A 143,661-nucleotide genomic window follows, 5' to 3' on the forward strand; every position below is an offset into this window, starting at 1 on the left:
CAAGTAGATGGATGGGCGACATGCAAATTGTTCAGTAATCGGTGCTCTAGCAAGTATCTTGTCCTGGGGGACGTATCATAACACGAAAAGCCTGCTGCTCAGAGCAGCCACTCAACCAAATCTCCCCTCAAGCTGAAACCTACTCAAACCAATTACTCTTCCATTCCCAGCTGCTGCAAGAATCACCAATAAGCTTGTCCACAGCGCAGAAAGAGAATAATGAGGTCTGCTTACTGAACATGCCCAAAAGCGTAAAGATCCTAATGCAGCCCTAGAGCTGCATCAGTTTGAAAAGCACAGGAGAAAGTCTCTTGCCTACTGCCTGCCAGTAAGTAGGCACTGACCTTTGGTATCCTCACATCTGTGCTAATCACAGTTAGAATATGACTACAGCAGACCCCAGCTTTAAGTGGGAAGGAAATGTAGTACAGAAAGAAGTAATGATGACAACTGCTATATCAGAACCATCACAGATGGCATCTGGAGCCAGCTGTTTCTCTTAGTTAAAATTTTACATTCTACAATAGCGCCCATCCAACATTCCTGCAGCTTGAATTATAGCCCAAATATATTCCATTTTGGCAAGAGGGAGCAGAAAACAGAACCAAACAGTTGGACGTTATTAGGGGTACAACACTGGAAAAGCATTCTGAACAAACGAGAGTATTCAGGACACCAGGAAGTATCAAATACCAATTCTACTTCAGAAAGGTCTAATATTCACAACTTTTAATACTCGTGGCCAGCTGCTGATCCTCTGAATATAGACTTTGGCCAAAAAAAGCGCCATAAGGATCACATCCCACTTATCAAGACTACAATAGATGTGATGTGTAAGTCTATGTATTCAAAGCAGTAAAATTTTCTCTTATGTCCTAAGGATCTTCCAGCATCTGCCCAGATGCCAGCAAACTTTATGTTGTCCTAGAAACCTTAGGGAATTTCTCTGTGACAATATTAAAGAATCTAATTTAGTAGCAGCTTATGAAATAAGCCACTTTCCAAAGACTCAGCAATGGCATCACTTCCAATTTCTAACTGAGATGAGTTGATCTGAATGAAGTTAACTGTAATATCAGCCAGAGAAGCAAGATACTAGAAGGCTGCTTCTCTTGACTTTTGAAAAGAACATGATGACTCTGTGTAGCAAGATAACCTTTCTGGTTGCATCTGTTAGCCAGGAAGAAAAGAGCAGCTGCAACAAGATTGCTTATTGCTTTCCCATCAGAAAGCGTTTAAATGCCACTTGTCCTTGGACTGCACAACTGAAACATACTGTAGATCTCAACCAGTGGACAAAAGAGTGCTGTTTAAACACGTGTACGTGTGTAAGGGACGCGGTGGCTCAGTGGGTTAGGACGCTGAGCTTGTCGATCAGAAGGTCGGCAATTTGGCGGGTCAAATCCCGAGTGCCGTGTAACAGAGTGAGTGCCTGTTACTTGTCCCAGCTTCTGCCAACCTAGCAGTTCGAAAGCATGTAAAAATGCAAGTAGAAAAATAGGGACCAGAAAGTTTTTCAATATTTAAAACAATTCAAGATAGATGTTATATGTTTGCAAGAAACGCATATTAGGGCTATGGACCAAAAGTATTTATCGAACTTAAGGTTGGGCACGCAATTTGTTGCTTCTGCAATGAATAAGAAAAATGGAGTGGTTGTTTATGTTAAAAGTGCCTTAACAGCGGACTTAATTGAAGCAGATAAGCATGGAAGATACGTTATGATAGAGTTGCTGTTAGAAGGTAAAAAGACGCTTTTAGTTGGATTATATGCTCCTAATCAACAACAAGCTGATTTTTTTAGTTTACTTCACACAAAGCTTACTCAGTTGGATTATAAATCATTTATTTTTATGGGGGACTGGAATGGTGTTTTGGATGTACAGATGGATAAGGCTGGTTCTTTTAAGCGCGTTCCAAGTCATGCTAGACTGCCTAAATCCTTTTTTGAAATGAAGGATGTCTTGGAACTGCGAGATATTTGGCGTGAAATACATTTGCATGAAAAGGATTATACTTTTTTTTCTGACAGACATCAATCTTTTTCCAGGATCGATTTTATTTTGCTGACTAATGACTTTTTTTCAAGGATTAAGAAGGTGAAGATATGTGCAAGAACTATTTCTGATCACAGCCCAGTCTGGCTAGAGATTAATAAGGAGAATAGAGATAGGCGCTCGTGGCGCGTAAATGAGAATTTGTTTAGAAATCAGAGAAATGTGGAAGAATGTAAACAGTGGATGAAGGATTTTTTTGAAATTAATATGAATAAGGACACTTCTATGGACATGGTTTGGGATGCTAGCAAGGCCTATATGAGAGGGGTGTTGATATATATGAACAATAAACATAGACGTATTTTGGAAGCCAGGAGGAAAGAATTGGAGAATGAAATTAAGGAAAAAGAAAAGGCTTTGATTTTGAATCCAGCGGATGTGAAGACTAAGGAGGTTATTAAGCTATTAAAAGGACAATTTGATAAATTAATGGCTGACCAAGTGGCAACCAATTTGCGGTTTGCCAGGCACAACACCTTTTGCAATGCTAATAAACCAGGTAGATGGTTAGCTTATAGACTGAGGAAAAAGCAAAGGGCTTCTAATATAGATAAAATTGAGCATAAGTGAAGGGTTGTGTTTCAACAGGATCTTATTAAGGATGCTTTTGTGGATTTTTATTCTAAATTATATGCTAAGGAGAAGATTAATGAAAAAGACATTGATATATATTTGGAGAATGCTAGCATCCCGGTTCTTATGCAAGCACAAAAAGAGGGGATTAATCAATTGATAACAGAAGAAGAAATTCTTATAGCAATTAAGGAATTGAAGGTGGACAAAGCGCCAGGTACGGATGGTTTTACTGCGGCTTATTACAAAAATCTACAATTAGAGATGATAAAACCGTTAAAGGAACTGTTCCAGACAATTCAGAGGGGAGGAAAGGTGCCTCCGTCTTGGAGAACTGCTTTTATTTCTTTGATTCCGAAGGAAGACCAAGATGCTACTCAAGTTAAAAATTATAGACCGATATCGCTTTTAAATACAGACTACAAGATATTTGCTAAGGTGTTGGCTAATAGACTGATGAGGGTTCTGCAACAGACGATTCATGGGGACCAAACGGGGTTTATTAGTGGTAGGCAAATGAAAAATAATGTGAGGCATATAGTTGATGTGTTAGAGTTTTTGGAAAGGAATAACCAGATCCCTGCGGCGCTAATTTTTTTAGATGCTGAAAAAGCTTTTGATCAATTGAATTGGCAATTTTTGATGAAAGTTTTGGATAAAATGAATTTTGGGGATAATTTTTTGCAACCAATTAGGGCATTATATCAAAAACAAACTGCCCGAATAATAGTTAATAATAGCCTGACAGAAGCATGTAATATTGAGAAGGGCACAAGGCAAGGGTGTCCGTTATCGCCCTTGTTATTTGTACTAACATTGGAGATATTGTTGGTTAAAATACGGAATTCGGAAAAAATTAAGGGTATACAAATTAGAGATCAGGATTATAGATTGAGAGCGTTCGCAGACGATCTGGTTGTTACAGTGACCCAGCCGGAGAACTCTGTTGTGGACCTGATGGAGATAATAATACAATATGGGAAAGTTTCTGGATTTAAAGTTAATACACAAAAAACTAAAATTCTGGCCAAAAATATGACAGCTTCGCAAAAGGCTCTCTTAGAAGGATTAACTGGATTTAAGATTGTTAAAAGGGTTAAATATTTGGGGGTGCTTTTGTCGCCCTCTAATACAAAGTTATATAAAAATAACTATGAAAAATTATGGGGGAAAATTCAAAAAGAAATGGAGAGTTGGGAAAAATTGCAATTGTCTTTGTTGGGGCGAATCGCAGCAGTGAAAATGAATGTCCTGCCTAAATTCTTATTTTTATTTCAAATGATACCGGTTCTTAAGAAAGATTCTAATTTGGAGGAATGGCAGTGAGGTATCAATAAATTTGTATGGGCAGGGAAAAGGCCACGAGTTAAACTAAAGATAATACAGGATACTCGTGAAAGAGGTGGTCTTAAAATGCCTAATTTTAAATTATATTATGAAGCTGCTGCTTTAGCAGGAATAAGTGATTGGATCAATTTGACACAAGAGAGATTATTAAATCTTGAGGGCCATGACTTGTTGTTTGGCTGGCATGCATATTTGTTGTATGATAAGAAGGTAGATAATGTCTTTAGAGTGCATATTTTAAGACAGGCATTGTTGAGGGTTTGGAAGAAGTACAGACATAAATTAGATTGTAAGATACCATTGTGGGCAATCCCAAAACACGCAATAGAAAATATAAATGTTGGTTTTAAACATGATGTGACTACGTACAAGGAGATTTTAAGCTTGGAAAGAAATGTCTGGTGTTTGAAACCATATAGTCTCTTGTGAGATGAGAAGATTGTTCAGACTTGGTTTCAATATACTCAGCTACGGGCCAGGTGGAAAGAAGATCAGAAAAATGGTTTTACAATGACTGATGAAAATCTGATAAAGCAAATCAGAAATCAGGGTCCAGCACATATTAAACGGATATATCTTGCCTTGATAGAAATTGACTCAGAAACAGAACTCGTTAAGGATTGTATGATTAAATGGGCCAAAAATATCCAAGAAGTTATTACAATGGACACATGGGAAAGGATTTGGGTGAGGAACGTAAAATTCACACAAGCTCAAAATTTAAGAGAAAATTTTTATAAAATGTTTTACAGATGGCATTTAGATCCTAAAAAGCTGGCAAGTATGTATCCGAACTATCAGCCTAAATGCTGGAGGTGTGGTGAAGAAGATGCAACATATTTTCATATATGGTGGACTTGTAAAAAGGTTAAGGCTTTTTGGATAAAAATTTGGTGGAATATGCAGAAGATTTTTAAGCAAAGGATAAAGTTTTGTCCGCAATTTTTTTTGTTGGGAATAATTACAGACGTTACGGTTGTGGACACTAAGCTGATGTTGAATTTAATTACGGCAGCAAGACTCTTAGTAGGTCAATACTGGAAGAAGGAGGAACTGCCGACTATAGAAGAATGGACTTTAAAGGTTTCTGACCTGGCAGAGATGGCAAAGATTTCGGCTTATTTGAAAGATCACTCGCAAGAACGTTATGTTATGGAGTGGAGAAAATGGATTGAGTATATCCAGAACAAATATGGGACTAAGAAGTTTCATGTAGCATTTGAATAAGTCTTCCTTTTTTTCTCCTCTTTTTTTCTTTTCTTTTTTTTATATATCTTATATTAATAGTGTTTGTAGTTATCCTATATGAGCTAGAGAGAGATGGATCTCAGAGTTTATGGTTGTTAGCATATGAATGTTTATGATTGGGGTTTTTTTGGTTTTTTATACCTTGTACTTAGCTCTGGGAAGTCGGGGGGGAGGGGTAGGGGAGGGCTAGGGGGGATTGTTAAAGATAAAATGTATGATAAAACTTTTCAATAAAAAAAAAGAAAAAAAAAGAAAAATAGGGACCACTCCGGTGGGAAGGTAACAGCGTTCCATGCGCCTTTGGCGTCGTCATGCCGGCCACATGACCACGGAGACGTCCTCGGAGAAGCGCTGGCTCTTCGGCTTTGAAACGGAGATGAGCACCGGCCCCTAGAGTCGGAAACGACTAGCACGCATGTGCGGGGGAACCTTTACATTTACCTTTTACGTGTGTTTGAGGCAGGGAATCATTTCATCATCATACAAAACTATCCCAGGTCAAAACATAGAGTTTTGGCTTTCCCAGTGACCAAAATTGGGAACAGAAGTGGTCATTGTCTTATGAAAAAATGGTGCAAGACATTCGTCCATGCTACGCAACACTGGGACAGCCCTCTCAGAAAGCAAAGCAGCTCAAGTTCTATCTAGCATGCTGAAGCTGCATATCCCACCTGGTCTGACCAGCCACCCTTCCATTCAGCACTGAAAGCAGCAACGTACACACACCACTTCTGAATCCATAGACTGGGTAAGGTGGATGGGGTCATGAGTCGCCGTGTGATCATTCCTATTTTAAGGAAACATGACCTTGATTATCCACACTTATAAGGGGCCCTGTTCCATAAAGCAATGATTGCTCTCTTCATATGTTTAGATTGCCTCACAGAATTGGCATTCTTTTTATCTTCTCATTAATCAGAATTGCAACTTTTCCTCCATCAATGCCTTCAAAGGTCATGTCATTATCACAGTCCTTTCTGAGAGAAGGATTTTTCCAAAAACCTTATGCTTCCACTATTAACGTTATTTATTAAGAAGGCTTTCATAGGCAAAACTAATCTTATTTTGTCCCAAGCATAGCGGTGATTTTAAAAAAATGTATAAAAGCCTTAATTCCTGCAAAAAAGGCTTGCTAAGCTCCAATGCTGTAGGATCATTTTATTCTTTAACTTACAAGTCCCATCATAAGCAAATCACAATAATTGAAGTAAGCCATATACAGGGCCCTTCATCCTTTACTTTGTTTATTCCATTGGAACTGGTGGCATCCCCTCAATGTCCCGACACTTGGAGTTCACCAGTTCCCTGCGGATTTCTGGAGAAATCTGGGAATGGTTGTGAAACTTCAGCAACTCCAAGAGAGCTTCTTTCTGCTCAGAAGACAGGTCCTCTTTGTAGCGCTGGGCAAAGGTCAAGAGGCATTGATGCCACAGGACAGGGAGGGTCCGCTGATCTTTCTGAAAGGCTAGAAAGTGAAAAACTAGAGCATCTACAACTCGGAAAGGCAAGGCATACTTCTTGTCAATCAGCAGACGGAGAAAAATGCTGTTGGCACCACTGTATTCCATCTCAGCAATCTTTAGCATAGCGGCTCTAGCACAAGAAAAGGAGGAAAGAATGGAAATTACACTTGAATGCATGTTTATATAACAATCTGATCATCTGATTGCAAAAATGAAGTGAAGGGTAATCACGGGGCAAAACATTTAGGGGAATTTCCATATGCTTTCAAATTTGCTTTGTAGGAGAAAACTGAGATTCCTAGTGATGAAGGAAGTTAGAGGAATAGCAAATCCAATCTCCCTGCTTCAAACCCAATGCTTCTAGGCATAGATATGGCCATGCCCACTGGGATAATAGTTAAGTTTCACACATATAGAGAACACCAAATTGGGGAATGATGCGTAAAGCTGACAGGCACTGGCCAAAAGGCAATGTGGGTTGTGGTTGGAGCAATGAAATGCAAAATGGCCATAATTTAGGTTGCTAATGTCTGTTACAGATGGTGCTTCTGTGCTTTGGGGACAGCCTGATTTGTATAGGTAAGAATCTAAGGCTTTTCTTTAAGCTTTATCTCCTTCTTGCATGGGTACCTGCTACTGTCAGGGCATAAGAGTGGAACCAGTGGAAAAACTGGCAACCCTATTCCTGGCATGGAAGTAATTTTTCCAAAACATTTAGGCCACAACAATCATATTGCATTGTTGAACCCAAGGAATAAGGAAATGCCTAAATACAAGAATATTCCATATCAAGCAAGAATTTTGTAGCAGGCTGTTTTCATAATTCTCACTGCAGACTCTCAGTCCAGCTATTAACATAGCATCAGACAATACTGTATTTTATTACGAAAGTATTCTGAAATATTTTTTTCTACCGAGACACCAACATAATTTTTTGCCACCAAGATTTGAGAGCTAAGGCTACATGGATGAATGGCAAATTAGACCGTTCTCCACATTCGCATCCCCAGGACTATTTCCCTTCCACTGTTAATTAGCTCAGCTCTCTTACCCGGAATGAAGGACTGGAATAGAGCATTTGGTGAGGATGCTGCCCACAATGATTGCTTCTCGCAGTGTGCATGTTCCAGACTCGCACAAAGGGATGAGGATTCCTGGGAGGGAAAGGAAAGGGTGAGTTACAGATAACGTAGCCTTTTCTAACGTAACACACACACAAAAGAAGTTCACACTAGCACACCAGCTTCAACTTGATTTTTCATTCTTCAAGAACCTGAAACTTCAAGAACTGCATTGTTCTTGGATTAACCAATGTCCTTCTACTGACCTATTACCCTATGGAGTGGACCAACTACAAATTCACTGATCTCCACTTTCTGCTGCTAGTTATGGCTCATTAGTGTTACCAGGGTTAGCCAGCCTTGATCTTGCCTCCACTAATTGTTGGTCCTGAGTCAAGGATTACCTATATTTCATTTCCCTACACCTATTATCGGAATAACGTATGGCCCTCAGGCTAGGAAAATTTATGCACCTCCTCTCACTGCAGTCCCTATCAAATTTCGATTTTTCCTGCCCTGTTGTTCTTGCCAGCTAGTGTTGATCCATGCCAATTTATCTTTAACCATGTATCTGTGCAGATTTTGGGTCATTACCTAATCCCAGCTTGCATGACAAAAAGCATTATCTTTTAAAGGTTTTCTATTAGATTGCAGAGAGATAGCAGAAAGCCAGATCCCATCACTTCTGCAAGAGAACCCTCCTCCCTTGGCTTCCTTCTTCTATCACTTGTTGCTTGGCGGAAGCTATTCTGAGGCTGCAGTGGAGGAAGTCAGCCTCTGCCCTGATCCAGCTGACGATTCAGCAACACCAGTTCCCCTTCCTTCCTTTTGAACTGTTTCTTTTTCAGGACTTGGACTGAAATGGGTGGCCCCATCCCACAAACTCCTCAATATCAGATTATAATCCTAAAGAAAGAGATTGGCCTCACTGAATTTGAATCTGTCAGAATCTTTTTTTTGTTCTTGCTAAGCTGGTGCTTGTCACAACAAAAATTAATTTGTAGTGGTAGGGGAAGAAATCCTGTCTGACAAGCAAAAACAGAATAAAGGCAAACACGTATTGCAGTTCAGAATGAAACTTCTAGCTCACATATCCTATCATATTGCCTTTTTAAGTAAATTTATTACAGAACAATGATAGCAGTGAAGTGTAAGAGAATAAATCTGAAACAAATGCTCATGTGAACATTAGCAATGTATTTTCTAGCTGATACCAAGAAACTAAGAATTGCTTGATAATTTTATATTTTAAATTACCATTCAATTGTAATCAACTCACCTTTGAACCATGCTCCGGGTTTGAACAAGGCCTTCTTCAGTGCCATATAAAGATGGAAATTGAGGCGCTTGTATTCAGCAATATCATCTCTGATTCGTGGGAGAAGCACGAGATTGTAGAATCTCTGGGCCATCCTCTCTTTAAGGTTAGAAGAAAAAATTCTAGAACAGATAATAAAAGCATGGGAGGAAGGAAAGGTGAAAAAGGAAATATTCCAGCTGGGCAAGCTAGATAAGTGAAGATCAGTTGTTTTATAATACAGTATAAATATCATTTTAGTATCCTTACAATAATCTCAATAAACATTTTGTACTATCAGCAGACTTCAGGGAAGTTCACACATACAAAAGGCAAAACCTAAAAAGGCCATATTAAAAACCAGATTTTAACATGTCTGAATCTCGTAACTATCTTCATCAAGAAAATTAATCTTTGCAGGGGTTTTAATGTTCAGAAGAAGATATGGGTAAAGGTGACTATTTTGGGAATAGAATTCCAGAGAATTCCAGAATGTCTGTTCCCCTTCGAGACCATGCTGAACCTCCTCCAGGGTGATCCATTTTTAGTGAACTCAGAAGGGCTCTGGAAAAATTTCTTCCCCAGAAATGACTGAAAATGTCCAAGATACAACATTCTGGTCAAGACAAACCTGTTTAATGGAAAGGAACGTCTGGTGTTTGAAGCCGTACAATCTCTTGCGAGATGAGAAGATTGTTCAAACTTGGTTCCAATATATTCAATTACGTGCCAGGTGGAAAGAAGACCAGAAAATTGGTTTCTCAATGACTGATGAAAATTTGATAAAGCAAATTAGAAATTAGGGTCCAGCACATATTAAACGGATTTATCTTGCATTGATAGATATTGACTCAGAAACAGAACTTGTTAAAGATTGTATGATAAAATGGGCCCAGAATATCCAAGAAGTTATTACAATGGATACTTGGGAAAAGATCTGGGTGAGGAACGTAAAATTCATGCAAGCCCAAAACCTAAGAGAGAACTTTTACAAAATGTTTTATAGATGGCATTTAGATCCTAAAAAGCTTGCAAGTATGTATCCGAATTATCAACCTAAATGTTGGAGATGTGGTGGTGAAGATGCAACGTATTTTCATATATGGTGGACCTGCAAAAAGGTTAAGGCTTTTTGGATAAAAATTTGGTGGAATATGCAGAAGACCTTTAAGCAAAGGATAAAGTTTTGTCTGCAATTGTTTTTGCTGGGCATAATTACAGATGCTACTGTTGTGGACATTAAGTTGATGTTGAATTTAATTACAGCAGCAAGACTCTTAATAGGTCAATATTGGAAAAAGGAGGAATTGCCGACTATAGAAGAATGGACTCTAAAGGTTTCTGACCTGGCGGAAATGGCAAAGATTTTGGCTTACTTGAAAGATCATTCGCAAGAACGTTATATTATGGAGTGGAAAAAGTGGATTGATTATATTCAGAACAAATATGGGACTAAAAAGTTTCATTTAGCATTTGAATAAGTTTCCTTTTCTTTTTTCTTTTTTTTCTTTTTATATGTAACATTAGTATTGCTTGTAGTCATTTTATATTAGCTAGAGGGCGATAGAGTTAATAGTTTATTGTTTTTAGCATATGGATGTTTATGATTGTTCTTTGTTTTTATACCTTGTACTTAGCTCTGGGAAGTGGGGGGAGGGGGAATGGGGTGGATAGGGAGGGTTAGGTAGGGGTGGGGGGAGGGGGGATTGTTAAAGATAAAATGTACTGTAAAACTTTTCAATAAAAAAAAGACAAACCTGTTTAAAATTCTCTGTGAGAAAGAATATGGAGTGTCCCTAAACTGGGTCACTGAGGTGGTTTTCATCTACCATCTGTTGAACTAAATGCTCTGGTTTTGTCTTCCTAATCTAACCTATCTATAGTGCAAGAAAAAAGTTTTTTTTTTAAATTGAACACTTCATTTTTTCTTGACAAAGACGCCCATACAGGACTGCTGGATATGAGTTTCTTTTATGAGAGGATTATGCCTACCAACAACATTCAGAAGCAGAAACGCCATCTACAGTACTAGGGTACATAGAAAATGCAAAAATATTAATAACTGCACTTCAACATCCCACAGTAAAAAAATCTGAAAAGAGTGACTTGGGATTTAAAATAGTTTAGCCTCTTTCACTTTTATAACACAAGCTTGATTTAATGTGTTGAAACTGTCACTCTTAATGTGTCCAGCTCAGAAAGGAGCTGCCAATGAATGAAAAACAGCATGGTAGCAATATTTATAGCAGAATCCCACCTTGTTGCTTGGTACATGGCAGCTGCCGTCCATGTTTCTGGTTCTGTGATATAAAGTATCTGCTCCCAGTTGGATAATGCTGGGATGATCTTGAAGGCTTTGGGCAGTTTTCCACTTCTGTATTTTGACAACACCTTTAGAAACATTTAAAAGTGATTAATTATATGATAGCAATTGTCAGCACTGCTTAATTGCAGAGCTGTGTTTACTGTTCACAAAGTCTTTGTAGTAAAGGGAGATATCGGGGATCCTTCACTGATATTACTCTATTTTTCTTACACATCAGCAATGGTTGTGCTAACTAATAAGCTTCATCAAAAACATTTCTAATTAATATTAACACCTATAATAAATTGAAGTGCAGTGTTAGTTATGAATACCACACACAACTGGTTGTACTAGAAAGATTTTTCAGCAAGTAGCTCAGATTTATATACCGTATTTTCCGGTGTATAAGACTGGGCGTATAAGACGACCCCTGACTTGAGAAGATTTTCAAGATTTTTCGTCTTATACGCCAGAAAATACTTACATGCCAGTTGCCAAGTGTCTGACACAAGCCCGATTCAGCCCCGTCTGATGCAGATGGTAGAAAGCCGCCCTTTTGCAGCCCAAAGGGGCTTTTCCTTCCACCCACCCTTTGGAATACACGCAAGAGCTGCGTTCACATGACACGCTCTTCTAGGCTAGACTCTGCAAACGGCACACCAGAAGCCGCAACCACCGCGGGAACTCCGAGTCCTCGCTTTTCGGCAGCCTGCACAACCAAGCGCGATCTGGCTTTGAGATCGCATTTGCAGATGGAGCAGCCGCCGCGTCTGGAGCCAAGCCCCGCCCAGGAGGCGGTCAGCCAGGCGGGCCCAGAAGAGGCCGGCTGGCAAGGGCCGCTGCGTGGTCTGCGGGCGAGAGGGGCACCAGGCCACCAAGTACCGCTGTCCAGGCTGCCGGGAGTGATAGTGGGTAGCAGGGCGCACTCTGCTTATGCTCAGATGCCGCTTGGGCGAGGGGCTTCCTGTCACTCCAAGGGTCTGGCGTTTGCAAGGGAGAGGGGAAGGGGCTTAGAGGCTCTTGGGGGTGGGAAGGGAGAGTCACGTTGGAGGGGGGACTGGACTAAGGAGGCTTAAAGTTGCTTTGCAAGAACGGGGGCGTTCGATTGATTTATGTACCTGTATTTTCCTGCGTATAAGACGACTAGGCGTATAAGACGACCCCCGACTTTTGAGAAGATTTTCATGGGTTAAAAAGTCATCTTATATGCCGGAAAATACGGTACATGAATTACAAACACATAGCCAACAAAACACATACCCATTACACTTACTTCTTTGACACCTTTGTAGACTTCTAGGACACGAGGATTAAGCTGTGGCATGGGTTGGCCAGATATTTCTGACATCACTGTCTCCACCTCCGTCTGTTTTTCTGTTAGCTTCTCCATGATAATGTCTGCTAACGTGCGCCTAATAAGTGCCAAATGGAGAAAAACACGAGTAGATAACTTATTCAGCCCCTTATTAGAAAATTAAGCAGGAGTAACAGCATTAAAGGTAATTCTTAATCTGACTTGTAATAGATCAGAATAAAATTTCTTAGGTGACCCTTCACCGTCACCTGACTATGATTGTTCAGTTCAGAAGATTATGGTAAAAACAAGCAACTTGAAGGTAGCAACGTCTTTACTTATATTAACATTTAATACTCCTGTCCAATCTCTTTGAAAAATACAAGCTTATTTTTTACATTTAGGGTAATTTAGGAATTCCTCTTTGTTCTCCCATGCAGTACCCAAGCCTTCTTCGGAGCAGATTTGGGGTGCATACAATAGTTGCAGTGGGAACAGAACAAGCAGAACAAGAATTAAATGCAGACACAGCTAATAAATATGTTGTACTTTTCAAAATGCCAATTTCATAGCTTTTCATACCTCCAAATACTATTTATTCCACAAAAGTTAAAAATGAATACATCTAAAAAGTTTCATTCCAAAGTTTATGCCAATAAGAAATGGTGTTTTAAATCTATGCTATCCATTCTACAACTATAATATTAAAATAAAAGAATAAATTCTAAGGGAGGTAAACTATATATTTTGCGTTGTGTTTCAAATTTGTAAAGATAGTACCATTTTGGGATTTGGATACATTATCAAAATATTTAGATGTGAACCTCAAGATTTTAAATGCAATATTCTGTACCCAATAATTAAAGCACCATCTGCTGGTTAAACAACAACAGCAACAAGAAAAGAAAGTTTTAGAATTATAGAGTACCTTATTGCTAGCTGAAACACTGAGTTCACCATCCACTAAGGCAAGGGTAGGCAACCTTGGCTCTTTTATGACTCGTGGACTTCAATTCCCAGAATTCCTGAGCCACCTGGCTCAGGAATTCTGGGAGTTGAAATCCACGAGTCATAAAAGAGCCAAGGTTGCCTACCCCTGCACTAAGGAGCACTGAGGCATTAGCAAGAGAACATCCCCAACCCCTTAAGATTTGCATCTATACATCCACCACTATTGGAGGCTCCTGAATAGGTAAATTTTTCTGAGATAGTCTGAAGCTGCTTAGATCCATTAGGAGACACTGACAAATGGAGAAATTGTCACTCTGATGTGTACCATTTGAACTGCAATGTACAATGGAGAAGTTCCTATAGTGGATATGAATAAAATATGGTCCACAGAATTTCTAAACATAAACTATAAGAACCTGATAACTAGTGAACTAAAATCTGCCCAACACCTGCACCTACTTATATAAGGAATTATGATTCAAAAACCTCCTTAGTCTTGGTTAGAGCTTCTGAATGAAACAGTTACTATTTAGCATGGTGTTACTGCAAGATGGACCAGGGCTTGACTAGTGATAGAAAACAAGTGAATTAGCTATCTAAACATGACCAGGAACTTATTTACAGTTGGTAGAAAGATTTAGAGTAGACCAATCTATGGTTTTGAATATTGTAAGACTGAATATGAAACATAATTGTGTACAAATGATTAATGTGTAATTGCTAAAATTTATGAACTTTTATTGAAATTTGAAAAAGTGTAAGTCAAAAAAAGTATGATAGAATGGGCTAAAAATCTTGGTTATGATACAGATGGAACAAAAAGAAATGTGGTTGAAAGGATTTAAATTTACAGTGTGTTATAATCTTAAGGGGGTGGTGGTGCAGTGGCTCAGCCGTTAAAGAAGTTGAGCTTATCAATTGGAAAGCTGACAGCCCAGGTTGGAGATCTGAGCATCGTACAACAGGGTAAGCTCCTGTTACTTCCCCAGCTTCTGTCTACATGCAAATGCAAGTAGATAAATAGGTACTTCAATGAGAAAGTAACAGCATTCTACGTGCCTTGACGGTCATGCTGACCACATAACATGGAAATGTCTTCAAATAACACCGGCTCCATCAGCTAAGAAACGGGGATGAGCACTGCCCCCTAGAGTCAGAACTGACTGGACAAGGGATACCTTTACATCTATAATCTTAAATTAAATTAAACTGGCTTGAAACTCAACATTAAAAAAACTAAGATCATGGCACTTTTCGGCAATAGAAGGGGAAGAAATGCAAGCAGTGACAGATTTTATTTTCTTGGGCTCCAAGTTCCATGCAGATGGTGACTGCAGCCATGCAATTAAAAGCCGCTTGCTCCTTGGGAGGAAAGTTATGGCAAACCTAGACCACATATTAAAAAGCACAGACTTCACGTTGCTAACAAAGGTCTGTATAGCTGTGGTCTTCCCAGCAGTAATGTGTAGCTGTGAGATTTGGACCAAAGAAAAGGCTGAACTGATGCTTTCAAGTTGTAGTGCTGGAGAAGACTCTTGAGAGCCCCATGGATGGCAAGGACATCAAATCAGTCAATCCTAAAGGAAATCAACCCTGAATATTCTTTAGGACAGATACAGGTAGTCCTCAACTTATGACCACAATTGAGCCCAAAATTTGTGCTGTTAAGTGAGAAATTTGTTAAATGAGTTTTACCCCATTTTACGACTTTTCTTTCCACATTTAAGTGAATCAATGCCGTTATTAAATTAGTAACACGGCTGTTAAGTGAATGCGGTTTCCCCATTGACTTTGCTTGTCAGAAGTTCGGAAAAGGAGATCACATGACCCTGGGACATTGCAACCGTCATAAATGTGAGTCAGTTGTCAAGCATCTGAATGTAAATCACATGACCATAGAAATGCTGCAATGGTCATAAGTGTGAAAAACGGTCATAAGTCACTTTTTTCAGTGCCATTGTAACTTTGAACAGTCACTAAACGAACTGTTTTAAGTTGAGGACTACCTGTACTGAAGCTGAAGCTCAATACTGTGGCCATCAAATGCGAAGAGACAATTCATTGGAAAAGCCCCTGAGGCTTCTGATCCTCTTTACATTAATTATAAATGCAGTTATAAATTTATCTCTTACTCTGTGGCTACAACCTGTCTCCCTTCTTTCTATAATTTATCCTGATTAATCAAAAACACAAATCATAAGTTCATTTTTTCTGTTTTCTGCAAAAAGTCCTTGAGGTGTTGCCAGTCGGGAATAAACATAAATATTGCCTTTTCTTGCCTCAAATTAGCCATCCCAACAAGTTCCATTTACATCATCTGATCACAATTTATCCTAGATGTTACCATAATATCAGTATTTGATCATCTGGCTTACCTCACTGGTGGGTTCTTGCTCATGAACATTTCAATGGCTTTTTCATCATCTGGATTTACAGTCATCTCTTCACAATAGTCTTCCTTCTCCATAGCTCCAGCTGTCCCCAGCACTGGCCACTCATCATCCTCTCCATCTGAGTCTCCATCCTTTGAGGTAGGTCCTGAAAAAGAAAGAAGAAAATATTTTAGAGGAAGCAACTTTAGATTACAATACATTTTTCATTTAAATGAGTAAAGTGGGGGAAGGGGTATTTGTTACACCAGAATGCCCATTAAACCCAATGGCATTTAATTAATTTCTACCTTATCTGTTAGGCCTACATAAATTGAAATGGGATTTTATACAGGCATATTTTATGCAAAATACTACACCACAATCTATTAAATGGAGAGTTTACTGAACCTATATAATGATTATGTGTCATCAAACTGTGTTGACTTTTGAGTCTTGACCACCACACAGATGTTTTCCATAATGGTGTCTCCCTAACCTGGTCCTTCAAGTCTTATATTTAATACAACACTACACAATATCATAAATATGTAACAACAGGAGCTAGATATCAGCCATGTACTAGATATTAAAAAACATCAAATTTTATTTCATTATCCTGGATAAAGAAAATAAAAGCTCTAACGTGACACAAGTCAGAAAGATTTCACATTTCTGTTATTGTTTGTGAAAAGCTAACCATCCTTTCTGTCTATTAAAAAATGAAAACAGCCCAGGAGTTACCGTCAGAAGTTGTAACTCCAGCCTCCCTCAACTGATAGTCTGTATGAAGGAAAAACAATGATTTTCAGTCTGAGTTCAAACATAATTTTAGAACCTAGGCAGTTTTGCTTTCTCTGACAGTGAATCTCCCGGAGATTAACTGTCAAACTCCTGCTGATCAAACTCCTGCTTGATCTCTCACGGCTTCTTATATTCTTGGGGGGGGGGTGTCGGTGTCTCCTGCAATAGAGATTTATCCTGCAGTTTCTCACAAGTGGCCTTCCAGGTGGTAACTCTCACAATTTGCATTCTGAAATCCAGGAGGCCTGTACCATTATACTAAGACGCCTACTAAAAAAAAAATCTATCCGTTCCCCCTGGCTTTCCCTGCGTAAATCTTTATGGATTACTTTTTTTTTGTCCTACTTTGTTGCATATTGTCGTTTATAATTCTTCTGGTAAACCGCGGCAAAAAACGTTCTTTAAGAAACACGTGTCTCTCGAAACACTTTGGCTGAGCAAGAAAATGCCTTATCCCGTCTTTCCGCTACTCTGCTCCAGCCACAAGCTTTCTAGACCAGGGGTCTTCAAACTTGGCCCTTTTATGACTTGTGGACTTCAACTCCCAGAATTCCTCAGCCAGCTTGGCTGGCTGAGGAATTCTGGGAGTTGAAGTCCACAAGTCATAAAAGGGCCAAGTTTGAAGACCCCTGTTCTAGACACACTCACCCAGGACTGTCGTCTTCTTCCTGGGCTCGTGGCTCTTGCCGGCGCCGTGCTCGGCCTCCAGCTCGTCTTGCTGGATGCGAGCCTGCAGCAAGATCCGCCGGGAGAGCTTCTCGTCCACATACTCGTCCTCCTCCTCTCCCCCGCCACCACGCTTCCCTGCCTGGCCCCGTCGCTTGACCCTCGTAACGGGCTTCACGGCATCGCTCTGGGCAATCTGTTCGGCCAAGGGGACGCTGGTCGTCGTCGTTACCCCACCGGAGCCTCTCGGCCGCTTCGCCTTCGGCATGATCCCCGCCGATGGAGCACGCAGCTCCGGGAGAAAAATAGGGCTGTCCACGCGCATGCGCTCGTTGCGCGTCACCCGGGTGCAGAGCTACCACTGGGTGTAGAGGTGACTCCGGAGATCCTAGAGCAGGGGTCTTCAAACTTGGCCTTGGCTTTGCTGGCTGAGGAATTCTGGGAGTTGAAGTCCACAAGTCATAAAAGGGCCAAGTTTGAAGACCCCTGTCCTAGAGACTAGTTTAAAAAAAACCTCCCCGAGAGACGTAAGTGGCAGTTTCCTGCTTTTTCTTTGGAACTGTTGTTGTTGTTGTTGTTGCTGTCTTCGCCTGGCCTTTATGTGGTACTGAATGTGGTACTTCAACACAGATGCGATGCACTCTTCTCAGGGGAAAGAAGGCGTGTAGTCTTTGGCCCGTCGAGAGTTTAAGATGAAGCTGTACGAGACTCGGTAGTGTACTTTTATTGCAAATTGAGCGCAGACAGACTTACATTTGATCAGTTCGGAACTATTGATAATTCCTGTCGCCACCACTGCAAATAGTAGCCTTTCGACTTGCTCACTTCATCAAAAGTTGTCCACTGCCTTGGTGAAGCAGTGGGCTAATGCCTCCTTAAGTAACACCAGCTGCCTGCAATTAGTGCAGGTTCGCATCCCACCAGGCTCAAGGTTGACTCAGCCTTCCATCCTTCCGAGGTAGGTAAAATGAGGACCCAGATTGTTGGGGGCAATTAAGCTGACTTTGTAATGCCGCTTGGGGGGGGGTGTATGAAAGCCCTAATAAGCAGGCATATACATAGAATGAAGGCTTAGCAGTGCTAAGCTTGTAAGCCGCCCTGAGTCTTCGGAGAAGGGCGGGATATAAATGGAATTAAAATTTAAAAAAAATTGCGCGATCCTTATAGTAGTGTGATCGCAGTTGCCCTAGATAAGGTTAAAACCCCACTCCCTTGTAACACCGAGTTGGGTAATGAAACGTCTACAAAGTGTGGGGGGGGGGAACCAAACTCAGAAAGGACCAAGCACCCCACAGTTCAATCCTGAGTTACAGATGTATTCTCTTTATAGTTAAAGCAACCCAAGTGATACCTAGATGAACGTTTCTGCCCGTTAAAGCCGAAGTGGGAATCCACCGGTTTCCAGATAAAAAGGACAATTTAAAATGATCAAACTAAGTAATGCTGGGAGTGAAAATCCAACAATGCATGGGGGAGAACAAATCTTCTTCGCCTGCTTTAAAATTTGCATCCTTCTCGCCTCCCATTTAAAAACAACACGCGCACGCCACAAATTTGGAGACAGCCGTCGCCCTTGGAGCTTATGTAAAAAGCACCACTTCTGATAGTGTGCTATTCTCGCAAACGATCCCTTTGATTTGTGCGACAACCCGTGCGCTCTTATCAAGGTGTGGGATTAATTCTGCGTAAAAAAAATCACAAAAAAGGGATTATTCAGCGGGAGACATCGCTCCGAACGCCGCAAGCGGCGTTCTAGAAAGCGTTTGTTCCGGATCGTCCCTGTAAATCATTCGGCTACGTCACTTCCGCTTTGGTTTCTTCTGTTAGAAGCGAGGGCAAGAAAGGCGAGCTTCCTGCTGGGTCTGGCTGGGAGGTCGCTGCGCGCTTCAAAATCCGAGAGGAAGCGATCCCGAGTTGGCGGGCGCCCTTGCTGCGAGAATCGACCCAGTGGCACGCGGAGGCTGTGGCAAGCATGGGCGTCACCTGGTAGGATATATATTTTTTTTATTGATGTTAGGAAGCTGATAAGGGAGTGAAACGCGTTGGCTCGAGCGCTTAAGGTGCGGTTGCACATGTCAGAACAAGGTTGGCGCCTAACAGAAGAGGATCTGGGATTGTAGTTATGTTTTGTGTCCAAACACTGCCGTCGCAAGTAACACGAGAGAGGCCATAGAACAGCCCGAGTAGCTGCAGACGCTTTAAAGCAGGGGTCTTCAAACTTGGCCCTTTTATGACTTGTGGACTTCAACTCCCAGAATTCCTCAGCCAAAAGGGCCAAGTTTGAAGACCCCTGCTTTAAAGAGACTTTTCGTACGGCGGGGGGGGGGGGGGAGACACATTTCTGGTTGTTGTTTTTTTTATCCTCTTGCTGTCAAGGAAAATCTAACGCCAGCCACCTTGGCTAGATGCTCTGGACTGCCTCCCATTACCTTCAGTCTGCCCGATTAGGGGAAGGCGGGGATCCTTGCCCAGCAGCCCCGGAGGCCGCCAGGTTGTGCTAGATTGCGATAGCGAAGAAGAAACGCGGCTAACATGGGGGAAAAAATAATCCTCAAGAGCCTCACGTTCCGTGGTTTTGTGATCGTTCTGACGACGGCGGCTGTTTTTATTTGCAGCAACGGTTAGCCCACGGTGGCATCCTCAGCCAGCCTTTAAAAAGGTGTTCATATGTGGTGGTGGAGGATTTCCTAAGTGTTCCGGATATATTTCCTCATGAGCATTTTACATCGCCAGAAATACAGTTGTGAACCCACGTCTGATCTTATTCTAATGTGAGCTCCCAAAAAATGTTTTTGTGTAGTAATGTATTAGTAAATTGTGTGGGATTGTAGGTTTCACTGTTTCAGTTTCGTTCGGACCAAACAGAACTTTATTTTTTTAGAAAAGGTATTTGGGCACCAACGGACTCCATGAGTATGAGGCTATGCTTAGATGTCATATTTAATGGGAAAATACAGCTTAAAGTAGGGAGACAAAGTCTGCAGTCATATGCTGTCTTTGTCAGTTTGTTCTGAGCCCTAATGTATTATCTGAAGGGACCACAGGTCAGTGGTCACTTTCATTTTGACTCCTCAGGATCAAAAGGACTTGGGTGGGAAATTAATCTAAAATGGGTTCAACCAAAGTTTCTCTAGATAAAATATGTTTTCTTCCTGTTCCTGTTCATTCTCACAGGAAAGGAGATAACAAAAAGATAACAGTGATTCTGTTATCTGTTATTTGGGCAACTGTGGCTTTTTACTGCCATATGAAACCAGAAAATGTTATTGGCTAGTCACTGAGAATACAGGCAAAAAATGTCTGCTGACAGCTAAATCAATCCTGATTTGTCTGTTATTGGACATAGAATATCTTGCCTATGGTTAGTGAAAGTGCTGTTGCGATATAAAGACAGTCTTCTCATTTGATGCAGAGTAAGGATGCTCCATTTCTTATACTTATTTCCTTGTGTGTATTGTCTCCCATAGCATTTAAAATAGGGTTTTTTGGGAGGTATGTATTTGTTTTTCACAGTTAAAAAGACATATTTCTTGTGCTAGTGTATCTCAGATGCCAGTAGCAGAGGGAAAAAGTGTTCAGCAAACAGTTGAAATATTAACAAGAAAATTGGAGCTACTTGGCGCAGAAAAACAAGGAACATTTTGTGTAGATTGTGAAACCTACCACACTGCAGCCTCCACAATGGGCAGTCAAGGTGAGCTTTTTCTGTCTTCAAAAATTGGTATATTCAGATCCTTCCAGTACATTTCTATTCTTTAATTGGAACATGGCAGCATTTTGATGCATCTCACCAAGTAACTTTATAGCCAACATTTTCTGTAAAGTAACTTTTATCATGCAAAGAGTAACTTTTGGACATAAATATAGTCAATTTTAACTTTATATACTAATCATGAAATAATGAGATTGTAAAGAAACATGTTGGAAATCTAGTACCTCGTGTGTAGATAAAATGTTTTATCACATGATGCTGTCCTGATGGCTATTTCATTAATTTAGATACTTTACCGAAGAATTAAAGTTACTGTGCTTTAGTTGTTTGTCATACCTCAGTCATGTGAAGATGATGTACTATTAAGTTTTAAGTGATAGGAAAAGCTAATAGTTTAAAAGCAATCTTAATAACTTACACCAACGCTATATTTTTCCCAAGTGCAAAAACACTTGTTTGTCTGCTCAAATGCACCTGGTCAATATCAAGCTTTCCTACCTGGTTGCTGGAAAGAATTATTTATTATATAACTTAGAATTGTAGTTGATCACAAACAATAGCAAGATGAGGCTGAAAAGTCAGTCTCAGTTTTGGGCTCCATCATTAGAAGTGTAGTTTTCTAATGATTGGGAGGAATAGTTCCATTCTATTTTATATTGATCAATAGACTCTTGTCTTACATAACCATTTACAGGGACCGCATTTCACAGAATCCTTCCTAAAGAAGACTAGTGAGGATAACTCTACCTGGAAACTAAGTCCTACAAGGAGAGACTAAAGAAATTTAATAAATATTCCTTGAGAAACATTGACTGAGGAGGTAGTATAATACTGCTCTTCAAATATCTGAAGAGATGTCTCAGAGAAGAAGGCCATGATCATGTTAGAATAGAAAAAATGAAATTATCTTAAGTTACACAAAGTCAAATTCTTTTGGATATTAGGAAAAATTCCGAGTGGTAAGAGTAACAGTGAAACCAGTTACCAGCTCGAGAAGCATTAAAGAATCTAAGCTGTTGGGAATGCTTTAAACTGGATTTTGGACAAAGCAGGACTGAACTCAGTAATTTAACTGTCCCCTTATGAGTAGAATGCTATTTTAATGCATTTTCATCCTGTTTCTTATGTAAACAAATATGATTTCCTTTTTGGTACCATTTTGATTTAAAAGTTGCCTTCCATGTGCTCAGTAGAGCAAACAAATAGAGCAGTGATGGTGAACCTTTTAGAGACCGAGTGCCCAAACTGCAACCCAAAACCCACTTATTTATTGCTGGGTGCCAGGTGGGCATGGCCTACTGGGTGGGTGTGGCTGTGGTGGTCATGGAAGATTGGGTGGGTGTGGTCACCTCAATGTCGCTCGTGGGGAGGGACACCTGTGGGGGGCAGCTGGTTGAAGAGGGACAGTTGCCACCTCTGAGGCATGGCGCGAGTGCCCACAGGGAGGGCTCTGAGTGCCACCTTTGGCACCCGTGCCATAGGTTCGCCACCACTGAAATAGAGGATTAACCTAATTTTTATAAGATTTAAAACACTGCAGTATTAAAAACACTTATTTAGTGAGTGTTCTCCTGATCTGTATTAGAACAGATAGACAGATAGTACTTTATCTGTTCTGGATGCTAGCTGTAAGGAAATTTATACGGCAGGACCATATATTCTATTTATCGTATTTTTCGGACCATGAGATGCACTTTTCCCCCCCAAAAGTGGGGGGGGGAAACGAGGGTGCGTCTTATGGTCCGAAGGTGTGGTACCCCAGTTCTGCTCCTCCCCCATTGCTCCGCCGATCAGCTGGGAGGCTGAGACACCGGATTTTATCCACGGACCAGAGGAGAACACCACTGATCAGGTGGGAGGCTGGGATTCCGGATCCGACGCCGCCAGACAGCTGGAAGTCCTGGCAGGTGGCCCCGACACCACCGAACAACCGGGAGCGTCGGCAACCTTTTCTGGGGGCTGCCAGTCAGCTGGGAGCCCGGGGCTTGATGGCCGCTCCTGCTCAAAAGCACCAGCACTCCCAGGTGACTGGTGGCCTCGAGAGAAGGTTGCCAATGCTCCCGGCTGTTCGGTGGCAGCGGGGCCGCCTGCCGGGACTTCCAGATGGCCGGTGGCATTGGATCCGGACTCCCAGCCTCCCACCTGATTAGCGGTGTTCTCCTCTGGTCTGCAGCTCAAATCCGGAGTCTCAGCAGGCAGGAGCCCGGGATCAGCATTTCTGAATGGGATTTCTAAGTGCGACTCAGCTGATTCCGGGCTCCTGCCTGGCTCACTTGCTTGCGGAAAAGAGGCTGCTGACTAAGTGAGTCCAGGATCAGCTGAGTCACGCTGAGAAATCCCACTCAGAAACGCTGATCCCGGGCTGCTGCCCAGCTCATTTAGCAAGCAGCTTCTTTTCCACAAGCAAGTGAGCCAGGCAGGAGCCTAGGCGACACCGGTGCTTGCGGCTTTTCCACAGCACAGACCCGAGGGCTGCTTCATTCCCACTCGACCTCTCACAGGACCCGGACTACCTGCACTGGTGAGAAACGCAGCGCTTCTTTTTCTGCAGCGGTGGAGCGCAGGCGTTGCTTGGGAAAGATTCCGCGAGACGCGCCTTTGTAGCACTTTTCCCCTTCTTTTATATATCGGAGGTTTGAAAGGCAAGCTGCTCCCAGGGCATAAAAGTAGAATCCAAATTCTTGTTTTCCTGCTCTAAAAACTGGGTGCGTCTTATGGTCAGGTGCGTCTTATGGTCCAACAAATACGGTAAACATTTGTTTACATGGCTGTCCACAGAATGTACAGGTGTTTCTCCTGAAAATTAGTTTTGCTTAGGGCTAACCTACGGTAAAAGTTCATAGCAGAGAAAATCCCTTTTCTTTGAAGTCAGCTGGAAGCAAGCTCTATGCTTGTTTGAAAGATACATGCTTCACATTTAAGACTAAAATCCATTCATCTGGAAGTAAATCCTTACTCCATGAAGTCTCTTCCATATTTTGCTAAGATATCTTCTTTTCCTGGATTGTATTGTTAAGTCTTGCTGGTATTTATTAAGGTTTTGTACAAGAATGATCCCTGTCAGTTTCCATTTTCAGGCACCTTAAAATATGCCCATTAGAACAGGGGTCCCCAGCTCTTTGGTCACAGCCCGTTACCAGGCCATGGCCTGTTCGGAAATGGGTTGCACAAGCAGCAGGCGAGTGCGCAAATGGAGCTATACACACAAGCATGCTCCCCCACACACACTGCTGTCAGTCCGTAAAACTGGAAAGGTTGGGAACAGCTGCATTAGAATGTAAAAAAAAAACTGGGGAAAAATGGAAAACAGTACTGAACAGGGTCAAACAAGCAATAATTTTCTGAATAAAGTAACTCAATTGCTACTTGAAGAGTATCTTAGATAAATGTCCCTGTACCTTAAAACAATGTTTTTAACAGCTGAATAACACCATTACATTTTACTTACATAAATCATCAGCAACCATCATCTTTTATGGAGAATGAATAAGATAAATGCTCTGTAATAAAATCAAGTGCTTTCAAAGAGTGATAAAAATGTAATAATGTTACAGTTTTTCAGGTTTCTAAGAGAGAAGAAATAGTTTTCTTGAAGTGAAACTCATGCTGCTGTTGTTTCAGGACAGGCTGCCAAACTGATGTATGTGATGCACAATTCGGAATATCCCCTCAGCTGTTTTGCCCTCTTTGAAAATGGCCCATGCCTTATAGCAGATACCAACTTTGACATCCTTATGGTGAAATTGAAAGGCTTCTTTCAAAATGCCAAAGGGAACAAAATAGAGAGCAGAGGCACTCGCTATCAGTACTGTGATTTTTTGGTGAAGCTCGGCACAGTCACCATGGGGCCCAGTGCCCGTGGAATATCTGTTGAGGTAAGAGTTGTCGGAATTAAATAGCATGATTAATATTTAGAATAATAGGAGCTTTTTATTTGAGATCATATCCTGAATGTGTCATCATGCTGCACATATAGCATAATTGGTGAAAAGTGACATAGTATATTGCCTACATTTCTAGAATAAAGAACCTAGCTTGATTAGAATAGCATAAACAAGCCTGAGATAAAACTGGAGTTTGTTTGTCTTGTGGCAAACTGGCCAAAATATTCAAAACTGACATCTGTGCCTTAGGATTAGCAGGGAATTCTTAATGTAGCATGGATAAGATTAAAGCTGGTAATTTATATGTTACTCTTAGTTACTATAAAGTGTTATATAAGAGCCTGAATTGACAAAAGTCATCACCAGACTAAAAAAGTTGACCAGTCTAAGAAAGTAGAATAATGATATAAATGTGAATGAAATTGCTCTGATCTTGCCTAGTGGAATAGAATATATGCATGGAAGTGAAGATGTAGATTTAATTGTAATGAAAGCTGCCTAGAGCAGGGGTGTCAAACTGCCGGCCCGCAGGCCGGATGCATCATAGCGAAACCGCCCACCCCATTGCCGGTAATGGGAAAAAGTTATGATACGTCACAACATGTCATGTGACATGGCGAGTTTGACACGCCAGCCTAGAGTCTAAAATTTAGGTGATTTAAGTCAGTAAATAAAGAACAGGATTGGAGCTAAAACGTATGTCAAAAATTATGATTTTCCATCATCTAGATCAGGAGTGTCCAACCTTGGCAACTTTAAGGCTTATGGATTTCAACATAATTCCCCAGCCCAGCCAGCATGAGAGTTCTGGGGGCATATGAAAATAGAAATTTGTAGGTTGGTGAAAGTTGAAGGATAATAATGCAAGAACCAGGAATGAATTTTGGGGGGAAATTGCAACATTCCAAATGGATGGAATCCAGAGTTATTTCACTGACTTGACTGGATGGGTAAAAAATCAAAATGAAATGATACAAAAAATAGTGGGCTATTTAGATACCCAAGAATGAATAGACATGTTTACTAAGTATTTACTCAGAAAAAGGTCTTTTTCAAATACATTATTTAAGTCTATACTGTACATTGTGTTTAGATAAAAAAAATAACAGCAAAGAATGTAGCCAAAGAGCAAGAAACAAGATTGTAAACAGAAGAGAAAACAAACAGGAATTCTGACAAAAATAAAAAACATTGTTTTGCATGTGGGAAGGAAGGTTAAAGAAGGAGCCTCCAGAATGGATGGATCTAAAAATAAAAACAGTGAAATTATTTCAGATTAATTTATTTAGCGTATGGCTGGTCACACACAGAATCAAAAGCACTTCATATTTACAAGTTAGAACAGTTAAAACAATTTTTTTTAAAAAGAAGTAATTATAAAACCTAAGAGGAAAACAGAAATAACATTTCAGAGTTTAATGTCGAGTTCGGAGATCCAGTCAGTAGCTGCCGTTGTTACGCAGAGGAAGTCCTTAAAATCTCCTGGGTATCTTCTATTAGTGCATTCCCTCACTATATGTTGGATAGTCTGTCGGGGAGCCCCGCAATCACATTGTGCTGAAGGTGTCTTTCCCCATTTATACAGAGAATCAGCACACACCCCATGAGTCATTCTAATTCTATTGTATGTCACCCATATGTGTCGGGGTAGTTTAAATCCTGGAGGTATACTATTAGGATTAATATGCTCAGAAATATCTTGGGAAGTATAGCTACTCCATGCTTCCATCCACTTTTGTATAGTGCTCTGATGTTCAGCCAGCAGCTTAAGCGCTGTGAGGAGTGGTGGATTTCTTGACTTTAATCAACATCTTAAAGAAATCAGAGGTATAGGCATGAATGGGTAGAGAGGAGTTTAGCAGGATTATTTCAGAGAAAGCCAAGTGAGAGAATGATGCCAGGGATGTTTTAGAAATTATCATACTTTGGGTACATTATGTGAACACTTAGCTCTGTAGAGAAGACTACAGTATAATTCTGGGAAAGGTGGAAGGAAAAAAAAAGAGGATGACCAGTGCCAAGGTGGATAAATTCGATTAACTAGCTATGGATACAACATTGGAAGACCTGAAGGACCAGATTGGGGATAATTGTCCTGAAGAAAATTTATGTAGTTGCTAAGTCAGTATTGTCAGTGTAATAACCTATTGAGTGAATAGCTGTGAATGATTCACAGAAGTTAAAAGTTGTATTATATCCTCTCGTTTCATATATTTAGGGATAAATGTATAAGGAATGCTTATGTTAACATTAGAGATATATTGACTGGGATCTTGAATATGCATGCACTTTTGATTACAATGCCATGTTACTTAAGAACTAAATGATTTGTAGTGAGTACAGGTATTGTTAGAATGTTCAGTAAAATAAACAGCAAATGTATGGAGAAATTTTATGATATGTTGGTAGAGAAATACTGGGATAGTATAGGTCTGTGACAAGGAATGAAAGTTTGAAAGGACTGATGTTTTTTATTATAATTTTGTAGATAATTTTAAAAGCTTACTTGCTATGAGTCATTTTAGAAGATGCATATTTGCAATATTTTGAATCTTATCTGGAAGAAAGCCCTATATTTGTTTTGTAGCAACATGCTACATGCCCAAATTTAAACATAACTAGACTTTGTGAACATATATGTGAATGTTTCCTTTTCCCTCAAGCTTTCTGTCTAATTGTTATTAGCTGTAGAACTAATTATGATTTGATTCATTATTTAAATTTTTTGTTAATTGTTGTCAGGTGGAATATTGTCCATGTGTGGTAGCCACTGACTGTTGGAATCTTGTAATGGAATTCATGCAGAGCTTTATGGGAAATCATGCCCCTGGTATCCCCTCTGTGTTCAGTAATAAGCATGACAGCATCTACAGTCCAGCTGATACAATAGTTCAATACATGGAACTTTTCAACAAAATTCGCAAGCAGCAGCAGGTGCCTGTTGCAGGTATCAGATGAAGAAGTGTCAGAAAATGTTCTTCAAGTAAGCAACCACTTTGTTGAATAGCACATTCAATCCAGTATTCCAGATGGCAGTTGTTACCCATCAAAGCAATATGTCGCTGTTGTAAATATCTTGTTGAAGATGAATGCTGTCTCATATCAGACTCAGCAATGTGTGCCATAGGGGAATCTAGTCATGGAAACCAATATCTGTACTGTTATACATAGTTTAAATTTTATGTTAATGAATCTGTATGTGTAGGTTTTTTAAAGATGTTGATTGTCATTGTATTGTGTCTAGTAAGGATTAATTATTGTTTGGTTTGTATTTTGCTCCTACAAAACCTTTTTGTTAGTTCTTACATAAATATATTAATCTTCCCGATTAAAAAGCTGTTAAAAGCTGTTTTCTAATTAATTTAGTCAAGACTTGATAATTACTTAACTGCCTATGTAACTGTCTCTGTACAATAACCTTTCCATATACTTTGCTTGTATGATGAATTTTATGCTGTTCTATGCAAGAAAAACAAGACTCTAGGTTTTATTGAGACCCTAGTAATGAATTCCCTTCCTTGTACAGAGGTAACCACAGCCGTTAAAAAAGTTCTAATTATCAATTAGACCAAAGAACTTAGGCATATGTTTTTGGTAATAGGAGTGGTAGCTATCAATAATGCCTAATACTATATCTTAAAGATCCCTGAAATATATCTGTTCTCTAACCCTAATATAAGACTAGGTAGTAGTATGCTTAAAAGTTATTTAGGTATTTTTGCTTTCTTAACTCTAATATAGTATGTGTGATAGTATAATTTAAAACATGTTTTCATTCTGGTACACTAATATTGGTAGAATGGCTAAGCATATACGGTAGTTGAGCCAAGTTTCAAAATATATTTTAGAGATTTAAATATACTTTAGAGATTATCTTCAATTCAGAATTGGCAATATCAGATCAATTCTACACACACCTAACAACTTGGCTGTGAAAAAGTATATTCCAGTAACTGATTTTTATTCCCATCTGTATAGATTCTGGTGTGAATGCAACCTGAGCTTTTTGATTCTTTGCACGAGTAGTTGTTTAACTTACAGAACTAGAGGATAAATATGTTTGAAAAGAAAGATTCAGTTTTTCATCGCTAAAGTCATAAGCGTACATTTCATCAGGATTTTATATGAATAACTTTTTATTCAATAGTCAAAGAGTCTATATCCATGGTGGAGAACCTATGGCACGCATGCCACAGGTGGCACACAGAGCCCTCTGTGGGCATGTATGCCATCATCCCAGTCCTAGGCCTTCAAGCTGGGTTTTATAAAACTTTTTGCTTTAGGCCTCCGCCACCGTGTGCAAAAAAAAAAAGGGTTCAATCAATCAATTTCAACTTCTTGCGGGAAAAAGAAAGATCTCGCAAAGTTGGAGTTGATTGAACTTTTTAGTCCCACCTAGTCTGCCGTTACCACCGCAGCCATGCCTACCCAATGGGCCACACCCACCCAATGGGTCATGCCCACCCAGCACCCGATGATACATAAGTGGGTTTTGGGTTGCAGTTTGGGCACTCGGTCTCTAAAAGGTTCGCCATCACTGGTCTATATGGTCAAAGTAGCGACTGTTATTTTGTAACTGATTTTGGAATGTAATAACTTTTATTTGTCTGCATCATCATCAAAGACTATAATGTGATAGAAGAGAAATTGGGCTAAGGACTTGTGGTCAACCTCCTTTTTCTGCATCAGATACTAAATAAAGGTTGGCTGATCAAATCGAGTCAATCTTGGATGAAAGATGTTTATTATATTTTAGTTGGAGTTGTTGCTGAGGTCACCAGACATCTCAGCAGTTTTCGGTCCTTTCAGACTATAGTATCCTTTTGATACTATGAATGAAAAACTTTTATAGTTATTCTCCTTCTACCATACTTACTGTTGGGAGGGTGGTATTCAGATGCAGAGCTCTGTTTTACCCTCCATCTGTATAACATCTACATTTGATTTCTTAACTTTAAGGAACTTCCAGATGTATGGATTTCTGTTCCCAGAATTCCCCAGCCCCAAATTAGCAGCCATGATTGGGAAAAATTTAAATTGCTGAATACATTCCAAGATTTATAATAAAATGACACCAGTATGCTGATGACATGCTACTCTTGTCTGCTTTTTATATGCTCCAGAGGAAGTTTTGAAATACTTGGACTGGATGTAGATCAACAAATTGAAACTTAACTGGACAAGGCAGTTATACTAGTAGATGGTTGTTATGTCCGGTTGAGGTGTTCTGAAAAAGGTTGTATTTCCCCTAAATGTCTTTGGAGATTCTCAGTCACCCAGGTCATGGTTGTTTAGAACTAAAGAAGCCTCTTGGATAAGAAGCAAAATGTTTTTAAGGAAAAAAACCAAAAAAGTGCAGTTTCCATTTGAAAAGCATCTTTGAGATAATTCCCTAAAGTATCAAATTTGTGTTCTGGGGTGCTTCTAGATTTCTTCAGTAATTACAGGAACAAGTAAACTCTAAAGCACATAAAAGCTTTAAGCATTTATGATCATCTTTGCATGGAGGTGATCTCATTTTAATACACAGCCCGGTAACTTCCATCTTCCATCCTGGATTATTACAATACTGTACAGTATATGTGAAGCTTCCATTGAAGATGGTCTGGAAACTTGATTTTAAAAATTATTGGAACTGGATTCTATTGTTGGAATTCAGCTTTGCATGGAATATTTTTTATACCTATGAAGCTGATTACTAAGGGCAATAGATGCAGAGAGAACTAGCAAAAGTATACTTAATTTCCTTTTATCTTAAAAATTTTCATTTTATATCCATGCGTAACACTCTATTATAGATTATAATGATATTCTTAAGACTGTCACTTGCTTTGCCTCTCAGTTCAGTCCCTTTTTTCTTCTGACTCTAACCTGTGCAGGTCAGGTTCTCACCTGATTTGTTTTCTCTCTATAATGGACTATGCAAGAGTACAGTGCACGTTATTAGCTGTAGACACACTTAAGACACTTAAGCCTTTTCTATCACTGTTATTTCCAGGATTAAGCTTATCTTTGTTATGTTTCACCCAAGGAGCTTTCTTACTAAAGTTATTTTGATGATTTTAGTTTTCTTCCTAAGTTCTTTAATTATACTTGTTAACCAGCAAGGGGGTCTTGACCAAGATGAGAGATAGATTTCAAGATTAGGAAGAAAAAAAGTTTGTCTTCTAAAAAAGTGCTCATTAGTTTTAAGATAGACAAATTAAGCATTCTGAATGGATGTGTCCAACAAGGGGAACTGAGTCTTGAAGATGTCTTTAACACAGAGGGCCCCAGACCTGGGGGCATAGGCATGTTGTTAAGGCTTTATGAAAGGACAACCAAATTGGAGCTATTCTAATGTCTGAGGGAAGGATGTTTCGAAGAGCAGGGGCTATACCAGAGAATAATATAATCAATTTAATATAAAATTTATTTGAATATCCAGGAAAAGATGTTAGAATAGGATTATCAAGTCATTATGCAAAGTAAAATGAAAGATGTGTTCATTGACTCCATAATCATTAAGGGAAAAATACTCTTTTGGAGAAGGTAATACGCGGATTAAACTGCAGGGACTATTTCAGCAAAGCAGCAGGATTTCTCAGCTATATAACTATATAACAAGAAGCTTTCGGTTGCAAAGAATTATCATACAAATTCATTCCTGGAAATTTTAAAGCACTTGGAAAGCCAAAATAAAATATTATCTGAAGCAACTAAAAGAAGCACATCTCACAATTTGCCTTCAGAACATCAGGGGATTATTAATATTCTTTGGATGGAAGAAAACTAAATATTGACTTTGTAATGATGTAATTTTAGAAAACAATCTGAGAAAAAAAGTAAAATTAGAAGCAGTATCATTTAAATTAACCAGCAGGAAGCCTTTCTAGAGAAGCAATCTTCATTCTTCATAAGACTGTTGTTCTATGTAGAAGAGGAAAAGATAAACTCCAGAAGTGATGACTGGAAAAGAAAAAACGTGGAGTAAAACCAAACCTTATATTGCCAGAGGAAAAAATCTGTACCATAAATCTTAATAACCTGCCCAATGAAGTCAAATTCACGTGTGCACTGGGCTAATATTCTAGTATTTCAAGAGCTCAAACTAGCTTAGTGAAACTTAAGTACCTGTTGTACTTTGCAAATAGATCAAAATTAGGGAGTGCAAAAAAAGAGCAAATTCTGAAATTCCTGGGTTTTTTCCAATCAAAACCATGACCTTTAAACTTGGCTTCAAGGTATTTTCAAATAATCCAAAAAGAAGCTTTACTGGGTTGGTTTGGTATAGCTGCCATAGAACACTGATACCGAAATTCTAATTATTTTGCATTCATCAGCCTGAAAGTTCTTCTCTACAGATTCCTGGTATTTATGCCCTGAAGCTCTACATTTCTGCTTCCCAGGACTGTTTGACATGAAAAATATGATATATACTTGGAAAGATCAATAATTTTCCAGATTCCCTCTCAATGCTTTTCTAGTTCCTTAATGGGCCACGTCATCCACGCAAAAGCAGCTCTGTGATTTTTAGAGACCTCAGTTGTGATGGGTTTGTGATGGGACCCAGGAAAACACAAGGGGAGATGGTTCAGCAGAATCCTTTGCCAAAGAGGTGGGGGCATGAGGCAAGTTCTCCTTTTGGGGCTTGCTGGATATTGAGGGAGGGTTGAGACCCAAAGCCAACAAGTTTTATTCTTAAAAGGTTATTTCAATTGCTACTCTTTCTAATGCACTCTTTGGTTCTTTTCTTGACTCCCAAAGAGTCCCACTGGGTGGGCGGGTAAAGGCCTTCACATCTTCAAATTCTGGAGAGGAGCAAAGCTCATCCCACTGAGATCATTGAAAAGGAATCTGGAAGGATGGAGGCCAAATGATTTTTCTTTTTTTCTCACAACACCCCAACCAGTCTAAGGCATTTTACAATTATATCCTTGAGTTGCCAGCTAGGAAAACGTTATAATCCTGCTCCTCTAGCTTCATTGTTGCAGCTTCTGAACCTACTAAGTACTAGGATCAGCTGCATTTTAACACAGTTGTTCTCTTCAAGTACCTTGCTTTTCAGCTTCCTCTCATATAGGCTTATAAAACTGAGACTTATAATTTTTAGGTAAGATTTTCTAAGATTTCACATATATGTGTTTCCATATTATCATTTTCTTCTATATTTCTTTGTTTACCCCTCCCCCAAAGTTGGCCTCTTTCTCTCTCTTTCTATTCACTAGTTCCCATGGCAACCAAAACTATCACAGTCTGCTTCTTATCCTAGGTTAACTTGGTTGGCCAATCCTTATACTTAGTGGAAGTAAAAAGTAACTTTTAGGTAGTAAACATAATTTTTTTGTATGCAGACCATTCAGAAATATCATTATTGTACACACCTTTGTTTTTTATACATATGTTTCGGCTGCTTATTTTTATTTTTTATCTAGAAGACACAATAAAGTTATAGAATTACTATTCTATCATAATGGGAAAATTTAGAAGGATCAGATTGTTTACATACCAATATACAAAACTGCAAAGATCAATTTAGGTGGATCCACAGATGACTTAATTCCATACCTAAAAATTGTTCATTGGATTGGAAAGTAGGCATTGGCAAAAACCTACTTTAACACCAGGTGTCTAAATTTATAGGCAACACATTTAAAAGAATTCATACTGGACTAAGCATAAAGAAAAACGGACTATAATAACACTACTAGTTAAACTCTTCATCTGTCACTAATGTGGCTCAAGAACATACCTAGGAGATGGATTTTCATCATTTTTTAAAAGTACTTTTAAATTTACTATCTGAAGTTAACATCTACCAATATTAAAAATGTACAATAATAGAGTAATTGCTTGATAGAACTAATATGATCCAATCAATCTTATTTTGAATCTGGGATCTTCCTAAGAGATAAAAAATCCATCATGTGAGCACAGCTTAGAGCTGTTTATATTTATGTCAAAAATGATAAATAGCATATTTATGGTATTAGAGCAATGGTGCAAAATAAAGATTAGGTATTGAATATATCATGAATTTTACAGGAATACATCCTAACTATCATTTAATACCATTAGTATCAATACCAATGAAAAATACAGAAATTAAAGACTTATATCACTGTGATATAAATCCAGCTTTCGAAAGAGGATGTTCAGGATGTTAAAAACTGGTTAAGATAAATATCATAAATCAGGAGTAAGAATGGATATGCATATGGCGCCAACATGTAATACACATCACAAATTACCTTTATGCCATAAACTAAATGCCAATGTTGCAGTATAGTTATTTGTGGGATGACTATCATGAAAATGTTATTCTAAAACAATAACCTAAAATCCACTGTTAAATTACAGTTCATGTCTATGCCTCTGTTGCATCATAATACAGCTGCTTACGGTAGAAACTATGATAGTTATTACATTTACAGACCAATAACCAAAATACATTATAGTTATATATAACTGATATGTTAATGACACAAAGTATAATAGTCACAATGAAATTCCATGCATGTATCATCTTATTGCAGGTCTTTCATACATATTATTATGCAGCTACTATACTACAGTGTTATCTCAGTTAAATACATTGTATAATAATACTGAGTAAAACCAATCAAAGGATCAAAAGCTACGATGATTCATTGTTTTAATTTTGATTCTGTAATATGTATTCAAACATGGCCATTTAATGTAATATTGAAGAAATTAATTTAGCATCTATTCATGTAGGATTGCATGACATGTAGGACATCATATTGCAGTGTCTTAAAATCGATCCATTGTTTTGTGTTGCTATTAACAGCAGAGACTGTAAAATGGTTTTAGCTGTCAGTTATGTGTTGCATTATCAGGTTTCTGTGCTGTGGTACTGTTGCGAATTGTGAAGCCTGAACAAGAGATATGGTGGCAAACAGTGTGTGAGTATTGAGGGGGGAGGAGTCCTGGGGGAAAAAAAAACTCCATGCTTTGGAATGTGTAGTGATCCCAGATACATACAAAGCAACGTTAATGCATTAGAAATACTCCAAAATATAATCATCCACTATCTTTATAGGATCAATCAAAACATTGCAAATTTGCAAATTATAAAGTCTTCCAAGTTTTGAATAACCATTAAGCTATTAAGCAAAACAGATTTGGATTTTATGTTGGAATAGTGGATACAGGTTGGAATTAGCTGTTTTCACTTTACTGTCATATCACAAACCATGGATCCTTTGTTTGCAATGCAGGGCATCACTGAAAAATAATTCCGCTATATATAGATTATATGTAATAATCATTAAGATTCATAGTTTAACTTCATAGCAGGATCACAAAGCACTAATCCATTATATTTACACTATACTGAATGAACAAGAATGTGAGATATAATTTGATGGATTAGCAGAAACCTGATAAAACGTCCCATTTAATAATTACTGTAACATTTTCTTCTGAAAATGATAATGCATTTATGTTACCACATTTTTTGCTCAGGAAAAGAGAGATTCTTCCGAACAAGCCTTCTATTGTGCTACCTCTTTCATGGAATTTTACAAGGAAAGGGGCAAAAAATAACATAACCTTAGTTTCCCATCACTTTCATCTTTAAAAAAACGAAAAAAGATTCTATTGAGGAAAAAAGAATAAAAACACAATATTATTTGACACTAGTGTTTGGAGGCGTTTGTCTGGAAGCACCATAAAATTCTGGAAGCACTATAAAATTCAGCTACCAAATGAGATTCTGTAAAGAAACTAACCAATCTTCTACAAAGGTCTTTTTTTTGTATAATGGTGAACCATTCCCATTACAAAAAGGAATATGTATTAAGGGAAATTGATATGGGCTGTTTAAAAGACTCATTCATTGATCGCAGCCTGCCTGATTCAAACTAACCCATGTACAAATATAGCCTTGCTCAAGCCAGACAAAACGTCACATTTAGCTCCATGCAGATGCAAACTGTATTAAAAGTAGACGTCATACTAAAGCAATTGGATTTTCTTAATGCCTTTTAACAAAGTAAAACCGTTTTTCCCCCCTTATTAAGACCGAAATATTCCCAGAAGAGAATGCAGCGCGTGAAGCACAATGTCTTCTAGCTAGCTAGACGAGAAACCGAAGATGAACAGAGAGGCCGACGGTCACCTGCCAGGTCGCTCGAAGACTTTGCAGGATGGCGCGAGTTATCATAACTATATTCGGGTGCTTATTACACCTGTGAACCTGTCAGATGCTGCCCTCGTTCTAAGAAGCGTCGTCGAGGTGCAGATATTCGGCAGACTTCTCTACCCTCCCTGGGCCCGAACGAGCCACGCTCACACATAAGACAGGGAGTCTCTACACGCGTTTCAAGCAAAGTCTGCGCTGCTCGGAAGGTCTGAGCTGAAAAAGCCCTGGCCAACCCCTCCGCCAAGCTCCAGATAGGCGGGCAGGCGGAGGACTCACGAAATGGGTCACTACCACTTTAAGAGTCCCTTTGTCTCGGAAACAGCCTTATTTACCCTCCTGCGATTCAACCAAGCTTAACCCCACTTCCTTTCCCTCCCTCCCCCCCCCCCCCCCCGCGATTCACAACTCGAAGAATGTCACAGTTCCTGGGCGGAGCTAAATGCACAGCCGGCTCCTGTTTTAAGAAAGGCTCCCGTCCAAAGCTTCCGAGTTTGGAGAATGGAGCTAGGGTTTCTCAGATTCCGCCAATGCCACCCCGTAAGCCATTCCTTCAATAGGAAAGGAGCCCAAGTTCCTTTGAGCAAAGCCGTTAGAATCTCCTTGATTCTTGAAAAGAGCGTACATCCTCCAACGCGCCACTCGCGTAAATCGGAGACCGCTTCCCGCTTTTTCTCGTTACGTATACGACGTTAAGGGGGGAAAAAAAAGAATCGTCCCAGAAAAACTCAACGACCGCGTTCGTGCGCAGACGGCGTAAACAAGATAGCTGAATAGTGGAAGCGTCACATGCCGAGGGCGGGACGGAAATGATGAGTGGCGCGCGCCTTACCCAATGACAACCAGGGGCGGAGTGAAGTTGGCGGCCAATGGGAGGCCGGGGGGGCGTGTCGCGTACCGGTTGGGGTGTCTCGCGCTTGGTGACAGCTCGCGCGTGCTGATGATGGCGGTAAATAAAGGGGCCGGAGGGGGGGGCGGGGGCTTTACCCCCTTGGGGTTTAGACCTTAAATAGGGGGAAGCGGGAGAGTCCTTCCTGAGGTAGAAAGGGCTGTTTTGTGCGTGGTTGTAGCCGGTTGGGGAGACTCTACCCCCCAATTGTCGTGGAAGGTTTGAGGGGGCTCCACCCCTTTGAAGCTCAGATTGCACATTGGGGACATGAAGGCTGTGCTCATTTAAGCCCCACCTTCTGATTTGGAGGGAATCTCCCTCACGCGTTTGGGCAGGCCGGTTGAGGGGAAGAGGTCTTGACCCCTAAAGAGTAGGGGGTGGGGGAGAGCCTTTCTCCTTTCAGCCCCTCCTAAGGGGGTAGAGGAGGTTGTGCTAACCGAGAGGGGGAAGCGCTGGCCCCTCTTAGAGGGAGCGGGGAAGAAGACAGAAGTCAACCCTCCCGAATGAAAAGATGGATAGCTGTGACAGGATTTGCCTGAGCAAGCCAAGATATTGGCCAACAACTGACTTTTGAAGGTCTGAGATAAGACTTTACTCTGCTTTGGTAAACACAGGCTGTGCTCTGGTGTATAGTGAGAAGAGCTAGGAGTCTTATTAAACCCATAGGGTTCTGTGAGATAGCTTGAGGACTGGGCAGAAAAAAAAGGTGGGGGAGTAAACTAGTAGACATTAAACTAGCAGGATGCTGGAAGAAAGGCACTTTAAGGAGATTTAAGAACTGCATTAAGAATTGGGTAGGTAAAGCATAGTTGCTGAAAGCTAAAAGAGTTATGTGCATGTTCCTAGTTGTTGCCATTTGTGGCTGGAGAGCAGCAAAATAGTGGGAAGAAATAACTGTAGGCAAAGTAGCAATTGTTTTAATAAGTAGTGTAATTGTTGGAAGTGGTGGCATAAACAATGTGGAAAAAAGTTGGAATAGTGGTAGGCAACAGGAAGGGTTCCTGCTGTTGTTGCTTAGTTGTGTGTAGTTCTTTGTTTGCAAGTTAGAATCTTACATGGTCAATTTCGAGTAAGATGTTTGTAACTTTTTCCACAACATTACAGCTTAAGTATCTTAAAATTATTTTAGAATGTATTTTGTGATTTGAAGTTTTCTTGTTATTAGCATGTTGATATAAATAGAAGATTTGGGGAGATCAGGTGATAGAGGTTATGTGTCCCTAGCAGTAATGCATTTGGGAATTCTTGGCCTTTAAACATGGATTGAGCTTTTGTAACAATTCATTTTCAAATGCTGTTTGTTATATAGCAACTATGATGTTGAAATTATTAATACTGCATTTTCATCTAAACATAAGTTTTGATGTAATTATGTTGATACAATGGCTCTATAATATCTACCCTATTTTATCACTGAAAATATTTTAATATACAGGAAAACAAATGAAGAATTTTTTTTTGAAGAATTAACTAGTTGCTTTGATAGGTGGGCATGATCTTGTAATGGTAAATTGCAACATAAGCAGAATCTGTAGTCACCTGCATATTTAAATACTGTTCGGTCTGTTAAAAGTTTTAAGAGTTCTTATTGTTTAAAAATGTAATGGTTCACTGATTTTTCAAAAGGAAGCAAAGTTTTGCTTTTTTCTTTCTCACCCAGATTTTAATAGAAAATACGGTGGAGCCAAGTCTTCACTCTTAACTAGTATCTTTGTTAAAATACAGTGTATAGAAAATAATAGTGAAGATGTAAAATCAAGCATCTCTGGTTCTTTTATGTTTTCTCATAAGTCTTTTGTGAAATCTGGTTCCTTTTTTGGGTCAAAATAAACCATTTTAGGGTAGGTTTCTCACTTTCTAAAATTAAAATTCACATTAAATACTAATTAATGTTCATTAGTATATGAACTATTGATTTAAATTTATATAGAAAAAATGAGAATGTTATATTTCCCCACATGGATGAATGAATGAATGAATGCTTAAAGTGCAGAATGTGGAAACATATTTTTAATAATATAATGTGCATTTTTAAATGTTAGCTATCCATATTGATTTACTTTGTACTAATCATGAAAAACATTGTTAATAGAGGCATACTAAATGTTCTTAAACATTTAAACAAATACTAATGGGTGATACAATTCACATACAGTTGCAAAAATAAGATACCATTTCTGTTTATTGCTTTTCAATTATGCTGTCCTTTAAAAATATTTTTATTTTTAATATCAAATTTCAGCTTGGTTATACAATTACATGTTATAATGCAAAAGGAAGAATCAAAGCATAGAATATTGATTTTAAAAGTAGAGAAATATGGGGTCTTTCAGATATTGGATTGCTGTTCTATCATCTCAACTATTAGCCATGATGGCTAAGACTAATCAGACTTGGAGTTCAACATTATCTGCCCATACTTTGTTCCTTTTCTAAATATACTTTTGCAAGTTTAATTTCCTATTCAAAAGTGCCAATGGTTATTCCTAGTTGGCTTTACTTGCTAGATTTTTCTAATGTAGAAACTCTAGGGGCTAGCAAGTATCCATGAATAGTATATTTTAGAATTGGGTTCATAGTAGTAGTGAAGTAATTGAAATATTGGAGAGAGATAATTTATCTTTGCTTATGCTTTTCTTTCTAACAATTGGGATAAGTATTATTTGGCTAAGGATTTGCCATGCTGGAGGAAAGACGTTTCCTCTGAGGGGTAATTGTGTTAGGTACATTTTGCTGTGGATGGCACCCATAGGAAAATGTGTTCTACTATTTTCAACTGCTAGTTCATCCTGGCTGAATAATTCTGGCTCCAAGTTGACATACCCGTTGAAAATGATCCCTCTAAGTATTTCCCAGTCTGACAAATGGTAGACAATACAGAAGCATCCATCTTTAAAATCATTTACAGGAAAAAGATTTGCAATCCAGAATTAATAAGAATTATTAAATAGAATTATATTTTCAGTTTGGCATATAAAGTCACAATCTCCCAGTTATTTTCTGTGATCCATTTAAATTCAGCTTAATTATAAATAGTATTTGGCTGTAAAGGCTGTTGATTACCTTCTTTCTTCCACTTCAGCAACTATTTCAACTGCTGAGAAGTTGTTGTATTCCAAAGAGGCATGGAAATTAGTGGGGGCTGAAGGGATGTAATGAAACTTGAATGTTATGGATTTGGGGACAAAGGGGTGGGTGGGCAGTCAATGAAAGCAACAGGAAGGAGGCCCAGAGTAAAAACCAGAAACTTTAGTAGATTAATTAGAGAAAAATACTTAGGAAAGTTTACTGAAGGAGTAGTGGATGATGTCTTTGTTTTTGATGCAATTAAAATGTAATTGCTATGATATAATACAATATCCTGTAAGAAAGGATAAGAAAAGTAAGGGATAGCATACTGTAGATGTGAAAGAGCACTGTAGTGCTAATACTACATTTCACATGATTTTTTTTATGCTAGCCAGTATTCAAGGGTTAGCTGGATCTGCATTATCTCCAGAATCCACTAAGACCCAAAATACTGCTGCTTTGACTTTATTTGGTTCTTTTCACAAATGCTTCAGTGGTATTCTTAAATGTGCTTTTTTGTAGCAAATTTAAAGACTGATGTTGAAAATACTAAAAGAAAAAAAGGGATATGTTTAGAGACTATTCTCACATATACAAACAGTCCTTTTAAGTGGCTCATAAAAGGAACATAACTTTATGTAATCCATTATCAGGGGTTAGCTTTGCAATTTTGGTGCATCACCTCTATCTGTCCAGACAGTAAATAGAAGCTAGGCACTGTGGTAGTTAATGCTAGACTCTCTGAGGAAACAATACCCATAAATGTCTGTAGAAGACGCCACATAGGTTTATTCCTTCAATCCTTTTCAATAGTAATGTTTCATAACTTCCAACTGTAATTATTTTGAATATTTCTGTTTAACTATGCAATACAACATTGTATGAATATTACTTAGATTTCTTCAAGTTGCTAAAACATATAGTAGAAAGAAGCACCTTTGTGAAATATTATTTAAATAAATTAAGAACTAGTAATCTTGAAGGAACTGTTTCCACCTTGACTTAACACTATTTATACCCTTAGTTATAGTTTGATTTGGATGATGTTTATATTGCATAAAAACTATTTTAGAGCCTTAAGTTTTTTAAAAAGATAACACATTGATATATGGAAAGTGTTCAGATGAGAATATCTTCATTACACCTTACCCCTTGCATGTTTAAATGGCAATCACTGAATTATTTAAGGAATAAATGTAATTTAAATATAATTTTCAATCCCTGACTATAACAGACTGTGGTTGAATTTGTGCTATTTGCAATTTGGAAATTCATTTATATTTGTTACCTTAGTATTTTTAAATGTTTATTCTTAATTGGCTGTGCAGTAAATTACATGTAATGCTATCATTTGAGTGGATTGTAGTTACTGATAAAGCTTGTGCATAATTGGCCCAGTCCTTTGCAAGCTAGTTGTGTGTGTGCACCCTCAAGAGCTGGTAATATAAAAGAAATTGCCATAGATTTCTTTGTGCTTTGAAAGAGTGAGATTCAGCAGTTACCAAATCTATTGTGTCAGGACAGCAAGCTGTTTTTAGTTTTATCTAGTGTATTATTCTCTTATTGAAAATTATACAAAATAAAGCTCCAGAACAAAAGTATATATTAAGAATTGTTGCATATGACTGGAGATGATAATTTGGGGAGCTGGTGAGCACTCTGGAATTTGTGAACACGTTAGGGGATCTCTCACAAAATGGTTGTTGGGAGCCTTTTCTATTCCCAAAATGTCTGTCATAATGCATCTAGCTGGCTACAGAACACCCTATTATAGGTAAATGGATCAAAGACAAATTGGTCATCTAGCTTTTCCTACTAATCTTCCCCTTCCCCAGATACTTCCTCCCCAGATACTTCCTACGGTCTCAGTTTTTTGTTCCTTTTCTCTGGACAAATGGACACATTTCCATACAAATACATGGGTGCAACCACTCTTTATGTTTCTGTTCTACAAATCTATTTAAAAGTATCCTTTTAAATAGATACTTATAAGAAGCTTTGCCAACTTTCAATTTTATTTTCAACTAAGACATTTTTAGGATATCAAGTTATGGGAATGTTCGTTCTCACTGGACTAAATTATTATATATTACAGAAATGCAAATACAGATTTTCTTATTTTCTTTCTTTTTTTTAAGAAATAAAAGATTACTACATGCAGTGTTGATCCAAGCCAGATTTCCCCAAGGTTGATTTAATTTATACAACCTGTGTACTAAAGGCAGAATTTAGGATGGGATGTTTAATGGTGATGCAAACTGTTGCACTCAATATATTGATTGACCAATATTTGAGGTGGGGAGGACTATAAAATCTTTGCAAACGATCACAGTGAACTTGTACTTATGTTAAATGAGTTGAAAAGAGAAATAATTAAATAGAGAAAAAATAATTTTATTGCCAAGCTGGTGGCAAACATTTTAATAGAATCATTTTTATTAAAGAAATATAAACATAGAGCGAACAGGTATTTCTCTTTGCTTGAGGTTAAAATAAAGATGTAAGATATCTTCAGCCATGTACTCGGCTTTGCAAAAAGAAAGGAACATATCACCAATCATAACTAAATGAAAAGATATTTTTCTTGCTGAAAATAAATGAATTGCCCAATTGTTGGAATCGGAATGCAATCCCAATAAATTAGGAACATTGGGTTTTCATATAACATACATTATTAAGTTCAAGCTACTACTCGAACTGGTTAGATAGTACCAGTAAACATTAATTCTTCTGATTTGATGCAGAGATTTTAATTCTAAATTCTGCATGAATTTTATATCTTGAAATCTATTCAGATATGGTATAATTTTCAAAGATCAATCTATATTGTTAATTTAGATGGTAAAATATATTTGAAAATTACATTTTCGTATAAACTGTTCTGTTAAACAATTATTTTGTTTAATTTAGGATTTTTCTATTTTTTTCCTAGTAGCTGACTACAAATAAAATTAAAATTTCAGGCCTATAAACACTTGTCCTTGATTAGCAAGCTGTCAGTGTGATTCCTGCTGCTCTGTAGATCAATTTCCCTCCTCCACCTCTTGAACTCATCAGAGTTAGTTAAGTCTCTAATTCTCCAAACTGCTGTAAGAGGTAGACACTTAAAATATGCTTTTGAAAAAGACCCATAATATTGTGAACAGTACTGGAATGCTTTGTATTTATGTGAAACAGATTATTTTTATGAGCACTCCTGTAAATGTAAATAATTCATTCAGAAAGCTAAAGCTTACATTAGCACTTATACATATGTGTATGTATGTATGTGTGTGTGTATATAAGACTGACTTCAAAAATAGATATTTTCAGCTATTTTTAAGATCCCTTGTAAACAATATAAATGCAGATTGTTATAATTGTAGTTTAATACATTAGATTAAAAAATCGGATTTTGATTTGTAGAGCTCTGTTTTAAAGTTATTTAATACTACTATCTTTTTGAATTTGGGCAGCATGTTTTGAAATTTTGCAAAATATAAAGTTACATTGCTTGGCTAGTTTCATCCATACATCTCCTCCCATCTCTTCTATGTTTATATAGTCATGTATATAAACAAATATTATAAATGTGGGATTGGACATACATCCTTTTTGCTAAATAAAAGCCTGTCTTTTATTGCATCTGATTTTCTCCCCACTTATTAAAATGTTGGACTAGAACTAAGAGGACCTAGATACAGCTAAGCCTCATCCATGGAACTCACTACATAACTTTAGGTCAATCATTCCTGCTCTGCCCAATATCATTTCACTGGGTTGTGAGAAAAAATGGGAAGGGAGAGTGTGATGTACATTGAGCTCTTAGAAGGCAGGAGGAAAAAGTAAGTTGCTATTTTTTATAGTTCTATTGCCCTATTTTTAAAAGTGACCTATAAATAGAAAATACATATATGAAATTATTTTTGATATTGAGATAGGCAAGAACAAGGAAAGTTTGTGTGTGCCGAGATGTTGTTAAGGCTTAAGACCAGAGATAATAAAAAATGTCTAACTTACAGTTTCTGCTTGATTTCAGCAGTGTAGATGTCTTTAAGTCATTTTCTGGGTGAGAGCACTTCCACACAAGGTCTTTCCACCACCCCAGGACCAGCTTCAGATCTTACACTGTTGCCTGCATTCACCAGCTGAGCTGGCTTATTTCTGGTTCAGTGCTGGTATATCCAAAATTGCACCAAAAGAAGTAATCTTTTTTGCTTTGCAGACTTTGTGGGTGGCCTGTTTTCGCATTGGTAGGACTCATTTGGATTCTGGGTTTCAGCTGATGTATGTGTTCACAGGATCTTAAAAGAGAAAGGTGTCTTGATAGCTTACGAGTCCCACTCTACATGCATTCAGATTGTGTGTGTGTGATTCAACATATTCATATTGTCTTACTGGTTTCACTTTAAAATACACACAAGCAGTTTTGATTGTGCAAATACTTGGAAATGTTATTTCAGACAGAGACTTTCATACTTTTTAAAGCTGTGAAGCTTGAAGCTTTTTTTAAAAAAAGTCTTTTAAATCTTAGGATTCCATTGAACACTTGAAAAGCACTACCTTAAGACACAGTAGCCTACCCTAGGCAAAGGAAGCAAGAGTTTTGTCTGTATTCCATTTCTCTGATATATCCAACATGCAGTGTTTTTTTCAAGCAATTTTTTGAGGATGGGATGGGAGATAGTAATTACTTTTCTTTTCGTTAGAGTTGGGTATGAGGTAAAGGGTTCTGGATTGCTTCAAATTCTGCTCTTGATGTCTGTCTGAAGGTATTGTTTCTTTTGTATTTCCATCTTGACAGCAACCAAGTTGTTGCAAAATTTGTACTACATTCCTCAACAGAAGTCTTCTCAGTGCAATAAAGTTAAATGAATGACAACTTGGCAGCTATTATTTTTGGACAAATACTAGGAAGGGTTAGAATCCAGATGAGTGTTTTTTGCACTCTCCTTTTTGCTAGCTGGAGCATTGATTGGCTCATGATGTTGTTGTCTCCTTGTTCTCTGTATTTTGGGGTTAGCAAAATTGAAGTCAGTCACAGACTGGCTTCATCCTTTTTGGTGAGAAATTGGCAACAGTATGCTGTGGAAGTTATTTGATTGTTGAATTTTTTTAATAAAATACGTTAGCAATAGTATAGGCTGTAATCCAAAATGTATTTAGTAGAAAGCATGGAGTCCTTGGTGCTTTCTGACTTTGGTTATTTGTTTGCAGACATTTCATTATCCAACTGGGTAATATAAATGTGGGTGAGTGTGGGATTTGTTCCCTATTTATATATATAATAGCATGCCCTGCCAATGTTGATGAGACTGTGGTTTTTTTAATGGTTTCATCAACTTCTCCAAGACAAATATAGATCAAATATAGTGACTGGTACTGGAATTTTTCCAACTTTCAAAGAGTAGTTTTAGGAATTAATGGCATCCATGGCAACCATAGGCTAGTTCCAGGCAGCAGAAAGTATAGTTTATGAGAAGAATCTCCAAGCACAGACACTTGCACCTTGTCATTCCAAGAGAAGGACACGTGATCCCAGCTAAGCAGTGATCATTAAAAAGTACATTAAGAAGTCAATGAACAATGTGGTATTTTTAAAGAAATTACATTCTCATCTCACTGTTTATTAGAGTAAGAATAGTTAAAAAAAAACTATTGGAAAAGAAAATAATTAAAAGTAATTTAATTTTCCAGTAAGTCTGATAATCTTAATAGTATGATTGATTTTTATTTTTGTTACCAATTTGTGAGATTTACCATTTAATAAACAGTAAATGGAATTATAGTACCACAAGTATTTATTATTTGATTGGAATATATAAAGTGTTATGGATCACAAGTTCATTTGTTAAGTTGTTTAAGTGTTAATAACAAGATGAAATTATTTGGATCAGAAATGCAGCCCTAGAAAGGTAATTTCCAATTAGAACTACTCTCTTGTAAAGCTTCTTGAATATAAAGGAAAAGTGCAGATATACAAAGGTAGATCTGCTGTTCTTGATTTGTAAATGCACATTATGTTTGGTAAGAAATATTCAAGCTATAAATGTAAAGATAATCCTTGACTTACAACCATTTGTTTAGCAACTTTTACAATGGTGCTAAAAAAAGGGAAAAGATTTCAGTTTGTTTTTCAATTGAATTGTACAGCTTATGTTATATTAAAGGTTAAAAAATTCTGAAGTGATTTGTCTGATTTTTTTCCCTCTCAAAAGCCTGGCATTTTAACAGAAGTGTGTAGGCTTTTTATATCCACTGTAGAGTTTGTAATTTACCATATTCATCATAATGCCTTTGGTCAGCTAGATGATGATAGTGCTTCAGGAAAGGGGAAAAATTGTTTACACCTCTTCCTTCTTCAGACATTTGCTTCCCAGGTTCCATTTCAATGGGAAAATTAACATTCAGAAACATTAAATTCTTGAGCATTGAGAGGGGAAATGCTTCATTAGAATTTAGAACTACCACACTTCTGTATGCTCAGGTAATCTGATAAACTGTTGATTTGAGTTGCAAAGCTTATTACTGAGAAATATCCAGTTTCTGAAATCTGTTTTTATCATTGAGGACATTCCCTCAGTAAATATGTATAGGACTGCAGCCTTAATGTAGATAATTACTGATAGCTAGAATTACTCCAACTAATCTTTCTCCCTAGTCCTAGCAGTAAAACCTCTCTAGAGTTGACACTCTTTCTAAGCAATAGGAATTGTAATATGGGGGATTGGGTTCAGTAAATATGGAATATTGACCAAAATTATATAAAGCAACAATGTGCAAATAAACATAGTTGCATTATTTTAATATATTTATATACAACTATCCATTATTAAAAATCTCAAATTTGCTTACAAATAAAATGCAAAAAATATTTTATTGATTATGCATCATTAAGTCTTCAACTCTTAGTGACCACATAGATTTTCTCCATTACAATATGTCTTTTAGGTCTTTTAACATTACACTCATCGCCCCAATGATCAAATCATTTCAAGACCACCTGACGTTTTGAGAGTGGGAACCTTCCAAATAGAACTGTCTTCCTGACAGAACAATTAACCAGTGGAACAACCTGCCTCCAGAGGTGGTGAATGCTCCAACACTGGAGGTTTTTAAGAAGAGACTGGACAGCCATTTGTCTGAAATGGTATAGGGTTTCCTGCCTGAGCAGGGGGTTGGACTAGATGACCTCCAAGGTCCCTTCCAACTTTATGATTTTGATTATGAAAACCCCCCAATACATATAAGAAAAATATGGTCAGCCAAGAGAACAGAACAGCAGATCACCCATAACCTTATAAATCACCTTATCCCCACCGCTTAGAAAATAATAAGCCATTAATATAAGGCAAGAAAAATGAAATATTTAATTATTAATAGAAGGCAAAATAAAATAAAATCTAAACCATATATACAGTTTTCAGACAAGTAAAAGTTGGGTAAAAATGTAGGCCCAGTTTAAAAAAATAAAACATGCCTAAAAGATTCTGATGATGTAATTTTTAAGTTTTTCACTTAGTTATGGCTAATTTCCTCTTTTCTGTTGCAGTCTCCAATGTAACACTATTCAAAAGTAAGCATCCTTCTGTTATTTTTCTGGAGTATATTTTCAGGATATTCAGGGAGCCGCAGGAGGGAAGAAAAAAGACAAATGCCTTTCAGTCCTTGCAGCTCTTAAATAGCTATCAAGTACATTTCCGATGTATTATAATGTGACAGGTAATTAAGACTGAAAGAGATTGGTCATCTTTCAGTATAGAATAACTTCTCTGCTAGCATGCCTATTTACCTAAGGGCTGGGAAGCACTGGCCCATGTACATGCTGTCCCTGCCTGAATTAGCTGATCCTCTGTTGCCTGTCTAAAATACAAAAATCGCTGGTTCTACTGCAAATGTCAGGGTGTTGTTGTTGTTGTTGTTGTTGTTGTTGTTGTTGTTGTTGTTGTTATTATTATTATTATTATTATTATTATTATTATTATTATTATTATTATTATGGTCTTCTTGGCCATGTAGGAATTGACCACTGGGATAGACTGTGTGTTAACTAGCATCTTTTTAAGACTCTCAGAACTGAGCAGAAAGATACATTTTCGATCCTTGTACCCAAGCAAGATTTGAAGAGGGAGTACTGTATACAATGTTGTTGTTGTTGTTAGCTGCGAAGTCGTGTCCAAGCCATCGCGACCCCATGGACAACATTCCTCCAGGCCTTCCTGTCCTCTACCATCTTCTGGAGTCCATTTAGGCTCACGCCTACTGCTTCAGTGACTCCATCCAGCCACCTGTATACAATATGCTAGGAATTTATAATAGGGATGTGATGTAAAAGCAGTAGATAGTTATCTCAAATGAAGAAATGGTTAGCTTTTTGAAGTTTCCATACTTTAGGAATATGTAATAATGCTAGATTGTATACATATATACTCTTAACAGAAGTTAACAGTGCCTGTGGTATAAAAAGGTAGCTGGAAGAACAATGTTTTCAAAAGTGTATCATCCCATCCCACACCACAACATCTGTGGCCCAGTGGAACAGATTGTCACATGAAGGTAAATTCTCTTTAGAGTTAGGGTTAGGTTTGACAGATCGTGATTTGTCAATGATAATTGTAATAAGTCATGCACCAAACAGGAGATTGGATTAGAGAATAGTATCCCTTCCATCCCTTTTGTGATGTAAAAGACGAATGTGTTGTGCTAAAATTTCTGTAGAGCACAGGTGTCAAACTCGATTGCGTCATGTGACGTATTGTGACATATCACAACATTTTTTGCCTTTGCGGAGCTAGGGTGGGCTAGCCCGGGGGTCACCAGTTTGACACTCCTGCTATAGAAGGTACTATGTTATTTTGTAAGAATTTTCAGGGCCTTTTTGCATGCAGATTCTTAGAAGATTTGCACTATATCCTAAGTCTGCCTTTCTCCTTACTTATAAAGTTGACAGGTGCAGTGATAGTAACATTTCTATCTCTCCTTGCTCTTTATAAGGACTAACTTTTTAAACAATATAAATTCTGCATTACTTATAATTGATTGAAGTGATTGTCTTGTTTAAACAAATTCAACAACTAGGAAAGGAGGGATTGTGATGTCATGGGTGATAGCCAATGAACATTTTACAAAGTAGATGTCTAGTGCAAACTGGTGGAACCAATTTTCTCAAAGCACAACCTTAGAGAAAGGAATAGGTATGTTTTTGGAACATGATTTATTCCTAAAATAACTTTTCCAGTACTGCTTATTTGTATGTAACTCTTTAATATTTATGACTTATGAAAGAGATGTTTTCTAATCAGGACCATCAATTTAGAATTTTAAGATTACTTATGCTCATTGTCACTCATGTAACTTTTTCACCAACTTAAATTATGAGAAATACATGAACATTTAAATTTTATGGGTTTTTTCCTGTCAATCTTGTTATTTATAGAGTTATAGTGTCAGAAATCAGAGCTATTTAATTTCAGGCCAATTATTTCTCCTATAATGTGCCTTTTTAATATTGGAATTGTTAAATCTTTGTACACTGTGTAGTGAAAAAAATAAAGCAACCACTGATTGATACTAAAAGCAAAAATTACCCTCCCTCATGCTTTCCAATCAGTTATATTGAGTTGTTCAGTGTGAAGTAAATTATCAGCAAATTCTGACACTGTTCATTCTTCTCAATGTATTAAAACATCATTTCTGAGACTCATTAATTAAAACAGACCAGTTACCTACAGTCCAATTTGAGGATACTAATATCCTCTAATTTAAATCTTTTAGCTGGTAAACAAAGTGCCCCAGAAAAGAATTTCTAAAATACATAATTTTTTCATACTTGTACAAACCCTCCCCACCCCAAATCTACACTGGCAGTTAAGACATGTATCTTTTACATTTATTTATTTATTTATTTATTTGTTTGTTTGTTTGTTTGTTTGTTTGTTTTTATAAACCGCCCTTCTCCCGAGGGACTCGGGGCGGTGTACAGAGTAAGGTAGGTATACAGATTGAACAATAGTGAAAAACAATAGTAAAAACAAACTGGGACCCCAATTAGAGCTATCAGGCCAGGCCGGACTGCTGGAACAGGTAAGTTTTTAAGTCGCGCCGGAAGGTGCAGAGGTCGGGGGCCATCCGGATTTCGGTTGGCAAGCAGTTCCAGAGGGCTGGCGCACCCACTGAGAATGCCCTCCCCCTGGGGGCCACCAGCCGACATTCCTTGAGCGGTGGCACCCTGAGGAGGCCCTCTCTGTGGGAGCGCACAGGACGGTGGGGTGTTGACATTGGCAGAAGGTGCTCCCGTAGGTAGTCCGGACCTATGCCATGTAGGGCTTTGTATGTCATTGTTAGCACCTTGAACTTCACACGGAAGGCAACTGGAAGCCAGTGCAGCGCACGGAGGAGAGGTGTGATATGGGAGTATCGGGAGGCTCCCAAGAGTGTCCGTGCCGCTGCACTTTGCACCAGTTGAAGCTTCCGAGTGGATCTCAAGGGCAGCCCCATGTAGAGAGCGTTACAGTAGTCTAGGCGAGAGGTCACAAGGGCATGGGTGACTGTACGTAAAGCATCCAGGTCCAGATAAGGCCGTAGTTGGCGAACTAGTCAAACCTGGGAGAAGGCCCCCTTGGTCACAGCTCCTATGTGATCTTCCAGGGAGAGCTGCGAGTCTAGGAGGACACCCAGGTTGCGGGCCCTATCAACAGGGGGTAGTAACTTGTCCCCGATGTTAAGGGATGGGATGTTCTGAGTATCCTGGCTTGCCGGTACGTACAGCCATTCAGTCTTGTCCGGGTTCAGTTGAAGCCTGTTCCTCCCCATCCATTCCCGGACTGCTTTCAGGCAGCGGGACATCACGTCGAGGGCATCACTGATGTTGTTTGGAGTTGAGATGAAAAGCTGGGTGTCATCAGCATACTGATGGTACCCTACTCCAAAGCTGCGAATGATCTCACCCAGCGGTTTCATGTAGATTCTTTCCATTTAGCTATAGTGTTAAACTTTTTAAAAAAATTGGCTTTGATTATACTGAAACCAACTAAGACTGTTTTCCCCCTAAAATATCTAAAAAAACCTGAAGAAGATTCCTTTTACATGTTGAACGTGCATTTAAGAGATTTAAGTAAGCATTAAATGTATTGAAACATTGGCCTTCCAATCTCAACTCTGGGAGACAAAGTGCAGTAGTGTCATTCAATTACTGATTGATATTGGACCAATAGAAACAGGAAACAAAAGGAGGGGAAAATTTATTGTGCAGATATTTCTTTACTTAAATTATAGTCTGAAGTATGATGAGCTGCCTATACCAATTGTATAAAGTAAAATCTAAATGAATGAGTGTAAGTAGACAGTTCTGTAAACAAGATAAATATATTTTTCTTCCAACAAAATTATTTTCTGACTGGATTACTATTTCCTAATCTCATATTTACAATAGTTGTGTTAATTGTAACACAATTTGCAGAGACCCCTGCTCTCCATCATTATGGAATTTTTGTTTACAGGTAGTCCTCGAATTACAACCAATCAAGCCCAAAATTTCTGTTACTAAGTCAGATATTTGTTAAATGAATTTTGCCCCATTTTATGACTTTTCTTGCCACAATTGTTAAGTGAATCACTGCAGTTGTTAAGTTAGTAACATGATTGTTAAGTGAATCTGGCTTCCCCATTGATTTTGCTTGTCAGAAGATTACAAAAGGATCACATGACCATGAGGAAGCTGCTAGAGATAGTCCTAAGTGTAAAAAACAGTCATAAGTCATTTTTTTCAGTGTCATTGTAGCCTCAATAGCTCACTAACAAACTGATTTAAATTGAGGACTACCGTATTTAAATTTATGTCACCATATCTCTGGGAGCTCACAATGGTGTACAGAACACTCCTTTCTCCAGTTTTTTTTCCTAATCTTGTCAAATAAATTAGGCTAAGAGAAAGGGAGTAGACTTAGTAACCTAGTAAGCCTCTTATGGTTAGTAACTTGAACCTGGACCTTCCCAGTTTCATTTTTTGAGAAAATTGTCCTGGCAAGCTTTTGTTTGTAATGTCAACAGAAAGTATATTTTTAACAGCTGTACAAATCCTTACATTAATATATATTCAGTATATTCTCTCTCTCTCTCTCTCTCTCTCTCTCTCTCTCTGTGTGTGTGTGTGTGTGTGTGTGTGTGCTTTGCTTAGACAAATAATTACATAGTGAATTGAAATCAGCGATTCAGACATGTCAAACACAAGGCCGGGGGCCGGATCTGGCCCGCGAAGTGGTTTCATGTGGCCCGCGAAGCCATCCTGGAAACAGTGAGGGAACGGCCCTCACTGCCTTGGTCCTGGCCCAGAGACCCTCCTTCTGCCAACGACCCTCAGATCTGTCCCATTCCTGCCTAGGCCCCCATAGGCACCCTTGATGCGAACGATATAGAGCTGGCCATGCCCACCCAGTAAGCCATACGCACTTTATTTATTTATTTTATTTATTTTATTATATTTATATACCGCCCTTTTCCCGAAGGACTTAGCCATGCCCACCCAGTAGGCCACACCCACCCGGCCCCCTGAGGGCAACCGCAATGCTGATGCGGCCCTCAATGAAATTGAGTTTGACACCCCTGCACTAGATATTTGTTGGTATCAGTTATTGCTCAGAATAATAGAGATATTGCTTATGAAAACCTGTAAGTCTAGAAAAGTACACTCTATTGAGTTATCTTGTTCCTAAGTTAGCACTATAGAATTTATAATCCACATCAAAACATACATATGCTGGAGAAATTTAGTACAGTTATATAATTAAATAGAAAAGCTATTTTTCCCCAAAATAAGCAATAGAGTTAGACCCTTGAACATCTCTACACAAGAAAAAGTTTGCCCCATCTGTTGGTGAAAATAGAAATAGTCTCCCACATATTTCTGTGTTCTTCCTTCAATATGCTATAGCAAGTCAACATCTTAATGCCTTTATCCCATTTTTACCAAAGTTCATAGAATAACACCACTATTTTTTAGCACACTGGTCAGTTTCAATGGAAAAGTCACTGAATTTGTTACAATTGCCATTGGCATTAGATGCATAACTGTATAGCAATGTTGATAACCAATAACCTAAGTTTCTGTTTAATCCTTTGTTTATCTACAATAGGTTGGGGGAGGCATTTTTATTATATGTTCCAAAGGCGCATTCTTTCAAAAGGCAACTGGACTTTCTTGTTCTGCTAGAAGACGTTTCACTTCTCATCCAAGAAACTTCTTCAGTTCTGACTAAAGAACTGTAGAACATAACCACTTTAAGATTTTCTGATATATGTTATATAATTTTACAAGAATTTTTATTGCATATTAGGAAGAAATCACTAAAACAGTTGATTATCTTCTGTCAATATGAAAGTAAAATTCCCTCTTTATGTTCTGTATAATTTAATTCTGGTGTTTCTCCCCATAGTTTAACGGACCTTTTGCTTTGTTTTTGGCCTTGAAATTCAGTAATTGTTGGTTATTGATATAAATGAAGTCCGTGTCCAAAACTTACAGCCAACTCCCACACAGATAACATAAACTAAATTAACAATCTTTTGAAATTGTCTACAACTGCATTTCAGGTCTATGTATAAGGGATGTGTGCAGCACTTTGGATTCAAATGAAAAAAGTGGTTTGGAATATGACAGAACATGTTCTGTCTCATTAAAGCACACATGTCTTTTTCTGAGGTTGCATTGCCTCAGAGATAGAAAACAACTTTATTTTTATTCTTTTTCTAGTGGCTGTTTCATTCAACTGTAGAAGATAGCATGCTGTGCTTTTTTACCCTTTAAATTTTATTGATGATGTTCACAGATTGGTAGTATAAAATATTTAAGTAGAAGATGGGTGGCTAATTGGCATATTGATGGCATATCTTAAAGATTTAAAGACTTAGACTCAAACTTTTCTTGCCTGTCAATGTCTTATTAAGACTTGAATAATATTAATTGAATAATGTTAATATTAAAATAATATTAACTTGAATAATAAACTTGAATAATATTAATATTAAACTATGCCAGAAAGTTTGAAAACCCAAAGATAAGGGACAAAAGTAGCCCCGCCCAGCCAGCCCACTACTTCTGCGGCCGAAGGAGTAGCTTCATTCTGCAGATGAGAATGGAGCTCTGGCCTGCATTTCGCCATCAGAGGCCTTTCTGGAAGGCCTCTGCAGCCAGGAACTGAGCTATGGATTGAAGTGGGCCGGTGAGGCAAGTGTCGATCCATAGGAGGCCTGGCTGCAATGGCAAAGTCCACTACCATCCTAACTTGATTTTTAAGTGTATGCCTCGCCCCAGAACTAGGGCTTATTTTGTGGGTAGGACTTATATTAGGCCCACCCCAAAAATTAAACTAGGTTTTATTTTCGGGGTAGGTCTTATTTTAGGGGAAACAGTATTTCAGGTTTGAAAAATATTAGAAATATAGAGCTTACGGTATTTAATATTGATCCAGAGTTTAGTCTGTAAATAGCAATTGTGTTAATAGGGAAGCTGAAATTTTGCTTAAGTAGCTTTTTAATTATAAAAATCCAACTGGATATAAAATCCATCCTCAGTGGACTAGTGAAGTTCTAGTTGGATGAGATACAGTAATATGCTCCCTACTATGGAAGCATCACTTCTTTTTCTCAGTTGGCATTTTATATGTTTAAAAGAAGAAAACCCAGAGAAATGGTCTTGAGTGATTACAAACAGTTAAGCAGGATTGGAAGTTTGATTAGTACAGGGATAAGTAACTACTGTGTTTCCCTGAAAATAAGACCAGGTCTTATATTATTTTTTTTGCTTCAAAAGACATAATAGGGTTTATTTTCCAGTTAGGGCATATTTTTGGGAAAATACAATACTAAATGGGTCCATCTGGCTGACAACCTTAACTTATTTTTGGGGAGGGGTTTATATTTACGAGTACCCTAAAAATCATTCTAGGGCTTATTTTCCATTGGTTGGGTCTTATTTATGGGGAAACACAGTACCAGGACTGAAATTAAATTGGGAAGTTGAAAACAATTCAGTGGCAGATTACTTTTATATTCATACTAAAAATGATATGGATATATCTGGATATATGATATGGACTTAACTTTAAGACTTTAAATTAAAAAGCAAGTATGCATACTTCAAGTTGTAACATGAGAAGAATCATAAAAACAAAAAATGTTCAAGCATATTTTAGGCTGCCTGTTTTAAAATAAATTTGATTATAAAAATGAAATGTAAAAAGTAATTTAATCACACTCCACATTTGGAATCATCAGATAAAAAAATTCTCTGAAGGCATGTCTTGTCTAATATAAACAAACTGTTAGAGTGCTAATTCAAATATTTTATAGAATATAACTATACTTTGAATTTGTTTTCCTCAATTGTTTTTCTCTGTCTCAGTAAATATTTTGCAGTCTCATCCACTATATTCTAATTAATTCAGTTTTGTTGAAATTATCAGAGGAATGTCACATAATTATGAACAAATAATCCTTTAGCAAGAGAAATGCATATTGTTTTAAACATGGGGAAGAAGATTTGGCCCATGAGGAACAGAATCAAGCTAGATTATTTCATAGGTTCTACACTGGAGCAATTATTAAAATATATGATCATAAACCAAACATACAAAAGTTAAAAAATATTATAGAGCATCCAATAAAAGCTCATTCATACCTGCACTAGATATACCTGGGAAAGCAATCAGATCCAAAAATACCTAATTATCATAGCAATAGTAGAGAATTTTAGAGCCTTCCCGATCTTGAATCTTTAGTACATTACGCCTGATTGTCATATGAGAGTGTTGGTTGCAATGTTTCGGGGTCATGTGATCACCTTTTGTGATCTTCTGAAAAGCAAAGTTAATGGGAGAACCCTGATTCACTTAAAAACCATGTTACTAACTTAACAATTGTGACAAGAAAGATCATAAAATGGGACAAAATTCACTTAACTGTTTCACTTAGCAACGTAAATTTTGGGTTCAACTATGGTTGTAAATCGAGGACTACCTGCAAATGAGAATTATCAAGACATGTAAGGCTTTATTTTATTGGAAGTGATAAGTGTACAAGTGAAATACAAACTGTATGATATACTTTGTTCTGGAGACAGAAGTAGTTATTTTTTTAAAAGAACTACTTATATTCATGAAAGAAAAAGATACTTTTCATTCTCTCAGAAAAAATTCTTCAGAGTTCCTTGTTCTTTCTCCACTTGCACCCACTGTCTTAATATTATCTGATGCTTCTTTGTTATTTACTAAAATTCATGAAAGATTCTCAGTATTCCTACTCTGGTTAACTGATCCCTTGTAGGGGCAGATTTCATTCCTATTGAAATCTGCTTAGTGGGAGGCCAAGCCCATGCAAATAGATTCTCCATAGGGCTAATGTCAGAGGCTAAATTGGATTGTTTCCAAAAACAAAGGATCTTCCAAGGAAAAGATAGCCTTTGTTACCAGTAGTTGTGAGCACAAAACAATGTGTGGGATGATTTACTACATTATCAAGGATGCTTTTAGTGTGGGGGAATTCATTTCCTTAACAAATCCCATCAGACACATCTATAACAGCTTTCCAGAGGAATGATGAAACTTTTCATTAGGTGGTGCTGTTAATTTGTTGTTTAATGGGCAAAAGTACGATATTTTGCCATTGTAAATGGGACTCAATGTACTGTGTTATTAATCTGATTGAAGAGTAATCCTTATTGTAATTACTTTATACAGGCACAATATAATCCAAAATCGTGAAATAACCAAATCTAAATGTAGGATAGAATTTTTCAACCAAGGGCTGTTTTCTTAATCATCTCATATCAGAGTAGTTCATTAGAACTCATATTTATTGCAACTCATTGAATTGGCCAAAGATTATAAAGATAATGCAGCTTTAAGTAGAGAGTGCTGCCTTCAGAAAGAAGAAATAGAAGTAGGGAAGTAGGAAATGTTTGTTGGAGAAGCTGGGTTGGAAAAGAAGACAGGAAGAGAGAAAAGGTCAATGGAAGGACCTGGGAGAGGAGATGGACAAGTGAATGCTTGCTGGGGCAGGCTGAGGGTTCCTGGGCATGGCAAGCAGGCTTAGAGCCATGTGGTTCTGGAACTGCAAAGCAGAGTGCAGGGCAGTCAAAAGAGCATAGCTCGGGGTGGGGGGTGGGTGGGAGTTGAAGCCACCCTGTAGTTGTAAATGCCAAGTGCCAAAATTTGATCACATGACCACAAGATGCTACATCAGCCATAGTTAAGTCCATTTTAATGTTGAACAGTCACTGAACAAATGGTTGTAAGCCAAGAACTACTGGTATTTTGTTATCATTTCAATTGCATTTTTGTTAATAGGGGAATTGGAGAAATTGTTCAAATTCTAAAACTGCAGTTGCGTATTTGTTTAATAAAAATATTTCATGTAAAGTTTCATGAAGAAGCTGCATATTTGTTTCATGATGATATTTCTCTCTTTAGGGCTTTTATACTACATTGCTTTTTCTGATGAATATCCAAAGCTGCTGAAAGGAAAATTGACCTCCTATTGACTGAAATGGGGATGTTCCGGCCTCTGGTTATTGAATTGCGAGAATATTTAAATATGAATCGGTGAGTATTATTTCTTGTCTTAAATTATGTTTCTTTCTTGCCTATACTTTTTCTCCTTGAAAGTACTCTGAAGCTGAGTACTACTTTCTCAAAATTTCCCTAAAAATGAAAGGTTGGAGATTGGATGAAACTTATCCATTAATATATCATCTTTTTTCTAACTCCTTGCTCAGTGTTGAACAGTTTGCTAAGCATTCTATTAATTCCCATAGATGTTTTAGTTCCATTGTATATCACTTTTCTTGCATTTAGCAAGAATACATTAATCTCCATATTATTGCAAAGCATTCTATAATTCAAGCCTATTCGTATTATAGGTTTTCTTTAAAAAGACATATGTAACAACCCCTTCCTTTTCCACATTAATATTCTCAGTAACTTGCTGAAGAGCAAAAATAAATTTTATTATAACTTTCTAAATTTTGTTCACTGTCACCTTTCATATCCTTTAGTTACACTTATGCTAGACACCTTTTCTGGAACACTAGATTTTATTTGACAACAGGAATTAACTAAGTGAACAATACATACAAACATATATACATGCAAAATGTAAGAATATAACTTGTGTCCAACTTGATTAGACTCCTCATTCATCTAGTGTGTTCTCACAGTGGCCAACCAACTGCTCAAGGAAGTGTACTAGTTTACCAACAGGCTCTACTCTAACTCTAACCACAAGAACTAATGTGTAGTGATTAGATAATTAATAAAAATTACATGCCTGGAATGTATCCAATCTCCTTTTCCCTATTTTATTAATCTATTAAGCTCTACAAATATGTGATACTCTGACAAAAATTATAGAATTTGTATATTTTTGACTGTGCGCAATAATTACATTATTCTCTGTCTACTTTGTAAGGTTAAAGCAGCGGAGTTTTATGTAAGACATGGATAGATGCAAACATGTTGGGCGGCTAAGACTTGCCCAGGATCATTCCATCCTGAACCCCCAGAAGTGGCACTGCATGGACTGTAACACCACGGAATCCATTTGGGCTTGCCTAAAATGTTCCCATGTGGCATGTGGAAGATATATTGAAGACCATGCACTTAAACACTTTGAAGAGACCAGACATCCTTTGGCTATGGAAGTAAACGATCTGTATGTATTTTGTTATCTTTGTGAAGACTATGTATTGAATGATAATCCTGAGGGTGACCTGAAATTACTGAGGAGTTCTTTGTCTGCAGTTAAAAGTCAGAAGCATGATCCTTCTGCTAGAAGCGGAAGGACATTGCGGTCAATGGCTTTGGGGGAGGATGTTTGCAACCATCAAAGAGCCCCTCAGGGTCAACCTCAGATGCTTACAGCTCTCTGGTATAGACGGCAATCGTTGCTTGCAAAAGCATTGCGAACATGGTTTGATAAGAGTTCCAGAGGCCAACGAAAACTAGAACAAAAAAAGCAAATGGAAGAACTGGAGAGGAAAAAGGAAGTGGCCAGGCAGCGACGTCAAGAGATGAAACGGAGATTGTTAGAGGAGCTGGCAAACACTCCGCCCAGAAAAAGTGCAAGGCTTTTATCGCACATTCACAGAGAGAATCTGATTCCTCGGAAGTTCAGAGATATGGAAGCAAATTCCCCTACCTCAAGACGAGTGCAGAGTAGCAAATTCAAACAATTCTATTCCATCCGGCGTAAACCTCTTATGACTCCTGGTGTGACTGGACTAAAGAATTTAGGAAATACGTGCTACATGAACTCTATCCTTCAAGTATTAAGTCACCTCCAGAAATTTAGGGAATGTTTCCTGACGCTGGATCTTTGTGAAACTGAAGAACTCTTAGCTAAGACTGTAATTGGAAAATCTAGAATATCTGGAAAGCTAGTCACTGGATCTACTCCAACTGAGTCAAGCAGAAATGATCAACTGGGTTCATTTGGCAGGCAAAGCCTATCTGTTGGTTTAAATGGTGGGTCCTCAATAAGCAAAAGTTTAGAACTAATACAGCCCAAGGAACCAAGTTCAAAGCACATCTCTCTTTGTCATGAACTGCACACACTCTTCAGAGTTATGTGGTCTGGAAAGTGGGCTACAGTGTCTCCTTTTGCCATGCTACACTCTGTATGGAGTTTGATTCCAGCATTTCGAGGTTATGATCAGCAAGATGCTCAGGAATTTCTTTGTGAATTGTTGGACAAAGTGCAGCAAGAGTTGGAATCGGAAGGAACAAAACGCAGGATCCTCATCCCTTTTCCACAAAGGAAGCTCACCAAACAGGTCCTGAAAGTGGTGAACACCATTTTTCACGGGCAGCTACTCAGTCAGGTATGCATGTTATCCTGTCCTTTGCCCAGCCAGAAATACTCATTTTCATACATAGAAAAAGAATTAACATATTTTTCTAATGCAGTATAGTTATTGCATGATTCTTTTTTTCTAGTTGCAGCCAAAGGTGAGGTTTTAAAATTTAGCAGACAGTTTTGTGTGTGCTTATGTATTGACTTGACTCTTCCTCTTCAGATTCTTGTTTCTATTAAGGTATTTTATGACTAGTATGGGTGTGATTGTTGCTTCTTCTTTCTTTGAATATACACCCTTGTATATTCTCATATGTCTTTTATAAACTTTATCATTTCTTCAAAAGCATAATTGATAGAGTGAAGCTGGTTTTACATTTTAAGCCATAAAGAATTTTTTGCAAAAACATTTAACTTTTCTTAAAACAGCATTTGATACTTTTTTCACCTATATATTTTATAAATATGAACTTGTTCTTATGTAACAGTGATCCTTGGCATTATATTAAGTGAGCTTCAGAAACTCTGCTACCTTTCACAATCTCTGATTTCTTTCTTAATGTTTTTATTCATTCTATCTATAGCAGACATGTCAAACACAAGGCCCGGGGGCCACATCCAGCCGGCGAAGTGGTTTCATGCGGCCCGCGAAGCCATCCTGGAAACAGTGAGGGAACGGCCCCCACTGCCTTGGCCCTGGCCCAGAGACCCTCCTTCTGCCAGAGACCCTCAGATCTGTCCCACTCCTGCCCAGGCCCCCATAGGCACCCTTGATGCGAACAATGTAGAGCTGGCCACACCCTCCCAGTAGGCCATACGCACTCTAGCCACGCCCACCCAGCAGGCCACGCCCACCCTGGCCATACCCACCCGGCCCCCTGAGGGCAACCGCAATGCTGATGTGGCCCTCAATGAAATTGAGTTTGACACCCCTGATCTATAGAGTCCCGCTTTTCCTAATGCTGGAACTGTGGGAGAGGATCATAATGAGGCCTTGCTCAGAGCTGAAGCTCATATACCGTTAGATCATTATTTTTTTACATACAGGAGTGTGGCAACAGGTCTTCTAATTTGATAAACCCAGCAAATTGAATAACACATTTTCTTTCTTTAACCTGTTTTATATCATTGACTGTTGTGATATATATAGAACACCCCCCAAAAAATACTGCATAGACAATCACATATGTACTGCACCTATATATGTATAGTATATGATATAACAAACACACACATATTCTCTCTCTCTCTCTCTCTCTCTCTGTGTGTGTGTGTGTGTGTGTGTGTGTGTGTGTGTGTGTGTATGAATCAATCCTATCCAAATCCTGCTATTGACGATATTTCAGCAGTGCAAATTTAAGTGATTCCAGGGATCTGGAATTAAGCACATTATTCCTGCTTAATTGTTAAATAGTTTGATTTTTTTAAAGCGACATTTTAAAATTAACATTTATGCTAATAGAATAGTCTTTGTGTTAGACACAGATTCCAATAGAGCAAAGCTGATTATTATGCTAGAGAGTTGTATGAAGGTAGTAAAATAGCACAATGCTTTTTGTGTGAGAATTTTAAAACAAAATATCCTATGGATGGTTACAGATTTGGGCCATTTCAAACTGGAAAATAAGCCCACAGGAATCACAATTTTTGTCTCTGTTGGAATGTTCTGATATTCTTTTTTTCCTTGACAGGTCACTTGTATAACATGTAATTATAAATCCAATACCGTGGAACCCTTCTGGGATCTTTCCCTGGAATTTCCAGAACGTTACCATTCTGTCAATAAAGGGATTGTGCCTCTTAATCAGACTGAGTGCATGTTGACTGAAATGTTGGCCAAATTCACAGAAACAGAAGCTTTGGAAGGGAGAATTTATGCATGTGACCAGTGTAACAGTAAGAAAAATCTGTTTTGTTATGTGTTCTCATTGAATCTGTTGAGAAATGTCCTTGTATGTTTTTATAATTGTAAAGCTCAGGTTTTTCCAAGAAAGTGCTTCCAGATATATGGCATGTGAAGTCATGGAATTCCCAGTCAATGCAGTCATAAGCCCTGCTGGTTGGGAATTCTGGAAATTTAAGTCCCATACAGCTAGATAATATCAGATGAGCAAAGCTGCTATAGTTTCTCTTTCATTATTTTTAAATTGCTACGAAAGAGTTTGGAAAGTTATTGATAATGTTGTTTACATAATATCAGCAATTAAAGATGATCATAGATTGTAAAAGAATTTTACTTCCATATAGAATTGTCAACAGATTACAGTGTCTTGTATCTCTCTTTTCCAAAGAAAAATTTATTATTTCTTCTGGCAGATTGCTGAGATGTCTAATAGATGTGCTGGAGATGCAAGAAAACAACATTTCTTGAAAGAGACTGCCTTCTCTCAAAGGATAGAAATTGTTGTTTTAGAACACCACTGTACAGATTATAGCCCCATAAAAAGGAATAGGCTGCATGAGGTCCCAAAATTGCATTGAGTCCTTAAGCTTTTGCTTTGGGATCTTCAGAATTTTTTTTCAATCACTGTTTTCAGAAACCAGAGACACTGTTTATTGCCATTTTTAGGAGGCAACCAAAGCTGCAAAAATAAAGCAAATTAAAAATCCTAAATTCCCATGCTATAAAGAAAAGAGAATCAGAAAAATGTCAGACTGTCCAAAAAGAATGTATGTGTTATTTTGCCCATTTTGCTTCACTGATCAACAATTACAATCCTGCCCCCTTAAAAAATGTACAATGACCCTGGGTCATTAAAAAAAAATTCCCAACCTTTCCCTACAACCATGGTAATTGTCCCTAGAAACTTTCCAGATGTTGCTATCAAATTTTACTTTTTAGGAACTAGAAGGAGAAATAATTAAATATTTCTGTGGAATAATTATGTTGCATTATAATTTAATCTTTTCTACCTTAGTTCTTTGGAACTAAAAAAATAAAAGGAATAGCATATCGGGGGAAAGCAATACAGGTAGTCCTTGGGTTATGACGACAATTGGAAGCAGAACTTCCATCAATAAGTGATGCAATTGTAAAGTATGATGTCACATGACTACATCACTTAATGATGGCACACCTGGCAATCCTGAAGATAAAGAGCGTGTCATCCCAGGAGCATGGTTCATTAAGTAGGAAATAGTAGACCTTCTTTCTGGTCCTTGGAATTTCCTTGATGAAAATATATAGTAATATTCCCACCATTTTGAAATAGGAAACTGAAAATCATAGCCCTAAAAATTAGACACGTTAAAGTTTAAAAAATCAAGTCCCCAAACCACCAAAACTAAAAAAAAAAAAACGTCGAAAGAGGTATAAGCAGAAATTCCAGGACTGTTTATCCATTCCAATTTTATTATTTAGATTATGGCTTGCTGAAAATGGAGAGACGATTTGTTGGGCAAAACTTTTTTGTTGGAAGATGGAAGACTTTAACTCATGACATTTTGTGTTCTTTCTTAAATGTTACACAGGCAAACGACGGAAGTCTTCTCCCAAACCTCTTATTCTAAGTGAAGCTAAAAAGCAGTTAATGATCTACAGGCTACCTCAGGTCCTCCGGCTGCACCTTAAACGATTCAGGTGAATAGAAGGTGTAGAAATGTGGAGTCATTTTTGTATCTGAAATGGCAATATAGCTATTACTATATTATTTCTCGAGTACTAAATGTAACACCCATATATCGTATTACTTTTGAAGAGAATTGGAAGAAAGTTTTACATTCCTTTTTAATTTTTCTAAAAGAAAGGTTACAGAGAACATAGAAAGTAGCTACATGTAAAAATATGATGTACATAGTAAAATATTACTGTACTGTTCGCTGGTGAACAATTCTGAAAAAAGCCCATTATATTATTTCTTCATGTATATTCACTTTTGTAAAGAGAGTTCCCAAATTTAGACATCTATATTTGCAAAAATTGTTATCCCTCTTCTAACATAAGGATTAAAATGATTGCATGTTAGAATTCTTTTAAGTTGCAATTTAAGGGAAGACTTTCCAAAACTTGACATTAAAATCTACTAGGGTCCACCAAGGTATAGAAATGATAGCATATGATCCAACCATTTGCCTAGGGATAGTACTGCTAGTGGAGTATGTCTATATACATAGCAGTTGAAAATGCTGGTAATATAATTGCAGCTCTTAGTCTATTTCAAGTGAAACATTATTTGGGAAGCAACTCAGATGGTATAGATTCTCCTACTTGAGCAGGGGGCAGGACTAGAAGACCTCCAAGGTCCCTTCCAGCTCTATTCTATTCTATTCGCTGATGTTTGTCAAATAGACTCTCAAAGCAGATTGCAATGATTTGCATAATTGCATAATTAATTAGCAAAATTAGGAAAAATATTCATCAGCATGATGTATCTTTTAAAGATCAGATTACAGTAAAGTTACTTCTGGCCTTTGAAAGTTTTATATTTATATAACTTTTAAAAATAATTTAGCTGCTTCCATTTCTTTGAAGATTTTGAAGTTTCTTTATAACATTTCTATGCTTGGATTCAGCCATAGATGAAAAAGTTTCATATAGTATTAACCTGCAGTAATGAGAGTTCTTTTGTTGAGCTGATTGATAGCGACCAAACACAATGCTTTTGTTCTATACATCATAGTTTTCTAAGGGAAAAAGAAAAAGAAAATTTCTTTCTAGGAAATATATATCAATATCTACATTTGTTATCTGAGTCATTTTGACTATTGCCATAAAGTTAGACAGGGATCTATTTTATCACCTTTTTTGTTCAATCTGTATGCGGAAGTGAACATGCGGAAATTAGATCTGGAACTGCCTGATGTTGGAGTGAAGATTGGGGGAAAAACCATAAATAATTTGAGGAATGCAGATGATACAACACTATTGGCTGAAAATAAGGAAGACCTGGAAAAAGTGATCTGGAAAATCAAGGACGAAAGTGAAAAAGTAGGATTGAGTCTTAATATCAGGAAAACAAAGATAATGACAACAGCTGCAGGTAGACATGAGACGTTTAAAAATCAACAAGGAGGAAATCGGATTAATTCAAAAAAAAATCTTCCTTGGATCCAAAATTGTTCACAATGGCAATTCTACTCCTAAAATCAAGTGCAGGAAAATCTTAGGCTGCACTACAATGGTTAACATGAATAAGATCTGGAAAAACAGAGATATTGTTATAAATACAAAAAGCAGGCTAGTTAAAACAAACGTTTTCCCTATAATGTTGTATGGGTGTCAAAGTTTGACATTAAGAATGGCTGATCAAAGAAGAATTGACACCTTTGAACTGTGGTGCTGACAAAAATTACTGCGTGTTACTTTGGCCATTTCATGCATTCAAATTCATTGTAGAAGGCAATAATGCTAGGAATGGTTAGTGGAACAAGAAGAAGGGACAAGCAAAGAGCACGCTGGCTTCGTAACATCAAATCTGATACAAAGATGAACTTGCAACGATTGAAAGAAGCTGTGCTTCACAGCAGGGCTTTTCAACCAGTGGTACGGGTACCACCTGTGGTACATTGGCATCTGGCAGGTGGTACGCGACCATCCTAGAAAAGTAGCGGGGGAGGAGAATGAGCTGAACCGGTGGCAGCACCGCAGAAGCCTGAGCGAGAGATGGCTGGAGCTGCAGGGCTGTCAGGGCTCAGTGGAAGCGCCAGGATCAGCACCAGGCTCCAGCTGGAGCTCGGCGCTGATCCCGGTGCTTCTGCTGAGCCATGAAGAAGCACCAATCATCTGGAAAGCAGCACTGATCCTGGCACTTCTGCTGAGCCCAGAAGAAGCGCTGATCAGCTGGAATATTGCAGCATCTCCAGGGTCTTGTGATTTACATTCAGATGCTTGCAACTGATTCATATTTATGACGGTTACAGTGTCCCGGGGTCATGTGAACTGACCAAAACCTGCTGCAACCACCCAGCAGACGGGGGGAATAAAAACCAAGCCGCCCACCCCACCCCTGCTGCCAATCCTCAACAGAAATGTTCAGAACAATGAAAACCTCGGACAGGAGGAAGAACACCGCCAGGCGGGCAGACAGGTGTCTTGCTTGGCTGTGGCTTGTGGGGCACTTTTTTCAGTGCCATTCTAACTTCGAACAGTCACTAAGTGAACTGTTGTAAGTTGAGGACTACATGTACTTTATCACTTTTTTTCCTTTTTGGGGGGGGTCGACCCATGAAGTTTTTGACACCTTGCTAGGCGACTGGTGGTACTCGGATATTGCCATATCCTAAAAGTGGTACAATGGGTGAAAAGGTTGAAAAGCCCTGCTTCACAGGGTAGAATGGAGAGTACATGCCTATAAAATTGCCAAGAGTAGGATACAACTAAATGGTTAAAACAACAACGTATTTGTTATATATGGCAGCATAATCAATACTGGTAGTTTCCCAGGAGATTAAGAATCATAGTCCTAGCATAAGTACATTTATCTTATCTATTTCAGAAAATATGTCAAGGATTTGGTAAATAAAAACAGAATAGTTTTCAAATGTTATATAAGAGAAGTTAGGTTATAACAATGTTTTAAAACACATATTAAATGCATGCCAAGTCAATTTGGGCAAAAAATATTAGTTGAAAATTTATACAATAATGACAATAATTAGTATATATATATATTTTTCCAAAGATGTTGCATCAGATCCTGTTTCATTTTAAAAGTCCTTTTGATTAAATGTTTTCAAATTGCAGGTGGTCTGGACGTAATCACCGTGAGAAGATTGGGGTCCATGTCCTCTTTGACCAGGTATTAAACATGGAACCTTACTGCTGCAGGGATACTTTCTCCTCTCTTGACAAAGAGACCTTTGTCTATGACCTCTCGGCTGTGGTGATGCATCACGGGAAAGGGTTTGGCTCAGGACATTACACGGCATATTGCTACAACACAGAGGGAGGTGCGTGAGCCTTATTCCAGGGGGGAAAATTAATGCATCATATAAATTTATCTCTTCCATAAAAACATTTGTTTTGTGCGAGTTTGCTTGTTTTTTTGTTTTTAAAGAGGTTTCTTTCTCAGGCTTGCATTTTATTTGTTTGTGTGTGTGCGTGAGACAGAGAATCAGAGCGATTGATGTTTCCACTGCTTAAGCTGAAAAACAAACTTTTGAGCATTCTGCTATGAATGAAGAATTTAATTGCTCCCTCTCCCATTAGTTATTGCACTTTACAAAATGTTTCTATTACATTTTTCCAGCCTTGTGTAGGAAGAATTAGAATTGTTTTTTCTTCTTAACTATCACTCAGAAATATCAATGAAACAGAAAAGCTGAAATCAAGAGAGTCTTTTTAAGGCACAGTCAGAATTCTCAACCTTCTCTTGGGCTTATGGAATTGATGACTATTTTAAAAGAATTTGTTGGACCACTATCTTGCCATTAATATCCTGGTTTTTTCCCTCCTTTTTAGGGTTTTGGGTCCACTGCAATGACTCCAAACTGAATGTATGTAGCGTGGAGGAGGTATGCAAAACCCAAGCGTACATTCTTTTTTATACACAAAGAACTATACAGGGCAGAGCAAGTATCTCAGAAACACAACTTCAAGCTCAGGTGCTGTCTAAACACAATGTTAGAAGACTGACACTCCCCTGAAAGGAGACATTTTTCTCAATCAACTGATTCTTTTTCAAAAGCCTTTGGAATTAATTCATCTAGGCAGGAACAAATACTGTTGCAAGAACTTTGGATCCACCGTCTGGAAAATTGGTCCTCCTACTATGTGCATTGTGCAACTCTGTTCTATAAGATTGTAGCAGAACATCTATTTTTTCTAAAAGGCAGGTGCATTTGTAAACCCTTCCTCCTCCAAACAAAGAGTAACAGCCTCCAATGTGTACAACCATTTATTTTCTTTCAAGAGGAATTGCTATGTGGTATGAAAAAGTAGGTACATTCAAAACTTCTGTGTACAGCCAGGATACAAAGCCATTAAACCAACCATAAATCTATACATTACTTCAGAAAACAAATGAATAGTAGAATTCTATCTCTGTTCTGTTGATATGGTGAATTGTTGTTGCACTTCTTGGTGTAAATAATTCACCAATTATAATACATTGTTCTTTCCAACCAACATAATTTAGCTAGATAGAATTGTACTATACAAAAACTCTTAACAATGAATTTTCTATACTGGGAAAATATAATCCTTGTTTATATCTTTTGGGTAACAAAGCAAATTTTGTACCTTACAATTATCCCAATCTGTTGGAATGAACAAAAGTGGAAATTATATACCCATCTGAGTAATTTATTGCATACTTCAATTTGAATTTGTGCTAAAAATTGCAACTATGGTACTGTTTTTCTTCCCCATCTAATCTTATTAACAGCTAACAAGACAGCTACGTAAACTGAATTTGCCATCTAACTTTTCTTGTGTAATTATAACGGTTAATATGGGATACATTACTTTCAAGATTTTCATCATCTACTGTTTATCTTATAATGATCACTGCATGAATAGGTCTTGTGAATCCATTCAGGTTTACAGTAAAGCTTAGGTTTTCAGTAATAATGACACATGGTTCAACAAACAGATTTTTAAAAATGAACTCTTACCCTAAATGCATAAAGCTTTTGCATATATAAGAAAAAATGGTCAGGAATATAGTAGCCATTACATAGAGTGACAAGATCATTTCACCTTAATAATATCCTCCTTTTCATGACCATTTTCCATTCAGTTTTCCCTTTGTTGTGTTTTTTGGAAGTCTTAAAGAGGTTTATTTTGGAGTCTTATAGTGAAAGAGATTGCACCTAAACTGCACCTATATTCTCTTTTTCCCTTATTTGCTGTTCTTGCTGTCTCAGAGACATTATACACATACGGTTCTGGAAATCTAACAGTAAAATTCTCGTATACTGTATGTCTAAAGGAATAGCCCCTGACCACTTCATGTAAACTTTAAATATCACTAACATTCAATTTATCATGGCTACTTTTAACCTTTCATGACTACCACTGTTTCAGTTCTTTGTGAAGGTCATTCTTGGAAAATATAGACCTCATTGCGGCTAAGCAACTTGCTACCTTTCAGTTAAGAAATACAGCATACAAATTCCGTCTTGTTCACTTAAGGTATATGAAATGGATTCTTTTGCTGGTTTGTACATAACCTTGAAAAATTCACAGGGTCTTTAATAGCTGACTGTACAAACCAACTAAGAATATAAATTGCTTTGTCTAAGATACAGCTTTCAGCAGAATGGGAGAAATCAGTGTCTATGAAGATCTGCAACAAACCCAACACAAATATGGTAGTGTCAAGCTGGGGGTTTTTAAAAACCAAAATGGACCTGGTTCTGGCACATGCAGTGTTTTCATGTGCTTTCCTGTGGTAATTCTGAATTGGTATTTTAAATCCATCAGCAAATTCCTGATGAAATTGAATCACAAAATAAAGAAAAACCTACCAACTTGTCTCTTCTCATCCTGCTAGGGAATTATATTGAAGTGCATGGGATTCCTATATGCAGTGTTAGTCTTCGACCCTATGATTCACTTTCTGATTCTGTCAAATTAGGGTTTCCAGTCAAACAGATAGGAACACTCAGAGCCTGGATGTGACTTATAAAACAACATAATTGCCTTTCCAGAAATATTTTTTTAGCAGAAGCATTCTTGATAATAAATTCACAGTTCAGCTACTGTAATTGTTAAGAGACATTTAAGCAGTGTAATATAACTTGAATCAAGGAGCAGACCTTTTGTTAAGATTGACTTTGAAAGGTGAATTAAAGTGCAAAAATCACCACGATGATTTTTACAGCATTAAAAGCTTGGTAAAGATTATCTCCAGGAAAGATAGTTGGGGCTGATGTGCAGGCCTTACTTATTTGCTTCAATATTATCCTTATTTCAGATTATTCCTCTATTCAAGAATCTCAAAACAAAAATGAAAGGTGGTCATTTTCATAAACTCAGATCTTTCAGCCACTGCCATTGCATTTACCAATTCTGTTTTCTCACAGTATTTGTTTTCTTACTGTCTTCCTCATTGAGTGCCATAAAATATCTTGCTACCCTACCTCCACCCCACCCTACCCTACCCCAATAATTCACATCCACAGAAATATCTTGCATAGTTGTTTCTACTCTCAAAGGAAAATGCTGCCTGGCAGCTAGACAATTTTGAGTTGGGTTCTCAGTGGCTCTAATTCATGGATTCTATGAGAGGTTTGAGTTCTTGAGCTTTCTCACATACCCATTACCTTCTTTCCTGACCTTGTGGCTGATGCAGAATTTATCATTGTGAGGTATTCAGAACTGTAGAAGCCTCAAAGGTTACCCACCTCTAGAAAAAGCAAAACTAGAAAGATTAATCAAAAGCTGGCACAGCTTCCATTAATACTCACTGTTTGATTATTACATGCATATTCGAGTAAACGGGAACATGACACAGGAGATATATAGGGAAGATAACAGAGGTGGGTGATAGCCATGAATGTTTTACATTTCCCAGGATTTGAAAAGTCATAGTCTCTCATGTGAGTAAAAGTGCCATGGGATATAAAAATGTGCAATTAAGAGTTATCTTGAGAGATGGAAGTAACTTACTTTTGAATTGAGCTTGCTGTTCCCAACACTGTGAGGTTTCTGTAATATTAGCTTTTATTTGGAAGCGATAGTGTATAGCATTTTTATGCTGTTTTTTTATATCTGCTGCAAGCAGTGTTCTTGCTATTCTTTGTACACTGTTTTAAAGTGTCCTGGTTGGCAGAAAATGAAAAAAAATGATAATTCTATCTATTGCCATTATAATCAAAGCCTAACAGAATAATAAATTATACCATGTCTTCCCTTATTATTTTTTGTAGCCATTCAACTCCTTTGTTTGCATATATATTAATTGCAGAGCTGACAGGATCAACCAGCCCTGATTTGAAAATAATTATCATAGAGTAGTGATTCATTCACACAAAACATAGTGTACCAGCAAAGATATGACTAAAAGCATATACGTACCTGGCTTTTAGTCATGTTAAGAGTTACATGATACTAAGAATGCTAACTAGGGAGCAAGCCCATTAACTTGAGTAACTTCTCGTAAACATCTTTGGGAAACAACTTTTAAATTTACCTACAAACGTAAGCTGGCTACATTTAAAATTTAAATCAGTTAATTCCTATGCCTATTGCCCAAACTTAGTGATGAAAAATAAAGTTGAGGGAAGCAATTCAGGACATAATTTTTTTACAAGTATCAAATCAAATGTAAATCAGATTGTATTAATTTGATATACTTGTATCTCTAAAATTTGCAGAAGAATAAACAGCTCTTAATAAAAAAAATCAATGCATAGGAAGAAGGAAAAAAAGAAAATAATGGCTATTTTTCCTATAAGGTAACAATGGAAAATATTACCAACTGTATCAAGGAAATAAATTAGGACAATATCCTAGCATATTGTACAGTAAAGCTGAACTATGGAAACCTCTTTTTTATTGCTGTTACTTTTGAATGAGCTGTTTTCATTCACTTCAGGGAAAGTTTCTACACACACAAATTAAAATGCACAAGTAAATGCGTTGTATGGATTCATAAGGAGATGCTAAGACAAAAGCATGTTTCTTTATATATACAATCTCTGATTGTACAATTCCATATTTTATGAATGTTATATCTAAGAAAAGTGAACAAATTAATTTTGAAATAACAATTATCCCCAGCACAAATTGCAGCCACATCCAACAGTATTGCTAACTATTATGTTTATGAATTAAAAGTTGGGTATAGGATTAATTTTCCCTCCTGATAAAACTTTATGAACAATTTTTTAAAGTTTAAAATGGTGCCTTGTACCTAACTATATTTTGCATGGGACACAGGTTTTTAGTTTCTTCATTCCCAAATCTGAGTCTTTACAATACTTAGGTAGCAGGTTTGGGTTTTTTAAAAAACATTTCTTATCTATGTGAATGGAAAAATGTTTCCTACCAGCAACTTGATGTATTTTATTGTATATGTCTAAATACTGTATTTCTAATGATGCAAATGGTTTGCTCAAAAGTAGATCATTTTGTGTTTTGTGTTAAATTCTTGTCGGTAATTTTATTTTTTTTAAGCTAGGATTATTCCTCTTTAAGCAAGTAATTGGTAATTAAAACACAAATGGTAAGAATGCCTAGAGCAGCTTATTGACAAAGCAGTTTGAAAAAGGCTCTTTACTACTGACTGGTGCCTTGCATGATAATGGTTCTCTTTTGCCATGATGTTCTTTCTCTTCTGTTAAAGATGACAATGACTCAACATATCTTCATGCAGATAATACTTCAATAGTATGTATCAAATGCACATAAATGCTTTTGTATAAAAAGATTAACAAATCAACCATATGCTGAATACTATTTCATGAAATTAGACCTGACATCTAGTTGTCTAATAACTTGAAACACATTCTTGAATACAGATTATTCATGGTTACTATTGCATAGCTATAATATGCCAATTTTAAGGTGTAGCACTTCTCAATAGGGTCAAGATTATTTGTAATACAGAGCATGCAACAATGCTAATGCAGGCTGAATTGTGCTCTTCAAATTCACTTTAAATGGGATTATAAATGGAGATGTTAAATACACTACCAACAGTGTTAAAATATTTCATAGAACTTTAATTGCAGGGGAAAAACCCTAATCTCTCTTGAACAGAAATGCTTGGATACATGCATGCATTATCAGTTGAAGAATCTAAAAATTCACATCTCAATTGCCATTATTTCTAAGTGAAATAAGAATAGCTTCCTATATATCCAGGCCAGCAGTAAGGCGAAAAAATGTTATTACTTCTCTACATTTAATAGTAAAATTATACAGTTGTGGATGCTATGTAATAGTCCTAATACGTAGTGTCTTGTAAAATTCGTTATAAATCCAATACAACTTATATTGAAATGATTGGAACTGAACACAAACATAAGCTTGCTCCTAGTGCTGCTCTAATACTACACTTAAGGGGAAATCAATTTTATTACTTAGGAATCCAGCAAAATATAAGATGAATATAGTGATCTTACTAAAATGTTTATCACCACTTAGGAAATCCCAATATATACACTACAGTTCTGCAATCATTAACGATTGGGAGACTTAACAATTAAAACTCCTAGTAAGTGAAGCAGCCTGGGTTTAGAGTTGATGTTATTCCAGCAGCAGATAGTAACCAGCAAACAAACTTAAATTTTATTCGCATTCCAATCAGTTCAGAGAGAATTTACTTCCATAAAATGTAAGATTTAGTTTATTAGCCTAAAATTAAGAAGTAGGGTTTATTTCTATTTGCTTTTTGAAATTGTATAGAAATTGCTTTTACCTAAGTATGCTGAATGCTTGGATTAGATTGTGGGTTTTCAGTATACAAAGTTCAATAGGTCTCTGAGAATTGATATATTTTGACACCAAAACAACTCTATTTCACACTCAGAAGTTGATTTTAAAGGTGTTTCCTAAATGCAAGGATTCTCTACTTTTGTGTTACTGCTAAATTATTCTAACTTTAAGAATAGCAAAACTTGTTTAATTTTATCTTTGGGAAGTTATGAGTAGCAATTACAGCTTCATTTTTTACTACTCCTTATATAATCTTAATTATTGAAGTGGTCTTAATTCTACACTTGGGATGTATACGATACTGCCTCTTCTGCAAGTTTTTGTAGTGAGTAAAAGAGGACCTGTCAATATCCAGCAATCTGTCAATCTGTTTTTAAGCTTCATCTAATCTGATATGTTGAGGTGGATTTAAAGGGTTTAATGGAGAAACCTTTAGTAACACAAAAGTGGAAATTGGAATTTTCTGTCCATTATGTACAGCTATGACAGGATTACATTCTTTGTCATTTTGACCTCTAATTTTGTCTATAACTACTGATAGATTTATTGATTTGCGTTTCTTTTGTATTAGGGTTTTATCCATGTTTTATCCATGTTTTGAAAAAGGAAATGATTTTGCTGATGAAGAATCATTCTACTTTTGCTAACTAACATGTTAAAAGATGTCTTGCAAAGGCAGTGGTAATCTTCCAAGAGGCAAAACATCTCAACTTAACTTCAAAGGCACATAGAGCAATTCAAGGAATCAAAATGCTATGCAACAGAATTTTTCCATGTATAACATACAATCAATTCAAAGCACCACACAACTGTTATACCGGCTGAAAGTTGTCCATAATTAACCCTCACCTAGGCCTTTTTAAAATGCATTTTTCCATTCAATAATTAATAGTCCTACTAAAACACAGGACTGGGGCTTGTTACTTCTTTAAAAGTGAAGTATGAATCATGTTTTTATGATTTTGTAAATCTCTTTTTACCTTGTTTTGTAAACTGAAATTTCCTATTAAAAAAGAAAAAAGTCCAGTGCACTGACATGTCTTTATTTCACTTTTCAGGTCAGAATCTAACAGTTCAATTCTGTAAAATAATGTACATATATCAAAAACATTTTAGTAAAACAACAAAAAAACAACAGAATTCTGTTATCTATTATTGAATATAAAACCTAATGCTGCCAAATAATTAAGCATAGTGAAGAATGATATACAGGTTGCCTCTGTTTTCTCCAATTCTTCTTGGTATTTTCTCATACAGAGGAGGTAAAATCTGTAAAAATGTAATGGTAAAAAATTAGAGGGTTGATGGCACTGTTCAGCTGAATAAAAGAAGCAACATATAGCCTTCTCACAAATACACTTAATCTATAACTGGTAGAAGTGCCTAACTGGCAGAAGTGTCTATGACACAACTCTCGTTTTCAAATTCTTATTCTGGGAGAATGTAAAATAAATCCTAAAAGATTTTAAAATTATATAGCTACGGTAATCATAGTGGTGGCTACAATTGCTTAGGGATGATGACTTTCAAGAAAGATTCTGTATTTTCATATTTTCAGAAAGGCTACAGAATTAACATCTCACAGATTAACTTTCAAATCCACTTATCAATTTAAGACATCACAATGTTTGCTGTATGCTCGGTGTAGTTTCAGGGATACAAGAACTGTAATCAGTTTAATAGCTAATAGCTTTTCATTTATGCATTTCTTGCAGACAAGTTCAAGTAGAATTAGAAACCTATGTTAAAATGTCTGCTTAGATATGTTTACATATTCCAGTATGTGAACAAATGGTACCACAAAGTCTAGACATGTTTAATGGCTGTATTTGTTTGTAAATTGTAGTATTTTTCCTTTGCATTTTCAAATAACAATACATTCAACCAGCCCTCTATGTTAAAATGGCTGTGGTATAAGAAATGCCAGAACTTGGTAGAAGGGTTTTTATAGTAAGTCAAATAAACAGCCTCCTTGCCTCAATTCAAGACATTCTACCATTTGGTGAAGAAAAGCCCTTATAGCAGAGCCTCCATCTCATTGCCAACCCACTGGAAGAGCAGGCTGAAGCTGATCCAAGATAATCTGGCTTGAAAGTAGAGTTTTCCTTTGGAAAAGGGAAGAAAACCTCATATGCAAACATTTTCATGCATGTAGAGGTGACGCTTCCAGGAGATTATGATGGGGGGCCCCTCTAATTTGCATGCTGTAGGAATAATTCCCATCTGGCAGTTAATTTTGCTACAGCTGCTAAAGGGACTTCATCAGCACTGCTTAATTGCAGTTTTTAAAATTATTCAAAATTATTATTTGAGGAAGACCAACAGCTTATTTACTAGGAGTTTGATATTCCTATGGCACACAAATCAAATGGCTTTGCAAGACCTACCGTAATATCAATTCCTACCTCTGCAAAGAATTACATTTGATGTTTATTATTTACCAGGTTTTGCAAGAATATATAGCCAATTGTCAGTTTGCTGCATTTGAGCCCTTGAATTCCAGAATGGAAATTCCATGCATTGAATAATAAACATAGGGCCTTGAGAATAGAAAGAAAAGCCTTGGTAGGGTAGGAAGAATAGTTTGGAGCAACTAGCAAAAAAGGACTGAATTCCAAGTTTCTCCTTGCCATTGGTTGCACCAGAAACCACGCAGGGAAAAGTTGAATCTCTTACCCACCAGCAATACCAAATGTAAAAAAAGATTAGAGCAAGCTCTTTTGGAAAGCTGCGGGCTAATAAATATTAGGCACAAACTAAGTGCCTGTTTCCCCCTAACCCTAACCTTGCCTACCTCGCTAAAAAAAAAGCTGATATAGTTGTGTCTGCGCATTTACCTTTGCTAAGGTAATCATGTTTCATTGAGGATTTCTGATTTTGGGAGGCAGCATATTGTTTTCAAATCCCATCTTCCCTCTGCATCTTAGGGCTATGTAATTTTCCCATGTTGTTTTGTCTGTAGCAGGATTAGTAGGACTTTTCACAAAGCTGTTTTTGGAGAACCGTGTTACTTTCTGTGAGGGTAGCAAAATCACACCTGCCTTTTCCTGGGGCCTGATGAAAGACAAAGCTGTGAATTTTAAACAGCATACTTTATTCCCATCTCAAGGACAGGAGAAAAATCAATTCCCCCCCAAAATTAATTTGTGACAATATTAGAAAAGGCATAGTTTCCTCTGCTTTTGATAAGTGGGCAATTTTTGCCTAATCTCTTTTTAATAATAACAAAGAGCTGATATTTAAAGTAACAAATAGATCATGAATGTAGCATATTTTATACAATATTAAGGAATGGGGGTGGGGAAGTGAGGGGAGGCTAAAAATGAGAAAACATGCTTTATCATGCTATGACTGAGATATTGGGACCCAAATATATAATTGTGGCACTTATGTGATGTCACTAGATGGATACTGTATTGTCATTGTGGCATCATTGTGGTTTGCTAAAAAGGATGGGGGGGTTTAGAATTTTTTTAATCCTGCTTTTATTTTTTTAAAATAACTTAAGGTGGCAAACATATCTAAAATTCCTTCCATTTTCCTACAACAGCCCTATGAGGTCCAAAGTCGCCCAGCTGGTTTTCATGCCTAAGGTGGAACTATAACTCAATCTCCTGGTTTCTAGCCTGGTATCATTTTACCACTAGATCAAGCTGTGTTGCTTGCATAAAACAAGTATAATTAGTTTAATAAATGGGCTTGACATAAATGAATAATTTGCTTACTGAAAAACGTTAAGAATTTGGACACTATGGTATTTACTCACCTCTGTTATGCAACAGGTTGTGGTGCCATCAAATCAATGTCTGTTAAGTTTCTGGCTACCCAGACACCCACTGCAAAGAGTCCCAGATTAACTATGAGGTTTCTGTAACAAATATAAGTGAGAGCTAATGACAACCATACTGATTATACAGAATGCTAATACAGAATTTTCTATCTAGAAACACTTGAGTATTCTTACCTAACAACACTATCAAAATAACTTAACATCTTTTCCAGGGGTCTTCAAAGTTGGCCCTTTTATAACTTGTGGACTTCAACTCCCAGAATTCCTTAGCCAGGCACGCTGACTGAGGAATTCTGGGAGTTGAAGTCCACAAGTCATAAAAGGGGCCAAGTTTGAAGACCCCTGATTTCAGTTGCGGAAATGATCTGTGTGTTCTCCAAAGCTTTTTTTGGGGGGGGACTTTTTCTACACCTTCAAGATTAACCAACCTCGATACATCGAGAGGCACATATATTTTTTTTCCAACCTGGCACTTTGCAGATTGTTGGGCTTTTAACCTTCAGCAGTCCCAGCCGCGGCGCGTGTTAAAAACCAGGTAGGGAAAAACGAGTTTTACAGAGCAGGAGAAGCTTTAGCTAAGCAGCGGAGGGCGCTCCCTTTTTTTCCCCAGTAGGGTTTCTGGTCGAGAGCCGAAGCTCTTCGATACCTGCCTCACCTGCGGAAGTCATTGCGGTCCGTGGCAAAGCGATACGCTCCTCGGATCCAGCCGCGCAGACCTTCAGGGGTAACGGCGCCGGAACTCCCGCCAGCAGGCCCTATTTGGCCGCCTGTCACCATAGCTAAGCTTCCGGATTCCTCGCAGAGACTCGCACGAGGTCTTTGAAGCGCAGGAAATATCCCGCACCGGCAAGCAAAAAAACAAAACCCCACAAAAAAAACGCCACTGCCGGCGCGTGACTTTTACGTCACTTCCCGGTTTCGGAGTGCTTGAAGACCTCCCGCTGGGGATCGGTCCGGTTCGTTTCCTCTGCTGCCGAGGGGCGAGAAAGAAAAGCAGCGGATGCGCAGAGGAAACGATTCCCGGTGCTTCGACCTTGGCAACTTTTAAGACAGGGGTCTTCAAACTTGGCCCTTTTGTGACTTGCGGACTTCAACTCCCAGAATTCCTCAGCCAGCCATGCTGGCTGAGGAATTCTGGGAGTTGAAGTCCACAAGTCACAAAAGGGCCAAGTTTGAAGACCCCTGTTTTAAGATGTGCGGACTTCGTCTTGGCTGAGGACTTCTGGGTGTTGAAATCCACACAGCTTAAAATTACCCCCCCTTTTGACTTGACACCCCCCCCTCTTCCCCCAAGTATTCTAGCCTTTGGAAGGCCGTCAAGATCTGGCTTTTTAACCAATGCTCTGGGACAGAATACAATAGGAGAAAAGCAATGGAATGAGGGTTGATTGGAATTTGCCGCAGGGCATCCTGAGGAGATGATTAAGGCGCAGGACTTTTGTGTTGTAATTTTACCTTTTGTTGTGAGCTGCTCGGAAGTTTTTTTAAGAGGAGTGGCCATACAAATATATTAAATAAATGTTTCATAATCTGGGGATGCTTCTCTGTCAGGTCTTGCTAGAACACTCGAAACTGAGTTATTTATTTTATTTATTTATTAATGGGACTTATATCCCGCCCTATCTCCCGAGGGACTCTGGGCGGCTAACAACAACAACAAAAATTAAAGGTCTCTGTACAGTAAATTAAAATTTAAAATTGAAATAAATTAAAGATTACAGTTAAAAATTGTTAACAAGTGTTTTTGCAGGATTATGTATAATATGCCAGCTGGCCATGAATCAGTCGGAGTTTGGTAACAGTTACTTGTGCATTAATATTATAATTTTCTTTTATGGGGCTATAATCTCTGAAAAGAATTCAGCTTACTTAGTGTTAAATATTGTACGGAACTTAATTTAAATCTCCCAGCAAGAAGAATTTGTAGCAGCCTGCTGTGAGGAGTGAGCAAAAAGAACAGTAATAAATCTTTCTATTACTCTTTCAAAAGGATTACAATTATAATGATTACAATTTATTTCCGTGGATGGCAAGTATTTGGAATGAGTGCATTCTCTAGAGGCAGGAGTTGGAGGATGGGGTGGCAGCTGCTAGGAGTATTTATTAGATACTGGGTTTCTGGAGGTGGGAAGCAACACCCCCCTCCCCCCCTAACTAGTATGGGGAAGCAGCTTTGCATGTGAGGAAACTGGAAGGATTAGAGAAAATTTGAAAATGATGTGGCCCTTGCCATTGATCTTACCCATGGTATTTCAGGAAAAGTGGAGGAAGAAAAAGAATCCCTTACAAATGCTATTCAGAACCAGTGTCGGACACGAGTACGCAGCTAACAAATGAAAGGTTTACTGAAGAAATAGATTTTTAACTTGCTAGTGTCTTACTTACCCCTTCCACATAAAACCAAATAATAGCAGTTTATGAGGCATGTCCAGTACCATTTAGAAAAAGGTTTATTCCATTGATGATCTCTATAACTAGTGCTATCATCAAGGGGAAATCATTGACTAAAAGCAAGACAAATATGCTGTTTTTGAAAGGATACACAGGAGAGGACTTTTTTTTCCCATTGGAGGGCTTTAGTTGTACTATGTAGTTATAATAGTCCATTGGTTATTTCTGAGATGTTCTTGATGTGTGGTAGTGCTATCATTTGTATAACTTGTGTTAATTGTGCTGGAATGTCAAACTCGCAACGTCACGTGACATCACTCGACATATCACGACTTTTTCCCCATTGCCAGCAATGGGTAGGTGTGATTTCAGGATGATGTGTTCAGCCCGCGGGATGGCAGTTTGACATGCCTGGTAGGTGATCAAGAACGTTTTGATAAAGTTGCATTGGAAAATATTCTTTAGGTCTATTTCTTTTTTTTTCTGGTGTACTGAGTTGTTGCAATGTGTTTCTATTTGTCTGAAATTTGTAATCATCTATCCAGATTATTACATTTAGATAAGCAGGAATTAATACCAGACAAATAATCCAGCAGGAAACAATGTCCAAATCAAGGAACTACCAAAGAGAAAACCACATCCTCACTAACCCTGGCAGGGCAAGCTACGGTACATCAATCCTACATTCACTAGAACTGATGATAGGCAATAAAATGTCTGCAAGCAAACAACCAAGCACAGAAAGCAATAAGGACTCCACAGTCAACCCTAAGATAAATATATATTCTATTGTAATCAGGTTTCCAATCCTGTAAGTACATTTCATGTATTGTCAACTTCCCAGAGATTTGCTACTTATCCACCAATTACTCATATAGATAAGGACCAACTTCTCAGATTACCACAGGTTACTTTGTATACTTTTTCTCAACAAGCTTAGATTTTTCCTTGTTACTGGCTCATTCCTCACAGAGTTGGGATAAACAAGCTACCTTCCTGAAATCTGAGTAAGGCAGTGAATTCTTAATATACAGAATTGACAATGCAACTTAAAACAGCTTAGTACATTCAATTGTCACCTAAAACGTGTATTATTAGGGTACAGAACACATGTCCAGATTTAGTTTACAAATCTGCGGATTGTGAATTACCTACCCAGCACATTTGTTCACATATGTATAAACAGTAGTAAGCAAAATCTCTTTCTTACAAATACTTTGATGCAGTATTATAAAGTGAGACACTAGCAAAGAATACCTTCAACTATCTACAATTTAGATTTCCTCAAATTTGTAAGGATTATATATTGGACATATATTTGACACAAAACATATTAGAAGTAAAACTGCAGAGAAAAATTAACAGAATTATACTAGATGCAGATGCAAGACCCAAGATAGCCAGTTTATTCTGGATTAAAGCCAGAGGGGCGCTGTATTGGATCAGATAGTAAATTAAGCAGATCTAAGTTAGAAGTTGTCCATTCCTGGCACCATGCTGTCTCAATATCAAAGTCTTCTCTAATTAATTGCTGTCCATGTTTCCATTGTGGATTCCAAGATTTGAGCCTGAATACTTCATCATTACAGTCCTTGTGTATACAGTAAGTAATAATTGGTTTGCCTCGCATTTCTGCCATGCCCTTTTTAAGGCTGATTGTCCTGTGGTGGTTGTGGTGGTACTTAGTACTGGTAGCGATTCAGAAGGCATTGTTTTAATAATTCCTGATAATTAGCCTTATAGTGTGATTAAACTGAGTATCCACTGCTTTTGTTTGAACACTAATCATACAGGGCTGCAATATTCAACTGCCAAAAACATCAAAGCAACAGCTGATGTCTTAAGAGCTGTAGCTCCTGCTCCCCAGCTGATGCCAGAAAGTATATGTAGAATATTGTTCCTGGTTTTTATTTTATCCATAGTTTTTCTTAATTGTTCCCTTTAAATTAAGGGATGATCAAGGGTCAATCCTAAATACTTTGGATTACGATTACGAATTTGGTTCCTAAATTCCACTTTTGGTATATAGTTAGCTTGAATGTTCAAGTGAAAAAGGTGACTTTGATTTTGTTAATGTTGTGTTTTAGCCTCCAGGTTTCAAAAAACTTTATCCATTTCCTTTAAATAATTATCAAGAGCTTTTTCACAGGTATTGAAGTCTTCAGATTGTTTTATCAATGTGATGTCATCAGTGTATATAAACTTTCTTGCAGCAAGTCCTAATAGATCTGATGTGTAAATATTAAAAAGTAGTGGAGCCAACACAGAACCTTGTAGCAAGCCATCATTTAACATATACTTCTGACTAATTTGGCCTAGTGATGATCTAGTAACATCTACATAATATTTTTCATAAAAATATGGAGCTGGTTTTACCAATCCCTTCTTCCAGATTCTTTCACAGTCTAGTCCTGGGATACCCTGAGGTTTCCTATCTAAGTACTAATTTGGTTTGACCCTTATTAATTTTTCACCCAACAAGGTTTGCCAGATGCTGCTACTACTTTTATAGTTCCCTTCAATTCCACAATTAAAATATTTTCATCAGGACTCTATATCCAAATTTTTAAAGAGCAACAATCATAATTCACTACATAGTTCACCAAGCATTCCTCCATTATGGGTTATGCCAAATCTTTTCATCTTTGTGTATTCAATCTTGCTACACTCTTTGCTTATTTTTCAGTATTAGTGAATGGATATTAGGGCTTCTGAACCAATTTCTTTTGTTATATCTTTTTAGGTGTACAGAGGATAGCAATATTAACTAAAGTTCAGTGGCATACCAGATGTTTCCTTTTTCTACATGGGATTGCAAAACTGACAAGAAGCATACTAGCTTATTTAAATCTTGATTCAGAGGCAGAATTTTCAGCTGAGTTTGTGACTGCTAAAACAACCCTTCAGCTGCATCTAGATTTAATTGGATTCCCCACATTTTGTTGCAGCTATGGCCAAAAATATACCAAACACAGAAATAAGAAAAAAACAACAAAGTTTTTATAAGACTAAGGACATGCACTTTTCAAAGGAAAACAGAGTTCAGTTTCTCATTGTAGTAAGAAATTAGCGACCTACCACACTCTACAACATGGGTGTCAAACATGGCACATCACATGACGTGTCACTATGTATTGTGACTTTTTTCACATTGCCGGAGCTGGGGTGGGGGTGGCCTCCGCATGATACAACCAGCCTGCAGACCGGCAGCTTGACACCCCTGTTCTACAATCTTCAGAATAGAAATTGAGAGCCTATGTCAATTGTTTCTTATATATTGAGCTCTTGATGCTGAGTTGTTTTCATGCAGACATTCCATTACCACTCTAGGTATCATAATCAGTGCAAAGGAGGGGGGAGTTTGCTGGCTGTTTATAGTAGATTGTGTTATCTCTCTTGGTGAGGGTGAGATCCCTTGGCCACTGCATTACAATGACCAGCAATTGCAGCCAATATGGTCAGTGGTGAGAGATGTTATTCAGTATAGGCACTGCATACCCAAGATGAAAACCTTTACCTTGTCCAAAGACACAGTTAAATTCAATTATTTTTATTCCTTTATAACAGCATTCCCTAATCTTTACAACCCAGCAGAGGCAGAGAAGGGAACTGGCCTGTGCGTATTGTGCAAGTCAAGCTGTGCACATGTATAATATGTAGGGGGAAGAAGCCTATATATATATAGATTTAAGATCTCTCTATTGTCATCTGTCATCTATTTAAATTTTCTGTTTAAACTTTAGTGACTGCTTAAGGCCTTTATCTTAGAAAAAATTAATTGCATGTTTGTATATCTAGTGTTATTTGAATCTTATCTGTCATCAACCCAAATACTATTTAATAAATTGTATTAACTGGATAAGATTTTGGGGGGATTGGATTTCCAAAGCATGTAAAACCTTTTAATTTTAGGATGCAAGACAAAAGAAATATAAAACATGTTTTCTTAAATACATATCAAGTCTGGTATAGGTAAATGTTAAGTGATAGAACTAATGTTATAAAAAATACAATACCCTCTAACAAAGGAGACACCACCACCCCAAACATAAGGGTGTGAAGGTTAAAAATTGATCTACAATTTTAAAAGCTTTCCGAAGATAATCAGAATAGAATTTGAATGAGACAATAGTGCCAATATGAGCAATTCTTAAGTAAGGCATTTCAGAGGCCAGGGGCAATACTTACTTGCCTTTCAGAAGCAATACTTAAGTCTTCAGGAATACTAAATACTTGATGAAAAGGGAGAAAAGAAATTTAGTCATTTTATATTGTAAGTGAAACATGCATCTCCTTGCTCCTTTTGGTCCTCCCTCCTTCAGAACAATAAAACAATTGGATTCACATGTCTTGTTAAGTCTTAATGCCCAATTTCAGCTTAAATATTAGTGACTTTGTAGCAGGAAAGCTGTAGTGGTAGCAAAATATCAAAGAGTCTGCTATTGGCCTTCCACTGTGATTTGAAAATTATATTTTATGGCTCAGTTGTTGAATTGTGATATATGAAAGCGTTGGCCAGTGCCAATACTGAGTTCATTCACCTGGTGTGATGAGCCATTGAATCATGCAGAACCCAGGAAAGTAGAATTCAAACACTTTATTTCTGTGCAGAAGCAAAGAGGCATCTTCCTTTATTTCAGGTATGGACTTGCTTGCAAAATTTCTTAGCAATGTTCCTTAGCCACATCCTTCACTAAACTAACACCTCCTATATGTGGTCAGTTCCCTCAGCTTCAGTTGGCAAACAGCTATACTAATACTTCTTGTCAAGGAATTGTGGAGCAGCTATCCAGATGAAGTCGGAGACACTGACAAACTTGCAGTTGTTTATATAAATATATTTAGTATTCAAATTTGCAGCAGTTTTTGTCATCATCCTGAAAAGGAAGAATATAAGATAGTCAGGAACACGGGAACATCATGAGGTAAATCTAAAACAATATAGAGAACATACAGAAGAAAAAGGAGGGGGGGGAAGGGAAATTCCCATTTATACTTACAACAACCAATCATAGCATAGTTTGCATCATGCATGAGTCAGCACTGTCTAATCAGCTTCAACTGTGTGTTCTGGCCTATCATATATCTTACTGTTCCAACTACTAAATTCAATATCCTAACACATTATATCTGGGTAGTATCCTAGTATCCAGTTCTGCTAGCAGGCATTTATGTTTATCCGACCTAAATTGCTTAGTCTGAGGGCTACAGAAGATGGATTTTGTAGTATCAAAAACATGGACTTTGTAATATTGTTATATTTGCTAACTAACATGGTTATTTTGTATTTTAATCTGATTTTTTTCTCTTTTAAATGATGTTTTCAAACCATCTGCAGACTGGATTGACTGATAGCTTCTAACATTCCTAAACTGGAGAGATAAGATATAGGATGGGATGTCTCCTGATAAGAGAAATCTTCTTTGTGCTAATTGGAATCTGGTCTGTTTCTTCATGAACTCCAAATGAATTTTTTCCTTATTAACATCTTAAAATTTATGCCCCTTCTGCTGTCAGATTTCATTATAATAAACATGTGTGGCATGTTTCAAAGCTTGGTTCTCTCCAAAGTTCATCATCTCAAATCAACAACTTTATACATTCCCTACACGAGGGGTAGGCAACCTTGGCTCTTTTATGACTCATGGACTTCAACTCCCAGAATTCTTGAGCCAGCTGGCTCAGGAATTCTGGGAGTTGAAGTCCATGAGTCATAAAAGAGCCAAGGTTGCCTACCCCTGCCCTACACCGACCACCCATCCCTCCTCGTTCCCCATTGGCTAAGGTATTATGAGGTTACATTCTCTCTGACCACCTTTTACATATTTCCTGCTACCCTCCCCAAACATACTAAATCATATATCACGTGCATTTAAATGAGCATGCTCTTCCTGGTTATTTTATGGATTCTTAGAACAATAGGTTCTTTCCTGCTATTCAGTTTGTTTAATTTTGTCTTTCCTGTTTTCGTATTAGTTTTGTTTTACTTTTAAGCTAGCTATTTCCTCTTGCAGCTACTTCTTCTTACAATTTTAAATTTTGAAGACCTTTCACTTATTCCTATCATTCCTTAGAGCAGGCATGTCCAAAGTCCGGCCCGCGGGCCATTTGTGGCCCGCGGGGCGGTTTAATACGGCCCTCTAACAGCCCTCCCTGCTCTGTGCAAATGCGGCCCTCCCACGGCCCTCCCTTCTGATTGAGGGCGGCAAGCAGAAGACTGTCTGCCGCAGGAGGGAGGGCGGTGAGAGGGCCGCATCCTGACGTCACTGCCCAAACTTGGAAGACGAGTGGCGCAGGCGCGGGGCGGGCCTGGCGGGACTCACTGCCCTACTACAAGTGCATCAAGTTCGTGCTCTTGGCGTCCTCCACCCTCTTCTCGGTGTGTCTTAAGTGAGTGGGAACTTGAGGGGAAAAGAGAGGAAAAGAGAAGAATTTGGCTTTCTTTAAGTTCGGGAAAAAAAGAACGGTGACTCCCAAGTGTTTTTCAAGGTTATGCCTACTCCTATAAACATATTTATTTAATTCAAGCTAAGTTCAAATGCTGCTCCGAGTACTGTATGCCTGACAGTGGCGTAGCGTGGGGGGTGCAGGGGGGGCCGGCCGCACCGGGCGCAACATCTGGGGGGGCACCCATTAAGCTCGCCGGAGGGGGACGATTCCGCTTTGCCGAGGGTTGGAGGAGCGAGCGAGCGGAGCGTAGAAAGCAACCGCATTCGCTGCGCCCAGCCAGAGCGGGATCCCGTCCTCCCGCGGCTGCGGATCGCCTCCTTTCTTGGGTGGGGGTGGGGAGGCTTGGCGGCATCTTGCCTCCCTCTCTTTCTCCCGCCGTGGCTCTCCTCTGCTTGGCTCTCAACCTGCAAGCCTGGCCCCCCCCGACCCAGACCCAGCTCCCGCCCCCGTCTCCTCCTTTCCCGGAGGTAAAGGTAACAACTGCGGCTGCTTGCTGCTGCTGCTGCTGCTCTTCCTCCTGCCATATTGACTCTCTGCTACCCATTCCAAGAGGTGCGCGCGCACCTCCCCAAACCTGCCGACGTTTGGGGAGGTGCGCGCCGGGGAAAAGGCCGGGAGAGGAGGGGGTCCGGGCTGGGGGGGGGAGGGATGGGGTGGGGGAGAAGGAGGCTTCCTGGGCTGGGGGGGAAAGCAGAAGCGAGGGATCAGGACTCCTCCTGCTTGGCTGCTGCCGCCGCCGCCGCCACTCCTACGGCTGCCACCGCCTGCTCTCTCGTCTGGTTGCTTTCCGCTTCTCTCCCCCCACCTGCCCTCCTTCCTGCCTTCCTCCCCTCTGCCTCGCCTTCCCCGCTCCCGCATTTTCCCTCTCCCCGCCTCGGATTCGGGGTGATTCCCCGGGAGAGGGCGATGGGATTCCGGCGAGCTTTCAAGCCTTCTCGGCGGTCTCCGGCACGGCTCAGGAAGCGTTTCTGCGCCACCCGGCTGGAGCCTTTGCCTCCTTCCCTCCCCCAAGCAAGGCGTCCTTTTTCAAGTTGCAAAACCAAGCGGGGTGAAGCGGGCTGTCGGGAAAGACATTCAGGAGGGTCACCCTGGAGAGGAGAGGGAGCGGGAGAAGGAGGAGGAGGAGGGAAAGGAGGAGGAGGTGATCGACTCACCCGACCCAGTCCGGGCCGGCCAGCCCCGTAATGTCCTAGCTCGCACCGCGGGCGGAGAGGCAGGAAGCCGAGAGGAAGAAGACTCGCGGCAGGGACGAGCGCGATCCAGCAGCAACACCCTGGGTCAGGCCCCGGTGGCGGAGGAGGCAGTGGCGGCGGCGGTGGAGGAGGAGGAGGCGGCGGCGGTGGCTGCAGAGGCAGCTTCCTGGCGGTCTTCTTCCTCTCGGCTTCCTGCCTCTCCGCCTGCGGTGCGAGCTCGGACGTTACGGGGCTGGCCGGCCCGGACTGGGTTGGGCGAGTCGATCACCTCCTCCTCCTCCTTTCCCTCCTCCTCCTTTTCCCGCTCCTCTCCAGCGGCGGCAGCAGCCAAGCGTGAGGAGTCCTGATCCCTCGCTTCTGCTTTTTCCCCCCAGCCCGGGAAGCCTCCTTCTCCCCCACCCCATCCCTCCTCCCCCCAGCCCGGACCCCCTCCTCTCCCGGCCTTTTCCCCGGTGTGCACCTCCCCAAACCTCCCCAAACGTTGGCAGGTCTCCGGACGGCGGTGGCTTGGAGAGGTCCGTGCGCACCTCCGCCCTTTGGAAAGGTGCGCGCGCACTTCTCGGAATGGGCGGTGCCACTCTCCATTTGGAGAGGTGCGCACGCACCACTGCCCGTTCGAAGAGGTGCGCGTGCACCGGGCGGCTGGGAGCCGCAGGAGACGGCTCAAAGAGCCGCATGTGGCTCCGGAGCCGCGGGTTGCCGACATTGTGAAAACTCAGCTGCCAGTTGAACTTAATGTTATAAAATGAAAAGTATGCCATTTGCAATTAACTTGGCATAAAATAATTCATTTGCATTTAATTGCAATTGTTCAAAGAATGTTCGGAAAAATGTTCGGCCCTCCAGCATGTTCACTTCATCCAATCTGGCCCTCTTTGAAAAAAGTTTGGACACCCCTGCCTTAGAGGAAGTCTTTCAGCTAACAGGCTGCATCTAACTCCAGTATCTCCTAACTTCTATTTTACCATTTTATTAGACAGAATATAATGAAGCACTCTGTCAAAGGTTTCGCTGGGTCCAAGTATATTATTTATATTGTGGGACTCACAAGTCCTTCTCTATGTCTTACAGATAAAAGCGAATAGTTCTGCAGTCCTTTTCACAACTTCCTTCACTCTCTTTAGATGTAATCCATTTAACTCTGGATAGGTTTAAATTAGCAGAATAGTCTTTCCTTATCTATTAAAAAATGCAGTTTCCTGGTTGCCCCAGCAGTGTAGCAATTAACTAGGGGTTGATCTGTCTGTCTGTCTTTCACTGTTTGCCCCCATCTTGCTACATCTCTGTTTCTATTGTTTCTGAAGAGGTGGTTTTTTTCTTTTAAAAAATATATATAAGTTCCACTTTTTCACTACTGTATTACAAACTGGCAATTTTCTCCTCACAACAGACCTACATTTTTCATTTTTAACATAGCCGAACTATTCCTTAGCCTGGTGTTTCTCAACTTCAGCAATTTAAAGATGTATCAACTTTAGCTCCCAGAAGCCGCTAGACAATTCTGGGAATTGAAGTCTACACTTTAAGATAAAAATTGAGAAACAATGGCTTAGTGTGTCTTTATCAGGCTTCTGAGCTTCTGACTTTCCTTAGTTTCTGGAAACTATCTTGTACTCTCTCTTGTTGGGTCTTTAGGCCTGCATGATAATGTACATTGTATGTATGTGGTGTAAAGCAGGGGTCCCCAACCCCTGGTCTGTGGACAGTACTGGGCTGGGCCATGCCAGCAACCGGTCCACACAAACAAGCAAAGCCCCATCTGTGGGATGCAGGCAGCACACTAAAATCACACTCTCTCCAGTCCATAGAAAAATCTTTCTCCACAGAACAGGTGTCTGGTGCCCAAAAAGTTGGGGACCTCTGGTGTGTAGTTACTGCAAAAGACTGGCCTTTCCCAGCCACCTGTAAAGCCTTTTCGTTTCGTTTCCAGTTGACATTTCTCTTAAGACTTTTGAAGCCTTATGCAAATTATCTATCTTATTTGGAATATGAAGACACTTATTTGTTCATGAAAGACACCCAAAACAATGAACTCGAAGTTTTTTTTAAAAAACATTGAATGACTTGTGGTCATTTCCATCTCCTATCCCCAATTTTATTGCAAACTTTTAAAAAGCCACCGTGCCTGTTTCCACACACCCCCTTTATGCATTTGGCATAATGCATAATTTTTAAGTAATTTATTTATTGTATTTGGGCACCATGGTTTAATCTGTTTTTAATTTTTGTATTTTTGTACTTTTGGTATTTATTTGCCCTGTTCACCGCCCTGAGTCCTTCGGGGAGAAGGGCGGTATACAAATTAAATTAAATAAATACATAAATAAAATAATACTAGACTATATCTGAATTAATTGGCTAAAATTCCACATACATTTTTTTTTGTTATGAGGGGGGAAAAACACGTTTGGCCCCTCCGGTTCTTTTTCATCATAGCCCGTTAGCTCAGGGGTCTCATTTTCCTGGGCCAAATGTTTGGTCCCTCCTTGCTCTCGAAAATGCGGAAACTCCTCTGCTCCGCCTTCTTGCCTGTAGCTTGCAAAGCCGAAAAGAAGCGCGTCTTAAGAAGGTTGTTGCTTTCCCTTTGAGCTCGTGAGGCGGAGACCTTAACGTTATCAGCGCGCTTCTCCAGTTTGATCTTTAGTGAAGCTCTAGTCCAGGGGTCTTCAAACTTGGCCCTTTTATGACTTGTGGACTTCAACTCCCAGAATTCCTCAGCCAGCTTTGCTGGCTGAGGAATTCTGGGAGTTGAAGTCCACAAGTCATAAAAGGGCCAAGTTTGAAGACCCCTGCTCTAGTCAGCCCTTCCGTTTCTGGTGAGCGGTCGAATCGGACTGGATCCCCGTTTTAAAGCAAAGCCGAAGTAGACCCTGGCTTGGTAAGTTTTCCAGGACTGGTTTTCTTACGTATTTGGACAAGCGATGTGACACGCCAGACTTCCTTGAAACAAAAATAACTGCTAGGGAATACTGTGCAATTATTTAAAATTATGACTGCAGGATTCTGAAACAAGGTGAATCTGTTGACTTCGTGCAATATGAGCCGGCCTGGGAGATAAAGAGGGGGAGGGGAGGGGGCAGGCTTTCTCAAGAGTGGTTTAATTGTATTTTTTTTGGTTAAACGTACGTCCTGGAATGTTTTGTAATTTTTATGAGTTGCTATAATAGCGTTGCCATTGCTGTAAATATTTCTTGATTTCTCTTTTCCTTCTTCCGACTGTTTTGAAGATGCTCTTAAAACAGATCTCCAGTTTGGGGATCAGAAAGAGGAAGTTACAGGTCTACTTGTGCAAAAGAGGTGCTGCTCGTTGCTTCGGCCCTACTTCAAAATGTGTTGACAGACACCACGGTTAGGGGTGGGGGGAGAGATATTGGTATTTACTTACGTTTCTTTTGTGTCGTGGGTGGTGAAGCCTGAACCGAATTGAGTTGTGCCTTCCGCGCGCGGTGAGATCGATGCGGTGCAATGGTTTACACGTAGATTGCGATTATTTTTAAGCAGGCAGCTCGTGGCTATCCTGTCAGCTCCTGCTAATAAGAGGCTGTCTCCTGTAGTAGCTTTTAAGAACTAGTTTGTAAACAGCTTCCATTATTTGGAGCCCTTAAGGTGGAAAGTAGGAGGAGGAGTACCGGTAATTCCCAGTTGTAGCTCCTACAGATCTGAAGGGACCACGGTGGAGAAGACTATTTAAAGTCATCCTCAGGGCATAATCTTGGAGAAAAAGTGTGCTAGGGCTGGTGTATGTTCTTATTCACGTTGTTAGTTTTCTTTGCGTTTTAGCGTTCTTATCTCCTTTTCTCCTTACCGTTTGCCTCGTTTTTAAAAAAATGTTTTATTAAAATTTAAAAATGCAAGGATAAAAAAAACTAATACAAACTAATAAAAAGAAGTGTGGAGAAAAAAATGGACAGATAAAAAATATAAAGAAGTATATAACCTTATCTTTGCATTTTTTAAAAACATAAAGAAGTATATAACCTTCCCTTTGTATTTTTAAACCATTTCCCTCCCTTTTAAAGGCTGATTGCGCGACGTTTGCTTTTGAAGATATACTTTTAGCCTTCTAGTGCGATTTTTTTTTGAAAGCTGTTAAAAAACAAGCAATGTGCACCTAGAAAGATAACTGAGTAACTTTTGTGCTCAAACGTTAATTCTGGACATTTCCACTCCCGAGTATTATGTTAATATGTTTAGATCATGCTTGCTTTTCTTATCCCCTCGAAGTGAAGTGGAAGTGTGAATTCCTTCAGGTTTATTTGCAAGATCTTCACCAGATGGTGGCATATCACATTTTGTTTCTTCTATAAATGAGGTGTGTGGTAATCTACTTGATTTCTACAGATGTTAGCCTATAGTAGTGATTCTTTTTTTTCTAAAAGAGGACTTCTCTCACCTTTTATCATTTTATTTTGCTTACATTTGGTATTATTAGTAATACAAAGTAGAGATACTGCCTTTAGAAGCAAGATTATAGTTTCTGTACATACCTCATTTTAATGGATTTTTCTAATCTAAATAGTTCTGGATAAAACCATTTTTTGAATTGTTTTAAGAACGCTTGCTGCTGTAGAATATGATGAAAACATCTGTTCTAAGTCAGTTCTATATTTCTGGTTGTAATTTCAAATTTAAGCATTTAACTCCCCTATATTTCTAGTCCATTTCGGTAAGCTTTCCAGTGCCCTCCCAAATAGAAAAATCAGTTTCAGCAGAGCAATAAAACTTCTTCATGGAATTCTTGCATAAGCTTTGTATTTTCTACTATATAGAATAATAATTACTTTTGCAAATAGTTTTTACTTAGCTTGCCTACACGTCTGTTCAAAGCACGACATCTTTTCCCGTGCTGGTCCTTCTTTCATAAAGCTTCCTCCATAGGCAAGAATACATACCGGTATATAGTTACAGTTTGGTTTATTAACTAGAAAATTAGCTTAATAGTATCAGGGAGGAACATCAATTGTGGTCTATATTGGCATCAGAGACACTTGGAATATTAATTAGCTAGTCCTGAAACCCAAAATCAAGTTGCTAGGTAGCAGACTGAACTCTGGATTACCTAGGTGGTGTTATGCGCTCCTGGCCACTTTCCTTCATGACCAGACAAGCTCGCCTGACCAATAACTCACCAAGACACAGTGAAGACCTTTTGTTTCGTTTATTGCAATAAGCAGGGAGAGAAGCTATCAAAGCTTGGTTCTCTCCAAAGTTCTAACCCAAAATATGGGCTTCTTTATACAACCCTTGCCCCTGCCGCACATCCCTCCTCTTTCCTTATTGGCTGAGGCACTATGAGGTTATACTCTTTCTCACCACCTCCTACATATTTCCTGCTACATACTAAATCATACATCCCATGTACATTAAAATTAAGAGATAATTTATGCAAGGTGTGTCAGTTAATATTAATCAACTAATTGCACATGCTCAGTAGTCTGAGTTCTGGCCCCCTTTTATGACCTTTTAGAAAAAAATAGGTTATTTCCTGTTTTGCTAGTTATCTTCTTTTACAGATGTTTTTATAGCTTCTCTTCTTCCTTTCCCACTCTAAGACCCAGCTGCTTTTTGCCTACATGTTTCACTTACATCCTTTCTTTGTGCTCTCCTTTCCTGGTTTTCATATATTATACTTGCTTCTCCACTCAGTATATTTCCACTGCAGCAAATTCAGTTTTAAATTTCTCTTTCAATATTAAAATTTGAAGACCTTTCATTTAATTCTATCAGTGGCATTTTCAGAAATGCTGCTTTTTCCTTAGCTGGCTAGATGGACAGAGCTTAGAGGTTTGAAGACATGGAACAAATAGTACAGGTAATCCTCAATTTACGACCTCAGTTGGGACCAGAATTTCCACTGTTATGATCTTTTCTGACATAGTTGGTAAGAGAATCTCTGCAGTCATTAAGTGAATCACACAGTCATTAAGTGAATCCAGCTTCCCCGATAAACATGACTTGCCAGAAACTGGCCAGGAAGCTCACCAACAGTGATCTCACTGTTGTAGAAAGAAGAGACTCACGCCAGCTCTTTAGGAAAGGAAAGGTTTATTGCGCAGGTTCAGAGGGCTTAAACAAAGCAAAGGGTCTGAACCCCGAGGGGCGTATGAACAGATATATTTATACCCCCCCCCCCATTTCCCAGTTGTACATTGTTCCTTATATGGTTATTCTACACATTCTTATCAGAAGACAGTTTGCAGAAGACAGGGGAGTATGTGTAGTTACACAAACAGGATTATGGCTACCTTGATCAGCATCTGCCCTAAGGACAGGAATAGGTTTGTTTACACAATGACTTTAGTAGACTTCCTCCTCACAACCCTGAGACATTGCATCTATACATGCCAGTTGCCAAACACCCGAATTTTGATGACCATGGAGATACTGCAATGGTGTAACTGTGAAGACCAGCCATAAATTACCGTATATACTTGAATATAAGCCGACTCGAATATAAGCCGAGACCCCTAATTTTACCCCCAAAAAATGGAAAAAGTTGGTGACTCGAGTATAAGCTGAGGCTGGGAAATGCAGCAGCTCACCTTATGCTCCTCTCCAGAGATCTTCCCTCAGCAGCGGCCGGCAAAGTAGCTCGCATGCGAAACAAGCCCGGCAGAGGAGCCGGAGCGGCGAGCAAAGGCGCCCGGCCCAGATCCTGCAAGGCCCGGCCGAGACGCGCCACCAGCAGCGGAGCTGCTCCGGCTCCTCTGCCGGGCTTGTTTTGCATGTGAGCTACTTTGCCTGATGCTGAGAAGACCCGCTTGGGCACTCGGGTTGGTGTCAGTCTCCGCAGGCCCTTCTCGTTTCCAGGAACGTCAAGCGCGCTTGGCTCTCCACCCCCACGGCAGGGCAGGGCAGAGACTTGCTCGCCCTTCTGACGGCCCTGAAGAGAAACGAAGGGCTTGCAAACTCCCCGCGAGAAGCTGGGCGAAGCGCGCGGCTGGGCGAGTGTGTGCCTGCGCGCGTATTTACGAAAGAAACGCTCCGAGAGTTCTTCTTTCTCCGCCCCCTTGGGGGGAACTCTAGCGACTGCTGTAGCCGCGCTTCTCTTCTCGGCTCCGAAAATAGGGATTTCTACTCTCTCTCTCTCTTTCTCTCCCCTCCCCACCCCGCATTCTCCTACCTCTTCGATTGCGACAATAAAAGGGCGAAGGGTGCGCTGGTTTCTTCCTCCTTCCTCCCCCCCTCCCCTCCCCTCCCCGATTGTCAGGTGAGGCAGCTGGAGGTCTGGCCGGGAGATTGTAGCCATTTTGAAACGCCGCGTCTTGAAACGCCCGATCAGCTGATTTTCGGGTGGAAGAGCCGCGGCTTGAATCTGTTTGCATCTGCCTGAATTAGACCGAAACGGCCTGAATTTGACCAGAGTTGCTTTGTAATGGCTGGAGGAACTGCAGAGGAGGTCTTGCCGGGAGATTGTGGCCGTTTTGAAACGCCGCGGCTTGAAACGCCCGATCAGCTGATTTTCGGGGCGGAAAGAGCCACGGCTTGAATCTGCTTGTATTTGTTTGAACTTAACCAGAAACGGCTCGTAATGGCTGGAGGAACTGCGGAGGGAGTGAATGCTCCAGCCTGGAATATTTGGAAAGGCTGGGGGAACCGGATGAACTGCAGCTTAAGCGACTGTTGCCGGAGGAGCCATGGCTTGAAACGCCCCAGTTTTGGGGCAGCGTTTGCTTGTTCCCTCCCTCCCTCCCTCCCCTTTCCCTCCTCTCTAAATCCTTCCTTCCTTCCTTCCTTCCTTCCTTCCTCCCTCCCTCCCTCCCTCCCTCCCCTTTCCCTCCTCTCTAAATCCTTCCTTCCTTCCTTCCTTCCTTCCTTCCTTCCTTCCTTCCTTCCTTCCTTCCTTCCTTCCTTCCCCAGCCCTAATCCGGAAAGTGGAAGGAAAGAAGAGTAAAGGCTGGGCGGAGGAGGAGGGGAAGTTTAAAAAGGGGGCGGCGTTCCCTTTAAAAAGCCGCCCGCCACGCCGCGCTCCCTCGCAGCACTAGGAGCCCTTCGCCTTCTCGGGGATGGCAGCGGCGAAGAAACGTTGAATGCCGGGCTAGCTCGCCACTTTGCCCTTTTTCCTGCACTTTCCTTCCCGGGTGCAAACAGCAGCCTTCGAGGAAACCCAGCCTGGGCAGCGGCGGCGACTTCCTTCTCTTGCTTCTCCTCGGCTGGTTGGTGCGGCGGCTGCAACTTCACCCCAGCAGCCCGGGCGCGCAGAGATGCTGCTTCTCTTTCGGCTCCGCGTCCGCCAGCGCTCGGAGCGGGCTCGAGGTGCTGCTGGTGAACTTCCTTCCCCCTTCGCTTTTGCTTGCTCCGCTTCTGCTGATGTCACGGCCGCCGGAGCTCGGGAGGCTCGCTCGCCAATCACAGCCGGGAAGCCTGGGGGAGACCGGGAGCCAAGAAGCCAGCCGCCGTGAGTGCTGCGAGGGAGCGCGGCGTGGCGGGTGGCTTTTTAAAGGGAACGCCGCCCCCTTTTTAAACTTCCCCTCCTCCTCTGCCCAGCCTTTACTCTTCTTTCCTTCCACTTTCCGGATTAGGGCTGGGGAAGGAAGGAAGGAAGGAAGGAAGGAAGGAAGGAAGGAAGGAAGGAAGGAAGGAAGGAAGGATGGATTTAGAGAGGAGGGAAAGGGGAGGGAGGGAGGAAGGAAGGAAGGAAGGATTTAGAGAGGAGGGAAAGGGGAGGGAGGGAGGGAGGGAAGGAGGGAACAAGCAAACGCTGCCCCAAAACTGGGGCGTTTCAAGCCATGGCTCCTCCGGCAACAGTCGCTTAAGCTGCAGTTCATCCGGTTCCCCCAGCCTTTCCAAATATTCCAGGCTGGAGCATTCACTCCCTCCGCAGTTCCTCCAGCCATTACGAGCCGTTTCTGGTTAAGTTCAAACAAATACAAGCAGATTCAAGCCGTGGCTCTTTCCGCCCCGAAAATCAGCTGATCGGGCGTTTCAAGCCGCGGCGTTTCAAAACGGCCACAATCTCCCGGCAAGACCTCCTCTGCAGTTCCTCCAGCCATTACAAAGCAACTCTGGTCAAATTCAGGCCGTTTCGGTCTAATTCAGGCAGATGCAAACAGATTCAAGCCGCGGCTCTTCCACCCGAAAATCAGCTGATCGGGCGTTTCAAGACGCGGCGTTTCAAAATGGCTACAATCTCCCGGCCAGACCTCCAGCTGCCTCACCTGACAATCGGGGAGGGGAGGGGAGGGGGGGAGGAAGGAGGAAGAAACCAGCGCACCCTTCGCCCTTTTATTGTCGCAATCGAAGAGGTAGGAGAATGCGGGGTGGGGAGGGGAGAGAGAGAGAGAGAGAGAGTAGAAATCCCTATTTTCGGAGCCGAGAAGAGAAGCGCGGCTACAGCAGTCGCTAGAGTTCCCCCCAAGGGGGCGGAGAAAGAAGAACTCTCGGAGCGTTTCTTTCGTAAATACGCGCGCAGGCACACACTCGCCCAGCCGCGCGCTTCGCCCAGCTTCTCGCGGGGAGTTTGCAAGCCCTTCGTTTCTCTTCAGGGCCGTCAGAAGGGCGAGCAAGTCTCTGCCCTGCCCTGCCCTGCCGTGGGGGTGGAGAGCCAAGCGCGCTTGACGTTCCTGGAAACGAGAAGGGCCTGCGGAGACTGACACCAACCCGAGTGCCCAAGCGGGTCTTCTCAGCATCAGGCAAAGTAGCTCACATGCAAAACAAGCCCGGCAGAGGAGCCGGAGCAGCTCCGCTGCTGGGGGCGCGTCTCGGCCGGGCCTTGCAGGATCTGGGCCGGGCGCCTCTGCTCGCCGCTCCGGCTCCTCTGCCGGGCTTGTTTCGCATGTGATTCCAGGCCAGGTGCTGCTGAGGGCGAGCAGAGGCGCCCGGGCGACCCCAGCAGCGTCAGGCAAAGTAGCTCGGCCGCGCGCAAGTCCTCGGTAAGTTCTTTTTTTTTGTTGACTGGAGTATAAGCCGAAGTGGATTTTTTCAGCCCAAAAAGTGGGCTGAAAAATTCGGCTTATACTCAAGTATATACGGTACTCTTTTAATTGCCATTGTAATTTGAATTGTCACTAAACAAATTGTTGTAAGCTGAAGACTACCTGTAGGTAAAGGAGTTTAGATTTGTTAGAAACTGGGAACTTTGGGGACAAGAGGAAACTGTGTGTGTGTGTATTAACAAACTAAGGGAACACTGGGATGGAATAAGAAAAACAGTTTTTATTTTTAAAAGATCAAGCTTTCATTGGCTAACTGCCAACGTCGTCAGGATGGAAACGCTGGGGTGGGGAGATTGCGTTTATACTGGTGGTGTCTCTGCGCTCTGCTCATGGAGCACATCACTGGTCTGTTTGTTGAGGCCGGCCATATTCCTTTGCGTTGTCATGCATCCGTTTTCGGGGGATATAGTTTTCTCTGGGTGTCTGTTGTCAAAAGTGGATTGTTGACAGTTGTCTGTGTTATAGCCATAGCTCTAGTAATTGCCCATGTTCTTATACCAGAGTCTCTAAATAGTTGCTTCTCTTCTTCCCTGTGTTCTATAATGCAGGGTGGTTGTATGTTTGTGCAATCTTGATTTTTGATACAATGAGGCACTCTGTAAGTGCTTGCACTGTTTGCCTCCATATCATGCACGTTGTTCCTCTTCCTAGTTCCTTAGTGCCTGGTATGCAGGGGGGAGGTCTATGTGCCGGTTGACAGAGGAGCAGTTTGAAAACCAAGTGGCCGCCTTTAGTGTTGTCACTGGCAATTGCCTCGGTCCCTGTTAGATTAAAAACGTGGTTATGTGTGGCCATGTGTGCCCACACCTGTGAATGTTGTTCTTGTCTTCTAATAGCAAGCTTGTGTTCGCTATCTAAGTGTCTGATAAAGAATAACCATCTTTGGAGATTCTCAGTCATCCAGGTCATAGTTGTCCCAAATACGCTTTTTCACGAGTCAACTGGACTTTCTTGTCTTTCTTTGAAGACATTTCATTTCTCATCCAAGAAACTTCTTCAACTCTGACTGAATGGTAAGGAATGGAAGGATTTATACTGTTTGCAAACAGCTGCTCCTTTGCATTCTTTTAGAGAGTTGTTGATGCCACCTGGAGGTTTATCTGTGTTGTCAGGGTCACCTGAATAGTGCAAATGGGTGTGGAGCCTTGTACCCATTAGTAGAGCCATTTGCAGTACTCATTTTAGTAGAGTTATTTGCATTGCTCAGGTGACCCTGAGACACAAATAAACCTCCAAGTGGCTTCAACAACTCTCTAAAAGAATGCAAATGACCAGCTGACTGCAAGGAGTATAAATACTTTGATTCCCGACCATCCAGTCAAAGCTGAAGAAGCTTCTTGGATGAGAAGTGAAACATCTTCAAAGAAAAATAAGAAAGTCCAGTTGCCTCCTGAAAAAGCATATTTGGGATAAAGAGTAACATTAAGGCATCTCCAGGTGTTGTTTCACCCCTATGAGACAGTGCAAACTCAGGTACCAACTCAGGTGTGACATTTTTACCCAAAGATTGGACAGAAGGCCTGAAGGTTTGAAACTTTGGTTCAGGCTACAGCAGAGCTCTCAAGGCCTAAGCCTCTGACCCATGTCCTACTTCCCTCTACTTGTCAGCTGACAGCTGTGCTCAGCTGTTAGTATTTTTATCTTGACCCAGACATATGCATCCTGTTGTTTTCCTCTGGGGTAGCCATATATCACATGTAAATCCTTTTTCTGTTGTTTATCTGCACTAAGCATATTTCACTTCTCTATATGATGTTATCTACATTACCATATATTATTCCTCCCTATGTAACGCCTATACTATGACGTATGAATACCAGATAAATGTAACTGTATAAATGGATGCTGTTTTGGACCTTTCAGGGTTCAGACATTTTATTAAAATGCTTTGTTGGCAGTTTGAACCTGCACAATAAAATCTTTCCTACATTGAAGAGCTTGGCCTGGTCTCTGTCAATTTTCCTACTACACCTATATGAGTGAAATGAGTATACGTGACCCTCCTGAGACTATTGGTTGTACTGGGAGACTTTGAAGCCATCAGCCAAGGTTTACTTCTGGTTAGATGTGAGATTGGGAGGGAGGGGCACTGTATCACAATTATTGTTTTTTCTAAGTGGCTGGTTTCAGTTGTGTTGATTGTTGAGATAGATCAATCTCTTAGGTGCTTTGGTAAGGCGTGCTATAGGGCTAATCCCTTTCTTCTTGCTGTTTAATATCTAAATGAAGGTCTGTTAGCATGAAGTAAGGTATCATAAGGCTGTAGAAGAAACCCAGTGATATGCCTCAATCTCAGATTTTATAAGAGATAAAGTGAAGATCCTAACATGGTAGGACCTTCCTAAGACCTGATGGGAAAAAGTAGTCTTCAATTAAACCTAGCAGACAGAATAATTGGATTCAAAGGAATAATCCATTTTAGCTTTGGACAAAGGGGTGCTTCTCTAGCTTGAGTCTGCCCATCTGGTAAGAGAGTGAGAAAGCCTTTTTAATGGTCCCTCCACCTAAAGGAATGCAATATACAGGGTTTCTGCATTCCACTCTTATCAGTGATGCTCCCGTAAGTATGAGTTTTGGGAGTAAGAAGGAATGTTTGCAGAACAACACTTGATGGACATTTGTGTTTTGTATGGGGAGCAGCGCCTATTAATATAAAAGAGAGTGAAGAAGAACACAGATTAAGACAATGCTCCTGAATGTACTTGTTAATAAAGGAAGAGTTAAAATAGATATATTATCTAGTGTTTAAGATTTTGTCACCTAACGCCTCTGACAACTTAATTTTCTTACTGCTTGAGGTGTCAGATTGCCCAGTTTTCTGGACTGTTCCCCTGTTGTGCATCCAGAAAATCAAGAAGATAAGGTTTTCAGGAAATTGTGTAGGAGAATTTGAAAAATCACAGTCATACTTAAATCACTATATCCTAATGTGTTAAGATATTTAAATTTAGCAACTAGAACAGTGGGGTTGAACCAGAACACACAGTTATTGTTGATTGGTTGAAGATTGCTGGTTCCTGCATGAGGCAATCTGTGTTTTGATTGGTTGCTGTGGGTGTGGTTTTTCTTCAGTGTAAGCTCAGTTGTGGGCATTTTAAGCATTGAATTTCTATGGATAACAATTCGGTGTGGCTATGTTCTGGAGTTTTAGTAGTTCTCATTGAAAACTCTTTGCAGTTGTGCCTTCACTGTCATGCCTTATTCACCAAAATTGTAAAACGTGAAATAGGTTGCTCCATTCAGGAATACATATGACCATTAGACAAACTGTCATGTCTTCATTTCCTGCATATATTTCCACCTCTCTGCAAATAATTATAAAAATCAGTATTTGGCAACCCCCAGTCAAAATAGATTACACAACTGGAAAACATTTGGATTTTTCAGGGTGCTAACAATGGGCCCAGCTTAATGGCCCCAAATGTATATGTGGTAGTTACGATGGCTTTGCATTTTTATTTTTTTCTGTTTTTACTATATTTTTCTGTTTCATGCTTTAAGCTATCATTAGTACTGTGTGATGGTATTTGAGCACAAAATAGTAAACATATTAAATATGTGGGTATGTTGCATATAATGAGCTCAAGCTATTGCACAATGATAAATAACAGTAATTTGACTATAATTTCTGTGTGAAGTTTCTTATGTGACTTCAGCCTTGACAGAGGCTCCAATCTCTTGACATCTGTGTACACCAATGGTTAATTATCAAGGGCAGAGCCCATTCGGTCTCAGCCCCCACACTTTCATTGCCTATCTGACTGAACTAGCATCCACCTCTCTGCTACAAGCCTTCCTTAAGAGGCACAAATTTAATTTTGAATTGATTGTTTTGGTATAAAATTTAATTTTAAAAAGCCTTTTAAACTGGAGAAGATGGCAAGGCATACTGTACACAAATAAACTTTATTTGCCAAAAAGCATGATCCCTACTCTTAAAGAGAATATGTGGGGATATGGTTGATTATTTAATTTGTGGGTCCTCCATTTTTTTAATATTTATTGGTCCACGATTGCAAAATATTTGAGAAGCACTGCTGTAGAAAGAGACTTGCATAGTGACACTAGCCATAAATTCCTATGCATTTCTGTTTAGAAGACTTCTAAACAAAATGTATCTAAATATAATGCTTATATACTGTATTATTTTTAATTCCTCACAGGCCTTGAAATATGGACAGGGGCTTTTTCCCACAAAGGCAGAGGAGGTTCGGTGGAAGAAGTCATCATCATTGGTTTCACCAGGCCGTAAGTTTTAGCTGTTTAACTCTTCCCAACTTTCAACTCTAGTTTCTTATTTCAGACATCAGAGAAATACACACACAGAGAGACACAGAGAAACAGACACACACACACACACACACACACACACACACACACACACACATGGATACACATAAACCCACAAAATTAATTATTGGAGAATAAAGGTTATTTTTCTTCAGAAAACAATCTGGTTCAAAAATTGTGTTTTATAAAATTATTTTTTATGAAACAAAATGAAAAGAGTGCTATCTCAAACCTCAATACCGTGGCTGAAAATTTGAAGAAATTAATGTGATACTGGAATAATTTTTTTAAAAAAGTGCTCAATACCTCTTACTATTGATTGGAATGGTAATGGCCTTATACTCAGACAAGGATGACTACATTGCCAGATAATTTCAGTAGTCGGGCAGCATACTGAATCTAAACAACAGAATCTATACACTTCCTTTTCACAAAGTCCTTTTCATTTTTACTGCTGGTAGGTGTACATATATACTCCTGCTATACTTGGCATTAACATTTGAAAATTTCTTCCACTGGTAAACAAAAACACTTAAAAATGAAAGGCTGCCCATTACCTCTTGCTAATAAAGAGTCAGAAGAGAAGAGGAAGCACATGTGAGAACAAAGCCAGTAGGAAAAAAAGGGGATATCTTGCATGTGTAAATGAACTGTGGTCAAGAGAGGAATGGATGAGTGCATAAGAGAAGAAAATCAATACCAGTAGAGGAAAATAGGTGTGTGATAGGGAGATCAAAGGCAAAGAGGGGAAAGACCATATGCAGATTATCCTCTACTTAAAACCTTTTGTTTAGTGACCTTTTGAAGTTACAAGAGCATTGAAAAAAACTGGCTTAAAACTGGTCCCTCTCATTTACAAGCAACTTTCCCATAGTCATGGGATCAAGACACTTGGCATCCAGCATGTATTAGAATGGTTGCAGCGACTCGGTCATGTGATAGCCATTTGAAACCTTTCCAGCCGGCCTCTGACAAAGTCCTTTGGAGAAGCTGAATTAGTTATCGTTATTTCTTAACAATTATGGCAAGAAAGGTCATAAAATCAGGCATAACTCATTTAACAACCACCCGTCTTAGAAATGGACATTCTAGTCTCAATTGTGGTCATAAGTTGAGGACTTCCTTTATGTGAGAGCAGTCATTGTCACAATATATGACACTTATTTTTCTGACGTGGAGAAGGCCTATGCTATTTGAAATGGCAGAAGTCAGAGATGAATGCATTGTTTTCTTGGGCTTCATCTTTTTTCTTTCAGGGGGAGGGGAGAAAGTAAAGGAAACAGGGAGGGGCAGCTGGTAGTAATGAGAAGAGAGTGGGACTTATTTGAGGCTCCATAGGACGGATGAGCTAATCTTGTGAAGCCAGAGACTCCCGATCACGATTCTAACATTTGGTGGAACACAGGGTACTTATTCAACATTTTATGATGCTTTCTTTGCTGCTGGCCCACCCCGCAACTTGAAGTTTTTTTTATAGATATGGTTTGGAGCAGATTTTCAACTTCATATCAGAGATTCAGAATAGGCATGAAAAATAACTTCAAATCCATTTATTTTGAATTTGACATATTCTGTTGATGTTGGGTTCTGAATTTCAACCTATTAGAGGGGAAAGCACTCAGAATCTAAGCTCAGATGTAATATGGAAACTGTATATTTCTGATATGTTATAATTTACTGCAGGGGTATCTGTTTTTGTAGAAGGCACCAGCATGATCAGTACTTCCAAACCATTATTTTCAGCAGTTCTGGCATTGTTATATATAAGCTGGATGACTTGGGGCCAGTCACTCTCTAAGCCCAACCCACTTCATAAGTTGTGTAATAGAGAAACTATGAGGTGGCAACATTATATATAATGTATCCTCTTGAGTTGTACAAAATAATAGTGATGTATAAATCTGTAATAATACTGCTATTTTGTGATAACAGTTCATTTTTTATTTAATGTTTTGGAGTGCTGCTGGCTTCTTTTAAAAACACTGTGGGAGGAGGCAGCAACATAAGATAAACAGGTTTGACCTCTATCCCTTGTCAAGGTTGTTTTAGATTTAGATGAAATAGTTGGGTATACCACCACCCTGTACCAGGCTTTGCTGTTGATAAAAACTATAGCCACAACAGTTCCACTGCTGTTTTCTCTGCTTAGCAAAGATAACATTATTTCTGGAATTCAGTGTGCTTTTATATTAATATGAAGACTGTTGTACATCTATACATTCCTCTCTTTTATGTTTCTTTCTCCTGTTAATAAGTCCTATGTTTCTGAGATAGTGAGTGCAGAGAATATGCTTCTTGTTACGATGCATTGGCTTCAGATATGAAATGGAATTTCAGTTATGTTCTTACATATGCATAGCAAGGGAATCTTCTGGCAATTTTTCCCAGTAAATGACATAACTACAAGGTCTTCTGAACAGTGGATCAATTTATTTCAGATTCATATAGATTCATCAGATCTATATAATTAAAGTTCTAGGGAAATTTAAGAAATGCAAAATAGGTTTTCACAGATATTTAGTTTAATTGCTTAAACGATAGTCTCTTTGCTTATAGTAGTGACTAGATACTTGATTGGAGGCATAGGATTAAGGATATTTTTACTTGTCCTGTGCTGTGATAAGTGGAGAAGAAAGCCATTCCCTATATCAGTTTTGAATTACCTTGGTTCTAGGCAGGTTTTCCTTGGTTTTACAAAAATGCAGAGTCTGACCATACAGTGTTTATGTCTTGAACAGAAATCAGCCTTCAGTAACATAGTCCAGTGATTGTTTATTACATGACTAATGGTCAGGTGAATGAAAAAGTGTCAAAGACTGAAATATCAGAATGATTCCATTCCAAGACCGTAACTTATATCATTGGCATGAAGTGGCTGATAAGATATGAGAAATGAGACCCAGTGATCAAAGAACAAACCCCCATTCTCATAGATCATGGGTGTCAAACTCGCCACGTCACGTGACGTGTTGCAACATATCGTGACTCTTTTTGCATTGCCGGCAATGGGGTGGGCACGGCTTCGGTATGATGAAACCGGCCTGAGGGCCGGCAGTTTCACACCCCTGTCATAGATTATGACATAATGGGATATTATTATTGGAAGACAGAATTCTGGAGAATTAAGAAAATTGCCTGTCTCAGTGTCTCCTTCCCCAGTACAGTACAGTAATGACGAATGCACTGTTGGAAAAAATAAAAGACCAAGTTAGGGGCAGATTATGATGGAGAAAATCTGTGTGGTCACTAAGAGCCATCCCAAAATTGATGGTGTGATCTTTAAGCCAGTTATGAGCACCCAGAGGTTACAAAACTTTAATGGAACAAAGCATTCTTTACTCTCATTTTCACTTGTGCTCACTTATTTGACTCTTACAACTAGAGTTGGCCATGTATATCTAGCTAAGAGCATGGAGGACCTCTATCTCAGGGCTTTTCAACCCGTGATATGGGTACCACCTGTGGTACATTGGCACCTGACAGGTGGTACACAACCATCCTAGAAAAGTGGTAGTGGGGGAGGGGAATGAGCTGAACCGGTGGCAGCACCACATAAGCCTGAGCGAGAGATGGCTGGAGCTGCAGGGCTGTCAGGGCCTAGCTGGAGCCCGGCGCTGATCCTGGTGCTTCTGCTGAGCCCAGAAGAAGCGCCAATCAGCTGGAATGTTGCAGCATCTCAAGGTTCTTGTGATTTACAATCAGATGCTTGGCAACTGATTCATATTTATGATGGTCACAGTGTTCCAGGGTCATGTGAAATGACCAAAACCTGCTGCAACCACCCAGCAGACGGGGGTGGGGGGGTGGGGGGGGTGGGGGGAGAAATAAAAACCAAACAACTCCCCACCCCACCCCCGCTGCCAATCCGCAACAGAAATGCTCACAACAATGAAAACCTCGGACAGGAGGAAGAGCGCTGCTTGGCTGTGGCTTGGGGGGCACTTTCTTCAGTGCCATTGTAACTTCGAACAGTCACTAAGCGAACTGTTGTAAGTCAAGGACTACCTGTACTTCATCACTTTTTTCCTTTTTTTTTGGTCATCAAGTTTTTGACACCTTGCTAGGTGACTGGTGGTACTTGGATGTTGCCATATCCTAAAAGTGGTTCAATGAGTGAAAAGGTTGAAAAGCCCTACTCTATCTGACAGAGAATCTCCACTGGAATGTTTTCTTTACATCTCTTTTAATTTGCCAGTTTGGTCAAATTGCCTTATACAACATTAATTTAAAAGCTGTCACTTTAAATGTTTGTCTTTCCAGTCAGCATCCTCATTTTACATGATCTGTTTTTCTAACTCCTGGAGTTAGTTTTTCTATTCACAGAAATTTGATATGCCAATGATAAGATGTGAACAAATTGTTTCTTGAGCTCTTTTATTCTCATACTTTACTATATTCATATCACGATAGTTTATTTCAGCTCAATAAGCACTTTTACCTGTTTGAAGGATTTCTTTATTAGTCACGATTGTAAATAATACTTATTTTTTGATTACCCAGAATATACCAAATGAATACTTTTGGAGGGATACTTGGGACATGCCACAGAATCAATTTCCAGGAAGACCCCCTCCAGGGAGACGCCCCCCTCCATGGTGGAACCAACACTGTCCAGAGCAAGAGAAGTATGTTACTTCCTCAGCTTACATTATTTAGTCACATCTTTTATTTTCTAGGTAGTTTCAGTTGTTGTTTTTAAAAACATGAAGCTACTTTAAAATTCTTAAAATAGCAGAATGAAAAGCAATAAAGCATGCATAAATAAATAAATAAATGAATGAATAAATGCATGCATGCCCCATGATACTATTTATTTAACAAAGCATGGGCAAATTATTTTTCACTAGGGACTTAAAATTCATTAGTGTAGACCAGGGGTAGGCAACCTTGGCTCTTTTAGGACTCGTGGACTTCAACTCCCAGAATACCTGAGCCAGCCCTGCTGGCTCAGGAATTCTGGGAGTTGAAGTCCACGAGTCCTAAAAGAGCCAAGGTTGCCTACCCCTGGTGTAGACATTACACAGACCTGGGAAGAACATTTCAGAACTGGAGTGCCCCCACTGGAGAATCCCAGTCATTGGTTGCTAAGCCATGTAGGCCTGAATATATTAAAACCAATATTTCAAATTAGGACTGGAAATGCTTGGAAAACCAGAAAATCTTAAATTATTTTTGCAAAATATTTTTCAGACAACATATGCCCCATGTGTTTCTGAAGTACCTGTTAAGGACAATCCCACATACAGTGCATTGCATTTTATTACTTGAGATAGATGTAGCATTTATCAAGCAGAACGCCTTTGGTCAAAGTTGAACTCATCTCCAGCCAGGTGCTGAAAATATATTTTTTTTATTCAAACGAGAAAAACTGCGTAAGCCACAATAATAGTAGAAGACAATAATAATAATAATAATAATAATGATGATGATAATGATAATGATAATAATAAGTTGGAAGGGACCAAGTCATCTACACTGAGCAGATCCTATAGTTCACAGGCTTCATAAACAAGGAGACGTCCCCCCCCGCCCCCAAAGGAGTCCCCTACAGGCTCACAACCAAAGCACCTTCTTGCAGAATAGCACAAAGTTACCATGAGGCAGGCAGCATCTTTGATAAAGCCTCGCCTTGCATCACATCAGCTGGGCGCTTCTGTAAAAAAACAGAAAGGTAAGTTGCTGCTGGGCCCTGGAGCTGGCTGAGTAGTACGCTGAGTCCTACAAGTCTCTGGGGTGGCTGGGTGGAAAGTAGGCTGAGGCCTATGAGCTGCACCTGCCCTCTGTGTTTCGGTAGAGTCTGCTGCCTGGCTTCAGACTCCCTTGGGGGCTGAATGGGAGGTTTGCCAAGGCCTATAAGTCACAACTGTCCTTCGTCTGCTGCCCTGCTTTCGTCTCCCTTGGGTGGCTTTATTGGCAACAGGCCAAGGCCTGCAGTAATCCGGTGGGATGGGTGGGCAAGATAGATGGGAGGATCCTGCAGTGTCCCTGAAGTCAGTCATAAGGGTGAACAACCGCAGAAGAACTGTAGTTGTCATAAGTTTGAAACTGGTTTATCTGTTTGTCATAACTTCAATCCGTCGCTGAGCGACTGGTTGTAAGTCAAGGACTACCTGTATTTTCAACGGAAACGAAGGCAGATACTACAGAATGAAGCCTGTGTTTGTTTGTACTTCTGCAGGCCCTACAACATCGGTTTTGATAATAACATCCGAGGTTCCTACCAGAGGCGTCCTTACCATGGTCGTTATAAAAGATCTAAAAAGGGCTTCTCAAAAGGTTTGTGGGAGTAAAAGACTGTTATGCACTCCAAGCAAAAGAGAATGAAAGAGGAGGAAGCCTCCAAATGGTACAGAATAAGTGTAACCAGGGCTTTTTTTCTCATAGAACACTCAGAAGGGAGTTCCGGCACCTTTTTTGGATGGAACCTTGTAGGGTAGGCAAGGCGGGTTGTATGACATGTGTGAGTTCTGGCACCTTTTTCTTTTACAAAAAAAAGCACTGAGTGTAACCATGTAACAAAATATGTAAATTTGATTTGGATTTTTGGATTTCAGTAATAACCCTTAATTTAAAAAGTTTGTTAGTCCCATTGTAAAGAAGGTAATTTTCTTTCTTTTCTGTTTTTTTAAACTTTGGAATGAATGAAGTTTATTGCATCACCAATATACACGGCCGGAACAGATAATACACTCCACTTGGTCACCACGGTTGACAAGACACGCACTACTGCATATATTTAAAAAGTGACATACCCTCTGCTTCTTCCAAATTCAGTGGTGGGTGGGTGTTTTTTTCAGTCTGAGCAAAGCAGTCTTCCCTTGGGGCAAGATGGTCTTCTCTTAAGCTTTTCCCAGGCTCTCTTTTTTAATTTAAAAGAATTGTGCTTTCCTACAGTTCTTCCTTCGCCTGTGAGTGCTTGGTTTCCTGCATTAGTAGTTACAGGCGCAGTGTGTTTTAATGATGCTCCTTTCTCCTTGTCTTTCCCCTTTTTGGAAATACTGTCTTCCAGAATCACCCTCTGTCCATCAAGGCTGGAGATGGGGGCCCCAAGGAGTCTTGCTCACCATTTAGTCTTGCCACAAGGTTAAGATTCAGTCCGTATTTTGCAATGACTGGACACATAACCTCTGTGATCAGCTTGGTAGGTTTAGCCTTTAAACCAACCGATCTACTTATAGGGATGAGGTCAAGCCAAAATAAAGCCCTCCTTTCTAAGTGAAGAATGTAATTTTCTCATGAACTGATTCCAAAGCAACTTACCGTAGTTAGGATGATTCATTTGCCTGACTGAAACTTTGAAATAAAAACTATGACACTGAACCCCAGATAAAGGAATCACATGTTAGCTAGCATATTATGTGTATAGAGATATCTGTATGATTATTCTGATTCAGTGTGTCATGCAGACCCAGAAAATTGAGTCAACTAAGTCATCCATGGCTTATTTAACCATGGATAAGAATGAAATGAAAATATGTTTACAGAAAACTACCAAATATGTAGCAGATATTGCCTTAAAATTGGTAGGCGTTACAGCACATGCTCTAACAGACTGTCCATTATGACTATTACTTCCATGATTTCTCAATCCAGGATTCAATTTTTAAGATGTGCCATCAGTCTTATGTTCAGGAAAGCAGCATTTAAATTTTAAGGGAGCAACCTTGCTTTTCCTGGTTCTAGTATAGTAGCCAAAACAAAACAGCAAAATTTAAATCTGTTTCTTTTAACTCTTTGAATGGTTCCTCCCTTCTACTATTTTTAACTTTCAGCACAACAATATAGCTGTGTGTGACTGAGATCCCAATATTTTTTCACAAGCTCTTAAAAGAATAATAACACAAAGTTGTTCCAAATGTTTGGTCTCTTAGCTCAAGGAATTCAGTGGAAACTTCCTAATTTCATTTAACTGTTTCTCTTTCTGCAGGAAGAGGTAATTTTCAAAAGTCATCAAGTTCTCCCTGCTTAGTCAATGTCATGGTAAGAAATAATTCTTCAGGAACAGTGTGTATTTTTATACCAAATATATTCAGACATACTGTTTGTATGTTTGTGGATATCTGGGGAGGCAAGGGGAACAAATACTGAGATATGCATGATAATACCACACTTTTGACATGATTTATGTCCTTATCTCAAGTCTCTTCATGCAATTATACAATTGCAGTATTTGCACCTCATTTTGACATAGTGCAGTTTGTTGTGATTACTGTTGCATGCCAGTTGGGAAATGCAAACAATCTTACTATTATGTGAAAGAAAATACAATACTGGAGTCTCAGTGGGGAATACTCAAAAAGATACAAATAAAGACAAATGCAGCTTAAAGATACATAAAGTATTACAATGGTAGCTTTTGACCATTAAATAATTGTTTAGAGCAGGGTTCCCCAATCCCTGGTCCATGGAACAGTACTGGGCCGCGGCATGCCAGCAACTGGTCCGCACAAACAAGCAAAGCCACATCCGTGGGATGCAGGCAGCACACAAAACCACACACTCTCCAGTCCACAGAAAAACCTTCACGGAACTGGTCCCTGGTGCCCCAAAGGTTGGCGACCTCTAGTTTAGAGCAGTTACTATTGCTTTCTTAACTATTTCCCTGTTTCAGTGCCCCAAATAATTATGTTTCTTAATGTTTGGAAATTACAAGCAAAGCCAGATTACTATTTCAGTTAATGAAGCTAGACATAAAGGCCTAAGCAAAATAGAATACAGACTTACAATCATTTAGTGAAAGTTCAAAATTACAGTGGCACTGAAAAGAGTGACTTAGATCAGTCCTTGTACTTTCTACCATTTCTCACCTGTTTCTCACTCTTACAATTGTTGCAGTGTTCCTGTGGACATATGATCAGAATTCAGACACTTGGCATCTGGCATGTATTTATGATGTGATGTGATCACCTTTTGCAACCTTCTGATAAGCAAAGTCAATGGGGAAGCCAGATTCACTTAACAGTCATGTTACTAACTTAACAAGTGCAGTGATTCACTTAACAATTATGGCAAGAAAGGCTGTAGAATGGGGCAAAACTCTTAACAACTCTCTTAGCTATGGAAACTTTGGGCTCAGCTGTGATCATAAGACTTACAACCTTTCATTTAATGGCAGCTTGAAGTTACAATGATACTGAAAAAAGTGACCTATGATTGGTCCTTGCACTTACGACATTGCAGCATCCCCATGGGCAAGTGATCAGAATTTGAACACTTGGCAACTGGTAAGGATTTATGACAGTTGCATCCTCAGCAGGCCATGTGGTTGCCACTTGCGACCTTCCCAGCTGGCTTCCAACAAGCAAAGTCAATCGGAAAAAATGGATTTGTTTAACTATCATGTAATTCAGTGAATTATAGTGATGCATTTCACAACCATGGCAAAAAAGGACATAAAATCAGGTGGGATTCACCTAACCTCCCAGTTTAGTAATGAAAATTCTGTTCCCAGTTGTGGTCATAAGCCAAAGACTACCTGTACAGTTGTAGTGTTTATGAGAAAGTAATGGTGTGAAGGCATAGTGGTGTGATCTACTTTTTCTCTGATAGCATTTATAAACTCCGTATTGTCCTATATCCCCCATTACTGTTTGCCTTTGCACTCTGTATTTCTTTTTATCTACCTACTACCAGCCTTACCTTGTACTGACCTTGATACTTACACACCTGATGTCCTAAGCCTATACTGTTTTATCTCATCCTTATTGTTATGAACAGATAGATGTATGGCTCCAAAAGGAAGGATGGATGAGTTGATAATGTCAAGAAAAAACATCTTTCCTGGAATGTTCTTGGCAGGCTTTCCAGGTGCTAAATCAGATTAGTTTCCCTCACTTACAAAAATATATGTAAGCCAAGATAAGTTAGGATGGGATGGGAATTTCATTGTTTTAGTGTTCCAGCTGGGGTCCTTTCTGCAATCTTTTTCACAGTTCTTGTTAGCAGAAAGGACATATAGGTATTCACTTTAATCAACTTTTGAGCACTTTGTTCTTTGACAGTGTATATTGTATTGCATCCTAAATAATCTCTGGCCATTAGGTGTCAGAACAATAAAGGCAGAATGTCTGTATATATTTTTTTCTCCCAATAAAGTTCCTCTGTTTTTTAAAGTTTCCTAACATGCCACTTCATTTGCTAGAAGATTCACTTATTAAGCACAGAGTAGTCTTGCTGAAAATAATAGTCACGTGAGACTCTTCTGTTGCAGCCAAAGAAAACATCTGAGAAGGTGAAAAATCAGCCAGAAGATTCCAAGAAATTTAAACAGGACAAGGGAAATACTGCAACTTCAGTGAAAAAAGATGTTCCATCCGAGGTAATAATAGGAAAAGATTTAGAATATTTGTATAATAAGCTGATGAGTTCCCAAACCATAAAAGGATGTTGGCAATACTAACTTCTATATCTTGTCCTAAACAGAGTTTGAGGAGGAGAGGGAGGAGATTCAGTTCAAACCATAGTTCATATTCAAGTACATATAAAGTTGATGAGCTTCTATTTTTTCAGCACTTTTAGCATATTAGGGGCTGGTAGATAATATAATTTCCAAAGAAGGTTTCTCAAAAATCAGTCATAGATCTTGAATTTTTATGCATTGGTGATTTCAGCTTTAATTTATTTGAGAGAGGAGACCTTCACTTCCCAGTAAAAAAACAGCATTTTGTTCTTGGGGTGGGGGTGGGGAATAGGTTTGCTTTTAAAATCTTTCTGTGTTCTAAATAAATGCTGCAGGTCAAACCAAATAATAGTCAGCCTGCTGAAGAGTCTCCTAGCCAGACTGCCTCTGTTGCATCTCCTGGAGCTGCTGCAGAAGAATCACCATCTGGAATTACAAAAGTCCCTCCTCACACCCAGAGTGAAGATATTGCACTGGTATGAACTATTTCCTCCTTTTATTTGCTCTTTTGATGAAGTCCTTCCCTGTGATAACACCGTTATTATGTCTCATTAATTCTGCTTGCAGGTTTCTTTGATTTTGTGCTATGAGTATCTGTATTTTGCTTTATTTTCTCAGTGTTTCCGACAGACTTATCTAACTTCTTGCAGATATGTAGTAGAACAAACATTAGAACTTTCTCTGATTCCCAAAACCTATTTAGTTTTTAGCAGCGGCTACAGTGGTGTGTGTTTTCATTTTCTTTAGAAGATTTCTGATCTGCAGCTGTAGTTTAGGTAAGCATAAACTGTGTCTAGAATTTAAACAATTTTCATTCATATTGCATTAATCTTTGTTTAATTTGTATTAAGCAGAATACATGCACCTTCCAAAGATAGAAAAATGCCTGATATCTAGAATTTAAATAATACAAAATGTAAATTATGTTATTATTATCTAATGATACTTAAGATTCATGGCCGTTTATTTTCTACCATGATTAACACAAACAACATTATGTGAATCTGTGTAACAACTTCAAGAAACGTATACTAAGATAGGTCATAAGTTTTATAATTAAATGAAGAAAAAGGAATACATAATCAAGAGGATTTTCTCAATTTATGAGGCTCCCTAAATTTAAAAGCATATCAAGTTTATGTTGGACTGCTTGATAATGGTAGCTTTAGATTTACAATAAAATAAAAATGCAGCAATTGTTTTATTTGAATTCAGAATAAGTTACTAAATGATGATGATGAAGAATCAGTAGGGTTTAAGAAAATAATTGGCCTGGTTTGTTTGTTTGTTTTTTAAAAAATTCATAATAAGGGTAACATACTGAAAATAATGAACTACAAGAATTTTAGATACTACTGAAATATTGTAGTCGTTTCAATGTATACATTCAATATTCATATACATGTTTAGTGTTAAACACTTTAGTATTTCCCCAGTGCATGTCTTCTACTCCAGCCCTGAATAGCCTCTTCTATCCTCTTTAACTATTGTGAACACTTTCCAGATTGAAATAGCCTAACAGGAAGTGAAACTCCCAGGCAGCAGCAAGAACAAAAGCTGAGTTTCAGCCACACACAAAAGAGGCAGAGGAGGGAGCTGCTTTAGGGAGAGAAAGAAAGAGAAAGATAGGTTGGCTTGGGAAGGAAATGAAAGAGGCAAGAAGAGAAGAGTTTAGGCAGCTGATAGACCCACTTAAAGAGATACAGTCTCCAGAAGTGACTCATTCAATTCTAAAGTTTTCAGAACATGGGGAGGGTGGAGGTGGTCCCAAAGGCATGAAAATTCCCAAGTTGTCAGAGGAAGAAGACATAGAAGCCTATTTTATCATATTCAAAGAGTGGTTACCTCTTTTAAATGGCCTGAGAGGGAATGGATGGTCAGGGTAGCCCAGGGGTGTCAAGCCCGATCGCATTGTGGGAGATATCATGACATATCGGGATTTGTTTTGCCTTTGTGGCATGGGGGTGGGCGTGGCCTGCGCAAGCCGGATGAGGCCTACGGGCCGCATGTTTAACATGCCTGGACTAGCCCATGTTTGTGGCATCCTGCAATCACATGACCACAATTTACGATGGACATTCTGGGCTCCATTACCTGTGGAGGATTACCTGTAAATGCAGATTGATATGGATGTATAATTCTGCCTATAATTAATCATAGATATTTGGCTAATAATTTTGAATAGTTTGCATTATTTGTAATTAATAATGAGACAGACAATATAAACTGAGGCTAAACCACAACCTTCTTCTGCTGAACTGGACTTGCCAATTTCTGCTCTCATCATAGCCTTGGTCCCATCACAAATCTTTGGCTTTTCATTGCTATTTAAAAATTCTCATTACTTACACAGAGCTGGATGTACAGTGTCTTGTATATAGAGTATTCTGGATTCTTTAGGCATAAGAGCTGCTGTACAAATAGAATTGCTTATTGAGGTATTTTGGAAAATGTCATAGGAATGAGGTACTTCCTAATAGAGAAGTCATGTTCCTGTCCTATGTTCAATAGAGTTTCTTGGAGAAAAGTATTTTTCTTTATGATTTATACATGCATAATGCTTGGATAGAGAGGCACTCCACTCAGTCATTCATGTTCTGGTCATGTCTGTTGGATTATTACAAAACACTGTGGCTACCCTTGAAAAGTAGCCAGAAGCTCATAGAACAGCATGGGTAGACTGTTGTTTTTCTGTGTCATATAATATATGCGGGTACATGCATAATTCTGCATTTATTTATTTTTTGGTCATATTTATGTAGTTTATATTGGAGGTGGTGATCCTTTGAGAGTTGAATGCAACAAAATTTCATTTAAATGTATGCCGATTAGTGTACATTTAAAGTGACAATAAAGTTTATTATTCTTATTCTCATAGCAACATCTGTGCTCTGCAGGCTGCATTGGGTGCTAGTCTGCTTCCAGGTCCAATTCAAAGTGTCATGACTGATAAAGGCCTGCATGGCATAAGACTAAGTTACCTAGAAAAGGTCCCATTACACTTTTCCATCCCACCTGATCAGGCAGGAGTAGTTTATTGCAGACCCCATCAGTTAAAAAACTCAGTGGTGGTGTATAGGAAGAGACTTTCTCTACCGTTGCCACTACCCTGTGGAATATTCTTTCCCCAGAGGTGACCATTTTCCTGGCCTTCCAAAAAGGAGTTAAAACAAGGCCGTGCGGCCTCATGTGAGGAGTCCAGAGGAATATGCAGCCAGGAAATTAGACTTTCCTTAGCCTTTTAACTAACTTTAATGGTGTTTAATCATTCTTGCCTCTTTCTAAATTTTTAAGTTTTACATACAGTGTTTTGTATTTCAATATTTTATTGTATACTGTGAGGAATAAAATTCAATTTCAAAGTTGTTGGAAAGCAAAACAAAGTTTTATTAAAAGCGTATGCACAAGAGGCCACACCTGAATCATTTCAGCATAAACTTTTATACCCTGTCCCGTAGAATTACGGCACATCGTTCCTTTCCAGACCCAGTTGATAGGTTTGGATTAGTCACATGCTTTCCCTTTAGCCCTGTCTTTTCTTTCGTCTGTGACATGATTCATGACATCCTGCTAACTCAGAATGTGCTTATCTGTAAGATGATCCTGTCTACCTAAACTGGATAATTGCAACAATTACAAATTACTTACGTTTCCTGTAAGAGTGCATGTTTTTCATCCAGAAGCTATGTATGTAACAGAGTTCATACTTCAGTTAAACATGGCTGTTCTTTGGCTCGTATAATAGTTATACTTTAAAATACTAACTTTAGTATAAATTGGATAATATGTCATTCATAAACTAAATGCTATTCTACAGTAGTGTGCACTATTCTAAAAGTATGCTCTGAGTCAGTGTATATAGTCCCTCTCTGTTCCTCCAGCTTACTACATCTCCTTTTCTAAAAGTACCTTAGCTAAGTGCCTCTACATGCCTATTCCTTAAGCAGAAATGGAAAATTACAACATGTACATTTATTGCGTATCTCACATATACTGCTCAGAATCCCTCTGAGCATTTCAGAAATGTAAAAAAACAAAACAATAACGTATTGGAATTAAAACTGATTTCAAACTCCAAATGTGCTTAGTTGACAAGCAAAATAAACCAATAACATCTTATGGAAATCTCAAACACAGCTTGCCTCTGTTGTTCTTTGCTGCCCATTCTGTGCCATCCTCCTGTTGAAAATTAAGATGCTACCACACTTCTGTCACCAGATGCTTCTATTTCATTGTTTTTAAAGCCCATAGGCACCCCAATTAAACAGTTTTTCCACCTCTTTCTTAAGATGTAAGCTGAAGCAATACTCTTGAGTTTATTTCTTCTGTTTTTGTTTTGACGTGTTTTCTCAAATCTCTGCAGAATTTCTCTCACAGCTTTCGTTACCTACTCTTATCTTCTCCCTCTCTTCAAATCAGTTTTTCTTGAGAATGGACATTCCACTCAGATATATTTTAATTTGAAAGTAAAATTGATTTACCAAAGAAGTCAGTAAGTAATGGTGATGATGGTGAGACAAAAGTATTTTGCTTTTCTATTTTGTTATATAGTGGTGGGATTCGTACCTGTTTGGCAGAACCAATGTCTAATTTTTTTGTTGAGTTCGGTGAACCAGTTATGATAAATCTGAATCTCCACTCCTAGTCTTCCCATCTCCAGTTTTTCCATGTTTTTTTTCAATCCGAAAATATTATGAGAGCATATTATACCAAACTTGAGTTGTATATTTCTTTTACTAGGAAGATGCTATTATGCTGTACTCTAGATTATGAACATCTCATTCCAGAAAATATTCTTTATTAAGTTATGATTTTTAACTAATGAGGATATATAATGAGCCTATCTTCTTCCTTACTTCTGTCTCATTAATCCTTTGGGGAGGGGAAGCTAACATAGTGATCATGAAGTAAGAGAATGCTGGCAGATGGGAATTCCACAGTAATCTGTGTTTACTCTAGTGCTAATAGCAACATTAGGAAGGAGGGAGGAGACTTGCTAACTGTTCTTGTATGCCAACCTCTACCTCACAAATTGTCTCTTCTCCCCTATTTCCCTCGCTGGCTCTTATCCTAGAAATAACTTTGAAAGGCAAAAATTCCAAGGAAACTCTTAATGGTAAAATACATATCTACATCCTGATAACTAAATATAAATATATGTATAATTCTGAATAATAAAGTAGTACAAGTCAGTATTAAAAACTAAACACAAAAAAATGCCAAAATACAGTACAAGACACTCATCCACTTGCTTACAGAATTGCATACCTTTCTGGAGAGGAAACCAAAAGTAAGCACCAGATTTCAGCACAAGTGTTGTAAATTGTGGTCACATGGCTAAGGGTCACTGCAAATGGCCATAAATGTAGGCCAGTTGCCAAGTTCCAAAATGCAGTCATGTAAACCGCAGGAGGGGTTGACACCAGAACTTTGAAACTGGGTCGTGAGCCCCTTCTGGGGGGGTTTGTCATAACTTCTGAATGATTGCTAAACAACCGGTCATAAATCAGTGACTCCTTGTTATTCTGCAAGGTGAGGGGTGCCACAGAGAAGACTTGCTGACTCACCCAAACCCTATGAATTTCATTAAGAGAGACATCTTTAAGCAGACTTGCTTCTGATCATGGATAAACGGGCTGCTTGTATTTTGGCAAAGCATTATATCCTGGTGCTGTGACATTTAGGGCTTAAAGAAACAACAAAAACTTTAGCTCCATATACTGTAGAGTAGAACATTCTGATCCACGTAAGGTCATAATTAGAATGCCAGCTAAAGCTGAACAAAGGTTTCCTTAACCACAACTTCTAGCTACTGTTAAAGCAAGAGTTGCACATCCAGGAGGGTCTCCAAGTCTGTAATTAAAGGGTAAAAGGGGAAAAAATTTTTCCAGATAGTAATGTACCCAGTGGTATAGAAATATTTTTCTTCAAGTCTTCTATGTTAAGTTTAGTTAGTATTAAACTGGGGTTTTTCCCTTCTTTTTTTTAAAAAAAAATCTTCAGGATAAACTGAAAAATTGTGACGCCACTGAAGATCTTCTCAGTCAAACTGTCTCTATTTTGTCTCCTGAAGTATCTACAGAAGATAAAACACCATCTTGTAGCACAGAAGTCCTTCACAACATTGAGGAGGAAGATTCTGTATTGGTACAAATATTTCCTTTATTTTGCTAAGGAATTGTTTTTCATGACATGTTAGTCTAAATAAGTAACATAACTTTTCTTTGTTGTCAGAGATGTTTCCATTCAGTTACTTATTTGCTAAAAAATCTGGGAGTACTTCTACAAGTTTGCACTTTTTGTTTTTCACTGGTCTGTGATTGTGAGGCAGGTTATTTTCTTTGTTCTCTTGTAAGAGTACAGGTTGCCATGATTTGAAATAATCCCAAAGAGAATGAGGGTGGGTGGGTAGTCTTAGTATAGATTTCTAATGAAGAACTAACTTTATTGGACAAGTTTAAACAACAAATTGCTCTGATCATATTAAAAAGCATTGAAAGGATTTTATTATGCTTAAGGTTGATGTTAGCAGTATTGATATTTAGTAGTGATACTTTGTAATCATCTTGGTTTATGTGCAAGCAGCTTTGTAGGTGCTTTATATTGGGAAATTAGTTATATAAAAGCAAATGTTTCATGCATTAGTGTTGTGATTCAGGGTCAGCCTGTGGGTTTGGCAGTTGGGTCGGATGATTCAGAGGAGGAGGAGGAGGGGTTTGGAGAGCCTGCAGAGGACAGTTCTGAGGCTTCGCAGAGCTCTCAGCCAGGCCCCTCCCATCTGGTTACTAGCAGTCCCAGCTGTGTGAGCCTGACAGCGTGGATGAAGATGACCCACAGCTGGCCCTGTTCAAGGACGCCCAACGCAGGAGGCAGTCAATCAGGAGTAAACAGAGGAAGGCAATGGGGCACCTTGGAAGGAGGCAAAAAGAAGCCACGCCTTGAAACTGTTTAAAAGGGGAATGTGTGGGAGGGCTGGTTTGCTGAAGGCAACCGTTCGAATAGCTCCTGTTTTAGTGGTTCGTATTTTGTTTTGCTCAGTTTGCTCTGTTTTGGATCTGTTTTGTGTAAATACTGGTAAATTTGGCGGGCTTACTTCCAGCCTTTTTGCCTTTTGTAAAGGGGTTGTCCCTGCCTTTTCTGCAGGGCCGGTAGTAGGCTGGAACAGAAGAGTTAGGTACAGGGGATTGCTTACATGAAAAGAGCATGGGGAGGGGAGGGGGAAAAGGAGTTATGATGGAGCCTGGGTTGTTGTGTATGAGTCATCATCTAGGAATTATTTTTCTGTACCTTTTGGTTCCTAGTACCAAGACCAGATCTCTTTGTTCTGGAAAGGTATAAAAGGTGGAAAACATCTTTACTGGTTGTTGCCTTCATCTCTCTACCAGCCACGAAGAGAGATGTGGCCACCCAACTCTATTTTGATCAAAATAAAAAGTTGTTTGCTTGCTGAAACCTCGGCTCAAGAGTTTCTTTTGGCTCTTAAATTCCTGAGTAATGCTGGGGCCATTGTGAGGCTAAGTGTAAAACTTTACAGCATGTTTGCCAGGTCCATTTTAAAGCAGAAGTGGTTGAAGCTTTGTGAAGTTTCTGTGGATATTTGAGCTAATTTTTTGTATGGATAGTAAATATGTATTATTTGCATTTATTAATGGATCAGTTATTTAAATTATTTTTCTATCCTTTTTATAATTGCTATTGAGAAACAGTGAAAATGCATTATTTACAAACTTATCTTTTTTGTTGTTGCGTGTGTCATTAAGGGATTGTTCTTTGTTTAATATTTGATCAATACCTGATTCTTTCCAATCCTCAAACTTCAATCTTTCTTTTTCCTGCAGCAGCAAGCCAGCCAATCTGCACAAGATTTCAGCTTTGTTTGTTCACCCACAGCTGTAGAAATACCATTCCTGTCAGACAATGCTAATGATGATCAGTCTGAGAGAGAAGAAATTGAGATGGTATTAAATTATTGTTTTCTTCTTGCTGCATAAATATTATGAATAAGAAATTACATTCTGCTGCCTTAGTGTATCTGCATCACTTGTACCTAGATTTCTAACTGAGAGATATCCCTTGAACTACTTGTATACCAGTGAATACTGTATTTATCTTCTCAAATGCAGAGAAGAACCTTTTGCACAGATTTGGACAAGAATTGATATAAAATATGGTTAATTTCTCATCCATCTTTGGATATCTGTTGGCAAATTAAACATTATGTCAAATATGTTTGTTTTGAGACTGCAGGTAGTTCTCAACTTACAACTACAGTTCAGTCCAAAATTGTCATTGCTAAGCAAGACAGCTGTTAAGTGAATTGCACCCCATTTTGTGGTCTTTTTGCCACAGTTGTGAAATGAATCACTGCAATTGTTAAACAAATCTGGCTTCCCCCGTTAACTTTGCTTGTTGAAAGCCAGTGGGAAGGTTACAAATGGTGATTACATGACACAGGACAGTGCAACTGTCATAACTACATCCCAGTTGTAAAGTGTTTGAATTTTGACTACATCACCATAGGGATGCTGCAAAGGTCATAGCTAGAAAAGTGGTTCTAAGTCTGTGTCTATTATAAATTCACATTGTCACTAAACAAATGACCTTATGCTCTCCAGTTATGTTTGATTAGAGAGTTTAGGATTATTGGCTGTGAATTATGACACGTAAAATGCAACATAAATAGAAGCCTTCAGATTGATGAAGACAACCTAGCAAGAACAGCATCCATTCTCACTCAAATTGTTGAAATTTTATCTTCATATCTTCTAACTTGGAGACAGAAAAATAATAGGATATATTAAGATTCACTTAAAATATTAAAGCTCTTGGTACCACTCTTATCTCAATTGTACTCATAATCTTTAATGGAGATATTTCCTTGTCTTTGGTCAAATTGAATAGGATTTACGTGGGTTACACAACATCCAGAAGATCACCTTTGGCTTATTACTAAGTTACTATCTTACCATTCCTAAAATATATTTTAATTTATGAAATATACCAGTTAAGTACCAGTAAAATATTTTGTATTTTAAAACAGGAAAAATAGGAGTTGAAGTGCACCTATCTTCAACTTGCCAAGGTTGAGGAATAGTGTTTTAAAATATTTCCTCACTGCTTCTCAAAAGATTGATGGAAATTGCATACTGGAGTCTGATTTTATTGAAAAATATGTTCCTTTGTTAGAATAAGTCATCCACATCTTCCTTAGACAAGAGGCTTATGAATTAACTTGTAAAGCTAATATAGAAAAATGATTCATTAGATGCTGAGCATAACTGATTTATTAATACACCTGGATAAATTAAGTGGTATTTCCACTATTTAAGCCTATTGCCCATTCCCATTTGATCCATATTTTTTTATCATGAAAGCAGTATACTGTTTTGACAAACACTAAGGATTTGCAGATGTTTTCTGATCAGAGAAGACTCAAACAGTTAGTTTCTAGATGAGCTGATTATTTTATTATGAAAGTCATACCTGTAACACAATTTTGCATTTCAGCTGGCCTCTGCAGAATGCTTCCGGACCAGATGCTTCACTTTAGAAATGTGTGTAGTTAAGATTGAAAGCATTCAGTAATTGAAAAGACATACAAAGAAGTAAATGATAAAAGGGATGAACAATGACCCTCAAATTGAGCCAACTGACAATCCAGGTCTCTGCAGTAATAGATCCATGCATTCTGCTTCCCAAAATATTCTAATTCCAGTTTTGTTTTAATTGACATAGATTGAAACTTCAGCCAAGCAGAATGATACAGAAGACTCTGAAGTTTGTGTTGTTCCTGCTCTTGATTCTTCCAGTCTTCCAAGTACCCTCAGTGATATTCCCTGTGTACCTGTGCTAGTGAGAGAAAAAGATAGTGAATTGGTAAGGATGGAAAACCTCTTTCTATATATTTTCCTTGGAAATATAAATACGTTCAATTTGGAATCTGGTATTTGTTTGTAACTACAGGAATGTCGGTTGTTCAGTTCCTCTTATATCTGAAAATCTGTTTCCCAAAATGTTCTAATCTTGATTTTGTTTTAAATTGACATAGACTGAAACTTCAGCCAAGCAGAGTGATACAGAAGACGCTCAAGTTTGTGTTGCTCCAGCTCTTGATCCTTCCAGTCTTCCAAGTACCCTCAGTGATACTCCCTGTGAATCTGTGCTAGTGAGAGAAAAAGATAATGAATTGGTAAGAAGGGAAAACCTCTTTGTATATATTTCCCTTGAAAATATAAGTACGTTCACGTGGAATTTGTTTGTAACTACAGGAATTTTTGTTGTTCAATTCCTCTTTTGCCTGAAAATCTGTTTCCCAAAATGTTCTAATCTTGATTTTGTTTTAAATTGACATAGACTGAAACTTCAGCCAAGCAGAGTGATACAGAAGACGCTCAAGTTTGTGTTGCTCCAGCTCTTGATCCTTCCAGTCTTCCAAGTACCCTCAGTGATACTCCCTGTGAATCTGTGCTAGTGAGAGAAAAAGATAATGAATTGGTAAGAAGGGAAAACCTCTTTGTATATATTTCCCTTGAAAATATAAGTACGTTCACGTGGAATTTGTTTGTAACTACAGGAATTTTTGTTGTTCAATTCCTCTTTTGCCTGAAAATCTGTTTCCCAAAATGTTCTAATCTTGATTTTGTTTTAAATTGACATAGACTGAAATTTCATCCAATCCGAATGATACACAAGACGCTCAAGTTTGTGTTGCTCCAGCTCTTGATTCTTCCAGCCTTCCAAGTGCCCTCAATGATATTCGCTGTGTACCTGTGCTAGTGAGAGAAAAAGATACTAGATGGGTAAGAATGGGAAAACCCTTTGGATGTATTTTCCTTGGAAATATACGTAGGTCCAATTTTGAATTTTGAATTTATTTGTGACTGCAGAAATGTCGATTGTTCAGTTTCTCTTATGTCAGAAAGTCCTACTCCCTGGGAATTAGTTGAAGTTTAAACATATATGGTAGGCAGCAATCTGTAAAAGATTATTTTGTGTGTCCTCCGCTTCCCTTTGTTGTCTTAATCTATCTGTTTTGTTTCATTTATCTGTAGTTGTACACTGCTCCTTTTCATTCATTCATTCCCCATCAAATACAAATAAATCAAGGCAATGAAAATATCCAACACACCTTCTTCTTATTTTTCCCACAACAACAGGCTGAAAACCAGAGAAGATGGGCACCTGAAGATTATCAGGAGCCACCCTGGACTGTGAACCAAGCTGACCAGTATCATAAAGTCTCTGAATGTTACAAAGATTCAGTAAGTTGATTCTGGTCAAAATGAAAAAAATGTTAGTAAGAAAAAATAAAACCTAGGTGTGGGATATGAATGAAGAGTGAATGAGGGGTATAGAGAGGAGGAGAAACAGTTGCTTCCAAGAAAAGCAAAGACCTACGTTGACACTTTAAAGCATGTTCTACTTGCTCCCCTGTAGATATGTACAAGGCCTATAGTTCACGTAGTTTATTATTTGGAAAAATTAAAGGGTGAGCTCAGTATGTTTCAGAATAGAAAAAGAGAGAATTGTGCCCTGTGGATAAAGTTAAACTTGAAATGGGGGAAAAACATAATGCATCACAATTATACAGTGGAACTAGATAGCATTCATAGGCCAGGAAGCTAAGAGATGATCATTTTAGCCTAGAGTTTAGTATTAATGACACACTGAATTTTCATGAGTGATTCTGAGTTAGAAATTGAAAAAGATGGATTTGTCTTTATTTTTTATTGGATGGTCTCATTCTTTTTTCAGGTGTCTACTTCTATTTCTTCTAATGAAAAACATAATATTGAAAGCCTGGTAGAATCCAAGTCAAGTTTTCAAAAGATTCATCACAGCACCAATTCCAAACATTCTAGTAAAAATCAGACCTCAAGAGACTTACATTGTCGAAGTTCAAGATCCTACGGCAGGCAAGATTGTAACTCAAGATCTTCTGGCAAGAGAGACCCATCCACTGAAAGACAGGACAGAAGTTCAAAATTATCCTGTAGGCGAGAACATAGTTTAGGATCTTCCCACAAACAAGAAAACTCCCCTCAAAGAGACAAGCATAAATCAGAAACTTCTTCCAGACAAGAACCCTCTTCTCAGAAAGGGGACTGTAGCCCAAAAACCTCTCTCATGCAAGAACATGGTGTGAAGGCAACGGGCAAGCGAAAGCGTACTTCAAGATCCCCTCCCAAAAGGAAACAAAGTTCAAGATCTACGCAGTTGGATAGGTACTTTGGATAGCTAATGTGTTTGTGTGTTTTTAAGGAATCGGGCAAGTAAGAAAAAGTAGGGCCACATGGATAGGACAAATTAAGAAAAGGACCATGATAAAAAAAAAAAACAGGAATTCTCATAGCAAAAAGGAAATAGTAGCTGGATATATTCAGATTACGTGCATTGGCTTCTGGTTGCCCTCTGGGTGCGATTCGAGGTGCTGGTAATTACATGGCTTAGGCCCGGGGTACTTGTGAGACCACCTGCTGCCATTGTCAACCTCCCTTCGCCTGGTTCGTTCCCACAGAGTTGACCTCCTAAGGGTTCCATCGGCTAGGCAATGCTGGCTGGCGACCCCCAGGGGGAGAGCCTTCTCTGTGGGTGCGCCGACCCTCTGGAATGAACTGCCTCCGGAGCGGCGGACGGCCCGTGGCCTTCGGTCCTTCCGCCGTGACCTGAAGACATGGATGTTCCAACAAGCGGGCCTGGACTGACTATGGTTTTAAATTTGGTTTTTATTGGGTTAAATTGTCATTTATTTATTACATCCATTGTTTAATTCTTTTTTAAATTTTGTACTTTATGTTTTTTAATTTTTTATTGTTGTGAGCTGCCCTGAGTCCTTGGGGAGAAGGGCGGCATATAAATTTAATAAATCTCAATCTCATCAGACTGAGATACAGACATTTCCACATAAAGCACCAGCTTTGCCCTCAGACATTTTGTATTATTTTTTTACTTCATTGCTGCATCTTCACTGTGTTTCGCCCTCCCATTGAGCCAATTAGTACTTCATTCAGGTGACAAATGTCTTTAACTAGTGAATATGTTTGTTTTTAGTTTGTGAGAGTAAGACTCAATCTTACGTTCTTAGCCATCTTGAATTTTAAATGTGATGTATTAGTTAAGTCAGATGCAGAAGAATGCTACTGCTCAAATGAGTCCTTTTCTTCCCCCTTCAGGTGGAAAGAAGTTGGGAAGTTGGAAAGAAGTTGTGGCTGCCATTGTCATTGCCATTGTCAGCAGAGCTGCATTCCATCTCGAGAGAGTTTGTGGCAGAGATGTTGCTCTCCTCATTTAACTTGTAAAATAAAACACCTCCATGTTTCCAAAGGTTTGGTTTTTCTGAGGATTCTGGTTTTATGTCAGAAATAGTTCAGAGTGTAACCTATTCTGTTCTCATTGAAGGGACTGAGTTTTAGTACCTTTAGGAGGGTTTCTTAACAAATTATCGTGGTTTAGCTTTTTCTCTTAAGCTTCAACCAGAGGTTACAATTGAATGCTTTTTTCTTGATAATGTGATCTCCAAAAGGAAAACTATGGGCGGAGCTTAGTATTGAATTAATAGAAGTGGCCAATGGGGATGCCTATGGGAAGCCCAAGATTATCCAGCAAATTGAAAGGCATGTGTCATAAGTTTATTGAAGCGCCTTTCAATGTCGGCAGGAATAATTACATCTTGTAAGGAATTCAAGACATTGATTGAACTTTTTATGAAGAAATCCTTCCTTCCGTGAGAACATGATTATATTTTGGAAAAGAACTTCATAAATTAAGAACAAAGTAATAATTGGGCCTTGTTGAATATCTTTTTGGATAAAGATCTCCAAAATTACGTGGAAGGATATATGACTACAATTTAAATGTCATTTATATTGTGCCTTTAATTTTTTTTTACAAATAACTCAAAACTGGTAAACTATCTTAACACACCTTCCTCCTATTTTCCTCACAACAACCCTGTGACTTGGGTTGGGCTGAGAGTGATTGACCCAAATTCACCCACCTGGCTTTCATGACTAAGTGGGACTTGAATTCATGGTCACCTGCTTTCTAGCCTAGTGCTTTAACCGCTAGACCAACCTGGTTCTATACCAGTATTTTATTTTTTTTATTTTATACCACTCTGATATTGTTTGCTACTTCTTTGTTTGCATTTGTATTGTTTTGGTCTTGGAATAGAAAACCAAGCATCTCTATGAAGGAAATAATAATCTGTGTCTGATTTTGTTTTTATTTCACAGAAATAAGTAATGTCTATGGAATGCCATACCACTTTTCTCCAGAGAGATCTATTGCGGTAAGAAAATATGGTTTTATCCTACTGCTAGGTGAGGGTGAAGAGAAACTAATAAATGATATCATATCAGAAGAGGTGATGCAAAGATTAAAGTGTATTCCCACTTCTTCCATTACGATGAAAGGAAATTCAGACTGTCTGCTTTAGGAATTAACATAAAGGTCATGTTAATTCTTGGGCATTGAGGGCCACAGAGGATGGACTTTGTAACTCTTGAAACATGTTTTTGTAATGCTGTTGCTCTGGCTAATTCGCTTGGGTTTTCTTCTATTTTAAATTTGCTTTTTCAGTTGCATTGCTGATAATTTTCCATAAGTCTTAATCTTCAAGAAAAAGTCTCTCTTTTCAGAAACCAGGACCGGCACTAGAGCATTCAGCACGCTGTAGATAACAGTTTCATTTTTAGCTGTTCTCAAGCCTCCAACCTTGAGAAGCACTGAGAATGTATCTTACCCAAACCCATTTTGATGTTTTTTGTTTGCCGATGTTTCTTTCTTTTACCTTTATTCAGATTACAACACTCTTCTTTATGGCTATGCTGTAATTCTCGTGATGTAACTGAACAGATGACTATTTCTAAAACAATCAGCTTTTGCTTTGAAGTTCTTTGTTCTGCTAACTATAAAAGTAAATGTAATCCATTTCTGCGGGTTCCCCCTTTTCATAGGCAGACCAGACTTTATCAGAGTACTCTAAATGATCTTCGGATTTGGTTGCTTATTGGAAAAGTAAACCTAGGGCCAGATTTGGCCATCAGTATCCAGCCCAATTTTTCTTATTTTTTTATCTTTTGCTCCTAGGAGAGGCAAAGTTGGTAGGAGACCCTAGTGTAGGACAAAGATACCAGGCTGCAATTAATATTTCACTATCAGTTCAGGAATCTACCTTCAGGAATCTCCTGGAAACTTATTTGATAGCAATCACATACATTGTTTATGTTTTGATTGGCCTTTTGGTATTTTGAGTTCTATTACCAATTTTCACGTGTCTATTATATGATTATAGGGACATGGTGGCTCAGTGGGTTAGGACGCTGAGCTTGTCGATCAGAAGGTCGGCAGTTTGGCGGGTCGAATCCCAAGTGCCGCGTAGCAGAGTGAGCGCCTGTTACTCGTCCCAGCTTCTGTCAACCTAGCAGTTCAAAAGCACGTAAAAATGCAAGTAGAAAAATAGGGACCACTACGGTGGGAAGGTAACAGCGTTCCGTGCGCTTTTGGCATCTAGTCATGCCGGCCACATGACCACAGAGACATCCTCGGACAAGCGCTGGCTCTTCGGCTTTGAAACGGAGATGAGCACCGGCCCCTAGAGTCGGAAACGACTAGCACGCATGTGCGGGGGAACCTTTACCTTTACCTATTATATGATTGGTAATACCTTTAAAATTAAGTATGTGTGCTGTTGTGAGGAACATGTGGGACCTGGTGGCATGGGAAAGCAGGCCTAGTGACTATGGAGTCCCGGATGGCTAGGTAGTAGATGGGGGGGCCTCTGCAGTGGTTCTGTGGTCAGTCATAAGGTTGAACAACCGTGAGAGCTCTACAGCTGCCATGATTTTGAAACCAGGTTGCAACTAACTTTTGCAGAGTCTGTCATAACTGTGAACCATCGCTAATTAACCAGTTGTAAATTGAGGACTACCTGTATTGCATTGTATGTATGTAGAAACGCTGAGATGTTGGTGTTAGGTCATTTTGTGGCCCTATAACATGAAATATACCAGAAATTGGGGTGGATACTGTATAAAACCCAGCAGTGGGCATTGAGAGGGTGTACAAGCTTTAAGAGAGATCTCCTTGTATTCTTTCTTCTGCAGAATAAAATCAAGTTTACAATCCCCCCCTTGGTGTGCTCAAGGGCATACCAGTATCGGGTTGGGACAACAGGATGAATAACGTATAATTTAGTAGTGTTGCAACTCCTAGAATTGCCATTGACAGAACCTAGCAGCCTTTCTTCACACATTCGTTATGCTTGTATGCAAATAATTAGGTTAAATTGGTTGTTTCAGTAAATCTCTAGTGGCTTTCTGGTATTATCTTAGCACTTGCCTTTGGGATCCTAACATGATCTTTTCTCCTCTGGGCCTGTAGGATGAAAAGGAAAGAAGAGAGAGCAGACAATTGGTGGAACCTACGATAATTAAAAAGAAAAAAAAAGCAACATCAAAGACTGAAAGAAAGGTTTTGAAGATAGTTTATAATACATATGGATTTGCAGAGGCTATGTGAAATAAGCCATATCTTAATTATATACATGCTTTTGATTGTGTAAACATATATATGCATAGACAGCTGTGGGGAGTAAAGGAGAATGTCACATGTCATAATGCATTCACAGGTATGATGTGATTAAGTATTGTACACAATGAAAGTTAACATCCAAAAATTCCCTTTAACTTACATCTAGTTTCTCAGAATACAAGTAGTCCTTGACTTACAACCGGTCATTTAATGACTATTCAAAATTAACACCATTTTTATGGTCCATAAAGCATTTCGTTATCATAAAAAAAATTGTGCTGCTCCCCTCCCAGTCACATATTTGCGATCTGGGTGCCTGGTAACCATTCACACTTAAAATCGGTTGTCAAGTGCCCCACAATGTGATCTCCATTTAACCCCAGAAAGTCAGTGGGGAAGCCAGCAGGGAAGGTTGCAAGCTGCTGCCATCAGCAGAAGGATTTCCCTTGCATGCATGAAGGAGTATTCTTGTGCTGGGCTGGAGAAACAAAAGCTCAGATTCCAAAGACCTGACCTTCGTTTCTCCAACCCGCAGGAAGCTCTCAAAGGCTAGGGAACTGGTCTTTTTTTGCCCCAGAAAGGCAGGGGCAACTTAGCAGGATGATAGGCAGTGGCAGAACCAAGAAAGGCAGGGGGCAAGTGTTTTCCTTCCCCATTTGTTTTTTTTTTTTTTGTTTTTTTTGCTGGCAAGACAGCTGTTTGTGGGCCCTGTCTGAGGGCCATCCAAGGGATGGGAAGGATCTTGGGATGGGGTAAGCCTTAGGAGGCTTGACGCAAGTGGGCTTGCGTCACTTTCAACCCTAATGGGCAGGCTTCATTACAGTTATAACTCGAGGACTCTCTGTATTGGAAAGTTGGATCTACTTTGTAGCAAAATTACTACATACATTCTAAACCTTTTCCCCCAAGTATTCAAAATACGAATAGTCTAGTTTTATGCAATCCTTTGTAGCAGTTTTTTTTAAAAAATTGAGGAGGATGTTAGCTTTGTTAATTACATACCTCACTGAGAAATTTATTGAAACAGCCATCAACCAAAAAGAAGAAAACCACCTCTCCTCGCCACCTTAATGCTGAAGGAGAAACTAATTCTTCAGTCTCATCGTGGACTCCTAAGGACCGCTCTGCAGCCGTGCTGGCAAGAAAAGAAGAGCTTGAACAGGTAAGGAGAAACTGAGCTTCCCCACTAGCTGCCAAACATGACTGATGAAGATAACAAAAGAAATGGTAGGGAAGAAAGAAAGAAAGAAAGAAAGAAAGAAAGAAAGAAAGAAAGAAAGAAAGAAAGAAAGAAAGAAAGAAAGAAAGAAAGAAAGAAAAAGAAAGAAAGAAAGAAAGAAAGAGAGACACTTTAAAAAACTAGTTTTGGAGTCAGAGGACTTAGCTTGTGCATTTCACCAGCATGATTTAAGGATTGGGCTTCTTTGTATTCCTTTATTTATTAACAGGCCACTTATATCTGAGACTGCGATCAAGACCTACAAAATCAGGGAACATAAGCACACGTTATAAACTAAATCTTAATTTGTAAATTAGATTCATGATTTGTTTACAGTGAGTATGAAAGGAAGATGGCGCTGATGAAAACATGGTAATGTTGCATGTTTCATTCAAGGTCATCTTTCTTACTCAACATGCCTGCCTTTCATACTCTAGAACAGGTGTGTCAAACTCAATTTCACTGAGGGCCGCATCAGCATTGCGGTTGCCCTCGGGGGGGGGCAGGTGGATGGGTGCGGCCTACTGGGTGGGCGTGGCTGGAGTGCATATGGCCTACTGGGTGGGCATGGCCAGCTCTACATCGTTCACGTCAAGGTTGCCTATAGGGGCCTGGGCAGGAGTGAGACAGATCTGAGGGTCTCTGGCAGAAGGAGGGTCTCTGGGCCAGGGCCAAGGCAGTGGGGGCCGTTCCCTCACTGTTTCCAGGATGGCTTCGCGGGCCACATGAAACCACTTCATGGGCCGGATCCGGCCCTCGGGCCTTGTGTTTGACATGTCTGCTCTAGAAGTTGCTGAACAATGACCATCAACATTTCCACCATTGGCCATCAACTGTGGCTGCTGGAAGAGGTTTTTTTAGAAGGTCCAGCTTTGCCATCCCTGCTTTAAAGAAATAACTTTGTTTTTCAGTGTCTAGTTGACAACCTTTGTTTCAAAGAATTTGTCTTCTCTGTCCAATCAGTGTACATTTTCAGGGTCACGTCCATAGTTGAGCTCAGTGATGTTCCAAATGTGGATGGGGCTGTGACACAAGGGGAACTTTACCTGTATAGACTGAATTTATTGTTGTTCAACAGACTCTTCTGAATTCTGATCATTTGAAATAATACTGCTACTATTCACATGCATACCATACCCAGTTTACTCCAGAAGTGCTTTCTGGGAAAAACAAGAACAAAAATTGCAAACGTGGATGCTTTGTGTATTCTCTACTTTGAACTTTTAAAAACAATGACACATATTTACTTTTATATATTCTTGGGTGCTTCCTAACCCTCACCCCCCCCCCCATTTTATGCTCTTCTGATCATTGCCACGGCCCCAATGATTATAGATGGAGTATCAGTAGTGTGGTCTTAAAAGCATTGCTTATTCATTGGCCTGATGGAATTTGGTCTTTCACTTTAGGCCTACCTGCAGGTCCTTCTCAACTTTGGAATAATAGCCATGATGCTGGTAGAAAAGGAACCCTGCATGATAGAAGCAATGAGCTCAGCACTACGAGCTAACCTGAGAAAGATTGGAGAGTACTATGAATGCCTGCTAAAGAACTACATTGACAGCTTAACTGAAGCCAGCTGAGAAGACATCACATTGCCAAATCTGCCTGATGTAACTGAAGCGTTTTCTAAGCCAGTTAAGCTTTCTATTCTTCAGGCCTGGGATAAAGCCGTAGCCTTGGAGAAGGCCTCCTTTTGGCAGCAGAGCTGAGGAACCACATTCTCCTGCAATAGCTACAAGAGTGCAGAAGTGACAGCTAGCAGATTTGAAAGCATGATTGTAATATCAATCCAAGAACTTTGGAAGAGAAAATTGGGAGGAGGGAAACAAAAAACTGTAAAAGGTTGAGTGTGATGCCTAATGGATTCTGAATGGCTCAGGCAACTCAGGTCAGGCGGTAACTGGAGTAGGAATAGAACCTATTAGATTTATACTTGTTACATGGAAACATCACATGTTATTTGTAGTAGACGTTCTTTTTTAGGGTATTAAAATACCGTTGAGCAGTTTTGAATGTTGGTCTGTGCAGAAGCAAGCTGGAGAAGATCTCTGTTTTGTGATGTTCCAGTAATAAGAAAAGCCCTGGTAAAAATAGCATTTGCTCTTTTAAAATCTATGAAGTAGCATTTTTTAAAAGAAATAAAATCATTTTGGGACCACTTATCTCTCAGAGCTGCCTTTTTTGGTGAGTTTGCCTTCAGGGTATTGTTCCTATTCAGACATATATTTCTTAAGCTTCTGGTTGAGGTTACCAAGTTAAGCATTCAAATAAGATAATGCAGACTTAATCCATTTTTTCTTTATCTCAGCATCTTTTCAATATATATTTTATGTGGAACTTTGGACAATAAATAAAGGTCCACCATAGGGTTTTAAGATTTTATGTACACCAAATAAAAGGGCTACTATTTAGATCATATTATAGCATTCTCTGCATTAGAATACATACAGTATGTTGCTCCTTCTTTAATCTTCATGTGGTATAAATCACTTTCTGCAGTCTCTCATTTTTCCAGTTATGTTGGGCTAGCAACATGGCTTAGAGCTAGAAAATTTCTATATCTTATTTTTGGAAGAAAATTAAATGACCTGCCATACTGGCCTGATTTTAACTCATCAGCTAAGGGACGCTTCACACAAGGAAATATAGCAAAAACAAATGTATGGCTGATGGGTGGGAAAATAGGACAATCCCCCAAAATGGAATAGCATTGAATCCATATACAGCTTCTTAGCAAGATCCAGTGTAAGTAATAATTGCCGTTTAACCCATCTTATAGTCTTCCTAGTGTTATTCCCACAGAAGCAGGATCCGCTTTTCAGGTCAACAAACGCCATCTTGCATAATCAAATGCAGCTGGCTCATGTCTGCATTTTGATGGAGATGGCTGTAGAAAAAAATTGGTTGCAAGAAAAAAATCCCTGACTGGCTTGTCGCCTGGGCCCGACCTTGGTTTGGTCTCTGTTCAGCTTAGCACTTCCCTGACGGACAGGCAGTATCCCAGAGCACCCACTAGGAGGAGCAGGCCTCACTGCCTGCTGTCTAACTGGTAAAGGCATTACATTTCCCCCTAATATAAAACAAGACTTCATGGCAAAGAAAGGACATTTTTATAAAGCATTATTACATGATGGAGTTTTATTCCTATCTGTCCCAAAATTTTTGTTGATAGCTAGATTTCAGTCTTTTAAGTTCTGATATTACAAATTGCTTATTAATCACAGATAAACACATAAATGTTATTTATACACAGAGACTAAAATACCAACATCCAATTTCTGCTGGTTAACGATCGCAATAAAGTTGATTTGATCCGAAACATCAGTTAAATTGTTAAAATTATACTTATTAAACTACGTAGTGAATAGCTGATTTTCAAAACAAACTGAAACACTTAACGCAAATGACAAATTCCAAGTAACAAGATACAACTGTAGTCATTTGAATTTTCCAGAATTCTTCATCAGCAAATGTGGTGTGCAAAGGAAAAATGGGAAAGGGCTAATTTACTACTTTGGCACCCCCTAATTTAAGTCAGTGTGTGACTCTGGCCAATGCATACAAGGGACCTAGCTGACATTTCAATGTAGTTCTGACCTAAGGCAGTCTGAATATCCTTTTAGTTCCTGATCTGCATGGCTGGTTGTTGAATTTTAGGAAGATAATACTGTAGGATATTTGTATTAGGTTTGTCTGGGTAGTCCTTCTGATAGTTCAGAAAATAACCATGTTTTCTGGTAGATATCTTTTGTTTACAGTTGAGGAAAGGCCATTAAACAAATCAGACACAATTTCTAAACTCCCATTCCACTTGCCTCTTCTATGGCTTTTACCTTATGCTTTTATTAGCTTTTCCTGTAATAGGAAGCAGTTGTTCTCCGCCTTCCCTTAAAATCTCTTCGTGTCTTAAAGCTAGTTTGAAGCAGTATTAAAAACTGATCGTATATTGACCATAATTTAGCTCACGGAGGATCAGTTTCTGATCCTTTTGGGACTGCACTCCAATTTGTCATCTAACTCACTGTTGAAATAATTGGCTATACAAATGACTACAGGGGAGGTGAGGAGAGCTTTGGCCTGTGGCATATTACTATTTCATGGTGTTTATGTCTTATCAACAAAGGATTTGTAGGAGCTTCTATGTATTGGGAAAAGATAGCCCATAACTGAAAGGAGAATTTCTAATTTGGCAAAACCACTGGAAAAAAAGTTTTCCATTTCTATTAAAACCCAATGAAGATGCTCCAAGATTTGATATATGAGCTTCCGGAAACATTACCTAATAACTCTGTTAATGCATTCCATTCTCCAATTAACATTTATATTGCAGATCCTGTCCAAGGGGAGGAGCTTTATAAATAGCTGTGAAATAAAAAGATTAAATCTATCTACTTTGTATCCAAATTTTTCAAGCCTTCAAGAAAGCATTTTCTTAAAATAATCAATGAAAACTTCGATCATTATGCTACAAAATCACCATCCTTTTGTCCTCTTCCTTCAGCCTAGCAAAATTGAAGGGAAACAGCATTCCTTCTTTTTGACTCCTGACCACCTCTCAAACCCTAAAATGAGAATTTGGTTTTGATTTAATTGACTTAATTTCACAAGAGAAGTATAAACATGGCTGTCAACAGTCGAGTCAGAGGAAAACAATTCTTGTTGTTTTTTTTAATTCCAAGAAGCTTCCAGTACGTTAGGGAAGACTTCCAAAGGAAAGTCTAATTTCTGCCTCTTCTTTTTCAGTTAACATCATCTTCTCCTATTAATCTTTCCCAAGCAAAGTGTTACTATGCAAATGGACCTTCCTTTTAGCAGCATGAATGTGTATGTGATCTCTATGAATGTAAACCTTGTGCCTTCACTGCTGTAACAATACATTTCTTATGGCCTGCCACATCTGATGTTATTTTTCTACCCTTCTTGTCTATAGTTGAACTTGCTGTATGCTCCACCAAAAGTGAATCACATCTCCAAACTGCTTACCTCGCCCACTTTTCTTTGAACTCACTCTTAATCTGTCATTGATTTGAAAACATTAAAATCTCTATAAACTGTTGCTTCAATTCCTGTGTATCTGACCCACTGATCTGACATTAGCCTCAAATCTCATTTGATAAATTTTTTATTTCATTGTTTTAACTTCTAGAACATACACATCTGTGTAATAACATATAGTCTACAACATCCAATCAGAACTGCTGCTATAGGAGGCCCCAGTTTGTAACAGTGACTTAATATTCCAACTACAAGTGTGTGTTTAATTACAGTCTTGATAAAGTGTGGGAGTCAGCTGCAGACATTCAAATGAGGCTGTATCTGATGCTGAGATAGGAAATCTGAGTCAACATGAAAATAAGTCCTGTAGCATAATGTTTTGGAAAAACATCTCAAGTACAGAAAACAAGTATAAGATCAAACCTGTTTCCTTGACAGGTGAAAGAGCATTAAGTGGTTAGTTTCTTCAGAGCAAACTTGGAGTAATCATCCTGTCAACCTGAAATACTCCCTGTGCTTGGCAGAGCCAAGGTTGAATACTGTAGCTTTTCCCCAATATCAAACCTAAATACAGTAATATAGTCTGAGAAGCAGGTAGCCTTTTTTTCTTTCTTCAGCATCTATCTAATGAAGAAAAATTAAAGTGCTGACTTGTTAGAAATAATTCTCCATGGCATCCAAAATTATAAAACAAATGCTGACTTTTTTGTCTGCTTTTTTGGACTTAAAATTATCAGCCTTGCAGCAGGAAGAGAATGGGAATGTATGCATACAACCATATCAGAAACCAGGTTTCTGATACTAATTTTAATCTATTCACTGTAGAAGATGATCTGCTTTCATTACTATCTCTTTCCCCTTTGCTTTACTCTGTTCAGATGGCTGTTGTCTGTCTGCTAGGATATACTACAGTGTTTGCTGTTGGCTCTTGCTCTGGCAGCCCACCCCATTCCTTTCCCAAGTGTTTCCTGCTCCATGTTGGTGAAAGCTACACATCTGGAACCAGGCTTTGGAATTGGCTTCCCAAAGAAGAAGCCTTCTGGCTCGGAGTCAGATGAAGATGAGGATGAGCAAGTTAGGTACTTGGCATCATCTTGTTCCATAGTAGCTTCCTGTTCCCCATTGCTGCCTTCATGCATTCTGTCTGGAAAATCCATAATTAATACAGATGCCTGTGAGGTTACAGAGGGTCTGCTTTTGAAGTGGAAGTCTGCTTGTTGCTGAGATGTCTCTTGAAAATATGTTTTCAAATTGTGACTATCCCTCACAACTGTGGTGCTCCAAGCTGTGTCCATGGGATGAGAGATGGAGATTCGTACATCCTCTTGAGGTGAAACAGTCAAGGACTCAAATACATGAAGCTGTGGGGTGATAGTTCTGTTTCTGAAAGAAATTGATTCCTCTTGGCTGTCAAACTCAGCATACACTGAGGGATTCCCACATGAGTGAAGCCTTTCAGTCACTGCAAAGGGAATTAAAGATTAGCAGTTATGAGAAGTGAGGATGATCCTGATTACTGAATAATTCCTAGAAAACATTCCAACAACCATTTTCTGGTATCAGTGAGTTAGCAAGTGGTTGAAATGTCCAGGCTTGTTCACACATTGCTGTACTTTATAGGTTATTTTTACTCTGGTTTCTTGTATAAAGTGTAAAAGCTTGATTCACAGAATCTGCTAAGACAGACACGTCAAACTCGCGACGTCACGTGACGCTGCGCAACGTATCGGAGCTTTTTCGCCATTGCCGGCAACGGGGTGGGCATGGTTTCCCGATGACGTGTCCGGTCCACGGGCCGGCAATTTGACACCCCCGTGCTAAGACATAAATCATGGCTTAGAAACTACAGTAGCTAAGGCCCATGTACCACACAGAATCAAAATCAAACATTATGGCTTTGCATTTTTTAACTCAGGTAAGGGTTCCAGTTATTCTATGAAGCCATTTCATAGATTCATTGAGTTGGAGTCATTTAAGTTACAGAGTTCCGCTCACTGCAGGAATCCAAATTAAAGCTCTGTCTGAAAGCTGTTTGAATCAAAGGAAAGCTCAGTATTTTTTTCCCCCTGTCTTTCTAGTTGTAACTGCTCTTAAATTTTGATTATTATTTAGTTAGAATCTGATATGCCCTAATGTGACTGTATAATCTGTCCTAGAATTTTGCCTGGTCTGTAGTTCCCTGCATTCTTCTTTTTCCTGTTTTTGAAGATAAGAGATAACTGTCCTTCTGTAGGCACTTTCACTAAACTGGTTCTGCAGGATTTCTCAAAGAGAATGTATAATCATATATAATCCACCAATTATGTTGACCAGACCATCAGCAAATTGCTTTTGTATTCCATTCAAATTCAAGTAGACAATTCTTATATTTTTATCAAGCTAGACCTGGAAACCTGCTTCTTCAAACAGTTCTTCATAACTGGCTGAAGAAGAAAGTGACTGAAAATAGGAATCAATTAGTTCTGCCCTTTTTGTTGTTAATTCTCTGTTAGTTTTATGTGCTGTTCATGAAACAACTGGAACGCTGCTTCTTTGAAACATCTGATTATTCTTAGCATCTTTAATTGTAGTTTTCTCATCTACATTCCACATGTAGTCTTCCATGTTTGCACGCTTCTTTTCTTCTCTCTTAATGAGTGTCCTTTTTAACTTTTCAAATCTTCACTAAGCTTTTGGGGAAATTATATTGGCTTTTTCTGCTAGCTACATTCCCCCCCCCCTCATTGGAATTCTTTGCAACTGTGCTTTTAAGACCTTGTGTTCTATAAATTCTTATTTATCTTTCCCAATTTTTTTGGTATTCATTACTGTTCTGAATTCATTAAAATATGTAATCACTACATTGAGCATTAGTTTCTATTAATTTCAAGAATTCCAGTATTATATTGACATTTTCATCCGAAGGTACCATTTCTACTATTATTGCTATTGTTGTCTGTCCTGGAAACTACCATCAAGTCAATGATTGTTTGGCTATTTTTGAAGTCTTAGAACCTCACAGATTTTCTTCCCACTTAGCATATGTTCATCTGCAATCTCTGTGAGAACAGACTGACAATAGTTGTCAGCTGCCTTCTTCCTATGTCAGCACACTGGCATAGATTGCCTTCAAATGTGCAGTGATAGAAGTCAGTTGGAAGTTCAGCGGAAGTATATTGAGGATACATGACTTACAGAATCTTAAATAAGACTGCACAAGACATTCAATGATAGAAAAATCTTCATTTGGGCAGGATCAAATAGCAGCGGTTCCACCCAAAGCTCGAGAGGATGACATGCAAAACCCTTACCAAGTGCACCTCCCCTTTCCTCACAGCCATCTCTTTGAGTTCTCGCAGTTTCAGAGGAGCAGTCAGGGCTGCTGTTTCTAGCTCTTGAAATTGGGGTGGAGTCCGGGGATGGAGCAGAGATGAAAGCAGAATCAGAGGAATCTGAGCCACTGGAAGACAAAGCTGATTCTTTTTCCAAACTACAGGCCTCAGAGCAGAAGAGAAGACCATGGTGAATGGTGATCGGCTGACCCAGCAGTGCTTTACGGCAAAGGCTGCAACAGAAACACGAGTCTTTGCTGTGCCAGTGTTGACCTTGTAGTACGATCTGTTTACTGTTGAGGCCTGTGAGAAGAGAGCAATCAGCAATCATTTCCTCTCCTGCATTGTTGCTGGAAAGCTATTTATGTCCTAACTTGGTTGAGAACAATCTGCCTGTTATGTTGCAGACTTTTAAAAGACAGAATAAAAATCAAGTTTCAAAATGTGTAAACAAGAGACAATAAAAGATTAATATTAAATCAGAAGTTTTTATAAACAAGCAGCAGCTTTGCATGCTAAATTAAGTTTTAACATTGTGATGCTTGTCCAAACTTCACAAAGCTATATAGCAGCACTAGAGAGTTTGATTCTATATTACTCTTGTTTTTACTTTTCTTGGTTTATATCTTGGGAGAGGAACCTCTGGCCTTCCAGCTGTTGTTGAACCACAACTTCCAGAATTTTGTATTATCAGGTAGCTTTGAAAACAGATTAAATTCCTACTATAACACTATCTCACATACAATCACTCACTCAGAAGTGAGAAGCACAGATTTCAAAGGAACTTATTCCTTGACAGTAAGTATAAGATTCCAGCCACAAACCAAAATCCACTGAATGTATCCCAGTATCAGCATCTGTCAAACTCCCAGTATCAGCATCTAACAAACTATGATTTAAGCAGTCATCACAGGCAATTAACCATATTATTCAGAGGTATAATACATCTAAAATTGCTACATGCTTGACACCTATTACACTATTTGAAAGCTCCTCAGTGATATGAGTTTGTACTGGGATTTTCCTTTGACCCAAAGAAAGCAAAATACATGTTTAGTATTTGCAACCATAGCATTATCTAAGATACTAGCAATATGTGTGTAATTCTGATTAGACTACCACTACCATTGAGTATTACTGCTTTTGCATAGAATATGACCTGATTCTAGCAGCTGTAAATGAAGCTAACACCTTGAGCTGCCAGCAGCAGAATGGAAAATCTAGTTGTCGTAAACTGGAACATATTTCTATATTTGCAAGTATAAGAATTGTAAGGAGAAGTTGACCTAATTATTAAATTAAACACAAACTGTATCTGTTGTGGTGATATAGGCAGTGGTGGGATTCAGCCAGTCCGCAACAGTTCGGCAGAACCGATAGCTAATTTTTTGTTGCCCAGGCCCAGAATGGACTTCCGGAAGGAGCATCCACACAGAGAACCGCTTGTTCACATATTTGAATCCCACCACTGGATATAGGGCATATTAAAGCTTGTTAATTTCTTTTGTAAAGGTTTGGTAGCAATAATTTGAACTTAGAACTTAACACCTAGTGGTATGGCCATAAAATGGAGACAGCTAATGTAACTTGCTCTTGCTTGCTCTTAGACACATATCATTACAAGAGATCATCATTTAAACACTGATGTTTATGCTATATGTTGATAGTATCATGAAGAATATTAGAAGTATAAAAAGTAATAAGGTCAATCTAACAGGTTATCAAAACAGAGGAAAAGGTGCTATAGTTGCTTCTATCACCAAATGCTTTAGTTTTCCTTTTGAGTGAGTATTTTTCTCATAACACTATGAACACCAAATACATAATAATTAAAATATATACCAGACCAAACTCTGAATCATGAGCATGCAGAAACGTCGTCGCGATGACAGAAGATGAATTATATTCTTATGTACATGCATATGGTAGCTGGTGCAAATCTCTAAATAGCAGGTTTTGTGTCATTTTGTATCTTGATCATGTCACTTCCCCCTCCCCTTATTTTCTCCAGTAGATGTCCATGTTTGTATATCTTTATAATCACGTAGTCCCAAGTAACCTTTGAGTAACACTCAGGCAATCTTCAGGCAAGTTGATACTTCTGAAAAACGGGAAGGGCCGTAAACTCTGTGCACATGCTTCGCTTGCAAGAACATGCCAGATTCACTCTTTAATAGGCAGCGCTAATCTAGATGGAGTGACGATCTGAAGCAGGTTCATACTTTCCTTCACAAGTCTACAGGATTCCTGACCTACCAACAATCTCTCCGCAGGCTTGACAGATATCCGCATAAAGACTCTCAAAGCAAGCACAGCAGCAGGGTTGTCCACCCTTCATCACATATTGCTGAAACCGCAGGGGCAAGTCACACTCGAGACAGCAAAAGTGTTCTTCATGCCAGCGCATGCCTTCTGCCTCCACGCACTCGGAGGTGAAGATCAGCTGAAGAGACATAATAGATGAAAGCTCATATTGCTATGAGCTAGATATTAAGGTGAAATATGCAGTGTACCCTAAGGTAAAAGCATAGGCTACACAACCATTATTTACTCGAGCCTTTGCAGTGACCCTATCCTATAAATCAAGCTTTCTGTTTAAAAATACACCATATTTATCCAATTGACAATGTACTCTTGACATATCTCAAATAGGTCATAATCTATTCTTTAAAAAACTCCAGAGTTATTAGGCTTTAAACCACGTTAAATATGTACACATCATCTACTTTTCCCTGTTTTATTTTGATGTTTCTATGACAATTATCACTACCCAGCACAGTTAAGAATTCTGAAACTCCACCTAATAACTCATTGGTGTCTGCATATTCTAGGTGTTTTATCTTCCTATATCATGTACCTAATTCGCTTCCATATTCCTAATTACAAAATCAAAAAATTGAAGGGAAGCAAAATTAGGAATTTCTACAGGGGATAAGAGAGAGAGATATAGTTAGATCTCTTCCAAAATAAAATCTCTCCAATTAAGATGGGGCAAAAATTAAAAATCCAATTTTATCATGAAAGCTCTCCTACAGGATTGTAGCTCAAGTCTCTTAGTCTGGATTTGGAAATGGCCAGGCTAGATATATCAGCAGATTTAGTTACAAGAGCACAAACATCACCACATACACCTACCTGATCACATGAAGCACAGCGAGGGTGGAAAAATTCTGCATGGTGCCGACCACAAAAAATCTTCTCATTTTGATGGAAGTAAATTAGATCTATGAGTGGCTGCTGGCAAATGTGGCAGACAAAACATGTAGGATGCCACCAGCACTGTTCGCCCAGCTTAGAGGCATACACACCCTGGTCTCCTCTGATTATATTTTTATCACACTAAAAATCAAGCAGAAATAATTCCCTTATCTAAGAGCCTTAATTATAACTTTCTTCCTTCTGTAAACTATTAAGACTGCTATGCATGCTTAACTTCAATAATTAAAATCAAATTATTTTACCCAGGCAATTCAAATTGTGAATGAAAGGTATGTGCAGAGTGCAGTGTTAGCAAATTGCACTTGTTTGCATAGCTGTTTTATCTGTGTAAAGTTCTATAGTGTTTGCCATTTTGTTTAATATATATTGGCTTTCATAACAGAGGATGCAACCACTCTGTGTCCCTCCAACAACTACAAATATTATTTAATCGTCTCTTGCATTTCTAAGATTTCAGTAAACGCTGCCTTCACCTTTTTCAAATATACCTTTTCTGACATAAGGACCTACAACTTCCACCTGCACCTGTAACATTATCCAAAGTTAGTATAACTTCAAAGATCACACTAAGCAGGGAAGACAGGGTTAGAGATAAGCCCAGACATCTTCATAATATGTCCAACATCATGATAAGAATAGCTCACATTTCTGCATAAGTACTCGTGAGCTGTGAGAGGCAGATGACGTAAAACTCCCTGTCCCAGCGATTCCTGCCGCCGCCATGCAGCAAAGCTGCGGAGTTGCTTTCTTTCCTGTTCACCGATGAATGGACAATATTTCTCCTTAAATAAAAAAGGAAAAATGGTGCCAAGATCCAAACGAAGTATCTAGATAAATAGGTATATTTGAGATGCAGTAACAAAACAGAGACAGAGGTTGACCAACTTGCAAATATTTTTGAAGTTTCACTGTAATACCCAAAGATGCTTTTCAGACTTCTTAGATGAGAAGTGAAAAGTTTTCAAGGAAAAAAATCCCTCAAAGAAAGTCCAGTTGCCTTTTGAAAATGATCTTTGGGACAACCATGGCCTGGATGATTGAGAATCTGCGTAGACATTTATTATAATAACATAATTTTATTTTGACATTTGCATTTTATTTGATGCCTTTGGTTGGCTTGGTTCAAAAAATTGGCTTGTAAATAGTTAAATGAAGATCTTATTGCATGTATTTATCTTATTAGTCAAGACCGTATCAGGTGTCTGTTAATAAATCCCAATATTATGTTTAGTTGGCAGCTCATTTCTCTACCAGTTTTCCACTTAGCTCTTTTTCTCTAACATGATTCTGGAATTCTATGCATATCTACTCAGAAGAAATCCTATTATATCAAAAGTGACTAATTCCTAAGTGAATAGGCACAGGATTATAGCTTGTTTTTTCTCTAAATCCTACTTTTATCCAATACACATTGTTTGCAAGCAAAATGTTTAAAAGCCTGGGCAGTGTGTCCCAATTTAATGATCTCTTTACTAGCTGAGTGCTAATTTTGACATTAATGTTGGAGTCAGTCCTGCACATATGAAAGATACCAAATTGAGGAAGAAAGTGCTAGGGGTTGGCTAGGTCATTAGAGCAGCATTACTACAATAGCTTTAATAAAAGCTGGCTAAGTGGATGTGAACCCAGAGAGGTTATTTGTAAATTTAGCACATTCTATTTAGACAGACGCTGAGCTTGTCGATCAGAAGGTCGGCAGTTTGGCGGGTCGAATCCCGAGTGCCGCGTAGCAGAGTGAGCGCCTGTTACTCGTCCCAGCTTCTGCCAACCTAGCAGTTCGAAAGCACGTCAAAATGCAAGTAGAAAAATAGGGACCACAACGGTGGGAAGGTAACAGCGTTCCGTGCGCCTTTGGCATATAGTCATGCCGGCCACATGACCACGGAGATGTCCTCAGACAAGCGCTGGCTCTTCGGCTTTGAAACGGAGATGAGCACCGGCCCCTAGAGTCGGAAACGACTAGCACACACGTGCGGGGGAACCTTTACCTTATTTAGACAGAAAGAGACCTTAACTTTATCTTTACTTCAGTGGGCCAAAAATCTTTCAGTTGTTTTGTTCTTGGGAACAGCAATAAAACCCTCAGTCAGCTTTCTGACCTAGAGCAGGGCCCCCCCAACCCCCAGTCCATGAACCGGCACCGGTCTGCGGCATGCCAGAAACTGGGTAGCACAAACAAGAAAAGCCCCATCTGCAGGATGCAGGCAGCACCCAAAACCATGCCCCCTCTGATCTGCAGAAAAAACTCCATGGAACTGGTCCCTGGTGCCTAAAAGGTTGGGGGCCGCTGTCCTAGAGGACTTTTATGGGAACATTAGTTGCAAGTAAGTTTGGTGAGCCCTATAACAGCTGAACTCTGGCACAAGGGGCCATAGGGGCCATATAACGGTATCTTCCCAATCACCGTGATGTCAAAATGACAAAACATGTGTCATAACTATGCAATGCAACTTTGCATTTTTGTACTGCATGTAAGAACATGAAGACTAAAATTGTGTTACCATGCACATTTCATCACTTGTTCCCGTTCTACCCCCACAGGTACCTGAACCACCAAGTTAGTGCATTTTTATTATTTGTTAAATTTGTATATCACCCATCTCAGCTAAGTAACTCTGGGCTGTTTATAACATTTGTTTGGTTACCTTTTCTCGTT

The 143,661-nt window shown here is 39.0% G+C and overlaps 6 protein-coding genes and 1 long non-coding RNA gene across 17 annotated transcripts in view; 3 read left to right on the forward strand and 4 right to left on the reverse strand.

The window, feature by feature from the left end:
• Positions 1-6,368: 6,368 nt before the first annotated feature.
• On the reverse strand, positions 6,369-17,729 carry BYSL (bystin like). The gene is made up of 7 exons (XM_083359868.1): positions 17,418-17,729; positions 15,972-16,134; positions 12,625-12,763; positions 11,304-11,437; positions 9,029-9,189; positions 7,740-7,842; positions 6,369-6,818 (listed from the first exon to the last, which is right to left on the reverse strand). The coding sequence occupies exons 1-7, from the start codon at positions 17,701-17,703 to the stop codon at positions 6,470-6,472; spliced, it is 1,335 nt and encodes a 444-aa protein (XP_083215994.1). The 5' UTR covers positions 17,704-17,729; the 3' UTR covers positions 6,369-6,469.
• Positions 17,730-19,264: 1,535 nt separating this feature from the next.
• Positions 19,265-30,099, forward strand: MED20 (mediator complex subunit 20). Of its 4 annotated transcripts, XM_083359842.1 has the most exons (5): positions 19,265-19,421; positions 20,051-20,206; positions 20,975-21,129; positions 24,769-25,022; positions 27,774-30,099. In XM_083359842.1, exons 2-5 carry the CDS (start codon positions 20,148-20,150, stop codon positions 27,987-27,989), a joined length of 684 nt encoding a protein of 227 aa, XP_083215968.1. In that variant the 5' UTR covers positions 19,265-19,421; positions 20,051-20,147; the 3' UTR covers positions 27,990-30,099. The 4 variants fall into 4 exon arrangements, with proteins under 4 accessions (XP_083215968.1, XP_083215969.1, XP_083215970.1 ...); XM_083359843.1 differs by lacking the exon at positions 20,051-20,206 and having other exon boundaries at positions 19,278-19,421; XM_083359844.1 differs by lacking the exon at positions 20,051-20,206 and having other exon boundaries at positions 19,278-19,421; positions 20,985-21,129.
• Positions 19,284-68,303, forward strand: USP49 (ubiquitin specific peptidase 49). Its single transcript, XM_083359841.1, has 7 exons — positions 19,284-19,421; positions 57,574-57,705; positions 58,571-59,981; positions 61,645-61,849; positions 63,425-63,533; positions 66,636-66,841; positions 67,353-68,303. Exons 3-7 carry the CDS (start codon positions 58,599-58,601, stop codon positions 67,535-67,537), a joined length of 2,088 nt encoding a protein of 695 aa, XP_083215967.1. The 5' UTR covers positions 19,284-19,421; positions 57,574-57,705; positions 58,571-58,598; the 3' UTR covers positions 67,538-68,303.
• Positions 63,237-65,147, reverse strand: LOC310638630. Its single transcript, XR_014492143.1, has 3 exons — positions 64,693-65,147; positions 64,498-64,576; positions 63,237-63,572 (listed from the first exon to the last, which is right to left on the reverse strand). It is a non-coding gene; the product is annotated as an uncharacterized lncRNA (long non-coding RNA).
• Positions 68,304-74,304: 6,001 nt separating the features above from the next.
• On the reverse strand, positions 74,305-78,359 carry TOMM6 (translocase of outer mitochondrial membrane 6). Of its 3 annotated transcripts, XR_014492142.1 has the most exons (5): positions 77,723-78,359; positions 77,044-77,145; positions 76,115-76,331; positions 75,254-75,382; positions 74,305-74,546 (listed from the first exon to the last, which is right to left on the reverse strand). XR_014492142.1 is itself a non-coding variant. In XM_083359846.1 (3 exons), the coding sequence occupies exons 1-2, from the start codon at positions 77,842-77,844 to the stop codon at positions 77,049-77,051; spliced, it is 219 nt and encodes a 72-aa protein (XP_083215972.1). In that variant the 5' UTR covers positions 77,845-78,326; the 3' UTR covers positions 74,305-74,546; positions 77,044-77,048. The 3 variants fall into 3 exon arrangements, 1 of the variants encoding a protein (XP_083215972.1); XR_014492141.1 differs by lacking the exon at positions 76,115-76,331; XM_083359846.1 differs by lacking the exons at positions 75,254-75,382; positions 76,115-76,331 and having other exon boundaries at positions 77,723-78,326.
• Positions 78,360-89,480: 11,121 nt separating this feature from the next.
• LOC310638631 (uncharacterized protein) lies at positions 89,481-131,638 on the forward strand. Of its 5 annotated transcripts, none has more exons than XM_083359848.1 (20): positions 89,746-89,979; positions 101,200-101,284; positions 105,827-105,951; positions 107,505-107,602; positions 109,254-109,306; positions 111,537-111,644; positions 112,061-112,201; positions 117,729-117,872; positions 119,564-119,683; positions 121,461-121,601; positions 121,774-121,914; positions 122,079-122,219; positions 122,384-122,524; positions 122,882-122,986; positions 123,480-123,949; positions 124,898-125,049; positions 125,960-126,015; positions 128,109-128,198; positions 129,286-129,420; positions 130,887-131,638. In XM_083359848.1, the coding sequence occupies exons 2-20, from the start codon at positions 101,210-101,212 to the stop codon at positions 131,058-131,060; spliced, it is 2,610 nt and encodes an 869-aa protein (XP_083215974.1). In that variant the 5' UTR covers positions 89,746-89,979; positions 101,200-101,209; the 3' UTR covers positions 131,061-131,638. The 5 variants fall into 5 exon arrangements, 4 of the variants coding, with proteins under 4 accessions (XP_083215974.1, XP_083215975.1, XP_083215976.1 ...); XM_083359849.1 differs by having other exon boundaries at positions 119,567-119,683; XM_083359850.1 differs by lacking the exon at positions 117,729-117,872 and having other exon boundaries at positions 89,754-89,979.
• The window catches only part of PRICKLE4 (prickle planar cell polarity protein 4), a 28,075-nt gene continuing 15,699 nt past the window's right edge, over positions 131,286-143,661 (reverse strand). The window contains exons 5-9 of one of the 2 annotated variants that reach the window (XM_083359861.1): positions 141,650-141,787; positions 140,922-141,125; positions 140,043-140,229; positions 137,766-138,089; positions 131,286-135,937 (exon numbers count right to left, since the gene is read on the reverse strand). In XM_083359861.1, the coding sequence (XP_083215987.1) occupies positions 135,372-135,937; positions 137,766-138,089; positions 140,043-140,229; positions 140,922-141,125; positions 141,650-141,787 (1,419 nt within the window). In that variant the 3' untranslated portion in view covers positions 131,286-135,371. Of the gene's footprint in view, positions 135,938-137,765; positions 138,090-140,042; positions 140,230-140,921; positions 141,126-141,649; positions 141,833-143,661 lie in introns of both variants that reach the window. The other variant, XM_083359860.1, reaches the window with a different exon arrangement.

This window comes from Vipera ursinii, assembly GCF_947247035.1.
Source record: "Vipera ursinii genome assembly, chromosome: 3".
Classification (NCBI taxonomy): Eukaryota; Metazoa; Chordata; class Lepidosauria; order Squamata; family Viperidae; genus Vipera; species Vipera ursinii.

Coding starts and splice junctions, on each gene's coding strand:
- MED20 (XM_083359842.1), top strand. CDS start 20,148: ATGAGCATTTTACATCGCCAGAAATACAGTTGTGAACCCACGTCTGAT. Junction 20,207..20,974: donor ACGTCTGATCTTATTCTAAT/GTGAGCTCCCAA, acceptor TTCTTGTGCTAG/TGTATCTCAGATGCCAGTAG. Junction 21,130..24,768: donor CTCCACAATGGGCAGTCAAG/GTGAGCTTTTTC, acceptor CTGTTGTTTCAG/GACAGGCTGCCAAACTGATG.
- BYSL (XM_083359868.1), bottom strand. CDS start 17,703: ATGCCGAAGGCGAAGCGGCCGAGAGGCTCCGGTGGGGTAACGACGACG. Junction 9,190..11,303: donor GCCATGTACCAAGCAACAAG/GTGGGATTCTGC, acceptor TATCTGTTCTAG/AATTTTTTCTTCTAACCTTA. Junction 6,819..7,739: donor ATTCCAGTCCTTCATTCCGG/GTAAGAGAGCTG, acceptor TTCTTGTGCTAG/AGCCGCTATGCTAAAGATTG.
- TOMM6 (XM_083359846.1), bottom strand. CDS start 77,844: ATGGTGACAGGCGGCCAAATAGGGCCTGCTGGCGGGAGTTCCGGCGCC. Junction 77,146..77,722: donor GACCGCAATGACTTCCGCAG/GTGAGGCAGGTA, acceptor TATTTGTTACAG/AAACCTCATAGTTAATCTGG.
- LOC310638631 (XM_083359848.1), top strand. CDS start 101,210: ATGGACAGGGGCTTTTTCCCACAAAGGCAGAGGAGGTTCGGTGGAAGA. Junction 121,602..121,773: donor GAGAAAAAGATAGTGAATTG/GTAAGGATGGAA, acceptor AAATTGACATAG/ACTGAAACTTCAGCCAAGCA. Junction 129,421..130,886: donor GAAAAGAAGAGCTTGAACAG/GTAAGGAGAAAC, acceptor CTTTCACTTTAG/GCCTACCTGCAGGTCCTTCT.
- USP49 (XM_083359841.1), top strand. CDS start 58,599: ATGGATAGATGCAAACATGTTGGGCGGCTAAGACTTGCCCAGGATCAT. Junction 63,534..66,635: donor CTGCACCTTAAACGATTCAG/GTGAATAGAAGG, acceptor TTCAAATTGCAG/GTGGTCTGGACGTAATCACC. Junction 66,842..67,352: donor TTGCTACAACACAGAGGGAG/GTGCGTGAGCCT, acceptor CCTCCTTTTTAG/GGTTTTGGGTCCACTGCAAT.